Source organism: Staurois parvus, unplaced genomic scaffold (assembly GCF_062004578.1).
Source record: "Staurois parvus isolate SC_StPar_1 unplaced genomic scaffold, SC_StPar_1.0 ptg000198l, whole genome shotgun sequence".
NCBI classification, from domain to species: Eukaryota; Metazoa; Chordata; class Amphibia; order Anura; family Ranidae; genus Staurois; species Staurois parvus.
In genome coordinates this window covers 16,080,281-16,224,459 of record NW_028317994.1, presented here as the reverse complement: position 1 = coordinate 16,224,459, position 144,179 = coordinate 16,080,281, and the positions used below count along the sequence as shown (strand labels likewise).

Below are 144,179 nucleotides of genomic sequence, written 5' to 3'. Positions count from 1 at the left end.
CACCACTATCTCCTGCATGCGCATGCACAAGCTGCACTTCAGCCGTATTGCACCAGTTCATGCATAGCCCCAGCATCATCAGCACTCAATAATCCTCCTCCTTCTGCATGGAGTAGGTTAGTGCTCTATGCCACTTGTGGACTTTTTACCTTATACTAATGTACTACCTTCATGGAGTTTGTATGTTCTCCTTGTGTTTGATCATTGTCCTTCTGAAACAGCTGCTTTATTTGAAGCCAGTGTTCTAAATTCTGTAGGTAATATAAGGTTGTCACATGTGTGGAAAATTTACCACTTAGAATATGCATTGTGTGTAGGGTTTCCCACTGTGTAATGGTAGTTCTCTTTGACTTCTACTTCCATGTATCTGTATACTAGGCACATTCTGATCATTTTTACAGACCTGAGTTTAGAGTTCCTGCCCTAAACTTCTCTTATCTCTAAAATGGCTTAGCAGAAATTATAGTAGAGGAAATCCTGTGTTGTTCATGGAAAGGTGAACTTTCCTTTAGATTCCCTAATGAAAAAAACAAGATTTTCATATACGGTAACTTCAGCTGTCTGTGCCATTTGTTAATTCAGCATGGATTATTCATGAAAATGACCTTGTTGTATGTCTTGCACAGGTTTGTCACAGGTTTATTTAGATGAAAAACACAGAAATCATCTCCCCTATCAAAAATTTAATTCCCTCACAGACCTCAACTACAAGAACTCTGCATTTCACTGCCCTAGGCTGCACCATATCAAGCAGTGTATTGTTCATAAATAAAGTCAGTTGCCTGCATGCCACTCAATACAAAGGGTTTCCCATGTGCATACTACTATTACATATACATCTAAGGCCTGTAAAGTAATTGTTTTTGGATTGTCTGTTTAACTTAAAGTTGCACTTTAAAGCCCCCACCACAGTCTAATTGCTGGTATATAAAAGAAACTACCATAATGCCCTATTTAGTCACCTAAATCCATGGTCATATGACATGCTTGGCCTAAGTCTTCTCTCATCTTCTGTTTAGAGGTAGCAGGATCCTTCTTCACATTTCCATGTCAGTTCAGTGGCAGGAACCTCTCAGGATCCAGAAGAGGAGTCTCAGCAGTGATATCAAAATGAGTGGCTTGTAGGGGACTAGCTAGCACTGGCATATCTGCAGCATTAGATTGCTGGTCACCAGCAAAATGGGGGACGTAGGTGAGTTAAAAATTTAGTGGTGGGAGGGGGATTAATTTTTGCCCGCAATTGGTTTTAATTTACACAATCATTGAAGTATTTGGTACTGGACTATGCAATTGTTTTTTTTTATTGGTGATCTACCAGTTAAGGGCTTACAATGTATCTTGTAAATCCTAGTGTTCAAAGAAAGAATGACAGTGAAGGTCGTGTGTAAAAAAGTTACTGTTTGTGGCTCTTTTGGCTCTGATTGCTGTAATGCAGTAGTCTGAAAATGTTCTAAACAAAGGGACAGTTTACTGTCTTTCAACATTTTAGAGGAGTCAGACTGTGGCCAGCGGGAATAGACATTATCTCAGGATTGCTGGTCAGCAAGAGTAAAAAAAGTACATAGCACCTGTGGTAAGTAGGAAGAGATATAATGCCTCATTGGTTTTAGTGGGAGATGTAGTGCCCCAGAATTTGTGTCAGGAGGAATAGTTCCCCATCGTTTGTGTCATTGGAAGGAATGGTGCCTTATTGTTGGTGTCAGTGGAAGGAATATTGCACCACTGTTGGTTTCAGAAAGAGAAATAGTGCCCCTCTGTAGTGGGAGGAAAGGTGCCTCCTCATTGGTGTCAGTAGGAGGAATAGTGCCTCATATCAGTGGGAGGAACAGTGTCCCAAGGGCAAGATACTACCAAATCAAGCAAAGGGCTACATCAAAGCCATAGACCACAGTTTGGTTGTGGAGCATAACTGGTTAATAATTGATTAACTGATTTTAGGGCAAGGTTAAAATTGCTGTGAGTTGCAACATGAGTGCATTGCAAAGAAACTGCATTTATGTGTCGGGTGCCTTTAGAAATAAATGGAGACATTCTAAATCAGTGTTTCTCAACCTGTAGGTCGTGACCCCTTTGGGGGTCATACTTATTTTACTCTTGCTGACCACCAATCCTGAGATAATGTCTATTCCCGCTGGCCACAGTCTGACTCCCCTAAAATGTTGAAAGACAGTAAACTGTCCCTTTGTTTAGAACATTTTCAGACTCCTGTATTACAGCAATCAGAGCCAAAAAGCCACAAACAGTAACTTTTTTACACATGACCTTCACTGTCATTATTTCTTTGAACACTAGGATTTACAAGATACATTGTAAGCCCTTAACTGGTAGGTGACCCCTTTGGGGGCCGAATGACCCTTTCACAGGGGTCGCTTAAGACCATCGGAAAACACATATTTCCAATGTGTAAAGATCAGCTACTGTGTAGAAAGCAGCTGCTGTGTTGAAAGCAGCTACTCTGTTAAAAGCAGCTACTGTGTTGAAAGCAGCAGTATTGGAGGTAAAACGACACTTCATGAATTATAATTACTGAATAAATAATTTTATGGTTGGGGGTCACCACATGAGGAACTGTATTAAAGAGTCGCGGCATTAGCTAAATGAATAACACTGAAACCCACAGCACAAGCTACCATGCATTACTATAGATTATGGAAACATGGTAAAATACACTACAGGTTACCACAATGCATAGGTGTGAAGGCAATGTAAACAAAGTGCTACTGAATCATTTGAGTAGTGTAATAACTAGCATATGCCATGATCCTGTCACTCTGGGGTTGATTTACAAAAACTGGAGAGTGCAAAATCTGATGCAGCTGTGCATTGTAGTCAATCAGCTTCTAACTTCAGCTTGTTCAATTAAGCTTTAACACAAAAAAAACAAACTGGAAACTGATTGATTTCTGTGCAGAGCTGCACCAAATTTTGCACGCTCCAATTTTAGTAAATCAACTCCTATGCATTTTTGAAGCACAGGTAGCAATGTAGGAGGGTTTAAAAGATTTTTTTTTAATATGTAGGTGTAATAGTGCAGTGTAGTGTTTTCAAACACACTGATGATTTCCTATTGAGATCATCCGCAACACAACTACTAAATTACATGTTATTGATTCATTGTGCAGCCTTGGCATCTAACAAGAATATTAATTATTTTTATCTAAGAGATATAATATTAACATTTCTGTTTATGTGGTCCTTTATAACCAAGGTAAACCCTCAAGTATATGGGTTCATTCATACTGGTATACACATATTTTCTGCATGAAAGAAAGGTTCTTGCTGGCAGAGCTAGAAGATCCTGCGTAAAATATGAGCATAAAGTATTCGTGTTTATGTGCATACTCCTGTAAAATTTGCAGATCTATGTGTGTGTAAAATCTGCAGCTGTGTCCTACATTTTTTTTGTGTGCACGCTAAATGCAGCACACATTTTCTGGTACAATAGTTGTTATTGTTTCAGAAAGAAACAATACAACAGGCCACCCAGGGGTAAATGCAGTGCACATTTTCATATGTAGATGCAGCTGTGTATATAGTTTCATTGGTCACTGTAGTGCATTGTTTAGGTGCATACAAAACTGTCTGCTGTATGCATCTAAACGCAGCATTTTTTCTGCCCTCCTAAATGAGCTCTATTACTGTAAACAGGCCTTTTTTGTGCTGGGACACACAACTACTGTGTACCGGCACCTCCCAGCACTGGTCCTGTATGGCAAGCTTCCTACTAAGTAGGAGCTACTATACATCCTATGGTTGTTTAGCGTCCTATTTGTCATCTAGCAGTTGGAGCAGATTCTGCATTCTGCCATTGGTTCAAGCATCTGCTCCTCATGCTGCTGCTGGGGAGTAAATATGGGGGTGGGGGAATAATGGGGTCCAATATCACCCCTCCAGAGCATCTACTTATACAAATTTAAAATTGGGCTGCCTCACCCCATCTAGACCCCCCAGTATGGAACCTGCTGTCACAGATCACCGACTTGTTGTTAGGTCGATATCTGCCTGCTGTTACCCTCGGTAACCACTGATTCCACTCCTCTCTCATATGGTAAGCTACTTTGCCCATCTGCAATTGACATCTGCCTGCTGTTGCCCTCGGTAACCACTGATTCCACTCCTCAATCAAACACTAAGCTATTTTGCATGACTGAAATCATCTGCTTTGTTAGACATTTTTTTTTACTTCTGTTCATACTTGTCTATATTAAGTTAACTTGCTCTCATAGTGCCTTGGCCGAGATCAACCACCTAGCCTTATCTTGGGTCCATCCTGCTTGCAATATGCTTAGGGCAAATCACTTACACCATGTGTCTTTTATTAGCTCTTAATTGAATAATAGTCTAACCTCCTCCAGTCCATCCAAGTACAAATTCAGTACAATTCTTGGGATGGCTGGCGAGGGGTAGGGGCCGGCCATTCCTTGTGCAAAGTGCCATTCCGGTGCTAAGTGCATGACACTTTAATCACGGCACTTTAACTAAGGCAAGTACAAACATTAGTGCTCCACCCCTAGTAGTCTGCAAGTGCTCTTTTCTCTCTTACTAACATTCCTTTTTGCTATAATGCCCTCTCTCCTCAAACTCTCATTTTGTTACCCCTCCTCACCACCTTACAGCCTGTACATATCACCCTCATTTCTGCCCTCTCAATATTACTGCATGTATCTCCTGGTCTTTCTGAGGCCAGATAATGGCACCACTTCCAAATCACTGAGGCATCTGCCCACATATAAATCCTGTAACCACCTCACCTCCCTCACCCTCCTAGTACTACTAACTTCTGGAGATATCGCAAACCCTGGCCCTCTACCATCATTCTCCCAGCAGTCTCTCCTCTCTGGCAGCAGCCGCAATCAGGGGCGGACTGACAACTCATGGGGCCCCCGGGCAATAGGGGATCATGGGGCCCCTGTGTCCTTGCCCAAACTAAAAAAAGCCTATGAAAAAGGTACCAGGGACATCTCATGGGGCCCCCTACTGACCCCGGACCCTCGGGCAGTGCCCAAGTTTCCAAATGGTCAGTCCGCCCCTGGCCGCAACCCTCACTCTCGTCTCAATTCCCATGCTTCCATGAGCCAGCCCTGCCCCCTCTTATGTGCTCTCTGGAATGCCCGCTCAGTCTTTACCAAACTTTCCTCTGTCAATGACCTATTCCTCTCCCACTCCCTCAGCCTACTTGCTATTACTGAGATCTGGCTTTAGGAATTCAACTCTGTTTCCTCAGCTGCCTTCTCCCATGGTGACTTCCTCTGGACACACTCATCCTGATCCAACAGATGAAAAGGGGGCAAAGTTGGACTTCTTTGCCCACAAAGCACTTTCCAGGTTCTTCCTACACCTCCCTCTCTGTCCCTCTGCTCTTTTGAAGTGCACTGTATTCATCTTTTCTCTCCTGTTTGTCTCTCCATTCCCCAGCTCATCCCCTCAATCTCCTCATGTATCAAAAATCTATAGAATGACATATCAATATGGATGTCACACCACTTCCTCAAACTCAATTTTTTTCTAAAACCAAGCTTGTAATATTTCCAACTCCCTGATCCCTCACTCATGACTTTACCATTAAGATCAACAGAACAACCATTGGTCCCTCCCCACATGCAAATATGCGAGGCGTAATCCTAGACTCTGACCTCTCCTTCAGGCCCCACATCCAATCACTGGCTAAATCCTGCAGCCTCAACCTCTGCAACATTTCCAGAATTTGCCCCTTCCTGACTAAGGACACCACAAAACAACTAATCCATGCCTTGTTTATATCCCTCCTCACTGCAATTTCCTCCTCACTGGCCTACCTTTACAGGCTATCCCCACTTCAGTCTATTATGAATACTGCTGCTAGACTACACCTTACCAATCGATAAACGACTACTGCCGCTCTCTGCCAATCCCTTTACTGGCTTCCACTAGCCCAACGTCTAAAATTCAAAGTACTAACCACAATGTACAAAGCCATCTTTAACACAGTCCCTAGCTACATCACCAACCTCATCCACATATCGTCCAAATCGTCCGCTTTGTTCCTCCCAAGACATCTTGCTCTTTAGCTCCCTTGTCACCTCCTCCCATGCTCACCTCCAGAACTTCTCCAGAATCTCTCCCATCCTTTGGAACGCCTACCTCAGTATGTCTACCCTCACCCTGTCCGCCTTTAGGTGATCTTTGAAAACTCACTTCAAGAAAGCCTACCCCACCTCCACCTATGAACTGTACTTGAATTACCTCCATCAGATCAACCTACGCAGCTATCACCTTTTGTATCACTTCCCCTTTCTTTAGAATATAAGCTCCACGAGCAGGGCCCTCCTATTCCTTCTGTATTAAACTGTATTGTAATTTTACTGTCCCCCTTTATATTGTAAAGCGCTGTGCAAACTGTTGGCACTATATGAATCCTGTATAATAATAATTATAATAATAAAGTCTGCAGAGGAATTCTTCGAGTCACAGTGGGTTCCACACTAATGGAGGTCTAGATGTCTCCAGCCTCACAGCGACACTAGTGGCCACAGGAGTAAGTGTGGGGGACAGCAGGGAGCAGTGCAGCCACATACAGTAGCATGATGTGAAGTGTACATTGTCCGGGGAGCTACCCGTAGTAGACAGAGGGGGATACTGGCTCTTTATGATACTGGGACTATGCACAAACTGTCTGATGCCTTCAATTGTGAAGGTTGTATCTGACTGCCAGGGAGTGCTCCAGCTGAGCCGCCTCATGGACAACGCATGAATGATTCATGGATGGCTCTCTCATAGTAACGGCAGTGCCAGTATGCGCGGGAAGTTCAAGATGAAGCAGAGAAAAAAAATGGACACAAACATAGGAATAAACTGAAATGGAACACTTATATATGGAGGAGAAAATCTGAAAGGCGCTAAGAGAACTCCTAGTGGGAAAAGGGATAACTCCATCCATCCACATTCAGAAAAGGATATCTTGATAACGGCGAGACCCCCTGCTGGAAAAAGAAAAAACTCAATTTGTCCATCCATCTGGGATACAGGGATTTATCCATCTGTTCAACTCTGAACCCAATTAAAGGGACACAAGCTTGTATGACCTCACTTAACGGTTTGGTCATATACATCAGGTGAGAGCACAAAAGGTGAAGGAGCATAGTATCTATACATAAATTTGGTGAATTATACTTTATACTACTTTTTGCACTATACTATTGTAGACACTACAGGATCACGGATTGTTTTGTGGATTGTTTTGAGGATTCCTTCTGAGGACTTTCTGTATGCATACAGCACTAGCATGATTGATAATATCACATTAAGAAAATTTACCAGGACTCAGTATATTGTTTTGCACAAATTGTTTTGTATGTATATTAATAGTGGAGCGCGACACAAAGTGTTTTTTTAATTTGGTATAGACACATTGGTATGGGTGTACGTGTAGTGTAGGCGACCCACTCATTCAATTTATATTTATTCAATTCATTAATTCAGTCACTGAATCACTTATATTTATAATTTATTTTATTTACTGAATTAAAATTATTAGTAAAATTAAAATACACCATAGTAGCTCACAAGAATCAAATTTATAAATAAACTGAAAGTGCCTCTGAGATTACATTAGATAGTGTTGTATATTTCTTATGTTTTGTAAATGTTACCAACAGTATATATGATAACAAATTTTCTTGATCTGAAATAGGGGATTCTTGTTCCCTGAGCACAGAACTGTCGTTGGTTTAGTTTTTTTTTTCTTTTTGGGGGGGGAGGGGGGATGTCAGACTCCTGGAGAGCCAGGCCACTGCTTGAGTGTGAGAGCAATGTGCTGTCTCTCCTATTAGCTACCAGCACAGGGTATGCTACACCTTACTGCAGAACTTAGCAATTTAAATAAAGTAAATGAACAGAGGATCTATTGCTGTATATGCCTGACTTCATTACAGTAATAAATCATAAAGCTCATTTGGACTTTAAAACCTACCTATCTCTCATTTGGAGAGCAATCTTGTCTTGGGGAAAATCAGGTACACATAAAGGAAACTCTGCAGCTGTCATTATGTCTCAAAAATGAAGTTAGTATTCCCTCTAAATTAACAGTTTGACAGTTTCCTGTGAATTTTCTATTACGCAACAGGACTTCCCTATTTATCTTTATATGTTTCTGAGAAAGAAGCAGTGCAGAGCCAGATCATGTATGCGAAGTGGCTGAAAGCCTCAGGCTTAAAAGGTAAGTTGCTATCAACATATAAAAAAAAAATTTGTGCTCCTCACTAGTTAAATGTCATAGTCGAAAAAAAACCCTCAAAATTATTTGTCTATCTGTTTTACATATCTTTCTGCTTGTCGGTCTTGAATTACTGGTTATGCAGGTAAAAAAAAGGGAGGTAACAAAAATGTAAAATCATCATTATTTATATTTGTGTGCATCTGTAAAATGTGGAAGATAATTGTATCACACTTTATTCTATGAACTGTTGTATGAGATTTAAAATAAAATGTAGCTATTTTGGGGTATTTTATGTGTCTTTAACCACTTCAAGTCCGGACACATTTACCCACTTCCTGTCCAGGCCAATTTTCAGCTTTCAGTGCTATCACACTTTGAATGACAATTGAGCAGTCATGCAACACTGTACCCATATGAATTTTTTTAGCATTTTTTGAGACAGATAAAACTTTATTTTGGTGGTATTTATTCACCACTGGGATTTTTATTTTGTTTGCTATATAAATGAAAAAGTCCAAAAAATTTTAAAAAAGTGTTTTTCTTATAAAATATTGCAAATAAATAATCTTTCTTCATAAATCTTGGCCACAATTTATTCAGTTATCTTTTAAGTAAAAAAAAATAGCCCAAATTAGTTTATAACCAAAAATTATAATTTTTCAAAAAATGTTTTTACATTTTTATTTTATTTTTTTATATTATTATGTTTTGTTTTTTTTTTACATACTGTCACCCTAGCAGTACAGGTTCACCATAGTGACACTGTACTACTTGTGGAGGGTGAAGAAGATTTTTTTTTTTTACACTGATTGCTTTTACCTCCATAAAGGCTATAAATGCAATCATTTCTCCTTCTCTCTGGCTGCATTCATGCAGGCGTTGAGAAATACTGTGGGTGCTGTGATTGGTCACAGCTTGCCATTTGGTACAAGACTGTTGTGAATAGCCTTGTACCATGTGACCTCTGTGATCATTCACAGATTTCACACGTAGTAAGCAATGATGTCAGAAGTGACATCTTGGTTACTACTCTTCATGTGATCACTGATTGGCCAAGTGGGTATGCAACTTAAGCTTTTATTAAACCAATGGCTTATTTAATTAATTAGTAGAAAGAGCAAAGCAAAAGTGCAAAGCCCACTTTGCAGAGCCCCATAGATCATTAATCCTTAGTTGCCCAATCCAAATTTAGAAGTGTCATTATGCACTAACGTGACAATGACTTTTTGCCTACCCAAATCATGTTTTTTTGAGACACATCAGTCTTTTATTTATGTTTTAATAAATATTGTATTTCTTCTCTGATTTCTTATAGGCTGACAAACTGACAAAAAGTAAAAATTTGTTTTGTTATTGTTTAAAATAAATGTAAACGTTTGCTATTATTATTTCTAAAAAAAACACACTGTTGTCCTCATTTAGAAAAGTATTTTTTTCTCAGTGCACAGTAAGTGTCACTGTCAGCTGTGTGAAAGCAAAAGCATGTAAGCACCATGTCATAGCTGATAAGTTCACATGATCTAGAGCCATGCTGATTGGTTCATGATCATTAGTAGAGACCAGGAGCTGTCAGTAACACTGTGGTGTCACAACTAGAAGCAAATGGAGCTGCATGATCCTAGTTATAAATGGGAATGTAGGTTACCATTGCCTTAGCAAAGGGTAACATACTGGCTCTGCATTTTTATCCACTTTAACAAATTTTTTTAAATATCTACTTCTGGACCGGCTAACTCACATGTATGCCGCCAGTTTGGGAGTTTATACCAGGCTGATATCTGCAGCTGCAGGCATCAACTTGGTATTTGTTTTACTTGATCAGCAATGCAGCTTTGTGTAAAACCAAAACTAATGGCTAATTTGCCACTGGACTGCTTTTACAGGTGGTGCAAGACTCACCCACCCACCCACAGACACACACACACACACACACACACACACACACACACACACTGCTGTCCAGTGCCTCTCCGGGCTCTCCTGCTCCGGTGAGAACCCTAGCACCAGAACCAAATGCGACAAGTGTTTTGTCACTTCCAGCATGTATACAGGTCATTTTTAACTTGAAAAAGGTCATCTGATAAGACCGATCTGGGTGTGATCAGATGCTTTTAAGGACAGAGGAGAGATTTGGGGTTTAATAGATGCCATATCTCTCCATAAAGAGGAACTGTCACTGCTTATTGTTGTCTCCGGGGATGTTTATACTCCTTGTGATAACAATAAGAATGAATATGTCTTCCTTTGAAACAGAAGTGCTAAAGTTTTTTTTTTAAAGAGGAACTCAAATGATATCTTTTTTCAGATTAGTAAGCACTGTGAGTGAGAGTAGGCCTTCTTTATCTTCAACTATACTGACCTGCAAGCCCTACCATGGATAGATCCAAATGTGGATTATGTCCTCTCTTCCAACCCTTTTGAAACAACTGTTGGAAGTCTGGGACTGCACTCTTATCCATCTGCTCATCTCTTCTTACATGGGCCCAATGATGCAATTCTTTGACAATCTTGCTCCCCCCTAGCAATGTAAAGATTTATGTTTGAGGTGTGAACACACAACAGGCCACATATTTTAATAGATGGTCTAATTGACTGGCCCACCAACAGTTCACATCTTTTGTAAACTCCCTTCCAGACAAGGCTACACTGACATCACCATTTACCACTTTTGAAAGAATTTTTGTACAAGAATCCCCCCCACACCCACATAGTCTTACAACTATACAATATTTTGATGCAGCAGGCTCACCTTGCCCTATCTAAAAACACTAAGACCTTTATGCTTTCTCATAAACTATCTATGGAAAACAAGGCGCAAGAGAGAAACTTTAAAATTCTTGCCTCACTGGTAAAGATATCCAGCTGTCCTTAGTGCATTTTGTCCCTCTGTTCCAGATGAATGTCGGCAATGCTGTGGTTGGTAATATGACCCACATCTAGTGGGAATGTGCTCCTATTAAACAATTTTGGGATTGCATTCTACAAACCTATGCTACAGTAACAGATACTAAGTTACCAAATATCCTGACAACCACTTTTTCTGTCAGTCATTCCTGATACAATTAAACCTATTAAAAAGGATACCTTATGCCATATCCTTACTGCTGCAAGATACGTTAACCCAAGACACTGCCAAACCTCACAGATACCATCTCTTGCAGAATGGGCTACAAAATTAAATTTCATCATGCATCTTGAACATCTAATTGCTGCAGAATATGATAAATTAATTTGACACACCTTTACCTGGGCTAAATGGATGATGTTTTGATGTTCCCAAGAGTTCTGAGTGCTACTTCCTAAGTAAGATTTATTTTTTTATCAATATTTGGGTGTGATAGACATGGGAAGAGCCCATTACTTCCCCAACATGTTCTTAATCCATCTGAATTCATCCCCATTCCCCGTTTATTTTGGTGATATCTCAGTAAATATATACTAAGACATCTATGCAAAACTTAGTTCTGGTGGAAGCATTAGTGGTAGGGAGATATTTTATTCCTCCCTCCCTATTGTTATGCAAACTATATTTGGCACAGTTCAACAATGATACACCTGTTACCTGAGACATTGGACCATATTCAGCTTTAAAACATTGTTCTGATAGGATGATACAGATATGCTATTAAACTTTCAACATGTGACATGTACCAAATAATGGTCTGTCTGTATGTCCCTTTTTCTTCTAAAATTGAATAAAAATAGGATTGAACTAAAAATTGTGGTTTTGCTAAATTTTGCTATGATCCAATTTAGCATTTTTCTAACCCTGTCAAGAATGTTTACTTAACTTCTAATTGACATATCTATTTGATAGTTGACTTAGCAAATTTATTATGATTTTAATTTTAGGTTACTGTTTTCTATTCTTTTTTTCATCCCTGTACAATGAAGCATAACTTACTTCTAGTTTCATGGGGCATCCTTTTCAGGGAATATTTTTCAAATCTAGGAAAGTTAGCAAATTTATACATTAACTGTGGTGGTGCTATGCTCTAGAAGTAAATAACAGCTCAGAGGCATAATTTGTTCATCTTCCAGCAGAACATGGTTTAAAGTGATATTTTTTTTTCTAAAATAACAAACATGTCTTACTTATCTGCTCTGTGCAATGGTTTTACACAGAGCAGCCCCAAGGTCTTCTGGGATCCCCTGCCGACGCTCCTGGCCCCTCTTGTGTTGCTCGTCTATTAATACAGTGTGGCTCAGCTGGATTTGATTGACAACAGCTGGAGCCAATGGCTATCAATCTGCCCTGTGAAGAGAGAGAGCAATGCTGCTGCTCTTGGGCACAGTACTGGACCAAGATCAGGCTCCGGAAAGAATTAAGGGGAGTTAAGGGGAGGGCTGTACCTAACAGGTTTTTTACTTTAATGCAGAGAATGTATTAAGGTAAAAAAAAAAACCTTTAGTCTTTGCAACCACTTTAAAAGGGAGTTCCAGCTGAAAAAAATAAATAAAAGTCAGCAGCTACAAAAACTGTAGATGCTGACTTTTAAAATACAGCCACTTACCTGTCCCTCGGTCCAGCAGTGTCCTCACAATGGCTTGTTTTACAGGCCGTCTTCTCTCCCTGGCACCGGCATCTTCAGTGTGGGCACCCGGCTGTGACAGCTTGCAGCTTCACGGCCGGGCTCCCACTGCTCATGCGCGAGAGGCGCTGCGCTTTGTGAATGGCCCCATAGTCTTCTGGGGCCTGTCACGTGTCCCAGAAGACTACGGGGAGGGAGGGGGGGGGGAGGACAACTTCCGCTTCCGATCACCTTAGGCGATCGAAGTGGGAGTGGGTACCTGTCAAATTCGGGTACCTGCCCCCCCCCCCACTCCCCAAAGGTGCTAATCCTTAATGGGGATCAGGGGACAAAGACTTAAAGTGAAACTTCCCATTAGATTTACAACAGCAGATTTGTATGTTTTTGTTGCCCAAATATGATCTGGTATGATATTGATAAATGTGCTTTCAGATTTTGTCAGGAAATCATTAAATTACTGAAACTGATTAAAATCCGGAAGGTTGACTTAAGTAAGCCAAGCACATTTTATTTATATCAAGTTTCTTCCTAGTTGTACATTCTTACAAATTCCCCTTCTCTCACTAACAGTATATATATACTTTTCAGCTAGCATAGTAAGAAATGAATCATGCAGTCTGTCTGGAAAGTGAAAGGAGGAAAGGTGAGATGTCAAGGTTTTCAATGTTAGAAAAGTTAGAAATATAAGTGTATGCATTACTATTCAGTTCAGCACCATCGCCTCATGGTATTTATATGTAATAGCTCTGTATGAACATATATTATATGTTTTTTACATTTAATTGTTCATATATATATATATATATATATATATATAATGTATTTATTTTATTTTTTTTCATTTGCAACAAAATACTTTCCAGAGATACAATGCTACCTGTATATGTTCCCAAAGCAGAATGTTCAGAAGTAATGAAAACAAATACACTCACCAGCCACTTTATTAGGTACACCTGTTCAATTGCTTGGTAACACAAATTGCTAATCAGCCAATCACATGGCAGAAGTGCATTTAGGCATCTAGATGCGGTGAAGACGAATTGCTGAAGTTCAAACTGATCATCACAATGGGGTCGAAAAGGGATTTAAGTGAATATGGCAAAGTTGTGCCAGATGGGCTGGTCTGAGTATTTCAAAAACTGCTGATCTACTGGGATTTTCCTGCACAACCATCTCTAGGGTTTACAGGGAATGGTCTGAAAAAGAGAAAATATCCAGTGAGCAGCAGTTGTGTGGATGAAAATGCCTTGTTGATCTCAGAGGTCAGAGGAAAATGGGCAGACTGGTTTAGATGGTAGGGTCAGAATTTTGTGTAAACAACATGAAAGCATGGATCCATCCTGCCTTGTATCAACGTTTCAGAATGGTGGTGGTGGTGTAATGGTTTGGGGGATATTTTCTTGGCACTAGCAAGTTGTACCTAATAAAGTGGCCAGTGAGTGTAGATATTTTAGTTCCCGGGTAACAAAGGAGATGAGAAGAGTTCATAAAACTATCAATAACAAATATAAGCATTAGATAAGAATTTGAGGAACTCATAAGTATAAATATCAATTTTATATTTGCTTTTTACAATACCAGCAAAAAAATCCCATGATTGGCAAAATCTAAAAGAGAAATAGCACAGAACTTAGCACAGCATTTGCATGTAGCTTATTCCGCGAACTTCCAAAATTAAGGGACATAGCTCATGAAAGAAATACAGTATGTCCCCTACATATGAATGGGTTCCCTTCCAAGAACACGTTTGTAAATTCAATTTGTTCTAATGACCAACAAAGTCAGCACTTGCAACCAATGGCTGCAAGCGCTGATCAGTGTGTTCTGGTGGGGGGGATTCCCCTTTTCAGAATACAAAGGCACAGCAGGGGAGATAGCTGCACCAACATTGATTGTGTTGGTACAACGATCTGTCAGGTTTTTTTTGTTGTACCCAGCTTTACATAATTGGACATGAAAACACATTTTCGCATCTTTGAAAGTTCACAACTTGAACGTTCGTATATAGGGGACTTACTGTACTTACCCCTCGTTTTGAATATGCCTGTCTGGCATGATGACTTTCTTAATTCAGTACTTTGCATTACTGTACCTAACTTCTGGTCAGCCTTTGGAGTTCCTGTATTTTTTTTATGACAGGTCGCAGCTCAGTGATCAGCTTTCCTGAATAACCGAAAGATAATTTTACCATTTTCAGTTGCCACAAACAGTTTTACTTTTAAGTATAATATCTTTTCACCTCTAATATGCTGTAGACCTGAGCTTCATTTGCTATAGCATGGATAGTAAGGAGCATGCAGAAAGACAATATTTCAGATAGGGTTAAATGAAGAGTGCAGGACACTCTTGTCTAGGGTGAATGAACATGAGTTGGAGGAAGTTGAGGAGGACAAACCAAAATATGTGATAAAAGTGTGGCCTAAGTCATTTCAGTCAAACGCAAAATGTTACATATAACTAAAAGAATTTGACGTACCTACGCTAAGAATGACTTGTTTATTGGTTGCCTCAGCAACCCAGTCCCAGAGCAAATTTAAGTGGAGGTCTTGGAGTGGAGACCCACTCTCTAAGAAAGTTCTTGGGGGTGCAACGCGTAATTGGCAAGGCTTCTCTGACATCATCATGCCAATTCTAGCATCCTCTGGCTAACACTCTCTGCAAATACGGAAAGTTGGCTCAATAACATTGGGCAGATGAGTACTATATCAAATTGGATGGATGGTTGGTTTTAGCCCTTAACCGCTTGCCCGCCGCCCTATAGCAGCTATATATATGTGATTTAGCATTTCCAGGTAGGGGGTGCATGCGTGCCACGTGCGAGCCCTACCAGCACCCCCATTGGTGGCCTCAGCTGTTGATCACCATGTCCTGGCCAGTAATTCCGCACCGGCATCCGGCGATCACCGAGTATCACTGACGGGGGAGAGACCTGTATGTGAACAATACAGATCTCTCCCCTGTCACCTTCAGCACACTACTTTGTATTGCTCTGCATATCAGAGCAATACAAATCAGCATGCTTTTGAGTTTAAACACACACAGCACACATAGTAAAACAGCAGACAGGTAACCCTTTGATTGCCCCAGATGTTAACCCCTTCCTGCCCAGTGTCATTAGTACAGTGTCAGTGCTTTTTATTAGCACTGATCACTGTACTAGTGTCACTGAGGATGTCAGTGACAGTCAGTTCCCTCCCAGTGCCAGAATGCCCGCCGCAGTCCCGCTATAAGTGAATGGCACCATTACTAGTATTAAAAAAATAAAAATTCCAGTATATATATATATATATATATATATATATATATATATATATACTGCCATTTGTAGATGCTATAACTTTCACATAAACCAATTAATTTCCACACATTGGGCTTTTTTTTAGCAAAGACATGTAGCAGAATACATTTTGGCCTAAATTTATGACGAAATTTGATTTTTACAATTTTTTTACTGGACATGTATAACAGCAAAAAGTCAAAAATATTTTTTTTTCTCAAAATTATCTTTTTTTGTTTATATCGATCAAATACCACCAAAAGAAAGCTCGATTTGTGGGAAAAAAGGACATAAATTGAATTTGGGTGCAGCGTAACGCAGCGCCGTATCGCAAAAAATGGCCTAGTCAGGAAGGGGGGTAAATCCTCTAAAGGGCAAGTGGTTAAAAGCTTTTTTTTTTTGTTTTGTTTTTTGCTGTGTCCTGTAAGTGTAAGTTATTGTAAGCATCATGGATGTAAAAAAACAGAGATCACTATTTTGGTGTGTTTATTCTGTTTGTTACATGTATAGCTGGAGTTAAGAAAGAAGGTTCCTTTTAACCCTTCATAATATTGGCCCACTACAATGCCTGAATGTGAATGTGGAGGAATTTAACCCTTCTGTTTCCATTAAGCTCTGTTAGACCTCATGTAATGTAAGAGGTCTTCATTGAAGGTGAGCTTTTTGGCTGGCACGTGGTGGAGCAAGAAGTAACAGATTTATGGGAGCACTACACATATGTTATTTGAAGAGTGTCACTATGGCATTTTGGATGATATGCTAACATGTTGGACTGTGAGACTACCCTTATGCTTTCTGTTTATTATTTATTTACTTTGATATGAGGATTCTATTGTAAATTGTTTTGGATTATATATAATTAAGAAATCATTTTTATTTGTATTTTAAGAATGCTCACACTTGAATACGGTATATAGGATACAAAAACAATCTGCAAAATTTGGTGCAACTCTGCATAGAAATCAATCATGTAAAAAGAGAAAAAACCTCAGCGCTCAGGATTCTCTTATTCCACACACTATTCCCCGTGGGATGCTGCTGTACACAGGTGCAAGACCAAAAAACTTATATCAACTTATACCAGCGCAAAACCCACAAAACAATAAAAATACATCACCCAACCCATAAATAATAATTACTAAATATCACAAACTTAAAATACACTGTGATACAAAAATATTAATTAAAATATTAATGAAATAAAAAAATATATATAATTTAAAAAATATATATATAATTTAAAAAATAATAAGTCCAGTGACAAAATCCAAAATAACAGTCCCGTGAAAAAATGAATTATGTTATATTTTCATTGGATTCTTCCAGTGATACCTCCACCATCCACCAGTGCAAAACCAACATTAACCGCACTCACCAGATAATGGTGAGTCAAACGCCTTTCAGGGATATTAAGGGCTCCTGTACCCCCTTTACTTTGTATATGACCTCCAAATATAGCCTCCTCTAGGATATGGACACCTCCTCTGGTTACTACTCTCACCGAATCCCCCAGAGAAAATCAGGAAGAAGAAAAGACCATAGTGTGATACCGTAATGATTTCCAATCTCAAAAGAATTTTTCCAGACCACTCACATTTTAGCAGATATTAACCCGCATTTTATTGAAGCAAAACGATCTTTCTTTCATAAAAATGATCTTTCTTTCATATAAAGCGATTTCTGTATAGAGACCCCACAGCCAGGTATACAGCAGGATAACAGACCTCAGATGCAGACTCATCCACTATGCAAAGATGGCCCCTTGGAACGCACCGCTCGGTGTGCGTTCCACTCACCGGAAATGACGTCAGGCGCCGGGACAGGCAGCCGGAAATACGTCAAATACGTTATACACACACATATGAGCATTTGAGCATAGATATTAATGAATTTTTCCTAAGAATATATTTCCCAAGAATGCACATGTGTGCAAATATGTGCATAAATATGCGCAAAACAAGTGCCTGAAATTACGTTAAATAAAGTAAATTCTCAAACATCATTACCGTGTGTGAGAGGCCTATGAGTCACTAAGCTAGTACAAATAAAGACTTAAGGACTCCTGACTTTTCTCTGATTAGAATATTTGTCCCAGGTCAATGACTTATATATTCAATGAATATATTATAGCTAAAAAGTGAACATAATGGGCAGACAATTGGCAGATTGAGAAGAAACTTAACAGTTTCAGCCCCCCCCCCCCCCGTAAGGAGGGACCTGATGAGCAACAGCGGACAGAGCCATGCAGGGATGCCATCAGAGGGGTGCCACTCGTACTCCTGTAGGTGGCCCGGACAGCAGGAGGATTGATGTGGTGGGGGAGAGCAGTTGCAGAAGGATGCATTGTGTATCTCTCCCTCCAGCAGCTGAAGGCCAGTTTGAGGTTTCTCCCCCTCTCCCTCCCGCCAGCTTTCTGCTGCTGGAGGGAGAAACAGACTTGGCTGTATGGAGGGGGTGCCCTGGTGTTCCTGAGTGGACGCTCTCTGCTGAGATCCTTCCCCCACCCGCACTCAGAGCTAGGTCCAGGGGAACTCCTGGAGCAGGGAGAGGAGAAGTGTCAGAGAGGAAGGAGCCCGGAGGAGGTGAGCTGTGTTGTGTTCTCTGGGCTCTCCCTCCTGTCATCCATCCAGCACATGATACACTGATAGATTGCATGGGACTACACACACACACACACTATGATTACCACCCCCTGCCTACTTTTCCTGCTGCTCTTGGAGGAGGTGGGGGTAATCATACTGTGTGTGTGTGTGTAGTTCCATACGATCTGAGAGAGGGAGAGAGAAATAGAAAGAGGGGAGAGATTGGACATAATCACACAAGTAACTACATACATCCTAGACTTTACCCCAGCACAATGTCTACTCCATCACTCCTCACTTCCGGTGAGGTCTTATCGTAAGTCGCTTGCATTACACCTGATAAATGCGGCAAAGCAGTGTATTCCTGTTCATTGGCGTTCAGATTATATTCCCACCGTGCGAGAGTGGATTCTTAGGATCAATAGGATCGCGGAAATGGAGGAGCTGATCTCAGTGGCAAAAGAACACCCCGAGCGATTCAGGAAGACCTGGGCTTGTTGGACTCATTTCCAATCTACTGATACTTATCATGGCTTAATGAAGGAATGAGCGAGAAAGATTTGGAGACACGGAAAGCCTCTAGAACTTTCACCTCAGAAATAACTCCATTAATGGACTTTCACTGAATTATACCTCTAATTAAAGATAGAATCTGTTATAGCCAGGCTGATGCTAATGGATGTGATTGGTTTGGTTATGCCTATTTAAATCTAAACCTTATCCTCCCCTCCCTCCCCCTCCCACCCACCCCCCCCCCTCCTCTTTTTTTTTTTCTTTCTTTTTTTTCCCCATTCTCCCTATCTATTTGTCCTTTACGTCCCCTCCCACCTCATTATGATATTACATTTCATATTCTTCCTCCATTCCCACGCTCATCTCTTTCTTTTCTTTTCTTTCTCTCTTTTGCACTCCCTTTTCTCATATTCTAACTAGCTATACTTTTCATAAGGTACGGAACACTCATAGATATACAGATGTAACAATATTCCACAACACTAACCCACACTTTGAGTATGGAAACATAAGACATATATGCCTTGAGATGATACTTTTGTCTACCACTTCATAGTCCTGATATTTGAATTCTCCCTACATAGAGACTAGTGTATACCGTAATTATCTAAAGAACATACTGTTATCAGTACTGCTATGGTTACATTTTTTGCATCTGCCTTACTGTGGGACTTCGTCTTATGATGATCTACAATTTAATCTAATGTCCTGATCCCGTCTGCGTTACGGGAGAACATGTAAGAGGATGTGCACGGACTGCGATCCGTATCTGTCTATAACTTGTTTTACCTTTCATACTTCAATAAAACCTTTTTTGGAACAAAAAAAAGAAAGAGGGGAGAGAGAGAGGGAAGAGAGAGAGGGGGGAGAGAGAGAGGGAAGAGAGAGGGGGGGAAGAGGGGGAAGAGACAGGGGGGGAGAGAGGGGAGAGAGAGAGAGGGAAGAGAGAGGAGAGAGAGAGAGGGGGGGAAGAGAGGGAGGGAGGGAGAAGAGAGAGGGGGGAAGAGAGAGAGAGAGAAAGAAAGAGGGAAGAGAGAGAGAGGGAAAATAGGGGGGAGAGAGAGAGGGAAAAGAGAGAGGAATGAGAGAGAAAGAGAGGGAAGAGTGAAAGAGAGAGGGGAGAGAGAAAAAGAGAGTGGGAAGAGAAAGAGAGAGGGAAGAGAGAGAGAGATACAAAGAGAGAGGGAAGAGAGAGAGAGAGGAAAGAGAGAGGGAAGAGAGAGAGAGAGAGGAAAGAGATAGGGAAGATAGGGAAGAGAGAAAGAGAGTCCGCTGACACTCGCCGGTCTGTAGAGGTCTGTGGATGTCCGATTGGGTCCACCTGAAAAATTGACAGGCAGACCCGATCGGACCGTCAATGGAAAAGGGGCTTATGCTCCACAGTGAGTATAACAAGCATGCTTTTCTGCATATACAGGCTGATTTTACTGTTGTGGATTTAGTAACACTTTAAGACTTGTCCTGTGATCTGCATATAATGTCAATTTCAGCAAACCTACAATTAACCTTTACTTATTCTTAATATATTCAAATTAATTCCTATTAACCCTTCTTCTTTACATAATTTTTTAATACTATTCATATATTTACTTCATTTCAGTTGTTCTTTTTTTGTGGTTCTGCATTAGAAAATACACCAATTTAGAAGTACCACATATATTGCAATTCTAAATAACACTGCATTGCTCTGCTTTGTACCAGTAACATAATTTTAGTGCCATTAAAAATGTTGCTAAAATTTGCCCTTTTGCAAGAGGAGACTGAGGCTTTATAAGCTTTTGTTTCTAAGCATAAAAAACATTTTAGATACCATGTTTATTAAAACTGAATCACACTGGTTTACTCACATTTATTGAACCATGCCTATTATACAGGTCAGGATCTAGACTGGGGGTGCTGTAAAAAAAATTAAAAGGTCAGGGGACATACTCTCAATCGTGTGACAGAGATGCATGGTAGTACAGAGGAGGTACATGCAGGAATGAACAGAGAATGCTAGTATATATTAGGTTGATTAACTGCTTTCCCACCACCCTATAGTAGAACTACTGCTACAGGGCGGCAGAGCTGTGGCTAAGGATGTCAATCACCGGGTCACGGACTGAGATTCCTCAACGGCACCCAGCGATCGCCATGTAGAACTGACAAGGGAGAGACCTGTGTGTAAACAACACAGGTCTCTCTCCTGCCAGCAAGGATATGCTACTGCGTATTTCTCTGCACAGCAGAGAAATACACAGCAGCATGTCTCCCTAGTAAAACACACACAGCACATCTTGTAAAACAACACAGAGCACACTGTTAACCCTTTGATTGCCCAAGATGTTAACCCCTTCCTGCCCAGTTTCACTAATACTGTGTTAGTGCTTTTTATTAGCACTGATCACTGTATAAGTGTCATTGGAATGTCAGTGGCAGTTAGTCTGTTCGCACTCAGTGTCAGAATGCCTGCCGCAGTCCCACTATAAGTTGCTGATCGCCGCCATTATTAGTATAAAAAAAATTAAAATTCCAGTATATATACCGCCATTTGTAGACGCTATAACTTTCACATAAACCAATTCATTTACATGTATTGGGATTTTGTATAGCAAAGACATGTAGCAAAATACATTTTGGCCTAAATGTATAAAGAAATTTGATTTTTAATTTTTTTTACAGGATATATTTTATAGCAAAAAGTCAAAAATATTGTTTTTTTTGCTTATAGTGCAAAGAAAGCTCTATTTCTGGGAAAAAAAAGGACATTAATTTAATTTATGGACAGCATTACATGATCGGTCACTTATCAGCCCCATCAGAGTGCCCCCTTACATCACCTGTCCCCACCAGAGGTCCCCTTTACATCAACTGTCCCCCATCCATTAATTGTCCCCATCAAGTCTCATGGATCAGTTGGATGCACTCTCAAAGATCTGGAGGCACAACTAAACTCAAGGGGGCATAGCCACCCCAGCACCCCCTAGATCCAGGGACTGCTATTATGCAAAACACATCCCTCTTCTGCATTCAGTTCTTCATGCACCAAGATATAGCAAACTTGGGGTTGCTGGACAACAAATAGCATAGACAGCCATACATGTTTAAGCCTATGGGTAAGGCACATTTGAAACACCAATGACTCTGGCTTAACAAGGAAAAATTGTGATTGGACAAGCTTTTCCAACCTGTGCAATCACCACTCTCCCTTAATCAGCCTCAGAGTGGGGGGAACACCTGACACTGCTTTGTTACGTATTATGAGCAACACCCCTTCACAGTGCTTCTGGATTTATCCTGATGGTGACAGGGAATTCTTTTTTTACAAATTGGACAACTGAGAGGGCATTACCAGTGAATCTGGAGTTGTTTGTCATTTATTTTCTAGAGTATTACCTTGGCAGCCCCACCCCAAAAAAAAAAAAATTACAGACATTAACATCCCAACAGAATGGCAGCTGTATTTTTCTACTGTAACTAGAATTTTGTACAAATTTGCTGACTGCTATTTTGGTTCCTTTTTTATACTGCTGATAACTCTTTACGTGTAAAAATGGGTTTTTGTACTTTCCCAATGCAAACTTAGCTGTTTTTCAGTAAACAATTTACAGAAAATAGGAACTTTGTACAGAAAAATAATTTCTCAGAAGTATTTATGCAGGAAAAAAGTAAATTTTTGTTTATTGCCTAGACTGCAGAGTATTCTAAACTGAGCTAAGCTATGAATTAGGCAGGCACACTGCGTTAAAGCAGTTGTAAAGGTTTGATTTTTTTTTGTATATTTGATATACTACTAAAGGTATTGCACAGAGCAGCCTGAACCTTCTATTCTAGGATCCCCCACTGGCACACTCTGCTCCTGCTCTTCTTTGTCTGCTCCCATAGCAAGCTACTTGCTATGGGGCCTAATGTGGGGGCTCAGCCCCAAGCCAGGCTGTGTGCGTCCAAAGACACACACAGCACAGTTCGTCCCACCTTCTGCTCCCTCTTCAAAGGATTTGATTGACAGCAGCATGAGCCAATGGCTTCTGCTGTTGCCTCTGTATCCTATGAGAAGAGGAACACAGACCAGCGCCCCTGCAGAAAAGCACAGCACTCAATTGAGATAGCATTCAGGTAAGTGTATAGGGGCGATAGTATTCCTGGGACATATTTTACCCTAATGCAGGGAATGCATTAGGATAAGCAATGTTCTGCCTGTAGAACCACTTTAAATTGAGTTTACCAAGCTAAACAAAGCTAAATTTTAAAATTCAAATGAGTCAAGTGGAAAATTAGTGGATGCAGCCACTGTTTGGTAGTGGCACATTCAGGAAGATGCAGGTGATGCAACTGTCCAATTTACATTATATTCATACATATATATTGTACATTCAAATCAGTCTCTGTCCTCAAGGAGGGTATAATCTAAGGTCCCTAACTCACATACATACGCATATTAGGGCCAGTTTAGACAGGAGCCAATTAAACTACCAGCATGTCTTTGGAGTGTGGGAGGAAACCGAAGTTTCCGGAGGAAACCCACACAGACAGAGGGAAATCATGTGAACTCCAGGCAGGTAGCACTGTGGTTGGGATCGAACGGACAACCCTAGTGTTTCAAGGCGGAAGTGCAGAAATCTGATACTATAGCTAGCAATGGAGATTCCTTAATCCATGCAGTTTGGCATGGATAGAGGAATCAATTTATTATCACTCCTTCAGCCTGCCTAATGAGAGAGATCAAACCATGTATGGCTACCCTTAGATGTGTCTCTAAAGAAAGCAACCATTTCCCAATTTACAGACCTCATTCTGCTTCCAGAACAATGTCTTTACTTACACTGCTTATGAAAAGGTTTAACTTTCTTTTTTTTAGAACTTGAATGCAGCTTCCATACAGGCCTCTGAGTCAAAAATGAAAGTACACAAATATACTCACTGGGGGTTATTTACTAAAACTGGAGAGTGCAAAATCTGGTGCAGTTCTGCATAGAAACCAATCAGCTTCCAGGTTTTATTGCCAAAGCTTAACTGAACAAGCTGATGTTGAAAGAATGGGCATGCAGATGGTCCTGGTCTTATGACAACAAGCGCCAATAATGAAGACAGACTTTCCCATTTCCAATCAGTCTGAGAAAGGACTCAGACAAATATCAACCTTTACCAGAACTAAGAAAGGAAAAAACAATGAAGAGTGAGAAATCCATAAAAGAATGACAAGTATCCTTGTCTAGGTGGAATAAGAGTGGTCATCAGATGATTTTTTTTTACTTTTTGTTGGTGGACCACCAAGAGGACGAGCCTCTAGCTTTCTTTCTAGGAGGATCTCCAGTCCAGGATTGTGAATAGTGACCATCGATAATTGCTACTATACCAGTAGCATTCTGGTGAGTGCATAGTGGTGGTGGAGCGTTCACTGGATCCTTTGGCGCTGTATTGGAGCTGGATACATTGCTGTTTTGCGATTTGCAGTATCACTGGCACATACATGGACTATAATATGTCACATTGTTTGTGATTTACACCAGCACTTAATTTTTACACTGTATGAACTTTATTGTTTTCACTGATATTTAAGATTTGTTTGCACTTATGTGTAAATTCTTGAATATTTTCACTATATGATTTAGCGCTGCACTTTATACACATATGAAGTTAGAAGCTGATTGGCTGCCATGCACAGATGCACCAGATTCTGAGTGCTCCAGTTTTAGTAAATTTAATTTGCCTTGTACCAGTGATTTTGAAGGAATGATTCAACATGAAACTGCTTATGGTACATTACCTTCAAAACTGTAGGTGGTAAAAATGTGTGGGAAAAGATGAGACATTTTTGACTAAAAATAGTTCCATAATTCCAGTACTTGTTAGCACTTTTGAGAGAAATTCATTTTTTTACTCTGAACTCCAGGTAGATGAAATGAAATTAAAGCAGCTCTGTATTCATTAATGCATTATTAAAATTATTTAAATGCAGCAGTGTACTTGAAGTTCCTGTTTGTGTAAGTGTTTGATAATGGACCTAATAGCTTTCAAAAAGGACTTACTTTTCAGTTGGTAATTGCAACAACTCATCAACCAAATAGTCCGATTGCTTGAATAAGACTGCTGCTGTTCACAGAATTGTTTGCAGATTCCACACCCTTGATGTATTTGAGTTCTCACGCTTAGAGCCGGCGGGGGACAGATGCAGCATCGGACCGATGCTGTATCCACCTAGGTAAGTATAATTTGAGAAAAAAACACCAAACGCAATACTTCTCTTTTCATTTAAGTGTTTATTTTTCACATTGCGCAGACATCCGCCACAAAAAACACGCGTCATATTTCTCAAAAAATGTAATATGTACTATTCTTTATGTAAATCGTAAACCAACTCGGTTTTCTGGATGGTAACTATATTATGGCATGGGCATATTTTCTGTTATTTACATGTTTCACATTATTGGAATGGAAAAAAGATTAGTTTAATTTCCTTGTTTGTATTGGCTTTACATAGTGACCTTTCTGATTTGTGTGAAGTGCAGAGGTATACAGTACATGGGCATAGCATTTAGAGAAATGTACACTTTGAAATAGTATGCAACACTGTTTAAAGTACAAATTGGCTCTAACAAATTATGGGAATCTGATGAACAGGGCTTAAAAACATAAGTGAGGAGCATAATACTGAGAAAGAAGCACAATGACTGCAAAATAGAAAGCAATTTAAGGTTACAGTCTAAATTTGTATTAATCTGCCAGTGTCATTAACATTTATAACATGGAAGCTAAATACCTTCTAAAATCTAAAATTAATTGTTATATAAAAGTGCAAGTAATCAGTGGATAGCATCCCCTATTGCCATGCACACTCCCCTGCAGCTCCGCTTGTCAAAGAAGTTACAGGGGGAAATGCTGTTTGTTTATGTCGGGGAGGAGGCAGATACTAAAGAACCTTATGGAGAGTAAGGGGCAGGGCTATGATTGACTTATAGACCCGCCTCCACTGCCACACCAGCCTTTAATACCCACTCCCTCCCTGGAAAAAAGCATCTAAATTGCATCAGTGAAAATCCAATTCATCACACACATAAAATGCTTCATACAAGTCCACCAAAAGAAATGTTATATAAAGTATATAGTTAAATGAAAAGTCCTTCTGATCCACGGAATCACCACGTGATCAAATAAGATTACTGCCATACGTGCCAGCAAAAAACTTTACTTCAGTGTGTCACCACATGCTCCAGAGAAAAATCTCCCCCAATTCAGTGGCACTCACCAGACATCATGGCCCATCTAAACTTGATAGGCAATCGCGCTTGTGGTGAGTGTCAAACATAATAAGGCTCCTTAATCACTTAGCCCCTCCGCAATTAAAGGCTGATGGAATGGTAGGACATCCTCTGAATTATTTACTCCCTCAGCTGCCGAAAAGTTTTCATATCTTCACTTGTTTCCTCCGCATTCACGTGGGCAACCATGTGGAATGGTAGGATGTCCTCCACTGCGGACGTCCACCTGCATCTCCTCAAGCCTAACGGATGATCTCGACCTGAAGTGAGCCTACTTCCACGCCACTGAACCCAGCAGACGACCCCAGCCTGGTGTGGGCTACCATCACCCTCCACGTCGCAACCCTGCCTGTCCCTGCTGAGCCCAACGGACGATCTCGACCTGGTGAGGCCTACCATCACCTACCCCGGCACAACCCTGCCCTGACCCCGAGTCCATCCAATGACCCCCGGAAACACCTCCACCACCGCTGGCGTCCACCCCACATCTCCTCTAGCCCAACGGACGATCTCGACCTGGTGAGGCCTACCATCGCCTACCCCAGCACAACCCAGCCCTGACCCGCAGCCCATCCGATGTCCACCCCGCATCTCCTCAAACCCAACGGATGATCTCGACCTGGCGAGGCCTACCCTCGCCTACCCTGGCGCAACCGTGCCCTGACCCGAAGCCCATCTGAAGATCCCCGGAAATACTTCCACTGCGAACGTCCACCCCGCACCTCCTCAAGCCAAACCTCACCCCTCCACCTCGGTCTGACACAAACTGGAACTTGCAACTTGACTACCTTTGACCACAACTGGCCGAACTGAACTCTACCCATCCTGATCCTAAGCACGAGAACTCTTGTCACGGAAAGGTACAACGCCACTGCACGCCGACTATCTACAACCAAGCGCCCTGAGAGACTCCCACCTCACCTGTCCGCCACTTCGTTTACCTCCCTAAAATGCCACCTGTACTCCTCCTCCTCATACTCTTCTCCTCTGTCCCCAAAATCTCTTCTCTCTATCCCACCGCTCCTCCCAAACAACTATACATCGTGCCCTCACTACTTCCATCTCCCCTCAACGGCTCTCACCACCTCCTCCTGATACTCCACTCTCCCACTGACCCGAACGCCACCAATGGTAGAATCACACGCTCTTGCACATCCCGCTCCCATGCCACCTTTCTTACCCTTCTCCTCCTCCTAACCGCGGGGGACATCTCCCCGAACCCCGGTCCTCCTCCACCTCACTCACCCACAAGGCACCCACCTACTTCCACGAACTGCCGCAACCCCCTCAACCTAATACCGGTCCCCCTGCTCCCCAAAACCACTCCTCCGTTTTTGTGTGCACTCCTGAACGCCCGTTCGGTTTGCAACAAACTTACCGCCATCCACGACCTCTTTGTCTCCTGCTCCCTCAACCTCCTGGCGATCACCGAAACCTGGATCCAAACCACCAACTCTACCTCCCCTGCAGCACTCTCCTATGGAGGTCTCACCTGGACCCACTCACCCAGACCCAGCGATCGGAAAGGTGGTGGGGTTGGTATGCTCCTGTCACCGCAGAGCACCTTCCAAGTCCTCCCAAACCCTCCCTCTCTATCCTTCTCCTCCTTTGAGGCCCACTGCATCCGACTATTCTCTCCAATCCCCCTGAGGATCGCAATAATCTATCGTCCCCCTGGACCTGTATCCCGCTTCCTCGACGACATCTCCGCCTGGTTACCCTTCTTTCTCTCCTCCGAGCTGCCCACCATCATCCTTGGAGACTTCAACATCCCTACCAACATCAATAGCCCAGCCACAGCCCAACTCCTCCACCTAACCTCCTCTTTTGCACCCTGGACCTTTTTTTCTCTCATCTCTGCACCCCCCACAACCTCACAAACACCCCTTTCCCCCTCTCTGACCACAACCTCATCACCTTCTCCGTATCCTCGTCCTCTTACACCTACCCCCCCAAACATCAAACCATCACCAGCCGAAACCTCCGCAACCTGAACCCTGCCTCCTTCCACTCTGCAGCTGACCACCTTTATGACAGTATCCTTCCCCTGTCATGCCTTGACCTGACCACTACTGATTATAACAACTTGCTGTCAGCCGCTCTTGATTCTCTAGCACCCCTAACCACACAAAACATTAGTCCCCGAACACTTCAACCCTGGCAGAATGACCATACCAAAAACTTCAAGCGTGCTAGAGCGACTATGGCGCTTAACCAGATCCCAGCAAGCGTTCACCCGATATAAATCCACCTTACTACTGTAACTCCCTCCTCGCCGGCCTACCCCAACACAGGCTATCCCCGCTTCAGTCTATCCTGAATTCTGCGGCCAGACTCATCCACCTTACCAACCACTCCGTATCCGCCACCCCCTCTGCCAATACCTCCACTGGCTTCCGATTGCCCAACGCATAAAATTCAAAATACTAACATTGACGTACAAAGTTGTTGATAACACTGCCCCAAACTACATCACTGACCTGATATCCATCTACCACCCAAAACGCACTCTCCGCTCCTCACAAGACCTCCTACTCTCCAGCTCCCTGGTCTCCTCCTCCCATGCCCATCTCCAGGACTTCTCCAGGGCTTCCCCCATCCTCTGGAACTCACTACCCCAATCCATCAGACTGTCACCTACCCTCCTCACCATTAGGCGCACCCTAAAAACCCATCTCTTCAGAGAAGCCTACCCCGCCCTCACCTAACTGTTGATCTCCTCCGCTCTCCCCACCACTCCATCCCCCACAGCTATTTCCTCCTGTACCACTCTCCCCTCCTTCCTAGATTGTAAGCTCCAAGGAGCAGGGCCCTCGAACCCCTCGTGTGTTTTATTGTATTGTTACTGTACTGTCTCATGTATTGTTTCCCATTGTAATGTACAGCGCTGAGCAAACTGTTGGTGCTATATAAATGCTGTGTAATAATACTAATAATAATAACTCCATCAGCCTTGCCGAGGGGCTAAATGATTGAGGAGCCTTATTACGTTTGACACTCACCAAAAGCGCAATTGTCAATCAAGTTTAGATGGCGTCTGATGAGTGCCACTGAATTGGGAGAGTTTTTCTCTGTACATGTGGTGACACTGAAGTAAAGCTTTTTCTTGGCACATATGGAAGTAATCTTATTTGATCCAATGGTTATTCAGTGGATCAAAAGGAGTTCATTTAACTATATACTTTATATAGCATTTCTTTTGGTGGACTTAAATGAAGCATTTTATGTGTTTGATGAATTGAACTTTCAATGATGCAATTTATTGATTTTTTTATGTATTTATATAATGTAGCCACTTATGCCACTTTAGTATATTTTATTTGTTGCGCTGCTTTCACTAGTTAAATTAAAGGTTTCTGAGGTAATTATTGGTTTATTCACTATTTAAAGCAGCAGCAATATACACACTTTATTCCATTTATATTTGATTTGCTAAGTATTTGTTATTCACATATTTAGTTGAAAGGCACTTTAAGTTATTTTTTTGGAGTGTGATTTGCGCGGTGATTATAATATCAATATCTTCAAAATGTCACAGTTTTAGTATGAAAAAAAAATTACCAGTATAAATATTAAAGAAAATGTATAAGTTAGGAAAGCCAGAATATTGAGTCATACATATTCCAACTTGTTACTACTCTATGATTTGTCTGTGGAAATTTTTACTTATTATTCACGTAAGATAGATTATGTGGGAGTTTTGTAGGTATGCTGAAACTTTAGTGTTAGTACGTGATTAATATGATGATTCGTATACTAAGGTCGAATAAGTTGAAAGATAAGTGAAAAAAGGTGCATAGCATAGCACTGAATCGTACCAGGTAAGAATTTTAACTATTCTTCAGTGTTGTATAGTTTTGAAACAAAACATACTGTATAATATCAGTTAGCTGAGTAGAGGCTGTTCACCTAGCAAAGTGAATAATAGTGAATTAGCTGAAATATACAGTAAGGGGTTTATTTACTAAAACTGAGGAGTGCAAAATCTGGTGCAGCTCTGCATAGTAACCAATCAGATTCCAGGTTTTATTGCCAAGCTTAATTGAACAGGTTGAAGTTAGAAGCTGATCGGCTACCATGTACAGCTGCACCAGATTCTGAGTGCACCAGTATTAGTAAATCTACCCCTATGTATCATAGCAGGAAGAAGTTTTATTAGGATGTTGCAAGAAAGACAGGGTACAGAAAATGGAGGGTAGGGGGCTATCCAGCAGTGGCATATATAGGAATATTAAATTTTACATAGCCAAGGGATATTTGCTGCCTGCTGCCAGACATGCGTTAATCTTATTATAAACATGTTATTTTTTTCTCTGTTAATGGCATTATTTTTTCACATCATGATCACTTCATGATGTAGCAGAAGTTTAATTTTGAACCGGTGTTAACAAACTCAAGAATGACCAATCATTTTGACAAATATGTCATGATAAACCCATACCATTATACAACCTTTTTTGCTTGCTGTTTTTTTCAATTTTTTTAATTATCTAATTTCACAAATTGGGTGAAAGAACAGTATATCCTGCTTTAAGTAAACAGACTACCCTTTCCTATCCAGTCTAGATGTGACAATGAAAGAGGTATGAGTGAAGAATAGAGGCAACACATAATAAGGCTTATATAAAACAAAATGGGTGACATTTATCAGTTCTATCACACAGCAAGGCAATGCTAAACAGGAGAAGTAATAAAAATTATGTAACAGATTGATTTTAGGCTGTTCACTTTGCAAGGGAATTTTCTCTTAGCTTAGTGAATAAGGTGAAGTACTGATGACTCCCATCATCCAATCATGTACAAGCAAAAATAATATTTTTATTTTTCTTGCAAATGATTGGGTTTTCTGTGCAAAGTGAAATGTCACCACATTAACTAAGCTAAAAGAAAAACTCCCTTACAAAGTCAACAGCCTATTTGCCTTTAGTAAATCAACCTCATAAATTAATCCTTCAGTTGTTCTAAATTAACATGAGGACAGATTGAAACCTGTCCCTGACCACTTTCTAATTATGCATTTGTTTAGAGTGAAAATCTGTTTCATCTTCAGTGATAAATCTGTCTCAGACCTATGCAAATCTGCTGTGGTTCGCTGCCCATGATTCCAGATACAAGGGTCACAAATACACAGACAAATTGTCATATAGGCTTTGTGAAATGAAAGGTAATCTGATTTGTGTTTAACTGTGTAGCTACTTTGCTTGATAAATGCCCCCCTGTGTGTTTTGATAAATTAAAGACTTTGGCCAGTTTATATCTTATGCTGGATGCCGACCCCTAGTTCCTAGCTAAGCTGGCCATGCATTACACAATTTTCTTTTTCAATTTCAATCCGATTTACTTTCAACTTTGTAGTGCAAGGGCCTGCATAATTGTATACAAATTGAAAGTGTTTAGGTTTGACCTCATATTATATGGTTTTGGTTAATGTAAAGGAAAATTGAACAAGTTGTATAATGTATGGCCATCCTTAGTTTAGCAACTTTTTGTCTGAGGTATATTAACTAGTTGCCGACCGCAGATAGTCGAATGATGGCTGCACTGCGGCTGGCCAGTTCTGGGAGGGCGTCATATGACGTCCTCCCAGAACGCGCTCTCCTGCGCCCCCCGGGGGGCGCACCTGGCGATCTCCATGATCGCTGTGTCCTACAGACACAGCTGATCACGTGATGTGGTAAAAGGCCAATCACAGTGGCCTTTTACCACGTTATCAGCCGTATCCAATGACACGATCACAGGGAAATGCAATTGCCGGTTCTTGGCTGCACTTTCCTCATGCCGTCAGAGCATGAGGAAAGTACTGTCGATAACCGGCAGCTGTCAGAGCAGGGATCGGCACTGATCATCAGGCCACTGATGATCAGTGCCCTGATGATCGGTGCCCAGCAGTGCCTCCCACCAGTTCCGCCCACCTGTGCCCAGCAGTGCCACCCACCTGTGCCCAGCAGAATCACCCACCGGTGCCACCTACCTGTGCCCAGCAGTGCCACCCACCTGTGCCCATCAGTGCCCACCAGTGCTACCCACCAGTACAGCCCAGCAGTTGCGCCAGTCAGTGCCTAGCAGTTGCACCAGTCAGTGCCCAGCAGTGCCACCAGTCAGTGCTGCCTATCAGTGCTAACTATCAGTGCTGACTATCAGTACCCATCATCAGTGCCGCCTATCAGTGCCACCTATCCGTGCCACCTCATTAGTGCTGCCTATCAGTGCCACCTATCAGTGCCCATCAGTGCCGCCTATCAGTGCCCATCAATGCTGCCTATCATTGCAGGCTCATCAACGCACATCAGTGAAGTAGAAAAATTACCTGTTTGCAAAATTTTATAATAGAAACAAAGAAACTTTTTTTTTTTCAAATGTTTTTTGCTTTTTTTTGTGTATAGCGCAAAAAGTAAAACACCCAGCGGTGAGTACATACCACCAAAAGAAAGCTCTATTTGTGAGGAAAGAAATGATAACAATTTCATATGGGTACATTGTTGCATGACTGTGCAATCATCATTCAAAGTGCGACAGCGCTGAAAGCTGAAAATTGGCCTGGTAAGGAAGGGGGTGAAAGTGCCTGGTAGGCAAGTGGTTAATGGGAATGTATGTAAATCATATTAACATGTATATACATGTTCTTTAAAAAAAATTCACCTTAAAAAAAAGCTAAAATTGATTTTTAATCCATTTTTCTTTAGTGTTTGTTATCTTGTGCTGTAGTATGTTATTTTATGTTTTAGGCTCTAGATGGATATACCCTGGTACCTTCTGAGTGTCCTTGTTTTGAGCAGATATTGTGCACCAGTTTGGGGTAAGGAATTTACTACTTCTATTTTGTTTTAGTCTGCAACTTTGAGTACTGCTGTTTAAGAACTTTGTTTAGTTCTCATACAGCATTTTTCCAGCTTATACTGTATAAAAGTTTATGCATGTACTTTCACGTTCCTTTAAAAATAAGAGGGAAAATAAATATGCAGATACAATCTGACCACCCTTAGGGTAAAGGATTGGATAAAGCTGGGAAAGGGTATTGCCTGGTACACACATTCAGTTTTTTTAATTCAACCCACTGGGCTGAAAAAAAAAAAACTGAGAGATTGCTGTACTAACAGTGATCTCTCCCACTGTACCTTGTGTATTTTGACAGTGGGATTCCCCAACCCCCTCCAGAACACACTGATCAGCGCTCACAGCAATTGGCTGCGAGCCTTGATCAGATGCTGGTTTTGCAGCATGTCCCTTCAACAAAAGCCAGTCCTTAGACCGGCTTCTGTCAAAAGGACAGCTGTACACATAGTCCAACTGTTGGCCAGTTCCTGCTGAACAGGCTGATATTCAGACCGTGTGTACCCAGCATTAAAAGACTCAGCTCAGTCAAGCATGAATTGTTATGTGAATTGAGCGGCTGGATGATTTTAGTGTTGATTATTGCCAGAAGAATAATAATAGCAATCAAAAAATGTTGTAAGCTGTTCAACTGATTGTTTTCCAATAGTAGTCTGGCTGAAATCATTATATCACATCATATATATATACTGACACAACATATGTTTTTATTTTTCAGGCCTGCTTACAGTGCAAACCATAAAATCCAGTTACACGGCTGAATATGGAGGTGAAATCACCATGGAGTGTCTCTTTGCAGTAAAATACATTACAAATTTCAAGGATATGACTGTTATATGGAAACACAGCATACATAAAGGGAGCAGTTCCGAAGTTGCAAAATATTCCAATGGAAAACATGTTGAAATTCTACAAGACAAAGACTATAGAGGTCGGGTGAAACTCTTATCAGATGAGCTGAAGAAGGGCCATGCCAGTTTGAGGATCATTAATGTAAAGATGACTGATGCAGGACAATATCTGTGTATTATAGCATTTCAAGGATCAGACTTTAAAGAAATCAGTCTGGAAGTACAAGGTAATGTCTATTCCAATAATTTTTGGTATGCAGTATAATAAAAAAAAAGTATTTTTCATTTAGCATTCCAATTGTAGGGTCATTTTACCTTAAGAAAGAGGCAACATCTCATCTAAGGTTGCCAGGATGTCTTGGCTTCTTACATACCTGTTTAAGTTAATAGACTACAGCTAAGAAATGTTGTGATACAAGTCAATATTTCCTTCAATCACTATACAGGTATCATGCACATACCTGCGGTGGGTGAAAACAATATGAAATCCTGTAACTAGTTGTACCTTGGGCAGGGGCGGATTGACAACTCATGGAGCCCCCGGGCAATAGGGGATCATATGGCCCCCGTGTCCTCGCCCACACCCAAAAAAGCCTATGAAAAAGCCAATGAAAGGTACCAGGGGCATCTCATGGGGCCCCCTACTGACCCTGGGCCCTCAGGCAGTGCCCGAGTGCTCGAATGGTCAGTCCGCCCCTGACCTTGGGTTATGTAGAGGAGCATATCTTGTCAAATTGCATCGAGGTCCTAGGGGTTAGCTGAGAATGAGAATGGTCACCACTTTTCACCTGTTCACTGTGTCTACATTTATGCCTACTTTTATCAGTGCTGTAGCCCTGCTATCTCAATTTCTTACATACTTTTTCCTAATGGACTGAATACTCTTTTATGCTTTCTACAGCTCCATACAAACAAATAAACACAAAAGTCACAGATGTGGTCACATCCTCAGGACAGACAATGAAGGAGCTCTCCTGTCAGTCTGTGGGATTTCCAAAGGCTGAGGTCACGTGGCTGAGCAGCAGTGGGAACATTAGTGCAACCAACAATATTAGCTATACATTAACTGCTGAAGGACTGTTCAATATCACTAGTGTGATCAGAATCTCTTCTGAAGCTAACAGGACGTTCACTTGCATATTTTGGAGTGATGCACTTCAAAATTCATCTTCAGAGAACTTTACCTTCCCAGGTACACTTTTCTATTTTTTTGTGTTCATTGTGTACGTATGCGACATACCTTATGAATGTTTTATGATCACAGAATCAATGAAGTGATTTGTTAAACTAATTAGCAGAAAGCATCTGTACAGCCTTGACGATGCCATGCCAGACCATGCCTTAAATCTTCACTGTAGGCAAGTTCCAACAATTAGTACACATTTGTGGCACTACCCCCTTAGGAGTTTTGGGTTCCCCAGACTTCCTCCAGACTTGCACTCCAGAGACAGTAAACAGTCCTTGAATTTAATTTTTTTTTTTTATTTTATTAGGGGATGATAATCTGGATGGGGATGAGGGGTACATGGGATGCCCAAGGAACTGTAAAACTGAGAACAACTTCCTGGAACTATGTACAAGTAGTCAGAAAGGGTTTTCTCTTCCCTTCTTGGAGAGCTAGCCAGCTTCTCCTTGAGTACCTCTTCAGACCCCAGATGAAATCTCCTTTTCACCAAGCTGCCTGAGGAAATCCCTGACCAAGAGGTCCCAGAAGCTGCCAACTTAAATGAAAGCAGTCAAAGATGGGGGATAGTCAAGTTTCCCACCTGAATACTTTTTCCCTTTTTTCCAGCTCAGGGGGTGACTCTCCTGCAAGCTTGTGGTTTGGTGTCTGCCTTCAGGCCATACGCTGGGCTTGCTCTTTCCCTTACTTCCCAAGCTGTCCTCTCTCAGGGGACGGTGAGGCTTAGAGATTCTCCCTTCCAGTTCCTCTGACTGTAGGTAGGCCCCTCTCCTGGACCCCCTCCCAGGCTCCACACCCCATCTTGGTTAATCTATCTTCCACCAAATTCTCCTGCTGCTGAACAGGCTGCTTGGTCACTCTTAAGGTCTGTTTTGACAGCGTGCCAAACCTCCTGCTTGGGGATTGGTCAGGATTCCTTGAGAGTGTAGACCAGTCACTCCTCACCCTTGCCCACTACTCCAAGTCTCTAGATCAGGGGGGAGTTCCAGAGAGCTGGGCTGCAGAGCCTCTCAGCCCTGACTGAAATTTGACCCCTCTCTGACTACTCCACCAGACTGCACTCAGCCTCTAACTAAAAAAAAATAGTCATCTAGCTCCCCCTAGCTACTTACAAGGGTGCTACACATAAATACTGAGCTATGAACATTTCAATGCACTAAGACCTGTCTCACAGTGCTGCGCTGTGGCTTGGCAAAGATGCAGTGTGCAAGATTTTGGTGTGCCTGCAGAAAATACATCAAAAACATATGAACTAATAGAAGGTCTATGGCAACCCATGAGTTAATTGAACAAATCCGTGGGTAATCCTGCCATCTGGTAAACCACAGGGCAGCAGTGTGAAACTGGCCTAAAACAAGGGCAAATTGTGTTTAGCCAAAAGTGTTTTTTTAACTTTGAATGGAGTGAGGAAGGAACCCCTGTTGAGGTTTCACTACTCCCCATGGCTATCCCTCCATTACTGTTCTGATAACAGTGGTTTTACTGGACAGAAAATTAACAAAAATCTCCAGAAGCAATGCAGAAAGGAACATTAAAGTGTTACTAAACCCACAACAGTAAAATCAGTCTGTTTATGCAGTAAAGCCAACAAAAAGAGAACAAACAGGGAAGGAGAAGGTGGGGGGGGGGGGGAATTCACAGGGCATAGCACAGGGAAAAAAGGACTGGGAGATCCATTTGGTCCAGTCAAGAGTATGGTCACCCTATTATTCTGGGTCTAAGATCATATGGCTGTTATACTCTATCTATTGATCCATATTTCATGAAATGTAGGGTATTATTAAAGTGTTACTAAACCCACAACAGTAAAATCAGTCTGTTTATGCAGTAAAGCATGCTTGTTATACTCACTGTGGAACCTAAGGGGTTAATCCTCTGCATTGTGTAAAAAGGCAGTTTGATCCTGTTTTCTCTGCCCCTCCACTTGTTCAAATGTCCACATCTTATCTCCTGATAAGACAAACTAAACCCATAGTCACATGCACTTCTTAGTGTGTATTGCTAGAGAGGGTTTTTTTTTTTTCTTGGGAGGGTGCATGTGATCAGCACAGGGCCAATCAGCACTGTCCAGACAGAGGTCAGGGGTTTTGCATCCTCCTAGAGCAGAAAGAAAACTCCTCCTAAAAGCTTTAACCAGTGCTCTGCTGAACACTGACAGAAGACACAAGACTGCTCTAATTGCTGATGAGAAAAGGTGTTTAGCAGGTTATATTTACAAAAATAATTGCATTTCCATGTTCTGTGTACTGTGGGAGACCAGATATAGTGAATGCAGGGTCCTGGGTTTAGTAACACTTTAAGTAGTGCAGTGAGTTTCTTATGGACCATGGTACCCATCACCCTCTGTTTCACCTCAAAGTTGAGGGTTGTTTGTTTCCAAGCTTTAGCCAACATTTGCCTGGCAGCAAGAAATATAGACTCCACTAGTTTTCTTTTGCTACATAAAGAATTTTGATCACCACAGGTTTATTGTTTATTATATAAATGAAAAATGACTGTAAATTAAATTTAAAAAAAATGTTTTAATTTCTGCTATAAAACATATCTAGCAAAATGTTTTTTTAAAAATCTAATTTCTTCATATATTTAGGCCCAAATGTATTCTGTTACACACATATATATATATATATATATATATATATACAGTTGCAAGAAAAAGTATGTGAACCCCTTGGGATTACGTGGAGTTTTGCATGAATTGGGCATAAAATGTGCTCTGAACGTCATCTAAGTCACAACAATAGAAGAACACAGTCTGCTGAACATAATACTACACAAACATTAGATGTTGCCATGGTTTAATTGCACATAACATGTAAACATTCACAGTGCAGGGAGGAAAAAGTATGTGAGGCCCTAGCTTAATGACTTCTCCCAGAGCTAATTGGAGCCAGGAGTGAGCCAGCCTTGACTCCAATCAGTGTGATGATATTGGATGTGTTGCTGACAGCTGTCCTGCCCTTAAAAAAACACACACCTGTTTTGGGTTTACTGGTTTCAAGAAGCATTGTCTGATGTGAACCATGCCTCGCAGAAAAGAGCTCTCAGAAGACCTACGATCAAGAATTGTTGACTTGCATGAAGCTGGAAAGGGTTACAAAAGTATCTCCAAAAGCCTTGAGGTTCATGTGTCCATGGTAAGACAGACTGTCTACAAATGGAGAAAGTTTAGCACTGTTGCTACTCTCCCTGGGCGTGGTCGTCCTGTAAACATGACTGCAAGAACACAGCGCAGAATGCTGCATGAGGTAAAGAAGAATCCCAGAGTGTCAGCTAAAGACCTACAGAAATCTCTGGCACATGCTAACATTTTTGTTGACACATCTACAATAAGGAAAACATTAAACAAGAATGGAGTACATGGGAGGACACCACGGAGGAAGCCGTTGCTGTCCAAAAAGAATATTGCAGCACGTTTGAAGTTTGCAAAAGAGCACCTGGATGTTCCACAGCACTACTGGCAAAATATACTGTGGACAGATGAAACCAAGATTGAGTTGTTTGGGAAGAACACACAACACTATGTGTGGAGAAAAAAAGGCACAGCACACCAACATCAAAACCTCATCCCCACTGTAAAACATGGCGGAGGGAGCATCATGGTTTGGGGCTGCTTTGTTGCCTCAGGGCCTGGACGGATTGTTGTCATTGATGGGAAAATGAATTCCAGAGTTTATCAAGACATTTTGCAGGAAAACGTACGACCATCTGTCCGCCAACTGAAGCTCCGCAGAGGATGGGTGATGCAACAGGACAATGACCCAAAGCATACAAGTAATTCAACAAAACAATGGCGGCAACAGCACAGAATATGCCTTCTGGAGTGGCCCAGTCAGAGTCCTGACCTCAACCCGATTGAAATGCTGTGGCATGACCTTAAGAGAGCGGTTCATACCAGACATCCCAAGAATATTACTACACTGAAACAGTTTTGTGAAGAGGAGTGGTCCAAAATTACTCCAGATCGTTGTGCAGGTCTGATCTGCAACTACAGGAAATGTTTGGTTGAGGTTATTGCTGCCAAAGGAGGGTCAACCAGTTATTAAGTCCAAAGGTTCACATACTTTTTCCTCCCTGCACTGTGAATGTTTACATGTTATGTGCAATTAAACCATGGCAACATCTAATGTTTGTGTAGTATTATGTTCAGCAGACTGTGTTCTTCTATTGTTGTGACTTTGATGACGTTCAGAGCACATTTTATGCCCAATTCATGCAAAACTCCACGTAATCCCAAGGGGTTCACATACTTTTTCTTGCAACTGTATATATATATATATATATATATATATATATATATATATATATATATATATGTGTGTGTAACAGAATACATTTGGGCCTAAATATATGAAGAAATTAGATTTTTAAAAAACATTTTGCTAGATATGTTTTATAGCAGAAATTAAAACATTTTTTTTTAAATTTAATTTATTGTCATTTATCATTTATATAATAAACAATAAACCTGTGGTGATCAAATACTACCAAAAGAAAACTCTATTTGTGGGAAAAAAGTAATATAAATTTTGTTTGAGTACAGTGTTACATGACTGTGCAATTACCAGTTAAAGTAGCACAGTCCCGAATAGCAAAAAATGGCTTGGTCATGTGGTCATGAAGGGGATAAAATCTCCTGGAGCTCAAGTGGTTAATGAACCCTTGGTTTCTATTCTTTGCCATAAACCCCTGTTGGAGCAAAAATACAGTGCACTACCTACTCTGGTACTATATAACAGTCAGCTCCCAGAACCAATCTAGCCATCCCTTATCTGATTTATATACAATCCTTTTCCAAATGCATTCATAAAATACATGAAAAATGCATCAAATGTAAATGCTCAAGTGTGAACCTAGCCTTATATCTTACATTTCTGTTTCAGAAATCATCAAAGAAAGACAGCACGAATGGGTATCTGCAGTTGTTGTTATAATGTTACTAATTCTATCAATTCCCATTTTGATCTTTTTATATGGTAAGATAATCAGGCTATTTCATGATATTTGTTATTGTTGCTTTTTACATCTAAAAGTGAATTTTATTTATACAGTTTTAATGGACTTTGCTTTTTTTAAATTGCCTTAGAATGTGATAAATCATTCTTCCAGGCTCAGTTAACATTTGACTGTGCAGCAAGAGAAGAGGGGATGCCTCCTCACCAGCTGTGGGGATTTTCAAACAGCTATAAAATATCAGAGAATGAAAACAAGCCCTTCTTTTGCCCCAGTTTTGCAATCAGGGGCGTAGATAAGGGGGAGGGGTCAGGGGGGTCAAAACCCCCTTACACCCAGAGCATCTGTCAATGGTGAATCAGCTAGGCTAGTGTAGCCTTTCAGGTGCAGGACTGGGACAGGAGCCGCACAGTCACTCTTTCCCTGATCATAATACATGTCAGTCCAAGTCCCAGCCTGTTAGTTTAGTATGTGGGCAGGTGCAGAGTGATGTCATGAGGGAGGGGTTTAAGAGACAGCTTCAGCTACCCTTTGGCTGAGGAGGCCTGTAGCATACAAACTGCACCACCCCCCCCAAACTGCCTTCCTGTGCAGATGCGGGATATTCAGCAGCACAGATACAGGAAGAAGCCTGTCCGCACACAAGTTACTGACCTGAACTGCAAGCAGTGAGACTCTCCTGTCCTGCAATGGTCAATAAGGTGAGAAGAGAACAAGAAAGCATTTTTCCCCAGTAGGAAATAAAGGGGAAAGGGGAGCTGCTAGAATTGCCTACTGTACACTGCATTGCTGTCCCCATTTAACAACAGTGGCTTAGCTGCAGGGGTCGAAACGGAGACCCTCCCTCCCAACCCTGGCTCCAAGGGGGCCCTTAGGCTGACAGACAGTGAATACACTGAGATAGTGAAAGCAAAGGAGAGAGCAATGTCTTCCCAAGTACTGTGCTCTCTGCCTCCCCCTATAGTGCAGTACCCGGCTATGTGCGTTGTCATTTTTAATGTATGTGTTCTCAAATCTCATGGCACTGCAGAACATTCCTCTCATCCCATGGCACTGCAGAGCATTCCACTCATCCAATGGCACTGCAGAGCATTCCACCCATCACATGGCACTGCAGAGCATTCCACTCATCTAATGGCACTGCACAGCATTCCACCCATCCCATGGCACTGCAGAAAATTCCACTCATCCCATGGCAATGCAGAGCATTCCACCCATCCCATGGCACTGCAGAGCATTCTACCCATCCTATGGCATTGCAGAACATTCCACCCATCCCATGGTACTGCAGAACATTCCACCCATCAAATGGCACTGCATAGCATTCCACCTATCCCATGGCACTGCAAAGCATTCCGCAAATCTCATGGCACTACAAAGCATTCCACCCATCTCATAGCACTGAAGAACATTCCACTCATCCAATGGCACTGCACAGCATTCCACCCATCCCATGGCAAAGCAGTGCATTGCACCCATGCCATGACACACTGCAAAGTATTCCACCCATCCCATGCCCCTGTAGAGCACAGGTGTCAAACACAAGGCCCACTGGCTGAATCTGGACCTCCAGGCCATTTCATGTGGCCCTTGCACCTCTCCTGCAGGTACCCCCTTGTTTCCGCCCCCACCTTCTCTCAGCAATTGGCAGCAGAGAGGAGACTAGAACTCCTCTGCCAAATCCTGCACCTCTCAGTGCACCTGCAGCACCCCCTCATCTTTGCCTCCCCTGGTCTCAGCATTCAGCAGACTCTGGTAACTGACTCCACTTCTCCTCTGGTCCTCCTCCAGACCCTGCACTTTCTGCTTTCCAGCAATGCCCCCATCACATCTTACATGGACATCTTACAGATACAACCGGCCCTTTAAGGAGAACCATAATGCTGATATGGCCTGAGATGAAATTGAGTTTGACACCCCTTCTGTAGAGCATTCCACCCATCCCATGGCACTGCAGAACAATACACCCATCCCATGGCACTGCAGAGCATTTCACTCATCCCAGGACTATGCAGAACATTCCACCCATCCAATGGCACTGCAGAGCATTCCACCCATCCCATGACACACTGGGTGGGTGGATAATGTCACAATTTCCACCTCATCTAATCAGAGGAAGCCTTGTATTTGTTGATAAAATACAAAGCGTCTTGTGAATGGCCGAGCGCTCAACCCAACTCTTGTTCTGAAAGCAGGGCGGGAAGTCCCCATCCTGCTGCTGGAACACAGCACGGTATAATGTATGCAGTTGATGCTACATACAGTTTACCCAGCTCTGACAGCAAGTGCATCTATCAGTTAAGGAAATAGTTAATTTGTGCTACACCCACAATTTGAACCCTCCCAGGAAAAAAAATATTTATGGCCCTGGTTGCAATGGCATATTTGTTTATATTATAAAGCTGTGTATTTATCATTGATTCAACAATGAATTCACCCAACATTTTCTCAACATTCACCCATCTTTTAACTTCACTCTATCACAGTGGCTTTTTACCTGTTTTCAAAAAAAATTTGGCCAGTGAAAATTGCATCAAACAAGATTCAACCATGTCAAAAGTTTAAACTATATATCTGTGGATGTATGCAAACATGTAAGTATTAGGAAGGCTGCGGGAGGAACTGCATACTGAAGGTTTTTTACTCTCATACATAGAATGCATGTAGGTAAAAAACCTTCAGGCTTTACAACCACTTTAAGCAACTGTGAATATTGGACAGTCTAAGGCCTCACAGCTGGGGACCATGAGGCAGTTCTCTTTGGCATCTGTTTACCCTGCACCACTGCACAGCTGTTGGTACCCAGTGCAATCTCAGGAACACTGCACAGTACTGGAGGGCACTCTTCTCTAAGCTAACATTCCAGGACACTGCTGAGCATGGGGAATGCCCAGTATCTGAGACCCGCTAAGAGATGCCTTAGTCCAAGCTACCTCTGGAACTTATATCCCAAAAGCATACAGTCACCAGGAATCAATTCAGGATCAATGCTAACAAGTCTCCAGAAGAGTTGTCACCTCCTAGCTTCCTCTGGATACAATCCAGTGAGTGAGACGGTCCTTCTCTAAGCTAGATCCCATTTGTGAAATTCTGCAGTCAGTTTCAGATCTCTTCCATGTGCCAGCTCTGCCAACGCTGAGACTTCACAGAACAGCAGCACAGTCCACAGGATGCCTCAGAGGCAATAGCCCCGAGTCTTTGAACTCTCTTTCTGGGGAAAAGACCATCTCTCCAGGGTTCCAGACTATTTATCAGCTTCCCTGCCTCTATCTAAGCATGTCTCCCCAGGAATTGGCTGGGCCCTGATCAATATTCATGCTGATTATTTGAATTCTCCCTCCCTAACCTCTAGAAGCTTTCTCTAGAGGCAGGGGGAAGCAATCAAACTGCCAGCCTGTGAACCCCTGAACAGACCAGACCAAACAATCACTGCTCCCTTGTTAACAGAAGTAGCCAAAACTAAATGTACCTAGCATCTTACGCTAGGAGGGTGCTACATTTAGAAGGTGCATATTCTATGAATAATGGTACCAATATATGTAAATATATAGCGTTTACTTTATTATTTTCATACCATCCTAGGCTACCAGAAAGGCCAATATCAAAAGAGAATTACAGAATACAACAGCATACAACTAGGTGAGACTCTCAGTGTAGACAACTCTACATCAACTACAAGCAAATATTCTGAATACCGTTCTGAGCATGATGTTACTGGTAAGTAATGAATTATGAGTAATAAAGGCTCAGGGCATCCCCCAGACATTTTATTTGAAGGAATTTAGCATTTTTAAAGTTTCACTTTAAGCATGATAAAAATTGCTGCTTTCCATCAAATGGAATTAAAAGGAAATAAAAACATACATGTTCTCCAGGGCAGTATTGAGCCCCCCCCCCCTTGTCATTTAATTGAAAATCCTTTGCTTATTAGCCTAGAAAATGACCATTGGTGTTTTTTAACATTCAAATCCTACTGACTTCAATGGGGTTTGGATTCAGCACCCAAATTTTAGTTTTGTTCTACGAACCTGCCTTAGACCGAACTCAGGTATATTAGGCTCATCCTTTTTGTGCAGCTATTAAAGCAGTACTTCAACTGATAGTAAATACTAGATTTTTTAAAATTAAAATTACAAACATACTTACCTGCTTTGTGGAATGGTTTTGCACAGAACAGCCCCAATCCTCCTCTTCTCGTTTCCCCTGCCAGTGCTCCTGGCTCTTCCCCCCTGCCAAGCTCCCCTATAGCAAGTCACTTGGTATGGGGACACTCATGCATGCTGTGCTGTGTTTCCACACAGAGCGCAGCATGGCCCCACCCCAGCTCCCTCCTTACTGACTCTGATTGCCAGAAGCAGGAGCTAATGGCTCCCACTTCTGTATCTGAGCCATTGAGGAGGAAGAGAGCCGACAGAGTCTTGGCTCTCGTGCACTTTGATGGATTGAGATCAGGCTCAAGTAAGTATGAGGGGGAGCTTGCCAGGGTGTTGGGCTGTATGCAGAAGATTTCTTACCTTATTATAGATAATGCATTAAGGTAAAAAAAAATCTGCCTTTACAACCACTTTCAGGCAAACATCTAATTACACAGATGAAACACATGTAAGAAAGTTCTTTCAACTGCCAAAGAATTTGTATTCTCTCCATCCAGTCTTAAGATTTATGAAATCCTACCAGACAGTTAAAGTGGAATTAAATCTGCATTGTGGTGGGTGGGTTTTACCCTTAATGTTAAGTCTGCTTGGCATATTTGCACATTATGGCAAGCTTACCTGCCAAAAGAACCTTTCCAGGTGAACAGAAGTTTGAGACGTGACATTGGTTTCTATTTACTCAAAACAACCTCTATTGTATAAAAATAGAGACTGTATTTTATTTATGTGCACTAAATTTCATTTTAGTGTATTATTTTAATGAAAATATAGATTTGATAAACAATTACACAAATATTGTGCTACATTGAAAATTGCAGCTACAATTTTTGTGTTCTTCATCTGCTTTAGTGGTTTTAAGTAATTTTCTAGCCAAAAAATGCAGATTTTAACATGTGTGTGAAAAAAATGAAACCGAAAAGAATGGTCCAGCAGTAAAAAGGTTGAAGATATTCCACAGCCACAGCACAGCTATTGAAAAATTTGTGGGCTTCTTCAATTTTTTTTTTTTCGCATCCTCAGAGAGACCAAAAAAGTAGGCCCAAAATTACCTTTATTGCTTCTCTAAAATCAGTCTCTATATGCAGTAAAGCATGCTTGATATACTCACTGTGGAGCCTAAGGGGTTAATCCTCTGTATTGTGTAAAAAGGCTGTTTGATCCTGTCTTCTCTGATCATCCCCTTCTTCCAGGGCCCCCCTCTTATCTCCTAATAACACATATCATGTGGAGACACTCTGCGCATGCTCAGTTTGTTGTGTATTGCTAGAGAGTTGTTTTTTTTATTGGGAGAGTGCAAGTTATCCGCACTGTCCAGACAGAGGTCAGGGGTTCTGAATCTTCCTACAGCAGAAAGAAGACTCCTCCTAGAGGCTTTAACAAGTGCTCTGCTGGACACTGATAGAAGTCACAAGCCTGCTCTAAAGATGATGAGAAAAGGCATTTAACAGTTTATATTTACTAAACTAATTGCATTTCCATGTTGTGTGTACAGTGGGAGACCAGATATAGTGAATGCAGGGTCCTGGGTTTAGTAACACTTTAAGTAATTTGATTCTTATTTGATCAAATAAAAAGTGGCTCTGTATACAAAAAAAAACATGATAGCCATCAACAAATTACTACTGCTAAGTTTATCAAACATATTTTACTTTTTTATCACATTTTCCCTGTGATCTAATTTTGGTTTAGGCTATTTACGTTCCTGGCTACACAAGATGCTATGGGAACCCTGTCCCCTGTTAGGGAAGCAATTTTTCAAAAATTCATTACACCAACATAACAATCTACATATTTCCCAAACAATTATTTCACAAGTGCTTTTGGTGCCAGATCTACTGGATCTGGAGAATGCTTGACATAAAAATAGTTATCCCTAGGATCGTATACTGTTATCATCCCTAGGATCGTATACTGTTTTATTTTCTTCCAAGTCCAGATCACTAAATTACAGAGGAATTACAGAGGAATGGATGTGTAGGGTATAATTTTCTTTTTAAATAAGGTGACCAGGCCAAGTTGAAAGGTCTGGGTTTCAAACTCTCTAGATTTACTGTCTTTGTAAACAGTCATCCTCTATCATTGTATACTACAAACCTATCACAAAACGTGGATACAGCCTGGTACTTCAAAAACTCTCCTTTGGAGCAACATTCATTTTCACCCGTCTTCTCTTATCAGTAACAAGATCATATGCTGCTCTCTCCACCTTTGCCAATGATATAAATTCCACAGTGGCAAACCTCAACTGCAGGTTTTATTTCACAATCCAGATGTACCACTGTGTACAATACTACTTCCTTTAGGTGATGGGGATTTCCAGAGCTTTTGTAAAATGGTAGAGTGTTCATAATAAATTGTGAATATGTCAATTGAAATAATGCTGGCCAGCCCTGCTGTACTCGTAAAAGAAGCTTGCCCAAACAGACATGACTCATTGTATTCTTAAAGTGGAACTAAACTCTCTTAATCAGCAATTATTCCTTATGCTACTAGTCTTTGTAAATAGATAGGAAGACATATTATTTTTTTTTTTGTTTTACACTTCCTTCTATGGGTTAAAGCTGTTCACTTCATTCAGCACTGAAATCCAAGTTAAATAGTATTATGATGTATGAAAATAAACTGCAATCCTTTTTGCTATTTTTCTGGGGGCCTGAAGGTGCCTGCAACAGCCACCAGTAATCTGCCCCTATTGCTGAATCCTGTGCCATTAAAGCATGCACAGCTCCAACATTTCCTGATAATAGGAATATGGAGAAGGCAGGAAAGGCCTTTTGACAAGTAAGGCAGCCCATTATAGTCATGGCCTAATAGAAATGTGTGTTATGTGGGAGGTAGTGGCCAGACTACCTAAAATTGCTTTGTTTATCACAATGATATGACTGTAACAGTAGAACTTCCATACTGCATCTGCATATTATATCTAACTGCAGTTTTTTTCATGGGGCAATTTAAAGAAAAATCACAAATAAATGGCAATGACCCCAACCTATAACTGGCCTTTACAGCAAGGAGCATGTGGAAGGGCGACACATGTTAAAAAAGAACAAACAAAAATTCCAAGCTCACTTACCAGTCAGCCTGCAGTTAACCCTGTCTAACAGTTCATGTTAAAACCAAGAAGTTTAGTTTGCACACATTTGCAAATATATGCATAAGCTGCAGAAGCCACTTCACAGCACCCCAGTATAACAAAGTCTTGATGCTATATGTTTTGAAAATCTCAAAGTTGGAGCACATATATAACAATGTATAGATTAAGGGCAGGTATGCCTGGAGGGAACCCACCCCTTCTTAAAGGTATAAAGACTCACTGGACACCCAGCAATAGCACAATGGCAGCTGAAGGTATCCAAAGCATCCCCTTGTCAATTCACCAACAGTACAAACAAATGGCAAAATCCCCAACCTATAACTGGCCTGTGCAGCGGAGCAAGTGGAAGGGTGATGCATGTCAAAAAACAACAAACAAAAATTCCCAGCTGACTTACCAGCCAGCCTGCAACAAACCAAATTAACCCTGTCTAACAGTTCTTGTTAAAACCAAGGGAATTAGTTTGCACACATTTGCAGATATATGCGTAACCTGCAGAAGCCACTCCACAGTACCGCAGTATACTGAAGTCCTATTGCTATATATTTTGAAAATGTCCAAAGTTGGATCACATATATCATAAAGTATAGATTAAGGGCAGGTATGCTTGGAAGGATCCCACCCCTCCCTATCCCTTGACACACTGGACACCCAGCAATAGCACAATGGCAGCTGAAGGTATCCAGTGCATCCCCTTGTCAACTCATCAACAGTACAAACAAATGGCAAAATCCCCACCTATAACTGGCCTGTGCAGCAGGGAGCAAGTGGAAGGGAGACGCATGTCAAAAAACAATAAACAAAAATTCCCAGCTGACTTACCAGCCAGCCTGCAACAAACCAAATTAACCCTGTCTAACAGTTCACGTTAAAAACAAGAGGTTTAGTTTGCACACATTTGCAAATATATGTATAACCTGCAGAAGCCACGCCACAGTACCCCAGTATACTGAAGTCTTAAAGCTATATATTTTGAAAATCTCATCACATATATAATAAGGTATAGATTACTGCAGTCCTGACTCTATAAATTTTGATTTAAAAGAAAAATCACATGAAAGTACACTGTTCACTCTAACATACAGTTAGACGGTCTCCTAATTACCCTACTCTTTCAACATGCAGAACAATTTTACTAAGCTTTGCTCTGACTGGGGAACAGTCAGATACTTCATCTTCCTTGCATTTTCTTTTTCCACCTTCTTTACCATCTTCCCCTATCTTTTCTTTACAGCTTGTCTGTTCCTCTTTGCAGAAAAGAGGTAGCTGCATATTTAAAGGACCAAAACATCCATGTCTGGACAAAAAATATTCCATACATCTCTCCAATACATGAACATTTCCTTATGTTTTGCCTCTTTTAAATGGCTGCAAGTACAGAAATATACTAATGAGCCTGCCAGAAATCAAATGAGTTTCTAACTTCCTATAGTGAGCAGAAAATTTTGCCCTGAAATTGCAGATATCTCAGATGGGTTCATCAGCACTGCCCAGTTCATTACAGAACAACTACCCCACATATTATGGTGATAAAGTGAGGGGTAGATGTTTATATGCCTAACACATATCCTGTCCTAGAATGACAACTCTGCTCCTCCATAGATACAGTTCAGTGAATTAACATTGTCATCCTATGACAGAAAGTGTATTACTGGCATCATCACCAGGTGATAAAAAACAAACAGAAGCCTAAAAAAAGAAAAGAATGCGGATACTGCATCTAAGGACCGATAAGCTGAAATATTTTACATTTTTGTTCTTACAATCATATACATATTACAGACAGTAAACACACAACTCTTTCATGTCTACGCTATATCAAAATTTTTAAGTTGAATAATTATTCATTCATCATCTTTCCTGACCATAATGACATGATAAATAAAAAAAAATCTACTGTAACCATATATATTTCTATTGTATCAATATCAGTATGAATTACAGCACTGTAACATTATAATGGTAAAATTGTTATAATAATACCATCCTAATTCAATAATTCTATAAAAATGTTGCCAAATATTGTCCTGTTTTATTACTATTATTTTAATGTCATAATACTAGAATAAATATTGATGCTACATGTAATAAGGAAATGCATTGAATTGAAACAATATACAGTTAATTGAATACTGTTTAAATCAGCAAACTGTTACAACTTTGTAACCCTAAACATTTATTTTTCAGATGTCAGGAATACATAGCACAAGACTCCATTTGAGAACGCCTTAAAGATGGCAAAACGTAAAGCATAAAAAGAAGTTAAACTTTGCATCTAAGCACTTTATTATAACAATGCTTACTTGAAAGATTAATTTTTCTGGCAGGTCCAGAACATTGAAAACATATTTGTTTGTGTATAATCATGAGTTACTGTACCTGTGAAGTCTTCTTGCAGTATACACGAGTGAAGGTCAACTTACAAGGTATAGGGAGCGGAAATATGTTGGCTGTGAGGCCAACTATACCAACAGTAATTTACTAAATGTATGACCAATAGTATATTTTTTTTAAATAAACAGCTTACAAAATACACATGTTCCATTTTTTTTCCTTGAGGACTGAACATAATATTGTAAAAAGTCTGAGTTTTGTATATAAAGTATTCAATCAAAACACTTATCTTAATAAAACTATTTTTATAGAAATGTCATTTTTCATGGTGTTGTTTAATTGGTGCAATTCATATACTAAATATGACCATAATGATTTTGGCTTTCCAAAGTAATTTATTCAGTTTTACAATATTTATGTTAAACTCTTTATGACATGTTTTCTAGCAATATTCTGAATTCAATTCTCCCTGAAAGGCATGAGCCTGATGTAAGGACAATTAAACAAGAACCATAATCTTTTCGATCTGTGACAAGATCCACCTCTAAAACTCAAACTGATTGGAGTCCCCTTGACAATGTTTGATGTGGTCCCTGTTTAAAAGTTTAGTTTGCTCACTAACCATATCAATACCTACATTATGGGTGTCTCTATGGTTATAAATAAAACCTATAAGGACACATCCAATATCATCACACTGATTGGAGTAAAGGTTGGCTCACTCCTGGCTCCAATTAGCTCTGGGAGAAGTCATTAAGCTAGGGTCTCACATACTTTTTCCTCCCTGCACTGTGCATGTTTACATGTTATGTGCAATTAAACCATGGCAACATCTAATGTTTGTGTAGTATTATGTTCAGCAGACTGTGTTCTTCTATTGTTGTGACTTAGATGACGTTCAGAGCACATTTTATGCCCAATTCATGCAAAACTCCACGTAATCCCAAGGGGTTCACATACTTTTTCTTGCAACTGTATAGCAAAGAGATGGTTTGTTGGCAGTGTAAGGTTGTATGTGCACGAGGTTTCAAACTGGGCCCCTTTTTGCCAGAGTCCCCAGATATACTGCTGGCAAAAAGAGCTAACCTAATCATAAAGAAAATTCTGTGGTTGTCCTAATCAGATGACTAGAAGAATTAATCATATGAAAAACAGTGTTTCTCCTGAACTATGCATATCTTCCTTTTAGCAAGTAATACCACATATTTTGAATATCAAAAAAATTGTCAAGCACATGATCCAACCTTCTGGTAACCGTTCATGCTTGAGAAAACACTTCTGCAGGTATGCTGTGTAATAACATGGCTGTAAAAGCAGATCGTTGGACTTGACTGCTAGCCTGCAAACCTAGACTGTTATATCATATTTATCTTTTCCATGTCTGCCTATATTCTTTGTAGGTCCTGTGCAACACATTGTAAACTATGGTATAATTATATCCATTGTAGCACATGCAGCTGCTATGGGGCCTGGGGGCATAGAGGACCTGCTGGGGTCTGCAAAAAACCTTTACTGTTCATTACCCCCTAATTTTTGCCAAATCAAACTAGGGATCTACCCATCCCAATCAGCTTATTTCTGGCTGGCTACTGTGCACAAGGCAAAAAAAAAAAAAAAAACATATTCAGTACATCTCTCCAAAACATGTATATTTCCCCTTGTTTTATAAGACAGCAATGCCACCACTTTGATTCTTAAGACCCTGCATATACTGTGTGTAAGTAAATGGTTCTTGGGAGATATAGTTCTGGGGTATGACTGTGTCTCCCAACAGCTGACCATACTAGACATTTGATGATGGGGTCAGAGGAAGTAATAACATCTCTTTCTGTTACATGAACAAGATAAAAGAAACATTTTATTTTCAAGCAGTGTTTCTCAACTCCTTTTCAGTCAAGGCACCCTTTAAATTTCTGCACATCCTCGAGGCATCCCATTCTAAAATGTAAAAAATTAAACTAATAATTTTCCATAATGAAGTAACATCCACACATGTAGGACACCCAAAATTAGAGGGTAGTCTTATAACGCAAAGACACCTTTGCACACTGGTACTGTTGACTACTATTCCAGGGTTTCTCTTCTCCCTCAGTTTCTCTCCCTTAACCAGCTGCCGACCGCAGATAGCCGAATGACGGCTTCACTGTGGCCGGCCAGTTCTGGGTGGACGTCATATGACGTCCTCCCAGAACGCGCTCTCCTGTGCGCACCCGGCGATCTCCGTGATCGCTGTGTCCTACGGACACAGCTGATCACGTGATGTGGTAAAAGGCAAATCACAGCGGCCTTTTACCACGTGATCAGCGGTGTCCAATGACACGCTGATCAGAGGGAAATGCAAGTGCCGGTTCTCGGCTGCACTTTCCTCACGCTGTCAGATCGTGAGGAAAGTACTGCCGAGAACCGCAGTTGTCAGAGCGGGGATCGGCACCGATCATCAGGGCACTGATGATCAGTGCCCTGATGATCGGTGCCCAGCAGTGCCACCCGCAAGTTCCGCCCAGCAGTGCGCCCACTAGCTCCGCCCACCCGTGCCCAGCAGTGCACCCACCTGTGCCCAGCAGTGCACCCACCTGTGCCACTCTGCAGTGCCACCTACCTGTGCCCAGAAGTGCCACCTACATGTGCCCAGCAGTGCCACCCACCTGTGCCCACCCACCTGTGCCCACCAGTGCCACCCACCTGTGCCCACCCACCAGTGCTGCCCACCAGTGCCACCCACCAGTGCAGCCCAGCAGTGCTGCCAGTCAGTGCCCAGGGGTTGTGCCAGTCAGTGCCGCCAGTCAGTGCCCAGAAGTGATGCCAGTCAGTGCCGTCTATCAGTACCCATCATCAGTGTCACCTATCAGTGCCGCCTATCCGTGACCCCTAATTAGTGCTGTCTATCAGTGCCGCCTATCCGTGCCACCTCATTAGTACTGCCTATCAGTGCCCTTTAGTGCTGCCTATAAGTGCCGCCTATCAGTGCCCATCAGTGCTGCCTCATCAACGCACATCAGTGAAGGAGAAAAAATACCTGTTTGAAAAATTTTATAAAAGAAACAAACTTTTTTTTTTTCAAATTTTTTGCACTTTTTTTATTTATAGCGCAAAAAGTAAAGTGCCCAGCGGCGATTAAATACCACCAAAAGAAAGCTCTATTTGTGAGAAAAAAATGATCAAAATTTCATATGGGTACAATGTTGCATGACCGCGCAATTGTCAATCAAAGTGCGGCAGCGCTGAAAGCTGAAAATTGGCCTGGTAAGGAAGGGGGTATAAGTGCCTGGTAGGCAAGTGGTTAATCAACTAATGTGACCGCTGTGCTGACGGAGAGGGGCAAGCAAGGATGCTGTGCACGCTCCTGATTTCCTCCTTATTAACCAATGATGATGGCTCTTAGTGTAATGGTGCACAATGAAAACCTGTGTCTTTGTGTAGCTAAAAGGGGCAGGTTTGATCCACCTGCTGGCTTGTGTACTTTTTGGGGGCAATTTTTAGGCATTTTACAAAGGCACCTCTGAAGACACCTGAGGACCTGGGCACCCTGGTTGAAAAAGGCTGTTTTAAAGTATAACTAAAGGCAAGACTTTTAAGTTTTGCATAGAGTTGTGATTAGATCCTCTGTCAGGATTTTATTACTGTCTTTACCACCGTTAAGGAGATTAACCCTTTATTTGTCCTGTTTACCATTATCACTGAAAGTAAAAGAAAATCCCAAATTTTGGGTTGTTCCCAGAAAAGTAATAGAAGGAAAACCTTCTAATGGGGACACTAGTCCCAAAGGAATTTTCTTAATTTGCAGGGATTTCCTCACACTTTGTGTTTTGCTATGGGACAGAAAGTGAAGGGAAAACTCTTCAATATTTGTGATAAATAATATATATATAAAAGCTGCTAACACTCAAACCTAAACCTTATAGGTGTATGTGCAAAATTAGAATAAAATAGTGTAGTGCTAATTACATATAAATAAATAGACATACATATATATTAAAATTGAAAATAATATATGGATGTATAAAAAATAAATAAATAAATCCAAAGTGATCTGATCCAATCAGGATCTACTTTGTGACACACATACACGTGACACAAAAAACGTGAAATATCAAAATGGTCCTGAATTGGACCCCGTGTGGTGGAAAGTCAAATGACACCAACAACAACCCCCCCAAAATCCCTAAGTGGGATCAATATATAAAAAACAAAGACTAGTGCAAACAACCGTGAATCCCCAAATGTGGGGGATAATCAACCTAATCAAAGTGACGGGTGCTTAAATATAAAAAAATAAATAAATAAAACGCTCAATCAAAGACCATAAGTAAATATAAATAAACACAAGTGTTCCAATAAATAAATGAAGTGAAATATATATCAAATAAAATGTACATAAAAAGTCCACAAAATTCTTATAAATAACAAGATGTGATCCAATGAAAAAAGATTCATGCAGGTGATGAAGTGAATGTGCGTTCACACCAACGGTGAAATTCTCAAATGGCTAAATTACCCCCTCACCTCCTTACTGTGACCCACTGGGCCAGCGGGCTTTGAGGATCACACCAGGATCCTTCACAGGCAGTAACTCGTCACTGGATGGTATCCATAAGCAATTCCCTCAATGGTGGCACTTACACATCTCAGGTCCCCTCCAGATACAGGTAGCCGCAATAACGCTCAATCTCCCATCCGGATGCAAAAATCCTGCTGGGTGTGTTGCTGTCAGGCATTTGAATGGTAGGCAACATTTGACCTTGCATTGAGGCAAGATTGGTATCGTATATCCAGTTTTCAGTCAGAGCCTGACAGCCACACACCCAGCAGGATTTTTGGATCGGGGGGGGGGGGGGGGTTATTGTTGGTGTTATTTGATTTTTCACCACACGGGTCCTATTCAGGACCATATTGATATTTCACATTTTTGTGTCACGTGTATGTGTGTCACAAAGTAGATCCAGATTGGATCAGATCACTTTGGATTTGTTTATTTATTTTTTATATATCCATATATTATTTTCAATTTTATGATATATGTATGTCTATTTATCTATATGTAATTAGCGCTACACTATTTTATTCTAATATGAGCCACAGGTCACCAACGTAAATGCCAGTCTCTGCAGAAATAGGTCAGTACAGGGCCAGTTGAAGAGAGGGAAGGCCTATTAAAATAGTGCTATGGGGTCATGTGTTTTGAAATGGCACCACTACTTACAAGCATCCATCACATGACAAGTGTTTGCTTCATGTCATTTGTTCTGCCATGCATCCAAAGAAAATGCACCATCAACAAGATTTTGCATGTGTTATGTAAAATGAACTCAAGTCCAGGAAATTCTTATCTGCCTACATGAGGTATAGTTACCATCATTGCCACACCACATCTTTATATCGAAATATTTTCAAGGGTATTCTGAGCGAATAAAATGCTGCAGGGCTGCAGCCAAAGTAGTCAAGGACATGCTTATAAAGACCTTATAAATCCCAGAACATTCCCTTTCCTTGATTCACGCTTGCCAACATTTATTTCATTTATAATGCAATCATTATGGTGTTGCTGAATGTTTAACCTTGAGGATGTTTGCTGTAGAAACATAAAATCCTGCAGTGAATCCTTTTTACATTTTTATAAACAGAAGAAAAGGCAGAAATGTTGATACCATACAATGCAAGAAATAGCTGACAAAGAAACTAACAATCAGAGGCTGGAGTCATGTCTTGAGTTCCATTTTCAGAAACCAATGCATACAAAAGCAAACAATTCAACAAAACCACTTACCTGAAAGCCAACTTTTTGATATTGTTTAAAGAGATTACTGACACCGAATAGTGGAATCACTGGGGTAAATGGATGTAAAGCTGAATTCACGATTATAATATGAAAACTAGACTCATACATCAATGCATGTGCAATCTGAAAGCAGTTGGGTATGCTGCCAGCAGGCAGAATTACCTAAACTTTTTTTTTATTTGAATAGAGCGGAGAGGGATTTGACCACCTCTTTATTGCTGTCTGTGCTCCATTAGGGAGATTCACTCTCTCTATGTGTCCTATTTACCGTTATCACTGAAAATGAAAGAAAATCCAAAATTTGTCAAGAGAACAGGGATAGAGGGGAAATCTTTCAAAGGGGACAATAGTTCTGGTGACATCCAGGAAGCCCTTCACTTTGGAGGGATTGACTCTCAATTTCTCTTCTTTTTTTGGCTACGAGACAGGAAGTGAAGGGAAATCTCTGCAATTGGACATAGCAATAAAATTCTGACAGAGGTTAAAACTCTCTTTTACTTTTTAAAAAAGAACAAAACCATTTTGTCTTTAGTTCTACTTTAGGGAAAATGTACAAGAGTCAATCTAAAGTGTGGATGAAAACTACCTTCAACATTTTCTTTAGAATCCTTGGCTGAATCATGCCACAATCAAGTACGTATAGTGACAGCCTGGAATATGATATCCCTTGCAAAGCACAAACTACAAGCAGTTTGCACAACACATACAATGTTATATTTTTTCTCATCAGAGGCTCCATATCATCTCCAACAAGGTCAAAATGTACCTGGATGCTAGTCTGAGAGGCTCAATACCTCATTATAATGTAGCACAAAAGGAAAATTATAAGGACATTTGCCTCTATTGCCCCCACCTCATTTCAGACCTGACTATGGTGGTGGCTTCTGAACTGGACTTCTTTGGAACTAGTGATGCCAGTGGCACCTTTTGCTCACTGCTGACATTTTGACTGTCATGTATAGTCTGGTTTTGTTCCCCAAAGAGTTAAAGTGATTGTAAAGTTATTTTTTTTTAATAACAACATATTATACACACAGTACCTGCTCCTGCTGCTGCTCCATGTCCAGCGAGGAGAGAAAGAGAGAAGCGCTGCTGCTCTCACACACAGTACTGGATCTCCCCTCTCTTGCCCAGTCATATACTGGGAAGATCAGTGTACTGCTGTTTCTCCACCCCTAGCTCTCTGAGCCCCTTATGCAGCTGAGAACAAAGATTATGTGATCATAAGATCATAAAAAAGAAAAAAAAAGGCATTTATATATATATATATATATATATATATATACATATATATATATATATTTTTTTTTTTTTTGCTTTTCATTTCTATTTTAAACCGAACGGGTTGTTCCCATATATATATATGAAAGTGGTGGTTCACATATACTTTAAAGCACAGGCATGCACATCTGACTCACATGCAAAGGCAGGAGGCCCTGATAGACATTGCAACATCTGACAGTGATCTTCTGTTTTTATGTTTTTAGCACATTACTGTAGACACAAATTCATAAGTAAATGTGTGCACAGTATTCATTACGGTTCTACAACTGACATGCTGAAAAATCTAATAACAGTAGTGGAGGAATCTGCTGCCTTCTACTGTCTGTGTTTGTAAGTGGTGGTGTTGCCACTTCAGCTCTGGAAGATTTTACGCCCTCCCTGACTAGGCAATATTTTGCAGTTTGGCACTGTGCTATGGTGCGTTCAGGCAATGCTTTTTTCACACAAATAGAGCTTTCTTTTGGCGGTATTTGATCACCACTGGGTCTTTTATTTTTTGCGATATAAACAAAAAAAGACCCACAATTTTGAAAAAAAAAACCAATATTTTTTACTTTCTGTGAAAACATATCTGATTAAAAAATGTCTGTGCTAAAAAAAAACCCAGCAAGTGTAAAATAATTGGTTTGTGTGAAAGTTATAGCATCTATAAACTATGGGATATATACTAGAATTTGTATCTATTTTTTTATACTAGCAATGCCGGTGATTATATCAGTGACTTATAGTGGGAAAGTACGATGGGCAATCTGACACTACCTGACGCTTTGTGGGAACTGACTAACTGGCACTGACATCTCCAGTGACACTAATACAGTGAACAGAGCTAGTAATATACACTGACACTGTACTAAAAATACTGGCTGGGAAGGGGTTAACATCTACGGGCAATCAAAGGGTTAATTGTGTGACTAACAATGTTTGGTGTGCTTTGCAGGGAAACAAAAAACTGGCACATTTCCACTAACAGGACAGAGCTCTGTGTTGTTTACATTCACAGAGCTCTGTCTTACCATCCGCTTCGCCGATCTGTGGCTCTCGGCCATAAATCATTGTCCGGGACCCACTGATCGACTTGTGCTGCAACTAATCACAGCACGGCTGGGGCGGCGCATGGGCAGCTCTACCCGGAAGAACTGGATCACGTATTAGATACGTGATCCAGCGCAGAGAGGCTGCCTTCCTTTGTACTCCTATGTATCGGCAAGCAGTTAATGTCACAGAGTTATTTATGTACATCACTTCCTGCCTCTGGAGGGCTGGGTTAAAGACCTCAGAGGAAGGAAGTAGGGAGGGAGAGTTTTATTTGAGACCAAATGTACTGCTATGAAGGAGCTAATATTGATCCAGACCAGAAGCAGGGTGTACAGTGTTTCTACTGTATTTGGTTTATTGTTGTTGTTCAAAGCTTCTAGGTATATACATATGTAGCACCCTTTAGTGATAGGCTTCGTTGTTTTCTGAGACTGGGTAGCAACCTGGGATGAATCAGCCTGGTAGTGAGGCAGAAGTTCGCCTCAGGACAGGCTGGGAAGCTCTACAGGTCAATGTTTCTGGAGCCCTCCCTCCCTTCCAGAAACTCAGAGAAATTTCTAGAAGAGAGGCAGAGGAGGGGAGGAAGCCTAGATCTGCATGTTTAAGGAAACTTGTATAATCCCCAGGCAGGGGGTGGGCATGGTGACCGAGTACAATCCTTAAATGTGGAAGAGCCAGTGCAGCAGGGTTGTTGCTGGAGTTGGGTGGAAGATGGACTGAAAGTGGGTGCTGGAGTGTAGAGCCTGGGAGGGGATCCTAGGCAAGGAAGCCTACCTACAGGCTGGTTGCTGGACAGGAGAATCTTCACTGTTCCACCGTTTCTTAGGAAGGACATCCTGAGCTGTAGGGAAAGCAGCTACCAACCCACCAAGCTGACAGTACAGGAGAGTGTGAGTATCCCTACACCCCCTAGGTCAGAAAAAGGGAAAGGGTGGTCAGGTGCAAGGCCCAACTAGTTCTCACTTCATTGTTAGACCTTGGAATTCCTTGCCACATGTATACCCTCAGTGAAGCTAGGTAAAGAGGAAGGATTAACCTGGGGACTGAGTAGGTACACCAGGGGGGATGAGAGCTCTCTTAAAGAAACAATGTTATTTTTGGATTCAAATTTTTGTACAGTTTTCTTGCTAAGAAGTTGGTCCTCAAGTTTACATTTCCTTGGGCATCCCATATACCCCTAAACCTCATCCAAGTTGTTAACCCCTTAAAAAAAACAACTACAAACCAGCTCAAGGGCTGTTTACTAACTACAAGTGTGCAAGTGTGAAAAATGCATGTTGCCTGGATGTGCAGCGCTTAGGGGAGAAACAAAACAAATCCAGAAGCCCTCAAAAGGGTAGTGCTACATGTAGGGGGTTGTCCAGGATTTCCCTATAGCAACATGCACAGCAATTTCCCCTAGCAACCGGCAACCAACGAGCCAGGAAATTGTCAGATGTTCTAAAGTGTCACAGAGCCAAGCGGGAACGTGGAGTGTACTGTACTGCTAGGATTGTGACTGTTTCTGTCTCTTTTCAAGTACTGTTGCTAATGATGTTGTCTGTGGCAACCATGCCTGGCTTGTCCAAAAGTCTTCCTGCTGCTGCAAAAGACTATGTTCATTATTCACCTGCTCATGTAAGTGAAATCTGTGTCACTACTCTGCTCACCATCACCCATAGCAACCATGGCGAGCTACGGTGCCCTTACGGATTATAAATGCTCAGTAGCCCAACATTGGCTGAGGCCTATGTCATATTTGCTCTTAAACCTGCAAAAGTCAGTGTGTGCTATGTGATCCTGCTTGCCATTGTTTGGAGAAACCCAAGCAGCTCACCTACTTGTGGATTACAAATGTCCAGGTGCCCAACAGTGGCCTGGAATCAATTACTCTGTGCTAAGGTGCTTTGTAACTTGCAGTGGGGAGTGTGTCCTGTTCCTTGCTGTTGCCTGTAGAAACTAAATAAAAACAACTAAAAACCAGCTCAAGGACTATTTAAAATGACTGGTCATGGAGTGTGTTGCCTGGTCATGGAGAGTTTAGGGGAACCCAAAACAAATCCAGCGGCCCTCAAGAGGGTAGCGCTACACGTATATAGATATACACTATGATGCCAAAAGTATTGGGACGCCTGCCTTTACACACACACATTATTATTATTATACAGGATTTATATAGTGCCAACAGTTTGTGCAGCACTTTACAGTATAAGGGGGACAGTACAATTACAATACATTTCAGTACAGAAGGAATAGGAGGGCCCTGCTCATGGAGCTTACAATATAAATGAAGGGGGAGGTGATACAAAAGGTGATAGCTGCAGGGGATGATCTGGTGGAGGTGATTCAAGTACAGTTCTTAGGTGGAGGTGGGGTAGGCCTCCCTGAATAAGTGAGCTTTCAAAGATTGCCTAAAGGCCGAAAGGGTGGGAGCTGACTGGACATACTGCGGTAGGGAGTTCCAGAGGATGGGAGAGGCTCTGGAGAAGTCCTGGAGGCGAGCGTGGGAGGAGATGACAAGGGAGATAGAGAGCAAGATGTCTTGGGAGGAGCGGAGTGGGCGATTTGGACGATATCTACGGATGAAGTTGGTGATGTAGCTAGGGGCAGTGTTGTGGATGGCTTTGTAAGCTGTGGTTAGTATTTTGAATTTTATATGTTGGGTTAGTGGAAGCCATTGGAGGGATTGGCAGAGAGGGGCAGCAGTCACTGATCGGTTGGTAAAGTGTATGAGTCTAGCAGCAGCATTCATAATAGACTGAAGGGGGATAATCTGTGTATAACGGTAGACCAGTGAGGAGGAAGTTGCAGTAATCAAGGCAGGATAAAACCAAGGCGTGGATAAGTTGTTTTGTAGTGTCGTTGGTCATAAAGGGGTGGATTTAGGAAATGTTGCGGAAGTTGAAGCAGCAGGATTTAGCCAGTGATTGGATGTGGGGCCCCAAGGAGAGATAAGATTCTAAGATTACATCTAGCACCCTGGCATGAGGTGATTGACCAATGGTTGTGCTGTTGATCTTAATGGTAAAGTCATGAGTGGGGGACCGGGGAGGAGGAAATATTGCAAGCTTGGTTTTGGAAAGATTGAGTTTAAGGTAGTGGTCTGACATCCATGCTGATATGTTGCTTAGTAGATTTGTGATATGTGAGGAGATTGAGGGGGTGAGCTGGGGAGTGGAGAGACAGATCTAGGTGTCACCAGCATAGAGTTGGTATTGGAAGCCATGGGAGGTTATCAATTGGCCCAGGGAGGAGGTGTAGAGAGAGAAAAGGAGGGGCCCAAGGACAGAGCCTTGGGGTACCCAGCGTAAAGAGGGAGAGGAACAGAGGAGGAGTTGTATGTGACGATGAAAGTACGCTGAGAAAGGTAAGAGGGGAACAAGGAGAGAGCATAGTCATGGAGGCCAATGGAGTGGAGTTTACTGAGGAGGAGTGGGTGGTCGACTGTGTCAAAGGCAGCGGAAAGGTCCAGGAGTATGAGTATGGAGTAATGGCCATTGGTTTTAGCATAGTTGAGAAAAACCCTAACCAAGGACTACACATGAGGCAAGAGGGTTTGAGGTTTTTTCCTCCCCCTCGTTTAACAAGACTTCCTTTTCCCCCTTTTGGAAAGCAATCTGTGCCTGACTACATCTGATGTCTTTAAAAATACAAATCTACATTTTTGGAATGCATTTACAAATATATGTAAAAAAAAATGTTAAAATTACTTTTCTATATGTTAAAAAAAATCTGAAGAATATATTTTACAAAAATATATTTTTTAAAATATATATATTTTTTAAATATATTCTTCAGATTTTTTTTAACATATAAAAAAGTAATTTTAACATATATTTTTACATATATTTGCAAATGCATTCCGAAAAGGTAGATTTGTATTTTTAAAGATATACAGTATATTTGAAATATATTTTAAAAATATTTTTCATATATTTTGTAATACAAACGCATTTCAATGTGGACAAAATTGTAGTATTTCAAATATATGGCAATATATTTGGGAAGGATTTAATATTTTTTAAATATATTTCAAATATATATTTTCTTCCATGTGGGTGGGCCAGGAGGCCTGTAGATAACTGCGATCCTCAGACAAACAGGAGAAAAGAGACGAATACAGTGCACTTCAAAAGAGCAGAGGGACAGAGAGGGAGGTGTAGAAAGTTTGTTAGAGACTGAGCAGGCATTCCAGAATGCACATAAGAGAGAGGGGCCAGCACAAGGAAGCAGGGAAATTGAGATAAGAGAGTGAGGGTTGCGGCTGAAGCCAGAAAAGGGAGGCTGCTGCTTCTGTGGGTTCTAGTTTGATGGTGGAGGGCCAGGGTTTGGGGCGATGTCTCCAGAAGTTAGTACTAATAGGAGGGTGAGGGAGGTGGGAGCTGGATTTATATGAGGGCAAATGCCACAGTGATGTTTAAGCAGTGACATTATGTGGGCTAAGAGAGAGCAGGAGATAAATGCAATGATATTGATATTGATAGGGCAGAAGTGAGGGTGATATGTGCAGGTTGTGGGGTGGGGAGGAGGAGTAAAGAAGACAGTTTGAGGAGAGAGGGCATTATAACAAAAACGAAAGTTAGTAAGAGCTTGCTGCAAAGAGGAGAAATAACAAAGGAAGGCTGAAGGAAAGAGATGATAGAGGAAAGAGCACTTGCAGACTACTTGAGGTGGAGCACTAATGTTTGTATTTGCCTTAGTTAAAGTGCCGTGTTCAAAGTGCCATGCACTTAGCACCAGAATGGCACACATGAACTTTAATGGCATTCCAGTCTTAGTCCACAGGGTTCAATATTGAGTTGTCCCACCCTTTGCAGCTATAACAGCTTCAAGTCTTTTGGGAATGCTGTCCACAAGGTTTGGAGTGTGTCTATTGGAATGTTTGCTCATTCTTCCAGAAGCGCATTTGTGAGGTCAGGCACTGATATGGGACGAGAAGGCCTGGCTTGCAGTCTCTGCTCTAATTCATCCCAAAGGTGTTCTATAGGGTTGAGGCCAGTCAAGTTCCTCCACCGCAAATTTGCTCATCCATATCTTTATGGACCTTGTTTTGTGCACTAGTGCGCAGTCATGTTGGAACAGGAAGGGGCCATCCCCAAACTGTTCCCACAAAGTTTGGAGCATGAAATTGTCCAAAATGTCTTGGTATGCTGACGCCTTAAGAGTTAACTTCACTGGAACTAAGGGGCCAAGCCCAACCCCAACCCCTGAAAAACAACCCCACACCATAATCCCCCCTCCGCCAAACTTTACACTTGGCACAATGCGGTCAGGCAAGTACCGGTCTCCCGGCAACTGCCAAACCCAGACACATCCATCAGTTTGCCAGACAGAGAATCATGATTCGTCACTCCAGAGAACACTTCTCCACTGCTTTAGAGTCCAGTAGTGGCGTGCGTTACACCACTGCATCCAACGCCTTGCATTGCACTTGTTGATGTGAGGCTCAGATGCAGCTGCTTGGAACTTATTGCACAGCTCCTGAAAGCAATCCATTCTTTCACAAATGTTTGTAGAAGCAGTCTGCATGCCTAGGTGCTTGATTTTATACATCTCTGGTAATGGAGGTGATTGGAACACCTGAATCCAATGATTTGTAGGGGTGTCCCAATATTTTTGGCAATTTAGTGTATATCTAAAGTTGGGTGACAAAATTATGTCTGTCCCCTTGTTGTTATTTCACATGCACTATGCTAGATAGCGAAGTCTGTGATACGGAGTGCATGTTTAGTGGTCATCTTGTTGTATGTTGTAGGTGAACCTCTCTATCGCAATAGAGTTTACATAAAGATCCTGTTATTTTAGTTAACCCTGACCTTCTGGTCTGGGATCCTATTCTAGTTTTAGCTCACAGGCTCAATAACCAGCATGAGCTAGAGCCAGGTTTGGCATCTGACGGCCCACAGGTAGTTAGAGGTCGGGTTCCATGGCAAATTAGAATCCACTAGGGATTAAGAAGCAGAGTAGATAAGCTGACCCTAAATTCTAGTGTCATATCATGGTTTCTGCTGGTGAAAAGCTACATTTCACGCTGGTTGGTAAATGGTTCAAGGATCTCATCAGATGACCGTTTCTGTCTTCAGGTTTTCACTACTAAGATAGACGCCACATCATAGTCATCCTATGGGGCCTTGGCAACTGGACTTTGCTGCAACATTTATCTTTACTAATAACTATATATACTCAGGTATATGTGCACAATTCCACCAGGAATCTTGTACTCTTGTTGGGCCCTATGCTTATATTATCTGTTACTTGTTAATATAACACATGTATTATTTCCATACTGGTGTGTATCTATATACTTATGGTTATTATATGTTGGTTGCATTAGTTCCACATCTCTTAATTATTTTGATTAGATCACCACCTAATTTCCCAGGTATGGCATTCCCTCTGCTCACAAAGTCTCTGTCCTGGGCAGAAGCACTGCCAACTTTATTGTTAGACCCACTCTTCCACTTGGTGAAGGTTCAGGTTCTCTTATTTACCTACAGGCTTTGCACAATATCCTGTTTGGTGAGGGCCATTTCTCATACCTCCAAAAGAAGGCTACAGTAGTATAATATTTTTCTCCCTACTTCTCAGTAGGTGTATCTATTAGCAGGAAAAAAAATGTGAGTCCTCTCCTAAGTGTCATCTCCAAATTAAAGTTACCATCTGTCCACAAGTACCGGTATGTCCAAAAATACCTAGCAACTAATCCTAAGCTAAGAGCATTCACTGAATTCCTTATAATATAATGATAAGTCAAATGAAATGGTAAATCAAATAATCTGCATATTTTGTACAAAATCAAATGTTACTGTTTCAGATGTTTCTCAGAATTTCAGCCTCCAAACATTTTGATTCATACATGATATAGGTAAAAAAAATTATATATATATATGATATATTCAGTGCATGCTTTCTGTTTTATATTTGCTCACTACATTAACAGTGACTGTTTTTTATAATGTGAAAGTGAAAGCTTTACAGCAGATGCTGCCTACAGAGATGACTGCAGCTAACCTAGAAGAGGAATAGAGACTGAACAGAAATCACAGGTAAATAACACATATATTTTTACCTTTATTCATAAATGTATCTTCACATTGATCTGAAATAAACTCTGTAGACTCCATCTTAAAAAGTTATGTATCCTAGTCATTCAGCATTAATAAAATCAATGTATGATGCAGTGATTGATCTCAACTGTGTATTGAGTTGTTGCTGATCCTAGTCATTTGTGTGTTTTAAAATATTAGGATTGATATAAATGATGGAAATTTCATCTACATAACATGAAAGCTCCAAAACATCAATATGTAGAAACACTCTCTTTCCACCAAGTGTGTCTAATTAGTGAAAACGGTAAAGGATACAATGTTATATGATATATATTCAAGTATTGTAAAGTAAAATAGGAGTATGACCATATAACTATACAGTGTATCTATAATAACTGTTGGATTATATGACTGTCAATTGTGTAAAGAATTTGCTGTTTAAGTGAATTGATAAACACATATGCAGTGCTAATATGAGTAAACATAACTGTACACTAGCAAATGTTTGCCTGAATATGAATGGGTTAATTTAAGCAACATGATTTGTGCCTCTATTGAATTAACACAATTGTATAAATCAGTAGTCGGCAAGCCGCGGCTCGCGAGCCACATGCGGCTCTTCACACACTTTAATGCGGCTCTTCTGTGTGCCGGGCGCCCGCTCCCCTCCCTCCTCTCGGGCGGCCGCCCCAAAAGTCAGGACTCTGCAGCTAGCCCAGCAATGGGCAAACTACAGTCCGGCGGACCTTTTAATCCGGCCCGCGGAGCGTGGCAAACATTGGCTGTCAGGATGTAGGCAGGGCAGCGTGACGAACTCCTCTCCTCTCACAGTCCGCCCTGAAGACCGGAACGGCGCGGGAACACGGCGAGAGGAACGCGCGGAGCAAAGGTAAGTGAATTGACACAATATGGGAATGAATTACTATAGGGGGGATGAATTACTATAGGGGGGATGAATTACTATATGGGGGATGAATTACTATGGGTGATGAATTACTATATGGGGGATTAATTACTATGGGGGATGAATTACTATATGGGGGATGAATTACTATGGGGGATGAATTACTATATGGGGGATTAATTACTATGGGGGATGAATTACTATATGGGGGATGAATTACTATGGGGGATGAATTACTATATGGGGGATGAATTACTATAGGGGGGATGAATTACTATATGGGGGATGAATTACTATATGGGGGATGAATTACTATGGGGGATGAATTACTATATGGGGGATGAATTACTATGGGGGATGAATTACTATATGTGGGATGAATTACTATGGGGGATGAATTACTATATGGGGGATGAATTACTATGGGGGATGAATTACTATATGGGGGATGAATTACTATGGGGGATGAATTACTATATGGGGGTTGAATTACTATGGGGGATGAATTACTTTATGGGGGATGTATTTTCAGTTTTAAAAATGTGGCTCTCAAAATAAATTTCAATCGTGGTTTTGGCGAGATTTGGCTCAGTTGAAAAAAAAGGTTGCCCACCACTGGTATAGATAATCAGACAAGATCTTAGCTGAAAACATATTATTTGGCAAAGAAAATATTTTGACTGAATACATATTATTTGGTAAACAACATCATCTCATCAAATTGATTATGGGGGAGGAGAGAGAGTGTAAGATAATGGTGGAGTGGAAGGAAGTATAGGAGACAGAGCAGGAGCTGATTAGGGGCCATAAATACAGAAAAAAAGACAAAATGGCAGCTGGACAAAAAGAGCTTTCAGGGTAAAGAGCTGTAATGGCAGAAGAGTAACTGAGCAGTGAAGAAAAAGAGAAGAGGCAAAACATGAGTACCAGGGAGAGAGAGAGAGAGAAGCAGGGGCGGACTGACCATTTGGAAACTCGGGCACTGCCCGAGGGCCCGGGCTCAGTAGGGGGCCCCATAAGATGCTCCTGGTACCTTATTCATAGGCTTTTTTGAGTTTGGGCAAGGACACAGGGGCCCCATGATCCCCTATTGCCCAGGGGCCCCATGAGTTGTCAGTCCGCACCTGGAGAGAAGCAAAAGTTAAATGGTCATGGAAACAAGAGAAGATAGTTCTCCATGATCATGGACAGATAGAAAAGACTGCACTAGCCAAAAAAGGATTAGCAATATCTGATCATTACTGGATAAATAGGTATAGCAGGTCTGAGAATGGTTGGTGGACAAAGGGCAAGATGATTATGGCTGTGGGGAAGCAAGAAGGACAGAGGCTAATTGTGGATAGCAGAGTGGGGAAGAAGAACAAGAACTGATTGTTACTAGGGCATGGAGGGGAGAGAAGGCCAGCAGCTGATCGGTTCCATAGGGAGAGGATGCAGAGGAGGAACTGGTTATGAACTAGGGAGCAGAAAAAAGAGAAAGAATTTAGAGAATGAACTGGAAATGGTCATGGACTGAAAACTGATAAGAGAACAGTCAGAGAAGGAACTGGTGATGGACTAGAGAAGGAAGAGAGAAGAGGCAGCGAAGGAACTGGTGGTGAACTGGAGAATGAAGAGAGAGAAGAGGCAGAACAGGAACTGGCCATGGACTGTAAAGCGATGAGAGAGGAGGCATATAAGGAACTGGCCAAATACTGTAAAGTGACAAGAGAGGAGACAGAACAGGAACTGGTCATGGACTGTAAAGTGACGAGAGAGAAGGCAGAACAGGAACTGGTCATGGACTATAAAGTGATGAGAGAGAACACAGAACAGGAACTAGTCATGGACTGTAAAGTGACAAGAGAGAAGGCAGAGCAGGAACTGGTCATAGACTGTAAAACAACAGGAGAGGAGGCACAGAAGGAACTGGTCATGGACTGTAAAGCGATGAGAGAGGAGGCATATAAGGAACTGGCCAAATACTGTAAAGTGACAAGAGAGGAGACAGAACAGGAACTGGTCATGGACTATAAAGTGATGAGAGAGAACGCAGAACAGGAACTGGTCATGGACTGTAAAGTGATGAGAGAGAACGCAGAACAGGAACTAGTCATGGACTGTAAAGTGACAAGAGAGAAGGCAGAGCAGGAACTGGTCATAGACTGTAAAACAACAGGAGATGAGGCACAGAAGAAACTGGTCATGAACTGTAAATTGATGAGAGAGGAGGCATATAAGGAACTGGTCATGAACTGTAAATTGATGAGAGAGGAGGCATATAAGGAACTGGTCCAAGACTAAAGGGTGAAGAGAGAGGAGTCAGAGATAGTGTGAGCAATGGACTGGAGAGTGAAGAGAAAGGAGGCAGAGAAGGGAGTGGTCATGGAGGGAGAAGGCTGCTGATCATGGATGCATCATGTATGAACTGTCATTTCTCCCTCCTGAGGAAAGAATGGTGGAACATACCATTTTTTCTGGGTGTGAAGCCTGGGTACAGATGTTTGCAATTACACACTTCTGATGAAGTGTGGGAGGTAGCCATAGGGGTGGTGCTTCCTGACATAGGCAAGACTTAGCACATGCAAAACTCTAGCATATTTATGAAATGTCAAGTTCAGATTGAGTTTTTCTCCACTGTACCAGGGGATAGGGGTGACAATGTTCAGAGACAACATACCATAAAAAAAGGTTAGTAATGTACATAGCACAAGGGGTTACAGAGTGTGTAGTGCTGAAGGCAGCAGGCAGTATTGGGGCAAAGTGCAGTGTGAACAGACACCTAAATAATGTGGAGCAGCCCATAAATAATGTAGAGCAACAGGAGTGAGAGGAGAGCTATTGAAAATGCTGTGCTGACAGCAGAGAAGATCTGCATTCATCATTAGTGGCAGAACACTCATCAGTGAAAGGAAAACTTAAGCTCCGTACACACGATGAGAATATTGAAGAAATGATCGTCGTGGGTTTTTTTTGCATGCTAGTCTCATATCAGTAATGAACAGGTTATGAAAAGGTATGAAAATTCTCATAGGACAGAATAAAAATTCAGATGTGATGTCATGTATTGTAATGTATTTTTATTGTATTTTCGGATGAAAAGTATACCGATTAAACGAAAAGTGTACGATCTGGTATCATACCAGAAAATTCATGCTTGTCCCTTCGAATAATTTCAGAAGAAAGCTGTGAACTAACGATCAGATTATCACTTCGAAAGTGGTATATTTTGTGCGATTTCTAAGCCTGCTTTATAGTCTCACTTTAGAACACACATTGGGAGCTATAAGTCAACTATGATGTGTATGAGCTATAAATGAACTATGACAGCTGGGCAGGACTGTGAATCTTCATATAGCAGCTGGTCAAGGTTGAATGAGCCTTGAAAGCACACGTTATATGCATTGACACATTGTGGTGCCATTCAGTTTGAATAGCACCCTACTGAGCTGCAATACTTGGCAATACACCATAGTGAGTTGCCGTGCACTACCATACAAATTTTGAGGCATGTCCGATTTTTAGGACTTTTTGGAGCATCAGAAGCAAATTGATTTCAGCTACTTTATTTCAAATCATTTTAACTTGTGACATAATGTACATTAATGCACATGCATTAAGGCAATGCACAAACATAAATGGGCCCTAAAACATTATCTAAGCAAGATTTTTCTTGTTCTGGAAATCTGTAACTCTTGCAATGTTTTTGTTGAAACCTGGAAAATAGTTTTTCCTTAGAAAAATAGAATAAATGAATCATAGTTCCTGGAAATACTTTTTAGCTCTATATGTGATCATTTGCAGGACCTATGTTGCAAAATTCTGTACATAAGGATACATTCTTACAACATGAATATACAAAGGGTAATGAATCAGTGAAAAACTCCCTTGTAAATAATTACAGGAAACTTTTGAAATATTTAAAGAGGAAGAGCTTATTTACTGATAAGAACTGTGACATTGCTTCCAGACAGATAATAGATTAAAATATTGTTTCTAGCACAGCTTTCAGATATGATTTTTAAAATGTAATGCTGCTTGTGTCCAGGAAATTTGGTTTATCAATAATTACTTTATCAGCTCTAGGTCATTAAACTTTCAAGCATTACTTAACTGCACAGTAAAACAGGAGTCTCTCCTTAGAAGAGAACTGTACACTGTAAACAATTGCGGAGACTTTGTGTATGGAGCTGCATTGCCCCGTATTCACTTAGCAAAACAACTGCTTTGCATTCTGTTTGATGTACTGGCAGCAGCATTGGTCTGCACATATTTCGCAATCTGTGTTCTCCTCAATGGTAGCAACCCTGCAGACAATAATGAGCAAGGATGTTAGACCTTCTAATACATGGGTTGCACTACAGTACTACCTGCTGATTATGTTTACAGAGTCTATAATAGATATTTATACATACTGCTGGCCAAGGGCGGACTGACAACTCATGGGGCCCCCGTGCAATGGAGGATCATGGGGCCCCCATGTCCTTGCCCACACTCAAAGCACACCCAAAAAAGCCTATAAAAGGTACCAGGGGAATTTCATGGGGCCTCCTACTGACCCTGGGCACTCAGGCAGTGCCCAAGTGCTCGAATAGTCAGTCCGCCCCTGCTGCTGGCCAATTATCTTCATACAACATTTTTAACGTTGAGTATAGACCACCTTAACCACTTGCCGCCCTGCCACTGCATATAAACGTGTGCAGGGCAGCACTGGGGTGCAAAAGCACATTTTAAAACGGTCTCCGTGCTCCCGACGTTTTTGCCGGCAGGGGGCGCGCGTGTGCGCTCCTGCCGACCCGCAGGTGACACCATTTGATCCCGGAGGGATCAATCATTCGATTTCAGCCAGTGATGTCTGGCTGAAATCAGATGATCGGTCCCTGTCCTATCCTGTCCTGTGTTGACATTTACACAGGACAGGATATGATGTCATTCTTCTCTGCCTGGACACATTCCATTCCAGACAGAGAAGAAGACATACAAACAGTGAGTAAAACAGCACATACCCACAGTTAGAACACACCTAGGACACATTTAACCCCCTGATCGCCCCCCCTAGTTAACCCCTTCACTGCCCTGTCACCAGTGTCACTGATCAGTGAACCGATTTTTACTGATCACTGTATCAGTGTCGCTGGCGACTTCCGATAGTGTTAGCGCCCCTCCCAGATAGCGCCAGTTTGCCCGCCAGTACACCAGTAATCCCGTTTAACCCCTTAATCCCCCCCCAGTTAACCCCTTCACTGCCCTGTCACCAGTGTCACTGATCAGTGAACCGATTTTTACTGATCACTGTATCAGTGTCGCTGGCGACTTCCGATAGTGTTAGCGCCCCTCCCAGATAGTGCCAGATTGCCCGCCAGTACACCAGTAATCCCGTTTAACCCCTTGATCGCCCCCCCCCCCCAGATAACCCCTTCACTGCCCTGTCACCAGTGTCACTGATCAGTGAACCGATTTTTACTGATCACTGTATCAGTGTCACTGGCGACTTCCGATAGTGTTAGCGCCCCTCCCAGATAGTGCCAGTTTGCCAGCTAGTACACCAGTAATCCCATTTAACCCCTTAATCTCTCCCCCCCAGTTAACCCCTTCACTGCCCTGTCACCAGTGTCATTGATCAGTGAACCGATTTTTACTGAACACTGTATCAGTGTCGCTGGCGACTTCCGATAGTGTTAGCGCCCCTCCCAGATAGCGCTAGATTGCCCGCTAATACACCAGTAATCCCGTCTAACCCCTTGATCGCCCCCCCTCCCCAGGTTAACCCCTTCACTGCCCTGTCACCAGTGTCATTGATCAGTGAACAGATTTTTACTGATCACTGTATCAGTGTCGCTGGCGACTTCCAATAGTGTTAGCGCCCCTCCCAGATAGCGCCAGTTTGCCCGCCAGTACACCAGTAATCCCATTTAACCCCTTGATCGCCCCCCCCCAGTTAACCCCTTCACTGCCCTGTCACCAGTGTCATTGATTACAGTGAACAGATTTTTACTGATCACTGTATTAGTGTCACTGGTGACTTCCAATAGTGTTAGTGCCCCTCCCAGATAGCGCCAGTTTGCCCGCTAATGCACGGGATTTTTTTTTACCAAAAACATGTAGCGGAATACATTTTGGCTTAAATTTATGACTAACTTTGAGTTTACGATATATCTTTTATAGCTGAAAGTAGAAAATATAGTTTTTTTTCAAAATTTTTGTGTTTTTTTGTTTATAGCGCAAAAAATAAAAAGTGCACAGGTGATAAAATACCACCAAAAGAAAGCTCTATTTGTGTGAAAAAAAGGACGGAAATTTTGTTTGGGTACAGCGTTGCATGACCGCGCAATTATCATTTGAATTAGTGCAGCGCTGTATAGCAAAAAAAGGCATAAATTACAGTATCTATACCATAGTTTGTAGACGCTATAACTTTCACACAAAGCAATCAATATACACTTATTGGGATTTTTTTTACCAAAAACATGTAGCAGAATACATTTTGGCTTAAATTTATGATTAACTTTGAGTTTACGATATATTTTTTATAGCTGAAAGTAGAAAATATAATTTTTTTTCAACATTTTCGTGTTTTTTTGTTTATAGCGCAAAAAATAAAAAGCGCACAGGTGATAAAATACCACCAAACAGAAAGCTCTATTTGTGTGAAAAAAAGGACATAAATTTCGTTTGGGTACAGCATTGCATGACCGCGCAATTATCATTTGAATTAGTGCAGCGCTGTATAGCAAAAAAAGGCATAAATTACAGTATCTATACCATAGTTTGTAGACGCTATAACTTTCACACAAAGCAATCAATATACACTTATTGGGATTTTTTTTACCAAAAACATGTAGCAGAATACATTTTGGCTTAAATTTATGACTAACTTTGAGTTTACGATATATTTTTTATAGCTGAAAGTAGAAAATATTGTTTTTTTTCAAAATTTTCGTGTTTTTTTTGTTTATAGCGCAAAAAATAAAAAGCACACAGATGATAAAATACCATCAAAAGAAAGCTCTATTTGTGTGAAAAAAAGGACGTAAATTTCGTTTGGGTACAGCATTGCATGACCGCGCAATTATCATTTGAATTAGCGCAGCGCCAAACAGCAAAAAAAGGCCTGGTCATTAAGGGGGGTAAATCCTCAGGAGCTCAAGTGGTTAATGTAGTAGTGCAACTGAGCAAATTAAGCATGGAGGATGGCTCAGTTCTACAACCACTATAGTAAGGCACTAAATCTCACTATGAACAATTATTAACCACTTGGCCTCCAGAGGATTTACCCCCCTTCATGACCAGGCCATTTTTTGCAATACAACACTGCATTACTGACAATTGCGCAGTCATACAAAGCTGCACCCAAATGAAATTTATGTCCTTTTTTCCAACAAATAGAACTTTCTTTTGATGGTATTTGATTGCCTGTGCATTTTAAATTTTTGAGCGCTATAAACAAAAAAAGACTGACAATTTTCAGAAAAAAACAATATTTTTGTCCAGTAAAAAAATTTAAAAAATCAAATTTTGTTATAAATTTAGGCCAAAATGTATTATGCTACATGTCTTTGCTAAAACAAATCCCAATACGTGTAAATTAATTGGTTTTCATGAAACCTATAGCGTTTACAAATGGCGGTATAGATACTGGAATTTTTTATTTATTCACTAGTAATGGCGGCAATCATGCCGTGGCCATTCTGACAATGGGGGGAACTGATTTGGTGTCACTGACATCCCCAGTGACACCAATACAATGATCAGTACTAATAAAAAACACTGACACTGTACTAATGTCACTGGGCAGGAAGAGGTTTACACGTGGGGCGATCAAAGGATTAACTGTGTGCAGTGTGCTGTTTTACTACTTGGGCTGTGTCTCCTCAATGGTTTCACTAGAAGCACATTGCTTTTTATGGCACATATATATATGTGTGATTTTGTGCACCCATGCCCTGAGCTTTTATTATATTAACCATTTGACCTCTGGAAGGTTTTACCCCTTCATGACCAGGCTATACTTTAACTGGCAGTTGCTCTCATGCAGCACTTTACCCAAACAAAAGATTTATCATTTCTAACACAAACAGAGCTTTCTTTTGGTTGTATTTATTTTATATTTAATTAATTAATTAGTTTTTTACATTTTTTTGATATTTTGCTATATACATGAAAAATTGCTGAAAAGTTTGAAAAATAACATGTTTTTCTTCTGTTATAACATGCAAACAAATAATCTTTCTTCATAAATTTAGGACAGAATGTATTCTGCTACATTTCTTTGGTAAAAATAACCCAAATCCGTGTATAATATTGTGTGAAAGTTATAGAGCCTACAAACTATGGGATATAGATTTGAAAATTGCCTGATGCACTGATGGTCTATCTCATTTCTTGAGGTCCTAAAATGCTGACTGGTGACAATACTGCATGTAAAATACATGAATTAATTTGTTTTATGCATTTTTTTCCTTTTTTTTTAAATTACTTTCATCAGATTAGTTCAGTGACCATAGTGAAACTATACTACCCTGGGGGATGATCAGGGATGGCTTTCCATTCATGACAGCTTGCTTACTGTTGACATACTGTGATTCGCTACAGCTAATCACATGGCACAATGTGCCAGGTACCATGTGATAGCAGTGGGCCAATCACAGCATAACAGCAGTAAGAAATCTGTTCATTAATTAAACTATTCATGACAGTTTCCTTGCATAATATCATGTAATCACAATGACCAATTATAGCTATCACATGATACCTGGTGGACACAGCGCATGTGAATAAGCTGCATACCAGTACATTGCCGTGCCTGCCTTTTCCACCCACCAGTACATTTACTGTGAGTGGGTCAGCAAGTGATTAAAAAGAGTTGACCCATGGATTAGCAGGTCATTATTTCTGGTGAGTCATTCTGTGTGACTGGTGGAGGTTTCACTTTATGACATTTGCACCTTGGAATGAACACCCACTGAGAAGATTTTTGTGATATTTGAAGATTCACAATATGGGATACTGTTTGAATAATATACACTATATTGCCAAAAGTATTGGGAAACCCCTCAAAATCATTGGATTCAGGTGTTCCAATCACCTCCATGGCCACAGATGTATAAAATCAAGCACATAGGCATGCAGACTGCTTCTACAAGCATTTGTGAAAGAATGGTGAAGTCAAGCATGGTACCGTGATAGGTTGCCATCCCTGAAAATCCTTGCTACTAAATATTTCACGATCAACTGTTGGTGGTGTTATAAAAAAGTGGAAGCAACTGGGAACAACAGCAACTCAGCCACAAAGTAGTAGGCCACATAAAATGACAGAGCAGGGTCAGCCCATGCTAAAGTGCACAGTGAGCAGAAGTCGGAAACTGTCTGCAGAGTCAATAGCTAAAGACCTCCAAACTTCACGTGGCCTTCAGATTAGCACAACAGCAGTGCACAGAGAGCTTCATTGAATGGGTCTCCATGGCCAAGTAGCTGCATCCAAGCCTTACATCACCAAGTGAAATGCAAACCGTCAGATGCAGTGGTGTAAAGCACGCTGCCACTGGATTCTAGAGCAGTGGAGACATGTCCTCTGGAGTGACGAATCACGCTTCTCTGTCTGGCAATCTGATGAACGTGTCTGAGTTTGGCGGTTGCCAGGAGACCGGTACTTGCCTGACTACATTTTGCCAAGTGTAAAGATTGGTGGATGGGGATTATGGCGTGGGGTTGTTTTTCAGGGGTTGGGCTTGGCCCCTTAGTTCCAGTGAAGCAAACTCTTAAGGTGTCAGCATATCAAGTCATTTTGGACAACTTCATGTTCCCAACTTTGTGGGAACAGTTTTGGGATGCCCCTTCCTGTTCCAACATAACTGCACACCAGTGCACAAACCAAGGCCCATAAAGACATGGATGAGCAAGTTTGGAGTAGAGGAACTTGTCTGACCTGAGTCCTGACCTCAACCCGATAGAACAGCTTTGGAATAAATTAGATCAGAAACTGTGAGCCAGGTCTTCTCATCCGACATCAGTGCCTGACCTCAGAAATGTGCTTCTGGAAGAATGGTCAAACCTTCCCATAGACACACTCCTAAACCTTGTGGACAGCCTTCCCAGAAGATTTGAAGCTGTTATAGCTGCAAAGGGTGGGCCAACAATATTGAACCCTACGGACTAAGATTGGGATGCATTGAAGTTCCTGTACATGTAAATGCAGGCATCCTAATACTTTTGGCAATATAGTGTACATTTATTGGGGCACATTATTGAACGGGACACTTTGAAGCACTGGATACTTTGTTGGAACTTTTATTGCACTAGATTTGAATAAATTGGTCATATGAGCAGCATTTGGTGGTTTCTGTTTGATATATTTTATTGCAAGTTATTGTTTTATTCTTGATTCATATTTTTGCACTTTTTTATTTATTTTCATTTAATTTATTTCATGTATTGAGGCATATATTTATTTATTTCATGATTTGTATGCACATATTTATTTGGTGAATAGGGAGAGGGGATCTGTTGTAGTTAACATTTCTTTATATATTTAAAGCTTTTATTGTAGGTCATGCTTCAGCTGGAATAAAAAGAAATATTCTCCATGGGTAGATTTAAACAAATTTTAAATCATAGACGTAGCCCCCTTCCTGGTTCATGGGCTTTACCACACCACTACAACTGCTATTTTACCCCTCCGCAGCTGCTTACTTACCTCTGTGGGGCCTGTACCTGGTATAATTCTCTATGGTCAAAACTGAGCTTACTTCGGTCTGCTACTACATAGTAAAATATTGTATAGAGCTACCTCTAAGGTTTTTCAAGTCTCGAGACATCACTATGCAAGCCTAAGGTCGATTAATGTGCAGGCACTGCCAATAGTGAAGAGGTTTATGGCTGGGGAGGATGAAAACAAAGCCATATCCTGGAAAAAACCATGCTCACTTAGAGGGAGCCTAATCAGAGAGAAATACAAAGACTGCCATTTCTGACCTATTTTTTAAAAATTATAGTTTAAACCTCCAACATCAATACTTTCTGAATTATTTACCAGCAACAACTGTGCAGCACCATAAAGGGGACCTAAACTTTGTATGCTCATCTTTTTGCATGCACAGCTCAGTTTACATATCACAGAAGACTGCAAGCAGGGAGGTAGGTGTATTTTATTACAAAAGAGACATTGCATGTCTCTTCTGCGATAAAGAGCCTGCCTGCTCATAAGTTAAAAAAAATGTCCTAAGTTCCGCTTTATGTAAGAACGATGTTAGACTCCTGATTTTTTATTAGTCTGTGACTCAAAAAATATTCAACTAGAGTCTATGGCTCTGCATTGCATTACATTCAATGGACCACAGGGGAGACATCCAGGGTTTTTTAGAAAGAGAACCTGTCACCCCAAAAAATCATCACAAAGGTTTCTTAAATTGTAAGAAATTAAAAGTTACACCAAGCATATGAAATCTCTCCCCAAATTTTTGAGGCCCCGACCCCCACATATACTCACGTACAAATGTAAAAATGCAAACATCAGGGGCGCCTAAGTATGAAAACGTCAATTGCGAAACACATGTTACATATTGCCATACTCACACTAGAGTATTTCTAGCACCAGAACTTCTCCATAACACTAAAATAATGACCTATAGGGGTTTTTATTGTGTCACCTAACAAGGCATCATTTCACAGGCACCCAAATTTAAGGTTTGACATGTTGGATATCTATTTACTTGGTGCAACCTCCTTTTTTATTTTTTACCAAAAAATTGGGTAATCTATTACATTTGTATGCACCAAAAATTATTATTGTTATTATTATACAGAATTTATATAGCATCAACAGTTAGCTCAGCACTTTACAATATAAAGGGAAACAATATTGGAACAATACAGTTCAATACAAGAGGGTTAGGAGGGCCCTGCTCCTTGGAGCTTACAATCTAAAAATCTAAAAATTACCTTTAGTGTATTTTTTACTGAAAGTTTGTGTTTCCTAGAATTTTGCGGTAATATCTTGTAACATAAAAAATTTGGAACTACCACTATTTTATTCTCTAGGGTGTCTGCTTTAAGAAAATATATCATGTTTTGGGTGTTTATGCAATCTTCAGGCCTAAAATGATTTTTTAAATGTGTGCAAAAAAACGCACTGAAATGTATATAGTCATGATCTGCTGTCTGTTTTAACTGTAATGTTACACCACAGCAAATCTCTTTTACAAATGAGCCAAAAATGCTTATTTGTATTCAGTTACTACAAAGAAAGTGAAGTGGTAGTTGGTTATTTTCTTTGCCCTTTAGAGAAAAGAACTGGTTTAAAGTAATTAGGCAGCAACTACAAAGTAATCAGTTCAGTTAATGGTCATCAGTTGAAGCTCTGAAACCATTATGATGCTCACATTTTTTTAGGATTCTATGGCAATGGAAGCCCATGTTACACCCAGAGAGGGCAATGCTGGGTGAGGTCCCTAAGGGTATGCAAAAAACATGTACTCTAAAAGTTGGTTGTGATGATATTGAGGTCAGATGAACTCCCCACATTGAGTGAGGAGAATGAGGTGTCATACTAAATGCAGTGGCGCTCTCATTTGTTTTATAGATTAACACACTCATTACAAAAAAATGTGTTCCCCAGTAATCTATTTCTTAAAACTCTTACCCCAGCTCTTGAAACTTACAACTTTTGATGCTGCTAGCTCCTGCTTTTTCAGTGCTGCTTCCCTAAACTTCACAGTAGGAGGAAGGAGTTAACAATGGGCAGTGCAGTTTGGAGTCAGTCTGTTAGTTTGAAGATCAAATGGGGAAGAGGCAGGAGTAGAGAAATGCCTTGGCATCCTAGGTTATGGGGGTGGGGGGTTTCATTGATGCAGACAGTGTAGGGAGATACAACTCTAGTTCCTGCATGTGAGGGTGGCTCCATAGGATATTGAAAAAGAAAGGAGCCACCCTGAAACAAGAAACTTGGGGCAATCATCATGGCACAAGCCTAAACTGGAAAATAGACAAGGCTTCAACGATAAGCCTCATCTTATCCCTTCAGTCTTCTCACACATTACTAACATACTAAGTGACATATCAGCATGGACATCACTCCACTTCCTCAAACTAAATATTGCTAAAACTGAGCTCATAATATTCCTTCCAGCCCATGCCCCCTCCCCTAACTTCTCCATCAAGATCAATAATACAACCATCAGTCCCTCCCCTCATGCCAGTGTACTAAGTGTAATCCTAGACTCCCATCTGTCAGCCCCAAATCCAATCACTGTCCAAATCTTGTAGACTTCACCTCTGCAACATCTCCAAGATACAGCCGTTCTTAACCTCGGAAACCACTTAGCAACTTATTCACTCCCTTGTTATCTCTCCCCTTGACTATTGTAACTCCCTCTTCATTGGCCTACCTAATCGCAGGTTATCCCCTCTTCAGTTTTTAATGAATGCTGCTGCCAGACTCATCCACCTTACGAACCATATTCCATATCTGCCATCCTTTTCTGCCAATCTCTCCACTGGCTTCCCATTGCCCAACGGATAAAGTTCAAAACATTAACAATAACATATAAAGCCATTTATAACTCTGCCCCAGATTACATCACCAATCTTGTCTCCAAATATCACACAAATCGTTCTCTCCCCGCCTCCCATGACTTCCTCCTCTCTAGCTCCTTTGTCTCCTCCTTCCATGCCCAACTCCAGAACTTCTCCAGAGCCTCCCTCATCCTTTGGAACTCTCTACCCCAATCTATCCAACTATTGCCTACTCTGCCCACTTTTAAGCAATCTCAGAAACACTATCTCTCCAGGGAAGCCTAGCCTTCAGCTAATATCGTCTATCTATATCTAATCTTCTATTCCTCCTATCAGTTCATCCCCCACATTATTACCTTTTGTACCACCAGCCCCTCCCTCTTAGATTGTAAGCTCCAAGGAGCAGGTCCCTCCTAACCCTCTTGTATTGAACTGTATCATTGCTGTATTGTCTCCTTTTAAATTGTAAAACGCTGAGCAAACTGTTGGTGCTATATAAATCCTGAATAATAATAATAATAATAAGAATAAATACGCTGCAAACCCAGTTAATTATTAAAAACAGCTGCTGAAAGTACTTAAAAAACTAAAGGTTCTATATTACTTTATTGAGTAAAGATGAGCCTAGCGATTTCCGCAAAATGATCGGTGAAATCTTGACATCTCATTGAGATGCTTAGGCAAAATGTGCTAATTAAATTATCAACTTCTTTTTTTAAGAAGTGTTTTTTTTCATGAGTGGGGGTTTGTATTTGAGGTATTTATTTAATGCAGTCTTCTCTGTCATTGCGCTTTTTCTCTTTTTGTGTATTTAATTATTTGTGTGCTGTTTCTTAATGTTTATTTTACCTTTTTTTTTTCTTTTTTTTTTTTTCTGTGAAAAAAGTTAAAAATGGACTAGTAAGGGACTCCTCTGACATAAAACAAGTGAATGATAGCCGAAAACATCTTCTGTAAACATTAGGAGCTAATACAGCCCATTGCACCCTTAAAAACAACTAAAAATCACCGTTTTTTGCCTTTCCCATTATTCCAATGCATTTCATAGAAATTTCTGGAACATGAAAATGCTCAATTCTTAGTGACCATGGAACAGTGAAGAAGGGGGTTACAAAATCAGACACTATGACTAGCTGGCACCAGCAAGTTACTTTTCTCAGAATCAGCTGACTTTTTACTTTTACATTTAGTTTAGTGCTCAACATTAGAAAAACAGAACAGATCTATGAGTAAATGAAACCATGCATTATGAAATAAATAAATTATTCTTCTGCCAAGATAAGCAGATTTCTGTGTATTTAAACACAACAAAAATACACTCTGTGCTACCAATACTGTATATGTACTATACCATAAACTTAATTGATGTGTTGCCGCTGAAACACTCCCACATCAATTACACCATGTACATGTGAGTAAGTGCAGCACAACCAAATAATGACACAGATAAATCAATTCATAATATAAAATAATCAATACATATTTGACTTCATATATCCACAAAACATCAAAATAGTATATATATATATATATATATATATATATATATGTATATATACACACACACACATAAAATAAGTAACTGTCCATATGCCACCTAACATGTACATGTCCCTTTTCTTGATATGTGTTAATTGCAATTTCTGTTGTAACTTTTGTTATACCAAGAGTCCAAGTGGCCAGTCCTCCCTTCAGCAGTATTTGCGCAAATAAATAAAACAGCTCTCATAGTGCTGTATATTCCAAAAACACTCTAACTTTATTAAAATAATATGAAAACACTCACAAACATAGTGCACTAAAATCCAGTGCACAAAGAATATTTGCTCTTTTAATTTATAGGTATTTTCTCCTTAAGGAAAAACATCAGCCTCAGTGCATGTATAAACAGCTTACTTTTAATTCCGGCTGTGCGTGATGACGTCCTGAGGCCCCACCCCTGAGTTGGAACATTTGATGAAAAAAGGAGCAATAGTGCATGTTTATCGCGCAGGCTAAATTATGTTTGCTCCATATGTAGGGTAGTACTCCTCTACATTCCACTTAGTAATCCTAGGATGAGCATATACAAGCCAAAATGAACTGGGTTTTATTGCACTATATTTTAATATTTTAATAAAGGGGCAGTGTTTTGGGGATATATTGCACCATGAAAGTTCTTCTTTTATTTATCTGAGCAAATACTGCTGAAGGGAGACTTGGCCTCATATTGGTGATTGAAGAATGATACATTTGGGGAAAACCCAGAGGGGGATACAAGGGCAAGGTGCTAATTGACCTAACTGTATAGTGGGCCAAATACTGTACATAGGTAAGCAGTTTGTGTGAAAGGTGGTGGAGCACTGGCACTGGAGGTGGACACAGGATAAATGGGGAACACACACGGTTTTGGAGGAAAACGCACTCTTTGCAATTAACACTTATAAAGAAAAAGGAAGATATATATTAGGTGCAGGGGCGGACTGACAACTCATGGGGCCCCCGGGCAATAGGGGATCATGGGGCCCCTGTGTCCTTGCCCAAACTCAAAAAAGCCTATGAAAAAGGTACCAGGGGCATCTCATGGGGCCCCCTACTGACCCCAGGCCCTCGGGCAGTGCCCGTGTTTCCAAATGGTCAGTCCGCCCCTGATTAGGTGGCATACGGACATTTATTTATTTAACTGACGGATATATACTATGGTGATGTTTTGTGGAGATATGAAGCCACACATTTATTGATTATTTTATATTATGAATTGATTTATAAATTGATAAATTCTTTAAAAATCATACAATGTGATTTCCTGAATTTTTTTTTTAATTCTGTCTCTCAGAGTGGGAATGCACATACAATGTGAATTTCAAATCCCTCCATGATTTCTAAGTGGGAGAACTTGCAAAATCGCAGGGTGTTCAAATACTTCTGTTCCTCGCTGTATATACCATAGTTGGTAGATGCTATAACTTTCACGTGAACCAAAATATGTAGCAGAATACGATTTTGTCCTAAATTTATGAAGAAATTTGATTATTTTGTATTATTATTATTGTTATTATTATATGTTTTATAGCAGGAAATACATTTTTTTCAACATTTTTTCATTTACAGTGAAAGAAATAAGTATTTGATCCCCTGCTGATTTTGAATGTTTGCCCACTCACAAAGAAATTATCTAAAAATTGAATGGTAAGTGTATTGTAACACTGAGAGACAGAATAGCAATACAAAATTCAAAAGAAATGCATGTCTAACAAATTATGCACTGATTTGCATGTTCATGAGGGAAATAAGTATTTGATCCCCTATCATTCAGCAGGATTTCTGGCTATCAGGTGTCTTTCATACAGGTAACAAGCTGAGATTGGAAGCAGTCTCTTAAAGGGAGTACTGCTAATCTTATTTTGTTACCTGTATAAAAGACACCTGTCCACAGGAGCAATCAAACAATCAGATTCCAAACTCTCCACCATGGCAAAGACCAAAGAGCTGTCCAAGGATGTCAGGGACAAGATTGTAGACCTACACAAGGCTGGACTTGGCTACCAAACTATTGCCAAGCAGCTTGGTGAGAAGGTGACAACAGTTGGTGTAATAATTTTCAAATGGAAGAAACACAAAACAACTGTCAGTCTGGCTAGGTCTGGTGCACCATGCAAGACCTCACCTCGTGGAGTGTCAATGATCATGAAAACAGTGAGGAATCATCCCAGAACTACACGTGAGGATGTTGTCAATGATCTCCATGCAGCTGGGACCAGTCACTAAGAAAACAATTGGTAACACACTACATCGACAAGGATTGAAATCCTGCAGTGCCCACAAGGTCCCTCTGCTCAAGAAAGCACATGTCCAGGCTCATCTGAAGTTTGCCACTGAAGATCTGAATGATGCAGAGGAGGACTAGTTGAAAGTGTTGTGGTCAGATGAGAACAAAATTGAGCTCTTTGGTATAAACTCAACTCGCCGTGTTTGGAGGAGGAGGAATGCTGCCTATGAACTCAAGAACACCATCCCAACTGTCAAACATGGTGGTGGAAACATTCTGTTTTGGGGGTGTTTTTCTGCTAAGGGGACAGGACAACTGTACCGCATCAAAAGGACGATGGACGGGGCAATGTACCATCAAATCTTGGGTGAGAACCTTCTTCCCTCAGCCAGGGCATTGAAAATGGGTCCGAGATGGGTGTCCCAGTATGTCAATGACCCAAAACACGCGGCCAAGGCAACAAAGGAGTGGCTCAAGAAGAAGCACATTAAGGTCCTGGAGTGGCCTAGCCAGTCTCCAGACCTTCATCCGATTTAAAATTTGTGGAGAGAGCTGAAAGTTCAAGTTGCCAAACGTCAGCCACCAAACCTTAAAGACTTAGAGAGGATCTGTCAAGAGGAGTGGGATAAAATCTCTCCAGAGATGTGTGCAAACCTGATGGCCAACTACAGGAAATGTATGACCTCTGTGATTGCCAACAAGGGATTTGCCACCAAGTACTAAGTCATGTTTTGTGAAGGGGATCAAATACTTAATTCCCTCATGAACATGCAAATCATTGCATAATTTGTTAGACATGCATTTCTTTTGAATTTGTTGCTATTCTGTCTCTCAGTGTTACAATACACCTCCCATTTGATTTTTTGACTGATCATTTCTTTGTGAGTGGGCAAACATTTACAATCAGCAGGGGATCAAATACTTCTTTCTTTCACTGTATATAATAAAACAAAACACAGTGGTGATTGAATACCACCAAAAGAAAGCTCTATTTGTTTGATAAAAAAATTATTTTAATTTTGTTTGGGTTCAGCATTGCATGACTGCACAATTACTTAAAGTAAAAGTAGTTAAAGTAACACAGTTCTGAATAGCAAAAAAAATGCTTGGTGAGTAAAACATTCTGGAGCTGAAGTGGTTAAAGAAGTAATTTACATTTACTGTAACTGCCCAACTAATTGCAGACTACAATTTAACGCAATAGCAAAATTGCTGGTTGTATGCCAGCTAACTATGAACAATCAAACCCGCACCATCTGAGCCAAATTGTTTCACACATATCAAGTCACTCAACAAGCAAGCACTATATTTTTAGCAGTCTTTTTTGCCATTTGTGTCCCTCTTGGGTAGTTTTCCCTTCAATTCCTGTCCTATAGCCAAAGCAGGAGAGGAAATCCCTCCAATGTCACTAGGGTCACCAGAACCAGTAACCACATTGAAAGGTTTCCCTTCTTCCTGTTCTGGTGACAACCCAAAAGTTGAAATTTTCATTCCCTTTCACTCTTGGTGATAACAGCAAACATGACAAATAGAGAGGATAAATCACTCTAAAAGGGGCACAAACAGAAATAAAGACCTGGCAGGTGTTCTGATTCCTTTCCACACTATCCATTTAAAAGTAAAAAAGAAATGTTGCCTTTAGTTATACTTTAAGTTTAGAGGACCTGAACTGTGAAAGCTGTGCAAGGCAATTGATTGGTCACCAGTGTTGCCTGTGACCTTCCTGCAGCTGGTATTTTCCCTTTTCCTGACCTACCATGCATTTGTCTACAGTGTGTCTCAGTTTGGGGGTGACCATATTGGTAAAGACAGGGCTTTGCGTCTTCATGTTAGAGCAGAGCATAGCTGGTGAAAGGGGCAGACGGGGTATTGTACATAGTGTCCTGAAAACATCACAGCACCCTGCCTCAGTTCTCCTCTCAAGAACCCTCAGCCATGGGCTGGTTATGCAAACATCAAAATGCCTTGATAGGTGGGTGTCAATTCTGAGGAGTTAACATTCAGTGGACAGACTTTTCCTAATGAAAATCACATTCAAATTTAGAAATTCATTTGTTGAAGGAAAATTTTCCTTCTTGCTCCTTCAAATTTTCTTGTCACTGCTGTCAAATACAAATGCTTAATGCAGCATAGAGAGCTCTGTGATTGGACAAGAGCCAGGTACGTAACTCTGACGGGCCACATGATTGGGATCTTCTCTCTGCTTTTTTTTCCCAATCATTCTCATTGTGGGATAGGGCCATACAGCTGATTTTTAAGGTGAGGAGCCCTTCACTTTTAGGAAGTTTTGTCAAAGTCCTGCATCCCATGCAGAAGGAATGTGAGTATTCCCAAAGTCCTTCACCTTTCCTCCCCTGCTTTCCACCTGAGGGGAAGCCAACCAGACAGGGACTCACAGACTACATCCTTGATGTGGTACTTCAGACACTTCTCATAAGGAACCCTGGGTGGACTCCCACCAAAAGATAATTTATAACTGAGCCCTACTAGCTTAGCTGGGTGTCCAGCAACATTTTGACAGTCATGTCTGCAGCAGCTTTCCAACAAGATTGAAGCAACAGGATGTCCAGATGGTGAGGTCAGTAGTAACAAAGTACATATTTTTGTCAACACTGTACACTGCCAAGACTAATATACAGTAGGTGACGGGAAAATCACTCCCAACTAAACTTTTGTTGTGCAAGGTTCTAATTGTAATTGTCTCCTGGAACATCAACCTCTTTATGCACAAAGAATAAATAATAAAGATAACAGAATAAGTGCTTGAAGAGCAATAGAAAAGCCCAAAAAAACAGGGCAAAACAGAAGACAGTTGTTAGCAAAAGATGCCAAGGTGTCTGAAATGAGGACAGACAGAATATATAGGGATAGAAACACAAGTCAGAGTATATTAGAATAAAGACAGAAGAATAAGCACTTACACAAAAAAAATACAAAGTTAAATGCAAACAACAGCAATATTAGATTCCTAGAAATAAGAAACCCATATACAGTTGTGTTCAAAATAATAGCAGTGTGTTGAAAAAAGTGATTAAAGCTCAAAATCCTTCTAATAGCTTTTATTTCCATACACACAATGCATTGGGAACACTACACATTCTATTCCAAATCAAAACATGAAGAAAAATGTATCAAATTTGTGTTGTTCCTCTAAAGAAATTGAAGAAAAGTTAATATTTGACTGTTTAAAAAAATAGCAGTGTTTGTATTCTTTACAAACTCAAACATTCACTATATAAACTGAAAAATGTTTGAAGATTTTTCTTTCCTTTGAATCACTTGATTAATATTTTTCTGTATAAGCACTGTTTCTGAGAACTGCTGTACATCTGTGTTGCATGGAGTCAACCAACTTCTGGCACCTGTGAACAGGTATTCCAGCCCAGGATGATTGGACTACATTCCACAGTTCTTCTCTATTTCTTGCTTTTGCCTCAGAAACTGCATTTTTGATGTCACCCCACAAGTTTTCTATTGGATTAAGATCCGGGGATTGGGCTGGCCACTCCATAACGTCAATCTTGGTGGTCTGGAACCAAGATGTTGCACGTTTACTGGTGTGTTTGGGGTCGTTGTCTTGTTGGAACACCCATTTCAAGGGCATTTCCTGTTCAGCATAAGGCAGAATGACCTCTTCAAGTATTCTGATGTATTCAAACTGATCCATGATCCTTGGTATGCGATAAATAGGCCCAACACCGTAGTATGAGAAACATCCCCATATCATAATGCTTCTGCAACCATGCTTCACTGTCTTCACAGTGTACTGTGGCTTGAATTCAATGTTTGGGGGTCGTCTGACAAACTATCTCAAAAAGAACAATCTTACTTTCATCTGAACTGAAAATGTTGCGCCATTTCTCTTTAGGCCAGTCAATGTGCTCTTTGACAAATTGTAACCTCTTCAGCACATGTCTTTTTTTCAACAGTGGGACTTTGCGGGGGTTTCTTGCAGATAGCTTGGCTTCACATAGGCATCTTCTAATTGTAACAGTACTCACAGGTAACTTTAGACCTTCTTTGATCTTCCTGGAGCTGATTGTTGGCTGAGTCTTTGCCATTTTGGCTATTCTTCTATCCATTCGAATGGTAGTTTTTCACTTTCTTCCATGTCTTTCAGGTTTTGGTTGCCATTTTAAAGCATTTGCGATCATTTTAGCTGAGCAGCCTATCATTTTCTGCACTTCTTTATATGTTTTCCCCTCTCCAATCAACTTTTTAATCAAGGTACACTGTTCTTCTAAAAAATGTCTGGAACGACCCATTTTCCTCAGAATTTCAGAGAGAAATGCACTGTAACCAGCATGTACAACATTTGCTGCCTTCCTTCCTTAAATAAGGGCAATAATTGCCACCTGCTTTTCAAAGAGTGAATGACCTCACTAATAGAACTCCACACTGCTATTATTTTGAACATTCCCCTTTCAATTAGTGATTCAATTACACAGAATCAGCAGCATGCATGTCATGACTGTTGGGTCTGTTGGATTTCTATTACTCTACTACACCTGCTATTAAATTATTGGCCATGTAGAAATATCATTTCTACCAAAAACAGTGATTGATCAGGTTAGTGATGTCTGACTGCTATTATTTTGAACACAACTGTGAACTGACAGTGACCCAGTTTGCCCAGTGGTGGATTATAATATGGGCAGCACCTTCTCAGAACCCAAGGCTCTGATGATCCCATGACCGTCCATGCCCCAGTACATTCCAGGTTTGGCATACAAATGAGTCACAGCTAACCAGCTGACATGCCTTGTGACTAATGTTGGTGTGCTGACAGACAAAGAAGCAGTAACAGGCCCTTAACTGATGCTGTGGGGAAAGAGGGGAAAGGTTATGAGGGACTTGATATATTATTGCCTAAGATTATGTTTGGTGAAATACTAAATATAATATATAGCATTTAAATATGTATTTTCTACTGCTGCTATCTGATATAGCACGATGCCGCTGGGTGCTGTATTGTTCTATATGATAAAATATTGCCTTTACGTACATTGTTGCTGCTTGTTAATATATATTGTTTCACTGTGATATTGATGCATGTAATGTAATGTTCCAAATTTGTATCAACCTCTTCATGTTTTTCTAAGGGCAACCAAAGACATATAAATACAATCACTTGTTCTTTATTGTTTCTTTTTCTATAAAAGTTTTTTTTCAAGAAAACTTAAAAAAAAAAAATAAGCCATTACTGTAAAATACAGACATGTTTGAGATATATAGTATCAATTCAGGATCACAAAGGAATCAACAATTATTTGGCATCTCAATATCACCCCAATATGCTCAAAATGTACTACAATATGAATGCAAGATGTGAAAAAATGTGACAAACCATACAATATACAGAAACCCCCAAAATATAAATAATAAAATAAAAATAAAAAATTAGTTCACTCGTGTCCAAAAGTAAAAGTCATTCCAAACTCTGATTCCAATATGGAAACTTTTCCGATTTTATTGCTGAGCCCTCCAATTGGCTTCCAAGGAAAATGTGAACCTCTAAAAAAGAAAACTCATATAGTGCATTAACTTTATAAAAATAAATAAATACCAATATTTGAAAACAATATAACAATATTATTTGGCATGTGTAGACATGTACAAAGTGGTATCCCCCACTCTTTATGTTCAAACCCAACAACCCAGAACTTCTTGATTGTTGGTTTGTCAGCATGGGGTATCCAACGTGTTTTGAAGTTTTCTCACTATAACTTCTTCCTCAGGGATATATATTACCACTCTGTAACCTAAAGATCCATTTGTAATCACATGACTACAACATTAGTTACATAATTGCATAATTATATATCCATAGTAGGTACTGAACACACAAAGAACATATTTTACATAGTATATTATAAAATAACTTACATAACAAATTCATATATTAAGCATGGGTGCCATCACACAAAACATCTCTGTCAAGGCCACCTGTCTAGTGCAGAAGGACCACCAGGTCATTTCCTCCAGGACCCTTACTCTTCTTTATACCCCCCTGGGGACTAACCCTAATCTGAATTATTATGTCTTTGGTTGCCCTTAAAATACCATGATGTTGATACAAATTTGGTATATTGAGTTAGGGATGGTGGCAACTTCACCCCTTTTCACATGAACCATCATTTCTTCCTTGTAATGTAATGTTTTTCTAGATGATTCACTGTTGCTGGGTGATCTAATATTGTTATGTGATATCATAATCTGTAGCTGTGTAATGTAACATTTTTAGCTGATATACAGTTTTTAATCAACTACTGCTTCTGAAGCCATAAACTGGTGTTACTGGATGGCATAATAGGATGTAGGGTGATACCATCTCAACCAAGTCTTTACCATCAGTAGGCATGTTGAGGGTATTAGCTTTAGGTACTGTAAACCACTGGTAGAGCTTCTTCAAATAAGTGTGCCAGATCTGGCTACAGCACAGCTTGTTCAGAGTGTTCAAAGTGTCCTATTGTGCCCTGGGTCTTTTACAATGTTAGTAGCTCTTTTCATTGCAAGCAAAATAGGGGATGGTACTAAGTGCCCTAGGTAGGAAGGTGCAGGATAAAATGGCAAGTACATGTTATGTTTCGAGTAGCTTATACTTCTTGGGGGATCCAAAAAGTTGTTTTGTCATAAATTGTAGTTTTAAGTCATCTTTATAGGCTTGACATTCCCAAAGACATAAACAGAACAGTAAATTCCTTTTTGAAGTTTAATTAAAGGAAAACTTTTTTAGTTTTGCAAAGAGTGGATAGGGATTAAAACACCATAAGGTTTTTATTGAGGTTTGTACGCCTGTTAAGAAGATTCGGTCTCTTGATTTGTTGTGTTTATTGTTTTCCCCAAAACTGAAAGAAAATCACAGATTTTGGGTTCTCTCCAGAACAGGAATAGAGTGTAAATCGTCCAACAGGGACAATAGTTCTGGTGACAACCAGAGATTGCCTCACTTTGTAGGGCATTCCTCTCACTTTCTGTTTTGACTATGGAACAGGAAGTGAAGGAAACACTCCCCGATGGGACACAAATGGCCAAAAAAAACTGAAAGGGGTTATAACCACCCTTCATTTATCCAAAATAATTGAAAAAAAAAAGTTTTGCTTTCACTCAATTTTAAGTGTCTTTGCTTGTGAACAGTTTGTTGTGGTAGTTTATAATTTTATGTGGACTATGTAGCAGGATTGTGTAGCAGGTGCTCAGGGGGAATATATTACCTTCAATTTCTTAAGCATTTCTCATTATTCAAGCTATGGAAGTGTTTACATAAAGGAGTGATTATTGTGTACTGGTTATTGCTGTGCAACGTACTACAGTAAAGTCTGGTATTTTATGTGTCCTCCACTGGCATAAACATTCTAGGTTGTCAGAGATGACTCTGCAATTTTAAAGAGTACATACTAGCATTAATAGAATGGCCCCACCAAATCCTGTTCTATCTGTGCAACTCTGTACTATTCCAGAGGAATATAACACTTAAAAAGTAGAAATAGAGGGTACTGGATAGTGCAGAAAATTTAAAGAAAGAGAAAATGTATTGCACTTACATTCCATTGGGGTAGATCAGACATGTCACAATTACTCCAGAGAACTGTCCTCTACCAGAACTGCACACATTTTCAAAATCCAGGCAAAAGTAGGATTTATCACACAGTCCTCAGAAGGAGAAGAATTACTGCAGACGCCAAGTTTTGCTTCTGCTGTGTCATCCACACATTTCAGGGCATCTGCCCCTTCATCAGGATGTTGCCTTCACTGTAGGTTTAAACCTACCCAAGAAGAGTAAGTGACATTAAGAACACAGCGGTACATTAACTGTTGACAGTCCATAACTAAGACATTTTACCTGTGTGATAAGTTCTCAGAGAAGCTCCAATTTTGCTTGACCTTTGAAATGGTTGATCAGCTCTTGCAGAGGACAGTTCTGAGAATATCTGAATTTTTGTGACCTGCCTGCTCTGCCCAATCGGTTTGTAAATTGAAATTGATTTTAATTGTATGCATTATCGTTAAAGTGATCTTCTGCACATCTAATTAACTTTTTTAATTTTATAGGCTACTTTTTAGCGCTTCAATTTTTTCCTGCCCTGGGATTGTGAATGCAGCATCCAACTGTGGGCAGTTTTAGACTGGGCCAGTAACTATCCACAAATTGCCCCGGCAGTACCTTGTAGTTTAATAGATAATGATTTTAGGCGTTATAACTTGTACCCATTATGGAATAGGAACCGTTATGGGTGCACTTCCATTTACATCCCTCTGCCCATAGACTAACATTTAGCTTCTGATCAGATCCACTTCAGATCGGACTGTTCATGTGAACAGACCCTTAGTTTGTGGGGTGGGAGGAGGGGTCCGCATTATTTTAAGAAGTGGTGTTGGACTTTGTAAATACATTTCATACATTTTACTAGGACAAGCAGGAGAGCAGATGTTTGTACACTTTATATTGTTACACTGAAAATGTGCCTGTATGCAAATAATAAAATCCTGTATCCTAACATCAATGAGGACATTCTAGGGCCCATGTTTTCTGCATTACTTCATCCAGTCAGATGCAGGCGTTGTTTAAGTATTCTGAAAGTGACTGTAGCTGGCTGTCAGAATACAATAGCCAACGTCAGAATACAATAGCCAACATCCATCTGTACTGTTTAGCATAGATAGAGGAATCTTTTAGATTTGTTTCCTTCAGCCCTGAGGCTGAACAAAAGAAATCTCTGGGGTTGATTTACTAAAACTGGAAAGTGAAAAATCTTGTGCAGCTCTGCATGGTAACCAGCCAGCTTCTAACATCAGCTCGTTCAATTACGTTTTGACAATAAAACCTGGAAGCTGACTGATTTCTGTGCAGAGCTGAACAGATTGTGCACTCTCCAGTTTTAGTAAATCAACCCCTAAGTGTATAGCCAGCTTTAGATACATATCTCCAAAGTGTTCAAGAGAAATGATTTTATGCTTGTGTTTCTATTATTGCAGAGAAAGAATGACATATCTATTATTTGTTCTCCTTACGATGTCTGTATTCCGAGTGATAATAGAAGGTAAGTCACCTTTTCATTTTTCTTCATGTTTCTAACATTTTTTTATGTTATATATAGCTAAAACCTTTTTTCTTGTTTGGATGGGGTAGGGAACGAATAAAAGAAATATTCTGGTTTGTATTGCTGTCTATGCCCACTGTAACATTTTTAACTCTTCCCTATTTAATTCAAATCTTGAAATGAACATTTTGGCTTTACAAAAACTTTATTCACACATGCATGCAAACCACAAACCACACACGCATTAAATGGTGAGTCCACCTGAAACTGACATTCCAGTTTTTGGTAGAGGAGTAGGGGAGTTAAAGTATAGCTGTCATGAGTGAAATACCAGGACTGGCATTGGAACATGACATGGAACAAGTCTGCACACATGCAGTGGCCATTATGGTTTCATTGTGCCTATTAGATTTTTTTTAAAACACTTGAGTCCTGGGGTCTTTTATACCCTAAATACCCATAAGTTCCAGAGTGATCTTGTCATTTTGTTGAGGTCTTGGTGCTGCACATTATAGTTTTTATTATTTGTAGTCTATCCTAACATATTATACATAGTTTTTCAGGACAGCTGGGGCTTTACTTTGGTAGTGAGTATGGATACACATATTTGTATTTCCTTTTTTTATTGTAAATAAAAAATCTAAAATAATTCAGTCTGCTGATTAAATGATATCACATTAGTGCGACTTTTATCTAACAGTGGAATGGTAAAGCTCTAAGTGAATGTATATTTGCTTTGCTTTATATGCCTTAACCCCCTATCAATGCTACATTGGTTTGAATTAATTTGTAACATAACATTAGGATAAGATGAAGTTGGGTTAGCATGACAACAACTTTTTCACAGGTTTGCAATTACTATGAATTCGACTGACATTATGTTCACTTACATGAACATTCAATGCTTGCACAGTAAAGGTAAATGTCATCTAGATCATCCAATGTCAATGTTTGGACCTGGGGATTTATCTGGGGAGAGATTTTTTTTTTGTTTTATTTTTAGGAAAAACATATTTTCTTTCTTTTTAACTTTTTTTTATACTTTTTTTTTCCTTATAAGAGCTCTGAATGTGGTCAGTGGAGACCTAATCCAGATCCCCTATGCAGCTGTGCAGCAACAGATAACTTGTAGTAGTCATCTACTGGTGGCTGCAGTAAGCCAACAATGGATCACTATAGCAGTGATCTATTGCTGCAGGAAGACACTGGACAGAGCTATATTACTTCTGCCCAAGCTTCAATACTCAGAGGACGTACTATAATGTCACTATACTCCTGATGTAAACACAATGCAAAAGCATTACGTTTGCAGTGATCTTAGTGCTGGGTTCTAATCTGAATTACGCGGGGACCTGCAGGAGCTGTTGATTCCTGGTGCCATTTTAAAAAAACACTGGGACAAACAGCTTCTGTGCCAAGCATTTGATGTTATGGAGGATGCAACTGAAGCTCCTAGAATAGGCCTAGGTGGTACCAAGACACCAAGTACCAAGACAAATAGGAAACCAGGGGCTAATTCAGCACATGAGACTTCACCTATAATAAAAATATCACTTTTACTCCTTTGTCTATAATATATTATTATTAACGGACATTTCTGTTTTATCTCTAGCCTTATTTGTAGTAACAGCTCCCAAAACAACTTACACAGTACAATATGGGGATACAGTAAAAATGGCATGCCACTTTCCTATAAAAAATGCCGAAGATCTAAAGGTACTGATAGTCTCCTGGCAACACGAGACAACACAAGTAGTAAAGTTTAGCAATGGAAAAGAGGAACCAATGGACCACGAAAACCCGTATAGAGGGAGAGCATCTTTGTTGACAGAAGAGCTCAAAAAAGGAGAGGCTATTCTGCAAATTAAAGATGTGAAACTCACTGATGCAGGAGCATATGTCTGTGTGTTAAAATTTGAAGGAACTGACTATGATATAATTACACTGGAAGTTCAAGGTAAGCTGCCAAAATTGTCACTCATATATATTTCTCAGTTAATATGTTAGAGTCAGTAATAATTGTCTTTAGAACGTCTTTTGTAGTAAGTATGTTTGTAAGAGTTGGAAAGGTTTAGAACATCTGCCAGTATTTTTTGCTTTCTGTGATCCGATTGGGTGAAATTTCCCCACATTTCCTTTGTGGTCACTGGGACAGAAAGTCAAATTTAATTCCCCCCAGCTGACGCAAGCGCAGGAGTAAATAAAACTGACATTCTAATTCTTCTCAACTCTATTAAAAAGAAAAAACAAGACTCATGTGCTAAGGTATTGGAAACATTCTACAGATGATTTAGTCACCTAAAAAGCTGTGTTGGGTAAAACCCCTACCTAGAATCCCAATTACGGCATTCTACTATGGGTCATATGAATAAATCACCAAATGTAATTGTTTATCTTTACTGGAGTGGTTTATTCAACTTTCATTATCTTCTAATTCAAAATTTCTGTCTTTTTTTTGTTTTTTGTTTTTTTAAGTTTTTGTCACTGAGTTGGTATCTGTCTAACAAAACTTCTGAAGTCTCAATATAAGAGTCTCATCCCTCACTTGTGTTAGACAGATATGTCTATAAGTGGGGGAAACAGACAAGTGTCTGCTTTCCTATACAGAGACAAGCTTTTCACTGGACTCATTCTTTTTGCAGAACCTATTACTTTGAAACATTTAAACAATTTATTTGATATAATTATCTTCAAGAAAATAAGCCTACACCTGTTCACACCTTTGCAATATAAAGCACTTTGGCCGTTCTGTGACAACTACACAGAGAAGAAAACCTATTATTTTTCATGGGGCTTATTTCCTCCAGTGATTGTGATAAGGTTCATCTTGGAAAAAGGTGCATGTGCTTCTTTTAGTGCACCAAAGGGGTTGGTTTACTAAAACTGGAGAGTGCAAGATTTGGTACAGCTGTGCATGGTAGTCAATCAGTTTCTAACTTCAGCGTGTTTAATTAAGCTTTGACAAACCAAAAAAACTGGAAGCTGATTGGTTTCTATGCAGAGCTGCTCCAGATTTTGCAATCTCTAGGTTTAGTAAATCAAACCCAAGTGTGTTTTAGGGTTCATGGACTTTAATGGGAGCACATGAAAAACACATTTAAAAGATAAAACACATGTTCATACATTTTGATGCGTGATAACAAGCCCCAGTGCCCTAGCAACCAATACTTTTTTCACTTTTGATGGCCAAAATAAAAATGCATAGTGCATGAAAATGCGCAAAAGACATTAACCACTCACCGACAGCCTCACCTATCTAATATGTGATCCAGCTCTTCCAGGCAGGGGGCTTGCATGCATGCCAGCAGCCCCGGCTTTGCTGTGATTACAAGCCGATCAGCGGGTCCCAGCCAATGATTGATGGTTGAAACCCGCCAATCTGCGAAGTGGATGACAGGAGAGATCCCTGTGAATGTAAACAACACAGAGCTCTGTACTGTCAGCGGGGATGTGTCATTTTTTGGTTCCCTGCAAAGCAGGGAATAAAAACCGGCACATCTCTTTGTAAAAGCAACTCACAGTACACACCAAACACTGTTAGGCAAGCAGTTAACCCTTTGATTGCCCCTAGATGTTAACTCCTTCCCACCCAATGGCATTAGTACAGTGTCAGAGTATATTATTAGCACTGATCACTGTATTAGTGGCACTGGAGATGTCAATGGCAGTTAGTCAGTTCCCACGAAGTATCCGTTGGTGTCAGGTTGCCTGCTGTACTATCAAATAAAGGTGATGTTTCATTTATAATTTTTTTTCACGTCAAACAGTAAACTGCTCAGGTTGTAGCTTCATATGATACAAAAATCCTCCGTATAAATCTTGCTTTTAATAAAAAATATCACATTAGAACTTCTGCTTTCTAGGGTATTTACACACTAAATTGTGGATATGATACTCTGTGATAGATTTGTGTAGGGGCTGCCCACTGTCCCACATAACTTTTGTGGGATCATATAAATGACTGAAATGGAATGTTTCTCCAATAAACTAATGTTCTTCTTTGATATAGGTAATACTGGAGGCATCTCTTAATTAGATGTTATGAGCGCTGTAAGATCTGCAGGAAATGTGTAACGCGTTCTACAGTTTACAATTGCAATTTTTTCTTTCTTAATTTTCATTGTAGCCTCATACACAGACATTCAGATGTCCTTTCAGGTATCACACACAGACAATCAACTATATTTGACGGGCCATTCACTGGGTTTTCCAAAGGCAGTTGTCTACTGGACAGCAAATGGTGTCAACATAAGCTCCCCAGCAATTACTTCTTATACTCAGACTGAAGATGGCTTTATTAATACAACAAGCACAATCAAAATAATTGATAGAAAGAAAAACTACAGTTGTGTGTTCTGGAACAAAGCACTCAATGAAACAACAGAAGCTTCCATTGGATATCCAGGTACTTTCTGAAAGCTAGAAAAAAACATTTAACCTTAAAAGTAACTGTACTTTGCAATATTAAAACTGGGACAAATTATATTTTCATGCTGTATAGTTTTATGACAATATCAAGGGTGTAACTATATCCATAGCAGACCACATGACCGCTATAGCACCTGATAGCAAAGAGGATTCAGCACTGTCTAGCTAAACAGTGCTTTGTGCAGGTGGCAGTGGCATTTGGGAAATACATTTGATAAAATTAAGACATATAACATTCTGAAACCTCTAAAGTATTGCTAGGAAAGCAATTAGTATCATATAAAGAAAAAATATGTATACGAGCGCACCTAATTGCAGCAGCTATACATCAGGTTACCATACACCTTAAAAATACCATAAATCAAAAATGTAGCGCTACAGACCCAAGATATTCCAATGAAGACAGATAGGTAATTCATATGAATAAACAGACATAACAGTTCATAAAAAGGGTGACTTTTAGTGATTTCTTCTCTGTCCTGCACTTCTGGTGCTCAGGCGTTGTGCAAAATAGTGCTGAGAGAATGCACACTCACCAGAACGCCCAGGAAAATGAGCGTTTAGTAATTATATTCCCCTTAGAGACATCAGCCGGTCAGGATAGGATAGTATGCTAGCCTCCCTCTAGAGCTCCTGGAAGTTACTGTGTGATCCCTCGGTAGGTGGTCTGTAGACTTCTCCTTGAGGACCACATACGTTCCTTACCCAGCGATGGCTGCAAATGAATACTCCCCAAGGGAGTCAAAACAAGGACGCCTCCATAGTGTAGTAGGTGATAACAGAGGTTTTTATTACATAAAGCATCCAAGGTACACAGCGGTGTATACAAAAAACGGACTGACCGTCCAGTGGTAAAGATGGCCGCCGGAGCTCCACGATGCTCCGGCGGCGTGACGTCACGGCGTTCCTGGCTCCTCCTACGCGTTTCGTGCACACGCACGTCGTCTGGGGGGATTTGCCAATCAAATTTTTGGCAAATCCCCCCAGACGACGTGCGTGTGCACGAAACGCGTAGGAGGAGCCAGGAACGCCGTGACGTCACGCCGCCGGAGCATCGTGGAGCTCCGGCGGCCATCTTTACCACTGGACGGTCAGTCCGTTTTTTGTATACACCGCTGTGTACCTTGGATGCTTTATGTAATAAAAACCTCTGTTATCACCTACTACACTATGGAGGCGTCCTTGTTTTGACTCCCTTGGGGAGTATTCATTTGCAGCCATCGCTGGGTAAGGAACGTATGTGGTCCTCAAGGAGAAGTCTACAGACCACCTACCGAGGGATCACACAGTAACTTCCAGGAGTTCTAGAGGGAGGCTAGCATACTATCCTATCCTGACCGGCTGATGTCTCTAAGGGGAATATAATTACTAAACGCTCATTTTCCTGGGCGTTCTGGTGAGTGTGCATTCTCTCAGCACTATTTTGCACAACGCCTGAGCACCAGAAGTGCAGGACAGAGAAGAAATCACTAAAAGTCACCCTTTTTATGAACTGTTATGTCTGTTTATTCATATGAATTACCTATCTGTCTTCATTGGAATATCTTGGGTCTGTAGCGCTACATTTTTGATTTATGGAATTAGTATCATATAGCTCTTCAGTAATTGCCTTCAAAACAGAAGAAACAAAGCTTTTTGGGCCATACTTCTCTTGCAGGTCACAGGAATGCACAAGTAGTGCACTCCTTTGATCCAGAACCAACCGACAGCAGGTTTTTTTTGTATTGAATAGAGCAGAGATGGATTATTACACCTTTCAGGATTTCATTACTGTCTGTGCCACCGATTCATCCTCACTATTTCTCCTGTTTACTATTATTATTGAAAGTGAAAGTAAAAGAAAATTCCAAATTTTGGGTTGTCTACAGAAAAGTATAGAGGGGAAATCTTCCAATGGGGGCGCAAGTTCTAGTGACCTGGGGGGGCCCCAAGGGATTCCCCTAATTGTCATTGATTTCCTGTCATTTCCTGTTTATGCAATGGGAAAGGAAGTGAAGGTAAATCTCTCCGATGGGATACAGATGGCAAAAATAAAAATATGAGTGGTTATAACCCTTCCTTACTTTCTCCAAAATGAAAACAAAAACCTTTTGCCTGTAGTTGAACTTTAAGTTTTTGTGCAGAATATTATCACAATACAGTTATGGCCAAAAATATTGGCACCCCTACATTTCTGTACCTTTCCCCCCAAAATAGTTGCAATTACAAATGTCTAGGCATTCTCATGTTTATTTGTTTTGTTTGTATTGGCATAACACAAAAAAGCAAAGAAACAAAAGGCCAAATCTGACACATTCCAAACAAAACCCCAGAAATGGACTGGACAAAATTATTGGCACCTTTTCAAAATTGTAAGAAATAATTGCATCCCAAGTTTGTGATGCTCCTGTAATTTGTAACAAAACTCACCTGTATCAATTATCAGGTGCTGACAATATAGAAATCACTCTGGCAACCAGTTTAAATGGTAAAACATTAACTCAACCTTTCTGTTGTGTGTCTCTGTGTGCCCACATAGAGCATGGAGAAGAGAAAGAGAAGCAAAGAATTGTTTGAGGATTTGAGAACAAAAATTGTGAAAAGGTATGGACAATCTCAAGGTTACAAGTCCATCTCCAGAGATCTTAATATTCCTGTGTCCACTGCATGCAACATTGTTAGAAGTGTACAACCCATAGCAATGTAGCTAATCTTCCTGGATGTGGTCAAAAGAGAAAAATTGATCAAAGATTGCAACAAAGGATTATTCAAATGGTGGCTAAAGAACCTTGATCAACTTCCAGACAAATCCAAGCTGACCTTCAGGCACAGGGTACAACTGTGTCAGCTCACACTATATGTCACCACCTGAATAAAAAGGGACGCTATGGTAGGAGACCCAGGAAGACCCAATTGCTGACACAGAAACATAAAAAATGGAGTTTGCCAAAACTTACCCAAGGACGCCAAAATTCTTTTAGGAGAATGTTCTGTGGACAGAGGAAGCAAAATTACAGCTTTTTGGTAAAGCCCATCATTCAGAAAAAGCAATGAGGCCTTTAAAGAAAAGAATACAGTCCCTACATGGTGGAGGTTCACTGATGTTTTGGGAGTTGCTTTGCTGCTTCAGGCACTGGATGTCTTGACCGTGTGCTTGGCATTATGAAATCTGAAGACTACCAAAGAATTCTGGGGTCCAATGTAGGGCCCAGCATCAGAAAGTTGGGTCTCCATCAGAGGTCATGGGTCTTACAGCAGGACAATGACCCAAAGCACACGTCAAAAAGCACCCAGAAATGAGCTCAGATCTCAATCCAATAGAGCACCTGTGGTGAGATCTCAAAACAGCAGTTGGGAAAAGGAACCCTTCCAACCTGAGAGCCCTGGCGCAGTTGGCAAAAGAAGAGTGGTCCAAAAATCCAGTAGAGAGGTGTAAGAAACTCATTGATAGTTACAGGAAGCAATTGATTTCAATTATTTTTTCCAAGGGGTGTGCTACCAAATATCAAATTGAGGGTGCCAATTTTTTTTCCCAGTCCATTTTTGGGGTTCTGCTTGGAATGTGTCAAATTTGGCTTTTTGCTGCTCTACTTTTATGTGTCATATCAATACAAACAAAAGAAATAAACATGAGTATGACTAAACATTTGTAACTGCAGCAATTTTCTGGGTGAAGTGGTGCATTATCTGACAGAAATACAGGGCTGCCAATATTTTTGGCCATGACTGTATTTATTTTAAGAATGCAAAGCTAACCAACTAAATAATTTATGTCTGCTCATTTTATGTCAGTGGTATCATTGCAATAAGGAAACAAAAATGAAAACATTAAAAATGAAAAATACTTCTGAATTCTAAAATAGAGGAACTGAAGAATTCAGTAATAAATTCCCGATAAACTTCCTTATGATATAAAAAGTAAATGTTTTAAATGTCTTAATTTCAAAGCAACATTGTATCATATCCTCTAAAATATGGAGATTGCATGAAGAGGTATGGTATGAAGCAAACCATTGATAGATTGGGTAGGCTATAATGGGTAGATCAGAGCAGTACAAGGTGTACTAGGGTTGATTTACTAAAGGCAAAGAGACTGTTCACTGTGCAAGTGCAGGTGCGCTCATTTTCCTCAGAGCTTGGTGAATGCGGTGAAGCCTTCACTTTAAGTCCTCATGAACACTGGACATTTTACAGCTGCTGTTTTTGGCTTTTGGCATTTTTTTTCTACAGCCAGTAAACTCCCCAGCATGTTATCCTACGTGTCCACATAGGCTTTAATCAGCGTATTTTGGCAGGGATGTTTTTTGGCTGAAAAAACCCCCCAGAACTAGTGGGTTTCTACAGGAGTTTTTTAGCTGTAAAAACGCTCTAATGCTGTAAAATGCGGCAATCCATTGTTTTTGGGCATTTTTTTGATTATTTTGCCTAAAAAATGCAAACGCGAAAAAAAAAACACTGAAAAATTCATGCTTTTAAAGAAACTTTACACAGCTAGCGCTACCAGCGTTATTAAAATGCCAAGTGTGCATGGAGCCTAATAAAAAGTAAGAAAAGTCCCATCCTGTACACTTGTATGCAGGTGACAGAGGAAATTACCTGGTAATTATCAGGACAAAAAAATACTATAAAAACTGTTATATTTCATAAATCCTCCAATGCTTCCACTTAAAGTGGTGGTAAATCTCAGCCACGTGTGCTTGTCTCAATGTAGAGCACTAAGTGTCTGCCGCCTTGTTCCTCTGCTATCAGCATGAATCACTTATGATGAGTTTTCCTGACACCAAGAGAAAAATGGTGACTGGGTAATGCCTGTGATTGACAGCCTCAGCTCTGTCCCTCTGTGCTACGTGAAGGAGGTGTGTCCCTTCCCTCCAATCAGCTCTCAAAGCTCCCCTCACTGAACGTAACATTAGCTTCCCGCCCCCTGCTTTTTAGAGCCAAACATATCACTTAAAAGACAAACATAAAATGACTGACAAATTGCCCTTCTCTCCTTGTAACATAGAGGCCAATTGTTACACAAATAAATCTCTACAGTCCCAAAACTTGACTTTTATATAGTGCATAAATAGGCCTCAAAACTTGGACCTGGGACAATTCTAATATTCATAAGTTGACTCTTATAATCTCAGAAAGAAAGGTTCAAAAGGGGTTTCCTGTTGTGATAAACAATGGATGCCTGGAGATGGTAAATAGCCAGACATTTTCATCTGCATGCACATGAATTGATCAATTGTGTATGCATCACCCTTCTTCACCTTCAAGGCTGTAGTATCAGCATATTACTGGTAACACCCAGTGTGGTGGCACAACAATGTGAGGCATAGGGTCCAGAGGAGGCAGATTTGTGTACAGCTCAATGTAACAAATGTTTACTTTTGGGTTTACTACCACTTTAAAGGGCAAAGTTTGATCCTTAGATATGGCTCTTGAAGAATGTAGTTTAAAGCATTGCATTTGACCCTAGACAAAGTTACATTTTATTCCAGACAAGAATGTTAGGTTCACAAAGCAGGCAAGTAGACCTAGTGGGTAACCCTAAGCCTTTCCCCACACAGCCAAGCAACAGGTATTTATCACACAGACTTGCATCCAAAGACAACGACCAGTCCATTGACTTGGTTTTGTTGTTTTATTAGGGTAAGTCAACTTGGATAGGGAATAGGGATTATGGGATGCCCAGTTTGGCTTGCATCAATGGAAGGGGGACACTTCCTTCCTATGTACAATAGGCAGATCCTGGACTGTTCTTTTCCTGAAAGCTGTCAGTCATTGCAGATCAGTAGCAGCTGCCCTTTATAGGTGAGGAACTAGTAGCTCCTCAAAAAATCGACGTAACTACATGCAGGCATATCTTCTCTCCTCCTATACAGCTGCTCACAGCTCCATGGCCTGCAGACACTACCAGCTCTCCTGGCTTCTCGTAAGATCTTCCAGGACAGGGATAAAGGCTTGAGCCCTTAGAAAGCTTGCTACGTATATCAATCTTCCCCCTTGTAGACCCCAGAGAGTTCTGCTGTACTCACTCTGTCCTCTTTACTCCCTGCTGCTCCAGGTTTTAATCCCATTCATGCCTTACTGCTGAATGTATCTTCCAGAGCCAGCCCGAGCCCAGCCTAAACCTAGGCACCTACAGTCTCCTCAGCACTCCATCTTCCACCCCACTCCTCTGTCAGCCTGACTCTCCCATATTTATGGGCCAGTCCACCAATCTACCAGGGCCTCCAAACCTGGGATTTGCCAGACTCCCATGAATATTCAGATTAGGCCTCCACCCCTTCCTACTTACCAACTTCTGGAAGGTTCTATGTTCCTCCAGAGTCAGGAAGAGGTTATAGAGCCACAACTTGTTGAGTCATCCAGCTGACCTGCAATAATCCAACCTCAATCATAGACTCACAGAATTACCATGAGTCATACACAATAATTTTGGCTATAAATCACTACACTATTCTAGTAGCACACTAGAGGTTGCTACTCATAATATGCAAAAACTAAATATTTCAGTGCAGAATTGATACCTTTGACAAGTCATCCAGACATGCCACATGATGTTCATGGTGTTGTGACCCCAAAAACATCTATTTTAGTAACTAGGACTCAAGTTGCTTGTATTCAAGGGAAATAAGCACTCTCTTATCAGGAATTTGTACACAGATATAGAATAACTTATTTGGTGATGGTATTTATTTGGTTCCCATCTTCAAACTAAGTGGTAACCCAATGCTGAATTTAAATATATAATGCATTTGCAATACGTTCTTCCATGATAATCTTACCATGATTCAGATTTTCAAATTATGATGCAAATGACAGCTCACATTATGACAGGAATGGGTACTAGTTGATCATTGGATTTTAAATAAAAATAAATTATTGCACTCTGCCCACCTAAATTATAAATGTGGAACTGCTGCAACAAAATATCCTGAATACTGGATCCACTAACAATAAAACCAACAAAACTGCGCTGTCTAGAGATGAGCGAAGAAATGAAAAATTCGATTCGGCTGATTCGGCGAATTCCAGTGTGAAATTCGATTCGATGCGAATTTCTCCGCTACGAAGATGACTTATTTAAAGGGTTTCTAGGCTTCAGAGAGCCTTTAAATTAGTGCAGAACACTGTACCTTTAATTTAAATGCCCTTGGAGATGAGGAAGGAGAAGGAGAAGGATGAGAAGAAGGAGAAGGAGAAGGATGAGAAGAAGGAGAAGGAGAAGGATGAGAAGAAGGAGAAGGATGAGAAGAAGGAGAAGGATGAGAAGAAGGAGAAGGAGAAGGATGAGAAGAAGGAGAAGGAGAAGGATGAGAAGAAGGAGAAGGAGAAGGATGAGAAGAAGGAGAAGGAGAAGGATGAGAAGAAGGAGAAGGAGAAGGATGAGAAGAAGGAGAAGGAGAAGGATGAGAAGAAGGAGAAGGATGAGAAGAAGGAGAAGGATGAGAAGAAGGAGAAGGAGAAGGATGAGAAGAAGGAGAAGGAGAAGGATGAGAAGAAGGAGAAGGAGAAGGATGAGAAGAAGAAGGATGAGAAGAAGGAGAAGGATGAGAAGGAGAAGGATGAGAAGGAGAAGGATGAGAAGAAGAAGGATGAGAATAAGGAGAAGGATGAGAAGAAGGAGAAGGAGAAGGATGAGAAGAAGGAGAAGGATGAGAAGAAGGAGAAGGAGAAGGATGAGAAGAAAGAGAAGGATGAGAAGGAGAAGGATGAGAAGAAGAAGGATGAGAAGAAGAAGGATGAGAAGAAGGAAAAGGATGAGAAGAAGAAGGATGAGAAGAAGGAGAAGGATGAGAAGAAGGAGAATGATGAGAAGAAGGAGAAGGATGATAAGAAGGAGAAGGAAGAGAAGAAGGAGAAGGATGAGAAGAAGGAGAAGGATGAGAAGAAGGAGAAGGATGAGAAGAAGGAGAAGGATGAGAAGAAGGAGAAGGATGAGAAGAAGGAGAAGGATGAGAAGAAGGAGAAGGAGAAGGATGAGAAGAAGGAGAAGGATGAGAAGAAGAAGGATGAGAAGAAGGATGAGAAGAAGGAGGAGAAGGATGAGAAGAAGAAGGATGAGAAGAAGGAGAAGGATGAGAAGAAGGAGAAGGAAGAGAAGAAGGAGAAGGAGAAGGATGAGAAGGAGAAGGATGAGAAGAAGGAGAAGGATGAGAAGAAGGAGAAGGATGAGAAGAAGGAGAAGGAGAAGGATGAGAAGAAGGAGAAGGATGAGAAGAAGAAGGATGAGAAGAAGAAGGATGAGAAGAAGGATGAGAAGGATGAGAAGAAGGAGAAGGATGAGAAGAAGGAGAATGATGAGAAGAAGGAGAAGAAGGAGAAGGATGAGAAGAAGGAGAAGGATGAGAAGAAGGAGAAGGATGAGAAGAAGGAGAAGGATGAGAAGAAGGAGAAGGATGAGAAGAAAAAGGATGAGGAGAAGGAGAAGGATGAGAAGAAGGAGAAGGATGAGAAGGAGAAGGAGAAGGATGAGAAGAAGGAGAAGGAGAAGGATGAGAAGAAGGAGAAGGATGAGAAGAAGGAGAAGGATGAGAAGGAGAAGGAGAAGGATGAGAAGGAGAAGGATGAGAAGAAGGAGAAGGAGAAGGATGAGAAGAAGGAGAAGGAGAAGGATGAGAAGAAGGAGAAGGATGAGAAGAAGGATGAGCAGAAGGAGAAGGATGAGAAGAAGGAGAAGGATGAGAAGAAGGGGAAGGATGAGAAGAAGGATGAGAAGAAGGAGAAGGATGAGAAGAAGGACAGTTCTGTGACAGTTTCTGTCTATTTCTGACAGTTCTGGGACATTCACTCCATGAAGCGGTTTCAACCGCTGTATGGAGGGAATGTCATAGAACTGTCAGAAATAGACTATTAATGACAGTTCTGGGACTGTCCTTCCATGCAGCGGTTGAAACATTGTATGTATTTGTTTCCATAAATGGATCCATTTATGGAAACAAATACATACAATGTTTCAACCGCTGCATGGAAGGACAGTCCCAGAACTGTCATTAATAGTCTATTTCTGACAGTTCCATGACATTCCCTCCATACAGCGGTTAAAACAGCTGTATGCAGTGAATGTCCCAGAACTGTCATAAATAGTCTATTTCTGATAGATCTGGGACATTCACTCCATACAGCTGTTTTAACCGCTGTATGGAGGGAATGTCATGGAACTGTCAGAAATAGACTATTAATGACAGTTGTGGGACTGTCCTTCCATACAGCGGTTGAAACATTGTATGTATTTGTTTCCATAAATGGATCCATTTATGGAAACAAATACATACAATGTTTCAACCGCTGCATGGAAGGACAGTCCCAGAACTGTCATTAATAGTCTATTTCTGACAGTTCCATGACATTCCCTCCATACAGCGGTTAAAACAGCTGTATGCAGTGAATGTCCCAGAACTGTCATAAATAGTCTATTTCTGATAGATCTGGGACATTCACTCCATACAGCTGTTTTAACCGCTGTATGGAGGGAATGTCATGGAACTGTCAGAAATAGACTATTAATGACAGTTCTGGGACTGTCCTTCCATGCAGCGGTTGAAACATTGTATGTATTTGTTTCCATAAATGGATCCATTTATGGAAACAAATACATACAATGTTTCAACCGCTGCATTGAAGGACAGTCCCAGAACTGTCATTAATAGTCTATTTCTGACAGTTCCATGACATTCCCTCCATACAGCGGTTAAAACAGCTGTATGCAGTGAATGTCCCAGAACTGTCATAAATAGTCTATTTCTGATAGATCTGGGACATTCACTCCATACAGCTGTTTTAACCGCTGTATGGAGGGAATGTCATGGAACTGTCAGAAATAGACTATTAATGACAGTTGTGGGACTGTCCTTCCATACAGCGGTTGAAACATTGTATGTATTTGTTTCCATAAATGGATCCATTTATGGAAACAAATACATACAATGTTTCAACCGCTGCATGGAAGGACAGTCCCAGAACTGTCATTAATAGTCTATTTCTGACAGTTCCATGACATTCCCTCCATACAGCGGTTAAAACAGCTGTATGCAGTGAATGTCCCAGAACTGTCATAAATAGTCTATTTCTGATAGATCTGGGACATTCACTCCATACAGCTGTTTTAACCGCTGTATGGAGGGAATGTCATGGAACTGTCAGAAATAGACTATTAATGACAGTTCTGGGACTGTCCTTCCATGCAGCGGTTGAAACATTGTATGTATTTGTTTCCATAAATGGATCCATTTATGGAAACAAATACATACAATGTTTCAACCGCTGCATTGAAGGACAGTCCCAGAACTGTCATTAATAGTCTATTTCTGACAGTTCCATGACATTCCCTCCATACAGCGGTTAAAACAGCTGTATGCAGTGAATGTCCCAGAACTGTCATAAATAGTCTATTTCTGATAGATCTGGGACATTCACTCCATACAGCTGTTTTAACCGCTGTATGGAGGGAATGTCATGGAACTGTCAGAAATAGACTATTAATGACAGTTGTGGGACTGTCCTTCCATACAGCGGTTGAAACATTGTATGTATTTGTTTCCATAAATGGATCCATTTATGGAAACAAATACATACAATGTTTCAACCGCTGTATGGAAGGACAGTCCCACAACTGTCATTAATAGTCTATTTCTGACAGTTCCATGACATTCCCTCCATACAACGGTTAAAACAGCTGTATGGAGTGAATGTCCCAGAACTGTCATAAATAGTCTATTTCTGATAGATCTGGGACATTCACTTCATACAGCTGTTTTAACCGCTGTATGGAGGGAATGTCATGGAACTGTCAGAAATAGACTATTAATGACAGTTCTGGGACTGTCCTTCCATGCAGCGGTTGAAACATTGTATGTATTTGTTTCCATAAATGGATCCATTTATGGAAACAAATACATACAATGTTTCAACCGCTGCATTGAAGGACAGTCCCACAACTGTCATTAATAGTCTATTTCTGACAGTTCCATGACATTCCCTCCATACAGCGGTTAAAACAGCTGTATGCAGTGAATGTCCCAGAACTGTCATAAATAGTCTATTTCTGATAGATCTGGGACATTCACTCCATACAGCTGTTTTAACCGCTGTATGGAGGGAATGTCATGGAACTGTCAGAAATAGACTATTAATGACAGTTGTGGGACTGTCCTTCCATACAGCGGTTGAAACATTGTATGTATTTGTTTCCATAAATGGATCCATTTATGGAAACAAATACATACAATGTTTCAACCGCTGCATTGAAGGACAGTCCCACAACTGTCATTAATAGTCTATTTCTGACAGTTCCATGACATTCCCTCCATACAGCGGTTAAAACAGCTGTATGCAGTGAATGTCCCAGAACTGTCATAAATAGTCTATTTCTGATAGATCTGGGACATTCACTCCATACAGCTGTTTTAACCGCTGTATGGAGGGAATGTCATGGAACTGTCAGAAATAGACTATTAATGACAGTTGTGGGACTGTCCTTCCATACAGCGGTTGAAACATTGTATGTATTTGTTTCCATAAATGGATCCATTTATGGAAACAAATACATACAATGTTTCAACCGCTGCATTGAAGGACAGTCCCAGAACTGTCATTAATAGTCTATTTCTGACAGTTCCATGACATTCCCTCCATACAGCGGTTAAAACAGCTGTATGCAGTGAATGTCCCAGAACTGTCATAAATAGTCTATTTCTGACAGTTCTGGGACATTCACTCCATACAGCGGTTTCCGGCAAAAAGTGTATGTGCAGAGTTCCTCTATTCTGCAGATACACTTAGAGGAGCTCTGCAGATACACTTAGAGGAGCTCTGCACATACACTTTTTTCCGGTTTGGAATTATTCTTATTTTCATCCTACTTCTTCTTCTTCTTCTTCATCCTCATCCTCATCCTCTTCTTCTTCTGAGGATGAGGATGAAGAAGAAGAAGAAGAAGAAGAAGAAGAAGTAGGATGAAAATAAGATTAATTCCAAGCCGGCAAAAAGTGTATGTGCAGAGCTCCTCTAAGTGTATCTGCAGAGCTCCTCTAAGTGTATCTGCAGAATAGAGGAACTCTGCACATACACTTTTTGCCGGCTTGGAATTATTCTTCTTTTCATCCTACTTCTTCTTCTTCTTCTTCTTCATCCTCATCCTCAGAAGAAGAGGATGAGGATGAGGATGAGGATGAGGATGAGGAAGAAGAAGAAGAATGAAAAGAAGAATAATTCCAAGCCGGCAAAAAGTGTATGTGCAGAGTTCCTCTATTTCTGACAGTTCTCTCACAGCTTCTTCACATGTACAGCGGTTGAAATATCTGTATCCTAAATGGAAACTAATAGATACAATGTTTCAACCGCTAAACATGTGTTCCTTCTGTCAGAGAACTGTCAGAAATAGCGGAGCTCACTGCAGGGACACTTTTGCCGGCTGATCGGGAAATGTTCGATTCGCGCACCCGAAGTAGGCAAAATTTCGGTTTCGACACGAATCGAATATTTCCTGAAATTCGACTCGAATTCCGGTTCGCCTAGTTCGATTCGCTCATCTCTAGCGCTGTCCCTTTAAATCAAACAACATTTTTTTTAAAAAAGTGAATGCAAATAAACAAATATAAACACTTTAAATCATAACATTTCCAGCATCTCTGATTGAAAAAGTCCACATAATTCATATTAAACCAACATTGTGAAAAAGTGCTCGGTGCTGGTAAACTTCCACTCCAAAAAGTGCTCCAGTGCTGAAAGTGCTCCTCAAAGAGAAAGGGAACAGCTTCTTGCTGGATGGGATTGATCTTAAATGACAAAGATTAAAAAGCGCTTAAACACCAAATCAAAGGGTGACACTCTCACTGACACCCTCTCAGATGGAACATGATCTCATCAATGGAGTAGGCTTATCTGGATACCACTCATCATGCAGGCATGTGTGAAGTGCAAATAGGGAGAAGCCTCATAGTGTAGTAAGGTAAAAGAATCTCCTTGTTTAAAAAGTAATGCACTTACAGGTAAGTGGGTGAAACAAGCTTGTACAACATAAGGCAAACTGACCATGGTGTCAGCCAACGTGCCAGTGCGCGATCACGTCACACCTAGACTCAGGAGTCTAGGTGTGACATCATCACGCGCCAGCATGTCGACTGACACCGTGGCCAGTTTAGCCTTATGTTATAAGAAGCTTGTTTCACCCCCATACATGTTTTTGTTTGATTTAAAGGGACAGTGCACTTTTTTTGGTTTTATTATTTTTTTATTACATATGGTTATTGGATTTGTCAAAGAAAACACATAAAGGATCTCTTTTGTAGCATGTAAAAATAGTCAGTGGGGCTATTTAGTGAGGGAGGTTTTTGAAAGATAAGTAATTCCAAGCTCACTTGCTCCAACTTCCTATAACTAAACAGGATGGAGAAGGAATAGCTTTTTGTATTGCTCTTAAGGCAGAAAAAAAAGGCTATACTATGAAGAATCCATAGGCAATACAAAGTCTTCAGTTAAAGTGTTACTAAACACACATCAGTAAAATCAGTATGATAAAGCAGTAAAGCATGCTTGTTATACTCACTGTGGAACCTAAAGGGGTTAATCCTCTGCATTGTGTAAAAATTCTGTTCGATCCTGACTTTTCTGATTCTCCCCTTCTTCCAGTGTCCCCCTGTTATCTCCTGATAAGATATATCGTGTGGAGACACTGCACATGCTCAGTTTGGTGTGTATTCCTAGAGAGGTTTTTTTTTCTTCGGAGAGTGCATATGATCAGCACAGGGCCAATCATTGCTGTCCAGACAGAGGTTAGGGGTTCTACAACCTCCTAGAGAAAACTCCTCCTACAACCTTTAACTAGTGCTCTGCTGAACACTGATAAAAGTCACAAGACTGCTCTAACTGCTGAAGAGAAAAGGTATTTAGCAGTTTATATTTACAAAAATAATTGCATTTCCATGTTCTGTGTACTGTGGGAGACCAGATACAGTGAATACAGGGTCCTGGGTTTATTAACTCTTTAAAGAAAAACTATTGTTCTTATTTGTTTTAAAGTTTATACTTTTTTTTAATTCTGTTTCATAACAGTGTTTTTACAGTGTGTTACCTGAAATGAATCCTGATAAATGGAGATATTCCAAAGTGATCATTTTATACATTTTAAATACATAAATGGTATCATTTCATTTTCAAAAAGAGAAAAGTAACAAATATTTAAAAACAAATAAAATTGCTTCCAGCATGGCATAAATATATATGGCTATATACAGTATACGGCTTATTGTTATTACTATAGCTTGATGCGCTAGCATGGGTACACATATTTATGATCACAGCAGTCCCTAAACCTGTAAATACAATGTTTAAAAGGGGCCATTCATGGCCAGTTATAAGGTACTCTTTGTATCCCCACGGGCAATGAATGTGCATCCTTATCAACCAATCTGTATGATAGCAACCATACAGTATATATGCACAGCCACATAATGGTGTTCCTGTTGTTTTTTTATGTCTATAAGGCTAGTAAACTCAGGTCAATTCCACCACTGGGTAAAAAGCAAAAAAAAGTCTTCTTCTTGGTAATATGTTCATGAATCCAGAGGACAATGTTCAGAATATTCCTGAAAGGAATATCTGCATTTAAAGGAATAATTACAGGTAAGGTTTTGCTGATGAGTTAAAATACATTGGGGGTGATTTGGACAAAGATAATTATGGTTAGCCCTTAAGTTGATGAATAAAGTTTACAAAATATAAAGTTACATAAATACAGTACAGGAATATTTGCCTGTCATGTGAGTGTGTACATTTCAGCTTGAACTATTCAGCTCTGTAAAAAAAACAAAGAAAAGGAACATTTATACAAAAAAACATTACAAATTTTCTCTAAATAGTCATTCTAACGGCATTTAGGCATCCAAGCCGGGATAAGGTGTCGCTGGACTAAGAGATAATTAAAGATTTCAGAGCGTAAAGGAAAGTGGTAATTAGTGCTATAAAATGTGTTGTAAGATGAGATTTTTATCCCAGAATAATTGAGGAGCAGGGCAACATGTACTGGAAGCTCATTCTGAGTAAGGGAATTCTTCAGAAAATGTTTCCATTGTGGGAAATGCTTACAGCCAAATCATGGAAGACACTTGCATTTAGTTTTGAAGCTCTCAAGAACTGATGGGCATGGATACCTGTTAATGAAAAAGTTCTTACAAATAATATTCACAAATTTATCAAGACTTGGAGCCCATAAATATATCATCTTCCAGCAGACTATGATAGAAATACAGAACCTTGGATAGACACATTGCTATATCACCCCAACACCAAAACCTATCCTCCCCCAATGTCTTTTCTTATTCTCCCTCACCTGATTTTATTTTATCCATCATCACTAGTACCAATAACTTGTTCTACAACCTCTTTCAATATTTGTATGCATCTGAGATCCAAATACAACAATAAAGCAGCATGACAATATCTTGTTGAATGAATATGTTTTGTATATTCACCTTTATCAACCTGAAATATCCCTTAAGGGGTATAGTGAAAAGTATACCTTATGGCGCCACTTTAAGCTATAGATGGAAGGAAAAAGATCAACCCACCAGCAAGTGAGAAGAGGGGAGCATGAGTCAGAGCGATTCCAGTGTCAGCCAATGCAAGTGAAGGGATGGACGCTGTTCAACTGACCCCAGCAGTCCAATGTTGAGGAATGGTATCAACTACCATTCTGACCACTGCCTTCTCCCCTTAGGGAGCAACAACAGGAGGACCACTATTATTGAATTGCTTAAATGTGTGTAATAAAAGTCCTTACCTGCATGTCTAACCCATATTTGAATGTTGTATGTATACCTGCTTTTTTGTTTACAAGATCCTTAATAAAAAATTATTGAAATATAAAACATGGTAATTTCCTATATTAAGAATATACGCTCACCCACCACTATTGGGTACACCTGTTCAAATGCTTGGTAGCACAAGTTGCTAATCAGCCAATCGCATGGCAGCAACTCAATACATTTAGGCATCTAGACGTGGTGAAGACAACTTGCTGAAGTTCAAACCGGGCATCAGAATGGGGAAGGAAGGTGATTTTGAATGTGGCATGGTTGTTGGTGCCAGATGGGCTGGTCTGAGTATTTAAAAAACTGCTAATCTACTGGGATTTTCACGCACAACCATCTTTAGGGAAATTGAGACTCATCAGACAAGGTAACATTTTTCCAATCTTCTATTGTCCAATTTTGGTGAGCTTGTGCGAATTGTAGCCTCCATTTCCTGCTCTTAGCTGACGGGAGTGGCACCTGGTGTGATCTTCTGCTGCTGTAGCCAATCTGCCTCAAGGTTTGACGTGTTGTGTGTTTAGAGATGATATTCTGCATGACTTGGTTGTAACAAGTGGTCATTTAAGTTACCGTTGCCTTTCTATCATCTCGGACCAGTCTGCCCATTCTCCTCTGACCTCTGACATTAACAAGGCATTTTTGTCCACACAACTGACACTCACTGGATCTTTTCTCTTTTTTGGACCATTCTCTGTAAACCCTAAAGATGGTTGTGCATGAAAATTCCAGTAGATCAGTAGTTTTTGAGATACTCAAACCAGCCCATCTGGCACCAACAACCATGCCACGTTCAAAGTCACTTAAACTGCCTTCCTTCCTCATTCTGATGCTCGGTTTGAACTTCAGCAAGTCATCTTCACCATGTCTAAATGCTTAAATGCATTGAGTTGCTGCTATGTGATTGGCTGATTAGCAATTTGTGCTACCCAGCAATTGAACAGGTATACCTAATAAAGTGGCCGGTAAGTGTATAATATTTCTTAAATGAGAAGTGTGGGAATTTTAAAAAAATTGCTGTGATGCTGCAGCTGTCTCCCACTGGCTCTAAGGCCAAAAACTGAGCCATCACTTGACCACTGATGGCTCAGTTCTTGTCAGTCGCTTTTCTCTGCTTGGCAGATCAGCACTGATCATCAGGGTATTGATGATCAGTGCCCTAATGATCAGAGCCCTGCAGTGCCGCCCAGCAGTGCCACCCACCAGTGCCCAGCAGTGCCACCCACCAGTGCCCATCTGTGCCCAGCAGTGCCACCAATCAGTGCCCCCAATCAGTGCTGCCCAGCAGTTGCTCCCATCAGTGCCCAGCAGTGCTGCCCATCAGTGCTGCTAGTCAGTGTCATTAGTCAGTTCTGTCAGTCAGTGCCGCCCATCAGTGCTGCCTATCAGTGCCCATCAGTGCCACCTATCAGTACCCATAATTGCTGCATATCAGTGCAGCATCATCAGTTCCTCCTCAATGCCCACCAGTGGCACCTCAGTGCCACATTATCAGTGCAGCCTATCAGTGCCCATCAGTGCTGCCTATCCGTGCCACCTCATCAGTGCTCATCATTGCTGCCTATCAGTGCCCACCAGTGCTGCCTATCAGTGCAGCCTCAGAAACGCACATCAGTGAAGGAAAACAATTACCTGTTTGCAAAATTTTATAATAGAAACTAAGAAAAACGTTTTTTCCCCATATTTTTGCTATTTTTTTGTTTATAGTGCAAAAAATAAAATGCCCAGTGGCGTTTAAATAAGGCCAAAAGAAAACTCTATTTGTCTAAAAAAAATTATAAAAATTTAATATGGGTACAATGTTGCATGACCGTGCAATTGTCATTCAAAGTACAACAGTGCTGAAAGCTGAAAATTGTCCTGGGCACGAAGGAGGTAAAAGTGCCCGGTAGACAAGTGGTTAAAGCTAGGAGCCAGTTTTCAAATGTGTTGCTCTGATGTTATCCTCAAGTTCCAATCTGAAGATTCTTTTCGGGGGTTCTTTTGACAATGCAAGGTGCCTGCTCAGTGCGAACACACTATTGACTCCACATGTGGCATTATACCCTGTCACCAGTACCCCAGGTGTCCAGTGCCACCTACCTACCTGCTTGACATTAGTTTTTCACTGTCTGTGTCTCCCTTTGGGAGATTAAACATTTTTTTATATAAAAGTTAAAGTTATTTGACATTAATCGTTGGCAAATTTCCTGCAAAAAAAGTGGGAATAGAATATCTTTTTTTTCTAAAATGTGAGATTTCTCACAAAAACAGCATCTGGACAATTGAATGAATCTGAAACTTAAGGAAACCTTTATAAGAATATATTTTGTGGAATACTGCTTAGATAAAAATGCACCAGATGAAGATTACAAGCAGAACTTTAGTCATTTAGTTGTGGGGGAGGGGAACCTTTTTTTAAAATGCCTTTTACCTAAAGAGAATAAGTATTGGTTCCTGAGCCTGCTCATCAAGATTGAGCACCAATAGCTAAGAGGAAGTGGTGTGTGTGTGTGTGTGTGTGGGGGGGGGGGGGTGGCCATCAACTTTGTGAAGAAAAGTCTGTATTTGCATATGTGAGTGCTCTTATGGGGGTACTTGTTGTGTTTCAACTTTTTTTTTCAAAGAGAGGTTCACTTTAAATTTAAAAAGGCTCCACACTCCCATATGGAAGAAAAATATATTTGAAATACACTTTAAAAATACTCTTCCCAAATATATTGACATATATTTGAAATACTACAATATTGGTCATATTCAATATATATATATATATATATATATATATATATATATATATATATATATATATTTGTATGTTGAAATGCGTTTTTATTACAAAATATATGAAAAATATTTTTAAAAATACATTTGAAATATACTGTATGTCTTTCAAAATACAAATCTACATTTTTGGAATGCATTTACGAATATATGTAAAAATATATGCTAAAATGACTTTTTTATATGTTAAAAAAATCTGAAGAATCTATTTTAAAAAAATATATTTTTAATTTTTTTCGTATATTTCATATATTTTCAAATTAACCACATATAGCAATTTCCTTGTGAACGATAACGGTTTATCTTGATCACATAAAACAATATTTGTCTTTATAATATTTGCACATTATTGTTTAGTCACCTGTAATATATATATAAATCAGTTAGTCATAACCCCCAGGAATACACATGGGGAAGTCAGACTCATATTTAAGCAGCCAGCTTCCTTGTGCTCTGATTTGTACTTTGACAAGGAAAGGTTAGGTAATGTTGGCAGGAGGATTACATTTCAATGTAGGTCATAATATTTCAAGTAATTACAGTTTTACAATGAAACAAATGGCTGTTGGCAATGCACTGCATTAATATAACTGGTGATAATGATTATATGTTTAAATTACTGAACAAATGTATTAAAATGTGTTAATGCAAAATTCTAAAGTAATTAGAAAAGCTCTAAGCATATGCAAAGTTACTTGTTTTTAGAAAGGGTTCACATTTAGCAAACAAGTTCTCATTTTAGCAAGCATTTAGTAAAGGTCTTAGTGGCCTGGATCTTTAAGATGATATTAAGCCCAAAACCAATAATGTAATATATTACAGCATACCAATAATTACATGTGGTGGCTGCATTCATTTCCTTTTTTCAGGCTTTTTTCCTTTGTGACATGGCCAGTAACACATCTACACTCTGGAGGAAGGAGCAGCAGAGACACTTTTGGACAGCATCATTGTCAGTCTGGGGGAGGGGAGTGTTAGATGCACTTGGCCTAGCAGATATAAATACAATAACAAACTGAAGCTAAATTCCAGCTAACACCTTATAAGCAGTTACAGCAAAGTTTTGTTTCTTTTGGGATAAAGGATTTATAGAAATAAGTAAAAGCTGATCAGTGTAAGCACACCTGTCATTAGTACTGTAAATGGTTTGTAAAAACCTTCTAACTGCCACAACTGCAGGACAGCTTGTTCTGTTGAAAAACAGACTCACTGTCATGATCACCAGGTGAAAATAAAGAAAACCTAAAAAAGAAATTGAAAGGAAGTATCACATGTAATAATTGGTAAGTTGCAATATAATATGTTTGTTTTTGGGTATAATTCCACTTTAACACAGTGTGGCTTTTTCATGTTATTGGTTAGTACAGTGTAAGGCCTTCATTGGTACAAAGCCAGTCCAAAGACAAATTCAGATAGAACAGTATGGACCTCACCTAGCTGCTTTGATTATGTTCTGAAACCAGTGGCTGAACACACACATTTCTGACCCAATTTTAGCATTCTTTTATAGGAGAACTTCATAGTAGGAAACTTGCATGCCTTCACAATTGACAAAAGACAAAGATTAGGCAATCCAAACATGTTTCATTTTTAATTTGTTCAAGCAGCATGTTGAACGAAAAAAATGAGCCGATTCCCCCATCCACACATTCAATGTGAATGGGAGAATCCTTCCTGCTGAGCTATTGTATTCTGCCTTTGGGTAGACATCCCCACAGGCAGAATACAAAGATCATTGTTGCCGGCTATAGCAAGCGACCCTGACCTTTCAGAAAAAAAAAAACACAGGCTGGTTGTACACAAGTCAATCGATAGATAAACTTGTGTACAACCAGCTAGCCCATACATGGATCAAAATTCTGCCAGTCCCTGCTGAACCAGCCAAATTTTGATCCATGTGTAGCCAGCTTTAGGGTTAGTGAACAAAATTGTACAATTCTGTAAGAATCATCATTAAAGACATTGTCCAGTAGTCCAGGTGTAGAGGTGTCCCATCCTATTTTCTATTCTGGGCTCTCCAAACTTTGGAAACACAAAGCCAATTTACTGTCTTTTAGACTTTAGGGGGGACAGATTGTGGCTAGTGGGAATATCCCGGCATCGGTGGGAGCAAACAATGCTTCAGGCTTGGTGGTCAGTGGGAGAAAAACAATTATAGAGCCTGTGCTCAGTAGGAGGAGGAGTACTGCCCCATCACTGGTATCAGTGAGACGAATACTGCCCCATCATTGGTATCAATGGGAAGAGTACTGCCCCATCACTGGTATCAGTGGGAGGAATACTGCCCCATCATTGGTGTCAGTGGGAGGATTAGTGTCCCATCATTGGTGTCAGTGGGAGGATTAGTGTCCCATCACTGGTGTCAGTGGGAGGAGTACTGCCTCATCATTGGTATCAGTGGGAGGAATAGTGCCCCATCATTGGTATCAGTGGGAAGAGTACTGCCCCATCATTGGTATCAGTGGGAGGAATAGTGCCCCATCATTGGTATCAGTGGGAAGAGTACTGCCCCATCACTGGTATCAGTGGGAGGAATAGTGCCCCATCATTGCTGTCAGTGGGAGGAATAGTGCTCGATCACTGGTGTCAGTGGGAGGAATAATGCCCCATCATTGGTATCAGTGGGAGGAGTACTGCCTCATCCTTGGTATCACTGGGAGAAATAGTGCTCCATCATTGGTATCAGTGGGAGAAATAGTGCCCCATCATTGGCATCAGTGGGAGGAATAGTGCCCAATTGTTGGTGTCAGTGGTCGGATTAGTGTCTCATATCAGTGGGCGTTATAGAGCCCTAAAGGACCAGATAAAGGCAAGCAAAGTGGTGCATCTGGCCTGCGGGCCATAGTTTGGAGACCACTGCTGTAAACCATTGGGCATTTCCAGGGCTCTCTTGCAATACATGTCTGAGTAAAGATGTATATTTACCAAATGTTAAAGGGCAAGTTGCATCCTGAATGTTCCTTTATATTGTAAGCTCAAAAGAGCAGGGCCCTCGATCCCCTCATGTTTTGCATTGTATTGGTATTGTTCTGTCACATGTTCTGTCCCCCTTTGTAATGTACAGCGCTGAGCGAACTATTGGCGCTTTATAAATACTGTATAATAATAATAATATATTCATTTTAACTTTAAACAGCACAGTATTTAATGAAACATAACAACTGTGTTGAAATGATTACAGTTGTACAAACCTTTATGAAAGGAATTGCACAGCTCATGTTTTATTTATTAATTATTAGTCAATCACAGTCCTTAGACAACTGACAGTGTATCATTTTCATACTTCTTTTGAGGAATGCATATTAATTTATTAGTAAATGTTTAAAAATCGGTGCTAATTTTGTTTTCTACTGTATATGATTACATGAAAAAATCCCCTAGAAACATAAACTTTTAAACAATGGTGTTTTGCATTTGATACACTGCTCTTAAAATGGAAACTGTTTGACTTAAATAGTTAAATAATATATCATCACATTGTTTTAGTTTTTGCTTAATACATTAATATTAATTTAATTTTACTTTTTCTCCAGATATTGAGAATTATGACCCTTCCAATAAAATGAAAATCGTAATTCCATGTTTGGCTTTAGTGGTCATAGTGGTATCTGCAGCAGTAATTTACTCAAAAAGACAAGTTTGCTTTAAAGGTTTCAGGAAGAAAGGTATGTTATATCTATTTGCATCTAATGCAGTTATCATCTCAAATTTTTTTTTTTTTAAATAATAGCAAAGTCAGGCCCTTTATCAGGGTATTTTGCCAATGTTGCCCATCAAGAAGGCTTTCCTGCACCTCCTGTCCCCAGAGATACCACAGTAAAGTAGGTGGAAATCTCCAGATAATTAGAAGAAATCCCACTGCCTTACAAAAAGTATGCCTTATGAAAGATATGCTCTCTACTCCTGTTCCAGTGAGAACCTAAAATGTTGCATACCTCCCTGACTTTCACTAGAAAGGACCTTGGTCATATAGTGAGGTTAGATCTCCCAAATAGGAACAAAGACAACAATCAAACCCTGACCCTAGGTTCACACCTAAGCATTTTCTGCAGCGTTTTGCAGAAACGCACTGCAGTCCATTTAACATGTTTTTTTATGGAGCACGTTCACATCTCCGCATTTTCGTTAGTCTATCTATTAGCTGAAGTTTGACCCCCTCTGTGTGAGTGTAGTATTCCCCCCCCCTCGCTCTTGATGTATCTTATCTGTAGCCTTTTTTTTTTTTTCCTTCTCAATCCCTTCTAACATTCTGCTTAAACTTTGTGATTTGTAATAGTACTGTTTGGACTTTGAAGAAGGGGACATACCCCGAAAGCTTGTCCTCAAAATTGTATGTTAGTGCAAATAAAAAAAGTATCACGGACAGTACTCAATTGTTTCTGTTGCAAGTGCACTAATACGGCTACAATCACCTCAAGCAGCATAGACTTCAATGGAAACGCTGCAGAAAAGCATGTAGTGCGTTTTTGCTGCTTTTTGCATTTTAATCTGCCTAGCAACAAGAAAATAAATAAATAAAACCGTCAAAAATGCATGTGCAAAAATACAAAACGCATCGCAAAAAGCACTGCAGAAATAGATCAAACGCAAACTGCATAGGTGTGAACCTGAAGGTATTTCTGACCCAGTGTCCAAAGAGGAATCTTATGTTATGTCATTTTTGCAGCCAGTTAGGTAATCTCTTTCCTCCACTTCAACCATTATCTAACTAAGACACTGGCTGGTTGTTAAAGGCAACACAATATTTTCAGACACTATTATTTAGTGGGGCCAGGCCCAGTAAATTTTCTAGTGGTAATGATTTTACCTTCCTTAAGCCTAGATTCAGATCTGTGGAGGTCTAAAAACCATGCATATTTGCCATATTTGCGTTGCCATTAATTGTTAATGACACCCTATGAATTGGAAGACATGACACATTTTCCAGAGCCTGAAACCGCATAGTGCCAAAGCACCATGCGATGCCCTGCAACTGCTTTTTTAAAAAGAGGGACTTTTCCCCCTGCGTTTCCCCAAGGTAAAGCAGCTCTTTGAAATGAATGGGCTGCTGCACCTGTGCAAATGCCACATGCAGGACCCACAATAGTGTGAACTTAGGTGAAAAGCCTATTAAACTCACAATGTATTTATTTAATGAAGCAACATCTCCTAACAAAAAATACTAAATTAAAAAACAAAAAAATCTGTTAACAGATTACACAGTCACAAATGGTATGTTGTAATTATATAACTGCAACACCAGCAGGAGAGGGATGAAAAAGCTTGCTGACTTATCAGCTCCTTCTGAGCCACCGGCCTCACAATATTGAATGTAAAGAATTATGTAAATATATAAATAAATGTACAATGGCTTAGATGGGAAGAGGTCCCTTTAATTAGAAATAGCAACTTGAGTCCTGAGATGTTTAAAGCTTTTGATGTGATAGTATTTGTTGTCTTCTGCTAGCAATGGTGGGGCCCATATACAGTAGTGACTTATAGTAATTCTGTGAAGATAACAAACAGGCTGTGGTAAATGTTCAAAGCAAAGGTCCCTTGGTACTGAGACGTAAAGGTGTCTGCATGCAGTGCCTCTAGAGTGTTGTCAGAAAGAGGTTGGATGTTTGCCCGCTAACCAATCCCATAGATAACATGGCCTCCTAGGAACAGGGTTCTTGCACAAGTGCAGAGTTACCGCCTGACAGGTTGTCAGTGCTGTAAGCAGAGATGATAGTGACAGTGTCATAGTCTCATCTGAAAATCACCCTGAATAACATAATGATATAGCCAGCACCTGGCTACAGAGATAATGCTATGCAGCCACATGTTACCCTCATGGAGCCATGGGGACATTGCTGTGAAGAGTCCATGTTTATGATACTATAATAATCTGTTTGTATAATGATTCAGTGTATGCATGATCTTTGCCATCTTAAACCTGTTTTGCATTATAGCGTCTAACTTTGCATACCTGGTAATCCTTCCAGTCCCCCTGATTTCCTATTTCAAACTGACCATGCTAGGCATAAGAGTACATCCATTCCAGCATGGTCAGTTTTCTTGCTGTGCTGGGGGAACAGCCTGCTTGTACTCCAATGGCCAAGACTTGTTCTGACAACCCCCCTTGCACAGCCATTCACTGAGAAGATCAATGTACTACTGTTTCTCCACCCCTAGCATTCTAAGACCTTTATGCATCTGACAGATGTTGTGTGATCACTTATAAAAAAAAAAAGAAAAAAAAGTAATAAAAGGTATTTATATTTTTTAAAATATATATACTGTACACACACAAATGTTTTGCCTTTTGTTTCTATTGTAAACTGAATGGGCTGTTTTACAAGGTAAAAGTTCACATATAGCTTAATAAAATAACTTTTTAAACTAGAAAACCCACCTTTCCACACAATGCAACTGTTTCTGTCCTTGAATAAAAAATTGTAAAATGCTAAACTTTTAAGCAGGTATAAGATTTAGCTTTTTTCTGTAAGTAATACAAGAGCTTTAGTAAACCTTCCATGCTCTAATGACTCCAGCTCAGATTAACCTCTAGTGACTGCAATATTATAGCTGTTGATGTGGCTTCCCTTAGCACGCAAGTATGAGCCAGTCAGCATATGATATCAGCTGACTGTTACTCAAACTATCAATCTATCTTGCTTCCTTGTTTACAGCACCATTATGGTTTTAAGAAAAGCTTTTTAGGTCACATCTCAATGATCAAAAACACAGCCAAGCATATAAAGTGAAAGAGTACATCTTGTCTGAGATCAGTTTACATGCTTTTTTCCCCCGATCTGTATATCATGAGACTGTAACTGATATGTTTAATGCCAACATAGCGTACTGATATACGTATACTAAATCTATCTTTTTTTGTTAAGTCATTTATTCTCTCAGTAAGGGCAAAGCGAAGTGAAGGAAAACTGTCTATAAGGGATACAAAGAGCAATAAAAAAAAAAAAACTAAAGTAGAAGAGAGGCCAAAGCTCTTTTGACCCTACTTCTCCTGTAGGTCACAGGAGTGCACTTAGTTCTGCACTCTTGTGACCCATATTCAGCTGACAGCTGGTTAACATCCGCTCTTGACTGACATCACTCAGCTGGTTCAGACGCTGGAGGGATCCCGTCTTTAATGTCAGGATCCACGTAGATGCCTGACTGGTAGCTGGCTTAGCCTCTCAGCAAAGCACCGAAAGCCAGAGAAAGCTGCTCCCGCTCCCCTCCACAGTCCAGTGATCCAGTGAGTACTGGAGGGGCAGAGCAGAGACAGTCACCAGGTCTCTGCTCACTGAAGACCAAAAACTGAGTGATCAGTAATCTTTGACTGTTCAGTTCTTGGTGTAGAGGCGGTGGGAGACAGATGCAGCATTGGAATGATGATGCAACTGCTTAGGTGAGTATGAATACTTTAAATTGGAACTCCAGCGAAAATGTTTTATGCCTTATTTTATTTGGCAGATACAATCCTTATCCCATGGAGAGATCTTCCCACACTACCTGTATCAGATAAATAAGAGAAAGTGAAAAGAAAGTGAAAGGCAATTCATTTTTAATAATTATTACCCAGACATGATTTCTACTAAATACTCTGACAACTGATGACAGCAGGGTTTTCCCCTACTTGACTGTCCTGGCTAGACTGGAAGTGAGGGTGAATCAAATCCAACTGGGGACAAAGACAACAATAAAATAAAAGATTTTAACTCTTCCTCACTTTTTGCAAAGTTTTTAGTCCCACAAAAACACATATTTCTTCATATATCTGAACTATATGTCCTTATTTGAATGTTTTAGTATACTTTCACTGTAAAGGTCCTTGTAGATTTCAGATGACAATTGGAAGATCATATTACAGAACAAACCATTCTTTAGAATCTAATATATAAATATGCATGTATGTATCAGCAATGTGCATATTTATTAGAGAGTAGACATAGCTGGTATCTCAAATTATGGAGCAATGAAAGAATTGGCCATATGGGTGACCATAGCATGTCCCCTGATGTGTAATTTGCCTCTGAACGTCTTTCAATAAAAGGTTTGCCAGAAACTACAGTGGAGTTTTATGACCATACAGTACATACGTAAAAACCCAAAACTGCTGGCCAAATGGTTTTTTTTTTTACTGGACACAGAACTGAGTTGGCCTCTAAAATAATTCCATTGCTTTTTATTTAGCAGTACTTTCACTTTGAATCCTGCTAGTTTGTTGTTAGCTAACAGGTTTTTCCAGATCTTGTGCATTTAATCTTCTCCTACATTACAACACAGACCATAGAAAATATGTGTACGTGATTCCTCCAGTCCTCAAATAACATTTTTCCTAGTCAAATCAATCTGTGCTTTGCTGTCATTGCTCAGCTGCCTGAAATCCACCGATATGTCTCAATCACGGGATAGTCATCTTGTTTCCAAGCTGTCTGACCTTTGTGGACTAAATTGAAAATGTGTTTGACTTTTACTTTCACTTCTGTGAAAAGCATACCATTCTAGTAAGTCATAAGACCGCTGCCCTGAGAATTCATGCCTGTAAATGTTTTCAATAAGCAGTCATAAGAGTAATGACTCAAATCGTATACAGGAAGATATGTTTTATTTCCTGCACATACGCTATTTTTTTTATTGATATATCAAACAAATTATGATCTTGTCAAACCACCAACTGTGAAATAATTAGGGGGAATTGCCTTTGTTACAAGAAACAAAATTAAAAATAAATCCCTATGTGATAATAGGCACGGGAAAAAGTATTAATTTCCTATCTGTAATAAGCAAGACAAAGCACTGTATCTAATGATAAAAGTTCTAAAGTGACACTGAACTCACTTTTGAGAAAATAAAATTCTACTCAAGTATGTATTCTTAAGTCATAAAAGTCCCTTCTATAGCTTTTAACTTCCACCAAATCTCCCAATTGCTTTTTTTAATGTTGCTGTGATCTGACTTCATGTTAGAGGGTGGCTATATTCTTTCCCCATGGTCCCACAGCATGTAGGAACATAACCACCCTCTCTTGCCCACTTCTGAGATCGACTAGGAACTATGGTGTCCTTTTATGACACAGAGAATAGCTGCGATTCAACTGATCTCAGCTATTCTCTGGTCATTCACAGTTTATAACACTCAGGAGATCATGTCAGCCCTTCTCTGGAGATCTGTGTTCTCCCTCCAGATTCTCCAGCCCAGAGCTGGAGAATCAGAGGGACCGAAAACTAAGCAGAGATAATTTACCTCTGCTTAGTAAACTGATCTTTTACTGTAATCTCGAGAGATTATAGTAAAATGAGCCGTTTTTCAGATTTTGTAGACCGTTCTCCAGCGTTTGGAGACCGTTCTCCCTTCGTTCGGAGAACTGCTTCATAAACTGCATTCACAGGAGAACTGTGTTCTCCGAGAATGCCGGAGAACTGAGCAGCGATCTATTACCACTGGTTCACAAACGGACACCTATGGACTGTGGGATTTGTAATATTGGTATTTGTATAGAGTAGTGAACATGATCTTAATTAACGTACACTGCTTGCTCCAAACAGATGGAAGTGGAGGGGGAAGGAGGAATTCAGAAGCTCACAGAGAATATTACAAGGAAGCAGAAAAAAACAGTAAGAAAAAATGTAATGAAAAATAGATTGCCGGGCCATTAAGTAGTGGAAGCAGTGGTGGGATGTCAGGACAAGCAAGGCCTTCTCTGCTGGTGCAAACACTGCCTAAACCAGGGGTGGCTAACTTGTGGCTCTCCAGCTGTTGTGGAACTACATTTCCCATGAGGCATTGCAAAGATGGGAAGTTACTGACTTGCAGAGGCATGATGGAACTTGTAGTCCTGCAGCAGCTGGAGAGCCGCAGGTTGGGCACCCCTGGCCTAAACTATCAGAGTCACTGACTTACCTTTTAATATATTTTTTTCCATGAATGTGTTATTCCCAATAGGCTAGTTTCTTTGTTTCATAGCCTTTCTCTTGGTTTTGCTGCTTACAGTAGGGTATGTTTATTTTAGTGCTTTTATCAAATCATATTTCAGCCATGATAGCCATCATGTGTTGTCAGGGTCAAAGAAATCTGCCTCGAGGTCTTCAGCAGCAGTGGTGCGCGCTCCTGTAGCTTACAATAAATGGCAATGAAACTGTAACTTTAACCAATCAAATTTTGAGTTGGTGACACTAGGGCCATCTAGCAGGCGTACAATCATGTCAGCATTTTCACTTCCTTTGATTGGATGGTAGGTCAGAGAGCGGAGAGGTGAGACTTTGTTTTCACATTTTCAGGCAGGCAGATAATCCGGTTCCGCTTGTTGCTCTGCACCAGTGCAACTGCACAAATTATAGTTCTGGCTGGCCGCCTATTGTAAGTCTTCCCTGGCAGATTGATTCTTATATAAATCCGCTCCCTCAGTAAATGCCAGCGCTTCAGTCTGAGCTAGAGACAGATGTCAGGCAGCTGAGAGGGCACAGCAGGACCCGGCAGCGGGTAGAGGTGCACAGGCAAGCGACTGGGCAGCACACAGAGAGTGAGTGACACTGACTAACACACTAATCTGAATAGAATCTTAAGAGTCCCCCCTCATAGTCATTATGATGATCAAAGCACAGCAGGTGCTCTATGGCTGTGTCACATGGCTGTTGGGTACTGGATTTGTTCACTTATGGCTGTACAATGTGCTACAGACTGTAACACAGCACAGCCATAACAAAATCAGCACCCAACAGTCATGTGGCACTGTATTAATTCAGGTAGGACATCACTGAAGGCCTAGGTGTGAAATACATGGCCCCTCCACTGAGTGGAAGCATACTATATTGCTAAAAGTATTGGGACGCCTGCCTTTACATGCACATGAACTTTAATTTCTTCCCAGTCTTAGTCCACAGGGTTCAATATTGAGTTGGCCCACCCTTTGCAGCTCTAACAGCTTCAGCTCTTCTGGGAAGGCTGTCCACAAGATTTAGAGTGTGTCTATGGGAATGTTTGACCATTCTTCCAGAAGCGCATTTGTGAGGTCAGGCACTGATGTCGGACAAGAAGGCCTGGCTCGCAGTCTCCCCTCTAATTCATCCCAAAGGCATTCTATTGGGTTGAGGTCAGGACTCTGTACAGGCCAGTCAAGTTCCTTCACCCCAAACTTGCTCATCCATGTCTTTATGTACCTTGATTTGTGCACTGGTGTGCATCCATGTTGGAACAGGAAGGGGACATCCCCAAACTGTTCCCTTAAAGTTGGGAGCATGAAATTGTCAAAAATGTCTTGGTATGCTGACGTCTTAAAAGTTCCCTTCACTGGAACTAAGGGGCAAAGCTCAACCCCTGAAAAACAACCCCACACCATAATCCCCCCTCCACCAAACTTTACACTTGGCACAATGCAATCAGGCAAGTATCATTCTCTTGGGAACTGCCAAACTCAGACACGTTCATCGGATTGCCAGACAGAGAAACATGATTCGTCACTCCAGAGAACACATCTCCACTGCTCTAGAGTCCAGTGGCGGCATGCTTTACACTGCACTTGGTGCTGTAAGGTTTGGATGCAGCTGCTTGGCCATGGATACCCATTCCATGAAGCTCTCTATGCAGTGTTGTTGTACTAATCTGAAGGCCACATGAAGTTTGGAGGTCTTTAGCTATTGACTCTGCAGACAGTTGGCAACTTCTGCGCACTGTGCGCTTCAGCATGTACTGAATCCACTCTGTTATTTTACGTGGCCTACCACTTGGTGGCTGAGTTTCTGTTGTTCTCAGTTGCTTCCACTTTGTTATAATACCACTAACAGTTGACCGTGGAATATTTAGTAGCAAGGAAATCTCACAGAGGGACTTATTGCACAGGTGGCAACCTATCACGGTACCACTCTTGAATTCACTGAGCTCCTGAGAGCGACCCATTCTTTCACAAATGTTTGTAGAAGCAGTCTGCATGCCTAGGTGCTTGATTTTATACATCTGTGGCCATGGAGGTGATTGGAACACCAGAATCCAATGATTTGGAGGGGTGTCCTAATACTTTTGGCAATATAGTATACATTGATTATTTTTGAAGGATAGGGATACTTTTTGAGGGAGGAGTGGATGTATTTTATTAAAACACATATCTGTCACTTTTTAAAAATATTGGAATCAAAAGCTTCCCTGAAAACAAAAGAGTTAATCCTTTTTTATTTCCACTATCTTTATAAGCACCACTGGCTAAAAAATCTTTACCATTCAAAACTTATTGGACTGTCCAATACTTTCCCCCTATCCCCGTTCCCCACCCCTCATGGTGGTCACTAGAGATGAGCGAATTTCTCAAAAATTCGATTCGGCTGATTCGGCGAATTCCAGTGTGAAATTCGATTCGATGCGAATTTCTTCGCTACGAAGATGACTTATAAAAAGGGTTTCTAGGCTTCAGAGAGCCTTTAAATTAGTGCAGAACACTGTACCTTTAATTTAAATGCCCTTGGAGATGAGGAAAGAGAAGGAGAAGGAGAAGGAGAAGGATGAGAAGAAGGAGAAGGATGAGAAGAAGGAGAAGGAGAAGGATGAGAAGAAGGAGAAGGATGAGAAGAAGGAGAAGGAGAAGGATGAGAAGAAGGAGAAGGAGAAGGAGAAGAAGGATGAGAAGAAGGAGAAGGAGAAGGATGAGAAGAAGGAGAAGGAGAAGGATGAGAAGAAGGAGAAGGATGAGAAGAAGGAGAAGGATGAGAAGAAAGAGAAGGATGAGAAGGAGAAGGATGAGAAGAAGGAGAAGGAGAAGGATGAGAAGAAGGAGAAGGAGAAGGATGAGAAGAAGGAGAAGGATGAGAAGAAGGAGAAGGATGAGAAGAAGGATGAGAAGAAGGAGAAGGATGAGAAGGAGAAGGATGAGAAGAAGGAGAAGGAGAAGGATGAGAAGAAGGAGAAGGAGAAGGATGAGAAGAAGGAGAAGGATGAGAAGAAGGATGAGAAGAAGGAGAAGGATGAGAAGAAGGAGAAGGATGAGAAGAAGGATGAGAAGGAGAAGGATGAGAAGAAGGAGAAGGATGAGAAGAAGGAGAAGGAGAAGGATGAGAAGAAGGAGAAGGATGAGAAGAAGGAGAAGGAGAAGGATGAGAAGAAGGAGAAGGATGAGAAGAAGGAGAAGGAGAAGGATGAGAAGAAGGAGAAGGATGAGAAGAAGGAGAAGGAGAAGGATGAGAAGAAGGAGAAGGAGAAGGATGAGAAGAAGGAGAAGGAGAAGGATGAGAAGAAGGAGAAGGATGAGAAGAAGGATGAGAAGAAGGAGAAGGATGAGAAGAAGGAGAAGGATGAGAAGAAGGAGAAGGATGAGAAGAAGGAGAAGGATGAGAAGAAGGATGAGAAGAAGGAGAAGGATGAGAAGAAGGAGAAGGATGAGAAGGAGAAGGATGAGAAGACGGAGAAGGAGAAGGAGAAGCAGAAGGAGAAGGATGAGAAGAAGGAAAAGGAGAAGGATGAGAAGATGGAGAAGGAGAAGGATGAGAAGATGGAGAAGGAGAAGGATGAGAAGAAGGAGAAGGATGAGAAGAAGGAGAAGGATGAGAAGAAGGATGAGAAGAAGGAGAAGGAGAAGGATGAGAAGAAGGAGAAGGAGAAGGATGAGAAGAAGGAGAAGGATGAGAAGGATAAGGAGAAGGATGAGAAGAAGGAGAAGGATGAGAAGAAGGAGAAGGAGAAGGATGAGAAGAAGGAGAAGGAGAAGGATGAGGCGAAGGAGAAGGATGAGAAGAAGGAGAAGGATGAGAAGAAGGAGAAGGAGAAGGATGAGAAGAAGGAGAAGGATGAGAAGAAGGAGAAGGAGAAGGATGAGAAGATGGAGAAGGATGAGAAGAAGGAGAAGGAGAAGGATGAGAAGAAGGAGAAGGATGAGAAGAAGGAGAAGGATGAGGAGAAGGATGAGAAGAAGGAGAAGGATGAGAAGAAGGAGAAGGATGAGAAGAAGGAGGAGAAGGATGAGAAGAAGGAGAAGGAGAAGGATGAGAAGAAGGAGAAGGAGAAGGATGAGAAGAAGGAGAAGGATGAGAAGAAGGAGAAGGATGAGAAGAAGGAGAAGGAGAAGGAGAAGCAGAAGGAGAAGGATGAGAAGAAGGAAAAGGAGAAGGATGAGAAGATGGAGAAGGAGAAGGATGAGAAGAAGGAGAAGGAGAAGGATGAGAAGAAGGAGAAGGAGAAGGATGAGAAGAAGGAGAAGGATGAGAAGATGGAGAAGGAGAAGGATGAGAAGAAGGAGAAGGAGAAGGATGAGAAGAAGGAGAAGGAGAAGGATGAGAAGAAGGAGAAGGAGAAGGATGAGAAGAAGGAGAAGGAGAAGGATGAGAAGAAGGAGAAGGAGAAGGATGAGAAGAAGGAGAAGGAGAAGGATGAGAAGAAGGAGAAGGATGAGAAGAAGGAGAAGGATGAGAAGAAGGAGAAGAAGGAGAAGGATGAGAAGAAGAAGGATGAGAAGAAGGATGAGAAGAAGGATGAGAAGAAGGATGAGAAGAAGGATGAGAAGAAGGAGAAGGATGAGAAGAAGGACAGTTCTGTGACAGTTTCTGTCTATTTCTGACAGTTCTGGGACATTCACTCCATACAGCTGTTTCAACCGCTGTATGGAGGGAATGTCATGGAACTGTCAGAAATAGACTATTAATGACAGTTCTGGGACTGTCCTTCCATGCAGCGGTTGAAACATTGTATGTATTTGTTTCCATAAATGGATCCATTTATGGAAACAAATACATACAATGTTTCAACCGCTGTATGGAAGGACAGTCCCAGAACTGTCATTAATAGTCTATTTCTGACAGTTCTATGACATTCCCTCCATACAGCGGTTGAAACAGCTGTATGGAGTGAATGTCCCAGAACTGTCAGAAATAGACTATTTATGACAGTTCTGGGACTGTCCTTCCATACAGCGGTTGAAACATTGTATCTATTTTTTTCCATAAATGACATTCTGCAAATACACTTAGAGGAGCGCTGCAGATACACTTTTTGCCGCCGGCTTGGAATTAATCTTATTTTCATCCTACTTCTTCTTCTTCATCCTCATCCTCATAAGAAGAAAAAGAAGAAGTAGGATGAAAATAAGAATAATTCCAAGCCGGCAAAAAGTGTATCTGCAGCGCTCCTCTAAGTGTATCTGCAGAATGTCATTTATGGAAAAAAATAGATACAATGTTTCAACCGCTGTATGGAGTGAATGTCCCAGAACTGTCATAAATAGTCTATTTCTGACAGTTCTGGGACATTCACTCCATACAGCTGTTTCAACCGCTGTATGGAGGGAATGTCATAGAACTGTCAGAAATAGACTATTAATGACAGTTCTGGGACTGTCCTTCCATACAGCGGTTGAAACATTGTATGTATTTGTTTCCATAAATGGATCCATTTATGGAAACAAATACATACAATGTTTCAACCGCTGTATGGAAGGACAGTCCCAGAACTGTCATTAATAGTCTATTTCTGACAGTTCCATGACATTCCATCCATACAGCGGTTGAAACAGCTGTATGGAGTGATTGTCCCAGAACTGTCAGAAATAGTCTATTTCTGACAGTTCTGGGACATTCACTCCATACAGCTGTTTCAACCGCTGTATGGAGGGAATGTCATGGAACTGTCAGAAATAGACTATTAATGACAGTTCTGGGACTGTCCTTCCATACAGCGGTTGAAACATTGTATGTATTTGTTTCCATAAATGGATCCATTTATGGAAACAAATACATACAATGTTTCAACCGCTGTATGGAAGGACAGTCCCAGAACTGTCATTAATAGTCTATTTCTGACAGTTCCATGACATTCCCTCCATACAGCGGTTGAAACAGCTGTATGGAGTGATTGTCCCAGAACTGTCAGAAATAGTCTATTTCTGACAGTTCTGGGACATTCACTCCATACAGCTGTTTCAACCGCTGTATGGAGGGAATGTCATGGAACTGTCAGAAATAGACTATTAATGACAGTTCTGGGACTGTCCTTCCATACAGCGGTTGAAACATTGTATGTATTTGTTTCCATAAATGGATCCATTTATGGAAACAAATACATACAATGTTTCAACCGCTGTATGGAAGGACAGTCCCAGAACTGTCATTAATAGTCTATTTCTGACAGTTCTATGACATTCCCTCCATACAGCGGTTGAAACAGCTGTATGGAGTGAATGTCCCACAACTGTCAGAAATAGACTATTTATGACAGTTCTGGGACTGTCCTTCCATACAGCGGTTGAAACATTGTATGTATTTGTTTCCATAAATGGATCCATTTATGGAAACAAATACATACAATGTTTCAACCGCTGTATGGAAGGACAGTCCCAGAACTGTCATTAATAGTCTATTTCTGACAGTTCCATGACATTCCCTCCATACAGCGGTTGAAACAGCTGTATGGAGTGATTGTCCCAGAACTGTCAGAAATAGTCTATTTCTGACAGTTCTGGGACATTCACTCCATACAGCTGTTTCAACCGCTGTATGGAGGGAATGTCATGGAACTGTCAGAAATAGACTATTAATGACAGTTCTGGGACTGTCCTTCCATACAGCGGTTGAAACATTGTATGTATTTGTTTCCATAAATGGATCCATTTATGGAAACAAATACATACAATGTTTCAACAGCTGTATGGAAGGACAGTCCCAGAACTGTCATTAATAGTCTATTTCTGACAGTTCTATGACATTCCCTCCATACAGCGGTTGAAACAGCTGTATGGAGTGAATGTCCCACAACTGTCAGAAATAGACTATTTATGACAGTTCTGGGACTGTCCTTCCATACAGCGGTTGAAACATTGTATGTATTTGTTTCCATAAATGGATCCATTTATGGAAACAAATACATACAATGTTTCAACCGCTGTATGGAAGGACAGTCCCAGAACTGTCATTAATAGTCTATTTCTGACAGTTCCATGACATTCCCTCCATACAGCGGTTGAAACAGCTGTATGGAGTGATTGTCCCAGAACTGTCAGAAATAGTCTATTTCTGACAGTTCTGGGACATTCACTCCATACAGCTGTTTCAACCACTGTATGGAGGGAATGTCATGGAACTGTCAGAAATAGACTATTAATGACAGTTCTGGGACTGTCCTTCCATACAGCGGTTGAAACATTGTATGTATTTGTTTCCATAAATGGATCCATTTATGGAAACAAATACATACAATGTTTCAACCGCTGTATGGAAGGACAGTCCCAGAACTGTCATTAATAGTCTATTTCTGACAGTTCTATGACATTCCCTCCATACAGCGGTTGAAACAGCTGTATGGAGTGAATGTCCCAGAACTGTCAGAAATAGACTATTTATGACAGTTCTGGGACTGTCCTTCCATACAGCGGTTGAAACATTGTATCTATTTTTTTCCATAAATGACATTCTGCAAATACACTTAGAGGAGCGCTGCAGATACACTTTTTGCCGCCGGCTTGGAATTAATCTTATTTTCATCCTACTTCTTCTTCTTCATCCTCATCCTCATAAGAAGAAAAAGAAGAAGTAGGATGAAAATAAGAATAATTCCAAGCCGGCAAAAAGTGTATCTGCAGCGCTCCTCTAAGTGTATCTGCAGAATGTCATTTATGGAAAAAAATAGATACAATGTTTCAACCGCTGTATGGAGTGAATGTCCCAGAACTGTCATAAATAGTCTATTTCTGACAGTTCTGGGACATTCACTCCATACAGCTGTTTCAACCGCTGTATGGAGTGAATGTCCCAGAACTGTCAGAAATAGACTATTTATGACAGTTCTGGGACATTCCCTCCATACAGCGGTTTCCGGCAAAAAGTGTATGTGCAGAGTTCCTCTATTCTGCAGATACACTTAGAGGAGCTCTGCAGATACACTTAGAGGAGCTCTGCACATACACTTTTTGCCGGCTTGGAATTATTCTTATTTTCATCCTACTTCTTCTTCTTCTTCTTCATCCTCATCCTCATCCTCTTCTTCTTCTTCTGAGGATGAGGATGAGGATGAAGAAGAAGAAGAAGAAGAAGAAGTAGGATGAAAATAAGATTAATTCCAAGCCGGCAAAAAGTGTATGTGCAGAGCTCCTCTAAGTGTATCTGCAGAGCTCCTCTAAGTGTATCTGCAGAATAGAGGAACTCTGCACATACACTTTTTGCCGGCTTGCAATTATTCTTATTTTCATCCTACTTCTTCTTCTTCTTCTTCTTCTTCTTCTTCATCCTCTTCTTCTTCTTCTGAGGATGAGGATAAAGAAGAAGAAGAAGAAGAAGTAGGATGAAAATAAGATTAATTCCAAACAGGCAAAAAGTGTATGTGCAGAGCTCCTCTAAGTGTATCTGCAGAATAGAGGAACTCTGCACATACACTTTTTGCCGGCTTGGAATTATTCTTATTTTCATCCTACTGCTTCTTCTTCTTCTTCATCCTCATCCTCATCCTCAGAAGAAGAGGATGAGGATGAGGATGAAGAAGAAGAAGAAGAAGTAGGATGAAAAGAAGAATAATTCCAAGCCGGTAAAAAGTGTATGTGCAGAGTTCCTCTATTTCTGACAGTTCTCTCACAGCTTCTTCACATGTACAGCGGTTGAAACATCTGTATCCTAAATGGAAACTAATAGATACAAATTGTATCTATTAGTTTCCATTTAGGATACAGATGTTTCAACCGCTGTACATGTGAAGAAGCTGTGAGAGAACTGTCAGAAATAGAGGAACTCTGCACATACACTTTTTGCCGGCTTGGAATTATTCTTCTTTTCATCCTACTTCTTCTTCTTCTTCTTCATCCTCATCCTCTTCTTCTGAGGATGAAGATGAAGAAGAAGAAGAAGTAGGATGAAAAGAAGAATAATTCCAAGCCGGCAAAAAGTGTATGTGCAGAGTTCCTCTATTTCTGACAGTTCTCTCACAGCTTCTTCACATGAACAGTGGTTGAAACATCTGTATCCTAAATGTAAACTAATAGATACAATGTTTCAACCGCTAAACATGTGTTCCTTCTGTCAGAGAACTGTCAGAAATAGCGGAGCTCACTGCAGGGACACTTTTGCCGGCTGATCGGGAAATGTTCGATTCGCGCACCCGAAGTAGGCAAAATTTTGGTTTCGCCGCGAATCGAATATTTCCTGAAATTCGACTCGAATTCCGGTTCGCCTGGTTCGATTCGCTCATCTCTAGTGGTCACCTTTATATTACGAGACACAGTAGTTACATTGGAAATGAAGGAAGAAACCTCAGCAAGAAGAAGGGGCCCAGGAATATGACATAACTGTAAGTGTGCCTGATGCTGAAGATGTTTCAGCAGGCAGAGCTCAGGAAGGTAGCAAAAATCAGTGATGCGGGAGGCATATGTAGTAACCCTTTAGTATGAAGAGATTCTTTGGAGTTTAAAGTGGATCTACACTGTATCTAAACACCTTAAAACAAAAACTCTATTAAATTATTTTTTAAAGTATTCAAAGTATTCAAATTCCCACATGCATGGCTGCATGTTTTATTTTGCTGAGAAACCACTTTGAAAACCATCCCTAGCATTTCTGGCTGTGGCCATCCTAAGGGCAGGTGACTCGTGTAGCATTTACTTCCTGGAATTCATCTGCCCTTAGCTCAGGCATGCAGGCAGGAGAGTGTGCTTAGCCAAGAAAGCCCCTCCTCCCCCCTGAAGACTCCTGGGACGTATGCCAGCATTTCCCCAAGCATAGAAATCAGGAAGTAACTGAAGAAATGGATGAAAAAAGTGTAAAACAGGTAGATGCAATGGACCTTCCTATCTTCTTACTAATGCTAGTAGCATAAGGATTAAAAACAGGTCATGTTCATTTAGAGATCGAAGTTCCACTTTAATATTTTAAAATTAGTACTTTAAATAGACACTTTAATCAATTAACACTTTTCAGGCCACTCTCCTAAATAAAATGTTTGAAATTAGGATGTTTGGCCGCAGGATGTTTGGCCGCTGCCCTAGCACCAGGATCTGTGTGTTAAAGTGTGTCTATACATTATCAATGGCATTAGTATGATCTAATGCTTGGCACCAGCAGATAAAACTATGACTGTGCACTAGAGGCTTCACAGGCAGCAGACAGACACCTTGGTGATATCAGGGTTAGGAGGGGGAAAGGAGGTAGTAGTGCAGGTTGTCTGCGAACTCCTGTAAGTGTTGGAGGTTGAAGAAAACAACAGCACTGACAGTAACTGACTGTTTTATTACGGTCACATGATAGTTTGTTTTTTGAGGTTGTATTGGATATGTGCAAAGAGAGATCACACAAATACTTATAAGCATAACATTCAATAAAAGTAATGCCAGATACAGATAATAATATTAGAAAAATATAACAAGAATACTTAACTAAAGATGCTATTTCAGCACGAAGTCCAGCCCGCTTTCACGGCGTGGCACATAGGTGATCACAGACGCATGCATGATTGCAAGTTTTGGTAGAGACTGTTATGCCAAGCTTTCCCTATAGTATATGTAGAACTTGAATGTAAGGAAATGGTCAACCTGCCCCCACTGGAGCAAAATGACCTTCTAAGGAAAATGGTGCATTCCGGAAAAAAGATTAGTGGGCTGGCTTTTATATATAGTGAGTTTACAATAACATTCCGTTGGTATGTGTCCAGTATCCAGACTTTGTCCTTGTAGGGCCCCTTAACCAACTTTAGAACTCATTATTAGAGATTTGTGAGACCACTAGACAACTTTCATAAGGAAATATGTAATATTCAATTTCCCCATCACTGCTTTAGAAAGTGCTAATTTCAAACAGGTTTATTAATATGAGCAGTCTGACAAGTGCTATCCCATTATGGGGGAGCATGGTACTTTCTATCCTTCCATGATGAGCAGCTCATTGTCTGAGCAGCCATTCACCAGGCCTGAGCACTGTCACTTGGGGCAGGAGGAAGGTCATTTACATTGCATAAGATCTGTAATAGGGCTCACAACAAGCGCTCTACACTTTGGCAGAATAACGCAGTGGAAGTGAAGGTATCAGTAGCAGAGAAGGAGGGATACCAACCTGTTATTTTGCCCTCTCAAAAGGTAGTTAATTTAATTTAATATGACCTGGCAAAAAAAACTGTCTATTTTGTAAAAAGACAATATTATCTGTATATTGAATTACATATGATTCTAAAATGATTTTAATTTTAAAGAGAATAATACATTAATATTAAAAAGCATAAAACATTAATAATGAATAGCTGATATAGAATAAAATTGATCCAAAATTATGTTGTATTAAATGTTCCCTTTACTAGACAATATTTTATTTGCAGCTACAAGTTTTCATGTGTGGTTTGCTATAACTATTTTTGAGTCCAGAAAAACAGGTAGGAGTTTAAAACTGACTTACCAGCAAAAAATTTTAATAGAATTTTTCTCTTTCTAGGTGATGAACTTTATCCTTTATAGAACTTCCAAATACATGTTATATATGAACTTCTGAATACTTGGATGAGTATATGTTTACTAATTTTATAGGACCTATTCAAGATACAGTATCTGCACATACTTTTCACTACTTGGAAAATATATTTCTATTGCACTTTAAAATATTTAGGATTTAGTATATTGTAATTAAAAATATAATGTGAGGCTCATTTCCTAAGCAGTGATCTCTTTAGTTTTACTGGAGAATATCATGCCTGTGTACATTTGCAGCTTGGTCGAGCATGATTAGATTCAATACCAGAATGAACCACATATAATAGGATCGGAATGTCTCCCACTGATCATCTGCTCAGTGATTTGATAACCTCTTACATGATAAACTCTTGTGATACCACCCTTAACGTAAATCTTCCAGCATATCAGACATCCTCTGGATGCATAAAGACTCTGTCACATCATCCTGAATGTAGCTTTAAAGGCTGCCTTCCACCTATATCAACCTTTCTAGTATTCCCCACTGCTCCATTGCTTTTTCTGAGCCAATGCAAAATGTTTAGTGTTTCCAAGTATAAGGGAGCATGCAACTTCTTTCCAAAATGTAGTGCCCAGACCTATTAGTCAGAAGCTAGGTCAAATACTGTCTCACAAGGTTAACATCTTCATCAACCCTGTGCAAGCTCCAAAACCATCTGATATAGGAAGAAGGGCTGAGACAGCAAAGCAATGGAGGGGTTTGGGAATGTAAGTATACATGGGCCAGAGTCTCTTTAACTTACCTTTCATGTTACCATTTGCCACCTTGAACCCTGGTACAGCCACCTAAACAATCCTGGTACTTTCTGATAGAAGGGAACATGCACAACTTTTCCTGCCCTCCACCACAACTATAACCACTCACACACGCACTCACTCACACACACACATAATGCATTGCTATAAGCTGGAGAAACAACTCATAAGGCTTGAACATCACATGTGAGGCACACCTAGCGGTGTCAAGGCACCAGCCTACAGAGTATTGTTTGTACATCTCTTTGTGGGAGATACAGCTGCGATTGTTGGGCAGACTGGAACAGGAAAGCCAAGTTAAGGCACCAGTGGATGTCTGCTATACACACTGTGGTTTATTTAATAAAGGCTGGTCACTTATCAAAAGTACATTTTCACTTAGCTTCAATGACTCTCTAAACTAAGTGAAAAGTAACCTGTCAAAATTAACTTTAGTAAATAAATGCTTATGGGTTTTATAACAAAAGGTAACAATATGCCAAATGGTTAAATACATTATAATGTATTAACTGCTATGTAAAAACTCCCATGTTGCACAAATATAGAATGTCATCATATATACCTCGTACTTTCAATCTGAGAAATACAGTAGCTGCAGAAAAAGTTAAATCCACAATAGTGAACAGGATGATAGACTGAAAGATTGCAAAAATACGATTGAAGGTGATAAACTTAAAAATGTAGAACATAACCGTTATGTTCTCTTATATGTGTATAGTTTTTTGGATGGTTCAGACTTTCTGCTCAACACAGAATTCAGATGAAGATTAGAAACACTTACAACACATTCATGTGCTTCTAAATCTGAGATTTACTTAAAATTTTCCACTCAGCAGGGGAATACATTTAGCTGCCTTCATAGATTTTTTTTATATAGCTGGCTATGTGTTATTGCCCATATTTCTAGGCAAGAGTACAGATAAGATATTGACATAGACTGGCATCTTTAGCAGTATTTTAAGGCAACAACTTGAATAACTACTGTATAGTTCAGACTGGAAACAAGCATGACTTCGGTTCTGTAAATCAGCATTCAACCTATACCCATGATCTGCCAACTGCAACCATAACCACAAAACACTTTTGCATCCACTTCCATCCACTATAATCCTGCACAACCTACCTGAAACCATCCTTTACTACTACCATGTTTTGGAAGACTGCCACCTTGCAAGAAGGAGCTGCTGCATCACAAGAGACTGTCATGGTTAAGAAAAGAAGGATGTTACAAGAGACTGCCCCATTAGAACCTGATACCATGTTTATGGAGACTTCAAGAGACTGCTCATATGTTACTAGAGACTGAGGGATGGATGCTATTAACCGCTGAAAGTTCTGCACACTAAGTATAAACCAAGGTATCTCTCCATGACCGTTAACACTGTACTGCAAACCAATCCACAATTCAACTAGATGAACTTGTCCTTCCCAGTAACTGTTTAGCACTACATGTGATCCATCTGTAAATGACCTGCTGTGGACTCTACTTCAGTTTTTAGCACGTACTCTCAGTTGTTATAAAGAGAAGGCTATAATTAGGCTAGGCTCTTTCAGACAAAAAGACTGTTATTCCTTGACATAATTTTGGCACTGGTTAATACACTCTTGAATGATATCAACGTACGTGTCTTTGCATTACTATGACAAACTATCCATTGTCCTGGGATTCAATCCATGTGTGCATCACCCAATACACTGTAAGAACACAAATCATAGGATGGAGCTACAATTAACAAGTCATCCTAATAAATGTCCAGATATGATGGTGTCTTATAAGCATTCATATTATTTTAAATCTCTATTATGATGGTTCCAGCCTGAATGAAACACTGGCCCCTTTGTTATAATCATCTGGGCCACACAGACAGCCTGACTGTAGTTCATCATTGCATATCTCCATGACAATAACATTGATCAAGCTTGAATATTTGTTGTTACCTTCAAAAATCAATCAATACAAAATAATAGTTGATTGACTAAAGATGGGGAATACAAAATCTGGTGCAGCTCTGCATAGAAACCAGTCAGCTTCCAGGTTTTACTGGTAAAGCTTAATTGATCAAGCTGAAGTTAGAAGCTGATTGGCTACCATGCACAGCTGCACAAGATTTTTCACTCTCCAGTTTTAGTAAACTAACCACATTGTGTCAGCTGTGAATTAAAGTGTTTCTAAACCCACAACAGAAACATCTATCTGTATATGCAGTAAAGAAGGGGTGTCCAAACTATTGCCCTCCGGCTGTTGAAGTACTACAAGTCCCATCATACCTCTGTCTCTGGGTGTCTTGCCTGTGGATGTCAGAGTCTTGCAAGGTCTCATGGGACTTGCAGTTCCTCAACACCTGGAGGGCCATAGTTTTGACACGCATGCAGTAAAGCATGCTTGTTATAATCACTGAGAAACCTAAGGGGTTAATCCTTTGCATTGTGTAAAAAGGCTGTTTGATCCTGTCTTCTCTGATCCTCCCCTTCTACTGTATACTCACTGTGGAACCTAAGGAGTTAATCTTCCACATTGTGTAAAAAGGCTGTTTGATCCTGTCTTCTCTGATCCTCCCCTTCTACTGTCCCTAATCCATCTGCTGATTATACAGCGTTCTAGGAGTCACTCTGCACATGCTCAGTTTAGCGTGTATTGCTAGAGAGTTTTTATTTCTTCTTTGGGAAGGTGCATGTGATCAGCATAGGGCCAATCAGCACGGTCCAGACAGAGGTTCAGGGGTCATGCAGCTTCATAGGACAGTCAGAGCAGAATGAAAACTCCTCCTATAAGATTAACCAGTGCTCAGCTGCGCTAGAAGTCACAAGACTGCTATATATTGCTGATGAGAAATGGTACTTAGCAGTTTATATTTACTTAAATAGTTGCATCTATATGTTCTGTGCATTGTGTGAGACCAGATACAGTGAATGCAGGGTCTTGGGTTTATTAACACTTTAATACTTGTTTGATTTCCTTGGGTTCTAATGAAATTTTTATAGACAAACCTAAATATAGATATACAGTATCTGCCTATCTACTTATAGTTAGCTCAGACTATCATAACTAATGATTGATAAAATATGACTGCATTTTAAGTGACTGTAAACTAGTAAGTGATAAAGTGTAACTGAACTTTCAGTAAAACATTATACATTTGTACTTGTCCCTTTAGCCTCTGAAAAAATGCCAGGATGTTGTGTAACTTTTACCTAAAACCCAGTTCTGGGATTCATGGCTCTTTCACACAGGTAGCCCTCTTAAAAGTGATCTTTTTTTGTTTCATCCCAAGGGGGATTTTGTATCAAAATACTGCACTGCAACCACAAGTCATTGACTGTAATGGGTGATACTTCAATCAAGATCAAATACTGGTGAAGCGCTTTGATATGACCAGGGGCGGACTGACAACTCATGGGGCCCCAGGCAATAGGGGATCATGGGGCCCCTGCATCCTTGCCCAAATTCAAAAAAGCCTATGAAAAAGATACCAGGGGCATCTCATGGGGTCCCCTACAGACCCCGGGCCCTCGGACAGTGCCCGAGTTTCCAAATGGTCAGTCTGCCCCTGCATATGACATAACAAATCAAATATCATATAACCTCAAGAAATATCCAATAGTGCAATAGCATACTCGACTTTCAAAAATGGCATCTATTATTATTATTATACAGGACTTATATAGCGCCGACAATTTGCTCAGCGCTTTACATTATGGAGGGAGACAGTACAGTAACAATACAGTTCAATACAAGAGGGATTAGAGGGCCCAGCTCCTTGGAGCTTACAATCTAGGAGAGAGGGGATAGTGGTACAAGAGGTAATTAGCTGTGGGGGATTGAGTGGTAGAAGGAGTAGGGGATTACAGTATTAGCTGGGGTTGGGGTAGGCTTCCCTGAAGAGAGGGGTTTTCAGAGTGCGCCTGAAAGTGAGCAAAGTAGGCGATAGTCTGATAGCTTGGGGTAGGGAATTCCAGAGGATGGGTGAAGCCTTTGAGAAATCCTGAAGACGAGCATGGGAGGAGGAGACAAGGGAGCTAGAGAGTAGGAGGTCTTGCGAGGAGTGGAGAGTAGAGTTTGGGTGGTATTTAGAGACAAGGTTGGTGATGTAAATAGGGGCAGTGTTGTGAACAGCTTTGTACGTCAGTGTTAATGTTTTGAATTTTATCCGTTGGGCAATTTGAAGCCAGTGGAGGGATTGGCAGAGAGGGGTGGCAGATACAGAGAGATTAGTAAGGTGAATGAGTCTGGCAGCAGCATTCATGATGGACTGGAGTGGGGATAGCCTGCGATGAGGTAGGCCAGTGAGGAGGGAGTTACAGTAGTTGAGGCGTGATATAATAAGGGAGTGAATTAGTTGCTTAGTGGTTTCCGAGGTTATAAACGGTCGTATCTTGGAGATGTTGCGGAGGTGAAGTCTACATGGGTTTGTCAGTGATTGGACCTGGGGCTGAAAGGACAGATTGGCGTCTAGGATTACACCTAGTACCCTGGCGTGCGGGGTGGGACTGATGGTAGTGTTGTTGATCTTGATAGAGAAGTCATGGGGGGGGCACAGGCTGGGGGGAATACTAGAAGCTCAGTTTTGGAAAGGTTGAGTTTGAGGAAGTGGAGTGACATCCAGTCCGATATGTCACTTAGTAGGCTGGTGATGCGATTGGAGACTGAAGGGGTGAGGGATAGAGAGATAGATGTCATCAGCATAGAGATGGTAGTTGAAGCCGTGGGAGTTTATCAATTGGTCAAGGGAGGAGGTGTAGATGGAAAAGAGGAGGGGTCCGAGGACAGAACATTGAGGGACCCTGACAGAGAGAGGGAGTGAAGAGGAGGTGGCAGCATTATAGGTAACACAGAAGGACATTAAACTATACTTTTTTTGTGTTTTTATGCTTTATATATATATATATATATATATATATATATATATATATGTATAATGTGTGTAGATAAAATAAATAAAACAATGTGCGCTATCAAACTTGTAAATGAGCTAATAAAATAGGGCTGCTGCAATAGCACTTAAAAGGTGATCCCACACTTAAAACATAAAACATATATAAATAGTGTTGCGCTAGCTCATATATAAATAATAATCCATATATGGACTATATATATTTGTGTATTGCACATTCACAAAAGGATTATGAATACTGGGGGGATCTGTTTATGATAAAGGGTTATGATATGAGGTTATATGATATTTGATTTGTTACGTCATATTGAAATCGCTTCACCAGTATTTGATTTAGATTCATTAACACAGTGAAGTGATTGCACAGTTGGGTGGTAGCTGCTCTCGTGAATCAGTTTGACTTATTATTTATTTATTTATGTATGTATTTATAGTTGTTTTTCTAGAGTACTAAGAGCGTGGGGGGGGTGTCTCTATTTTTATTAATGGGTGTTACCTGTCAAACTCTGCATGCCAATCTTAAATTCTTGAGGCCACGAAACAAAGTATCACAGCCATGGCATGTGTACAGTCCGGCTGTCGTAGTAGAATTTAGCAGGTCGGTCTCAGGGGCCCTCTGGCCGGCCGTGTGAAAGAGCCCATGCACACCCCTTCTCAAGGCCGTAGGGGCCATGACACCCTGAATTGACAGTATGTGCTCAATCACCAGGGTTGCTTAACACTAAGGTTGGCGGTACACTGTTATTTTCTTTTTCCTTCAGCAACAGAGCTGAGCAAAAAAAAAAATCTAATAGATTCCTTCATCCACACGAACAATGTGGATGGGGGAAAACCAGCACATTGTATTTTGACAGGGGAATGCTGTCAGAATAAACTGATCACTGGCTGCAGCAGAGTGGCTGCAGTCACTGATCTTCTGTTAAGAGCGGGAGGCCATACACTGGTCGAAAATTGGCTTTTTTTAGCAGGACTGGCCAAACTTCAATCACAGCTTGAAGGGGGTACGTATTGCAGCCTGAGCAGCTTTTTGTACGATACAATTTTATTAAAAAATAAAAGTGTAGCCTGGAAGTAAGCTTTAAAAGACGTCCTTTAGAAGCAATACTGCCTGCAACCTCCTAGGAGTACAAAGCTGCTCATTAAACTCAATGAAGATCAGGTGTCTTGTCTTTAAATAAGCCCTAGTTCACACTGTGTGGCTGGTTGCTGGTGCTGAAATTGCATCTGCTCCCGCATCCACCCGCTGACAAATTGCGCTGCTCTTACGAGACATGCAGGGCTACCATTCATTCTGAATGGCATCCCCACGTATCTCAACCTGCAGTGCCTTTTCAGGTGCTGGACCTGCAGGGAAATCGAATGGTTAAAAAGACCATGTGATTTCCCTATGGCCGTATTTTTAAAAAGGTGCATGTACCTTTTTTTGCAGATAATGCAGGCACGGCAGCCCATTCAAATGAACGCAAATTTGGGCTGCACGGCCTGCACAAGTGTGAACTAGGGCTAAAACCCTCTAGTGATGGCTAGGAACAGCTCATGTACAGTAAAGATGGATGCAAATGCATGGCATGCTGTTGGAACCAGGATTACCTACATACATAGTTACATGATTAATCATGTTGAAAGGAGACACAAGTCCATCTAGTTCAACCAATAAAAAAAAAAATTGAAAACCTTCATATACACAATCACATACATACAGCTGATCCAGAGGAAGGAAAAATCTCGCAATAAAGCATGATCCAATTCACTTCAGTGGGGGGAAAAAATCCTTTCTGATCTCCCAGGAGGCAATCGGATACTCCCTGGATCAACTATCTCGGGTGTTATTACCTATAACAATTAGTATCCAGTTATTTAGTAAAGGTAAGCCATCATATTGGCATTTTAAAGGTTGCAGGTACAAGTACAAACTATGTGTAATAAGTAGTGGATGTAGTGCAGTTTAGCAGTATACTATAATTGTAACAATGTTATAGTTATTAAAGTATAACTAAAGGTAAAGGCTAACATTTATTTTTTCGTTTTAGACAGAGTGGAGAGGGATCAGAACCCCTGTCAATTTTTTTTATTGCTGTCTGTGCCCTCATTAAGGAGATTCACCCATTCTATTTGTCCTGTTTACCATTATCATTGAAAGTGAAAGCAAAA

General features: G+C 40.4%; 2 protein-coding genes across 2 annotated transcripts; both read left to right on the top strand.

The window, feature by feature from the left end:
* The first annotated feature begins 8,061 nt into the window (after positions 1-8,061).
* LOC149461594 (programmed cell death 1 ligand 1-like) lies at positions 8,062-50,050 on the top strand. The gene is made up of 7 exons (XM_089678149.1): positions 8,062-8,194; positions 33,062-33,132; positions 33,886-34,245; positions 34,920-35,210; positions 40,085-40,177; positions 43,737-43,871; positions 49,590-50,050. Exons 2-7 carry the CDS (start codon positions 33,069-33,071, stop codon positions 49,604-49,606), a joined length of 960 nt encoding a protein of 319 aa, XP_089534275.1. The 5' UTR covers positions 8,062-8,194; positions 33,062-33,068; the 3' UTR covers positions 49,607-50,050.
* A 14,737-nt stretch (positions 50,051-64,787) lies between these two features.
* LOC149461593 (programmed cell death 1 ligand 1-like) lies at positions 64,788-138,899 on the top strand. Its single transcript, XM_089678139.1, has 7 exons — positions 64,788-64,856; positions 91,976-92,040; positions 93,653-93,997; positions 96,167-96,445; positions 118,544-118,675; positions 124,526-124,594; positions 136,346-138,899. Exons 2-7 carry the CDS (start codon positions 91,983-91,985, stop codon positions 136,366-136,368), a joined length of 906 nt encoding a protein of 301 aa, XP_089534265.1. The 5' UTR covers positions 64,788-64,856; positions 91,976-91,982; the 3' UTR covers positions 136,369-138,899.
* The last annotated feature ends 5,280 nt before the right edge of the window (positions 138,900-144,179 follow it).

Bases quoted from the DNA above. Each gene is read 5' to 3' on its own strand.
- LOC149461594 (XM_089678149.1), top strand. From the start codon at position 33,069: ATGGATATACCCTGGTACCTTCTGAGTGTCCTTGTTTTGAGCAGATAT. The intron at 35,211-40,084 runs GTACACTTTTCT...TTTCTGTTTCAG, and splicing joins AGAGAACTTTACCTTCCCAG to AAATCATCAAAGAAAGACAG. The intron at 40,178-43,736 runs GTAAGATAATCA...ATACCATCCTAG, and splicing joins CATTTTGATCTTTTTATATG to GCTACCAGAAAGGCCAATAT.
- LOC149461593 (XM_089678139.1), top strand. From the start codon at position 91,983: ATGACATATCTATTATTTGTTCTCCTTACGATGTCTGTATTCCGAGTG. The intron at 92,041-93,652 runs GTAAGTCACCTT...TTTTATCTCTAG, and splicing joins ATTCCGAGTGATAATAGAAG to CCTTATTTGTAGTAACAGCT. The intron at 93,998-96,166 runs GTAAGCTGCCAA...TTTTCATTGTAG, and splicing joins AATTACACTGGAAGTTCAAG to CCTCATACACAGACATTCAG.